The sequence below is a fragment of the Podarcis pityusensis genome, assembly GCF_964106645.2.
Source record: "Podarcis pityusensis genome assembly, chromosome: 11".
NCBI classification, from domain to species: domain Eukaryota; kingdom Metazoa; phylum Chordata; class Lepidosauria; order Squamata; family Lacertidae; genus Podarcis; species Podarcis pityusensis.
This window is the reverse complement of record NC_138036.1, coordinates 61,577,068-61,721,246: the sequence shown is the minus strand read 5'-3', so window position 1 is coordinate 61,721,246 and position 144,179 is coordinate 61,577,068. Positions and strand designations below refer to the sequence as shown.

The 144,179-nt window shown below is 43.4% G+C and overlaps 3 protein-coding genes across 4 annotated transcripts; 2 read left to right on the top strand and 1 right to left on the bottom strand.

Annotated features, from left to right (window-relative positions):
* Positions 1 to 328: 328 nt before the first annotated feature.
* ZFAND5 (zinc finger AN1-type containing 5) lies at positions 329 to 10,845 on the bottom strand. 2 transcript variants are annotated; one of them, XM_080973824.1, is made up of 6 exons: positions 10,645 to 10,845; positions 5,339 to 5,495; positions 4,996 to 5,107; positions 4,518 to 4,621; positions 2,175 to 2,300; positions 329 to 1,974 (listed from the first exon to the last, which is right to left on the bottom strand). In XM_080973824.1, the coding sequence occupies exons 2-6, from the start codon at positions 5,487 to 5,489 to the stop codon at positions 1,826 to 1,828; spliced, it is 642 nt and encodes a 213-aa protein (XP_080829950.1). In that variant the 5' UTR covers positions 5,490 to 5,495; positions 10,645 to 10,845; the 3' UTR covers positions 329 to 1,825. The 2 variants fall into 2 exon arrangements, with proteins under 2 accessions (XP_080829950.1, XP_080829951.1); XM_080973825.1 differs by having other exon boundaries at positions 4,518 to 4,618; positions 10,645 to 10,840.
* Positions 10,846 to 22,434: 11,589 nt separating this feature from the next.
* LOC308458171 (uncharacterized protein) lies at positions 22,435 to 25,845 on the top strand. The gene is made up of 2 exons (XM_080972978.1): positions 22,435 to 23,328; positions 23,621 to 25,845. The coding sequence occupies exon 2, from the start codon at positions 24,053 to 24,055 to the stop codon at positions 25,247 to 25,249; it is 1,197 nt and encodes a 398-aa protein (XP_080829104.1). The 5' UTR covers positions 22,435 to 23,328; positions 23,621 to 24,052; the 3' UTR covers positions 25,250 to 25,845.
* Positions 25,846 to 92,370: 66,525 nt separating this feature from the next.
* Positions 92,371 to 142,342, top strand: TMC1 (transmembrane channel like 1; the record flags this gene model as incomplete). The annotated part of the gene is made up of 21 exons (XM_080972129.1): positions 92,371 to 93,101; positions 96,747 to 96,797; positions 97,603 to 97,671; positions 98,522 to 98,828; positions 101,487 to 101,624; positions 105,741 to 105,831; positions 107,067 to 107,148; positions 107,534 to 107,640; positions 108,250 to 108,348; positions 115,649 to 115,791; positions 119,795 to 119,939; positions 120,882 to 121,076; positions 125,762 to 125,941; positions 127,945 to 128,097; positions 130,000 to 130,128; positions 133,438 to 133,505; positions 135,493 to 135,732; positions 139,131 to 139,256; positions 140,429 to 140,507; positions 140,621 to 140,735; positions 142,182 to 142,342. The coding sequence occupies exons 1-21, from the start codon at positions 93,062 to 93,064 to the stop codon at positions 142,340 to 142,342; spliced, it is 2,718 nt and encodes a 905-aa protein (XP_080828255.1). The 5' UTR covers positions 92,371 to 93,061.
* Between the last annotated feature and the right edge of the window lie 1,837 nt (positions 142,343 to 144,179).

Below are 144,179 nucleotides of genomic sequence, written 5' to 3'. Positions count from 1 at the left end.
GAATCTGAGTGGAGAAATTTGTAGATCAAAGCAACTAAGACTCTTAAAGGCTTCTTTTTTCAACTATGATGTTGCTCTTAAAGGTCCAGGAGTCATATTTGTCTTCCATTTTATATGCTTTGCTCATCTGAACACATCTTCATTGGCTGAAGTGTACATAAAAATAAAATCCAGCAAGGGGAAAAACATGCAGAAGAGCTGATCTCCAGAATTATTAACTAATAAGAATTGAAGGATTAGTTGCAACCAACTTTTCACAAGTAGGAGATTTCAGATTATTCAATCAATATTTTAATAACCCAATGAAGCATCACAAAAAGGAGCTATATCCCTCTGTACATGATTTTATTATTTACATAATACAATATAGCATAGATGCCGGGTAGCATGATTATGTGCAATACATAAATATGAACTATCTGTACACATTTGTATATCTAATAACTCAACTGAGGACAAAGTTTAAAGCAAAACCTGATGCTTTTAATGAAGAAAAACTAAGACTGAACACTGCAATAGAAGTCAGAAGTAGTGCCCTGTGTATACACAACTATTTACAGATGAGGACAGGCATTACCACTACACTACTCTAAACTGTACTTGTTTATATAAAAAAACACAAGTTTCATACATCACAAAAACCTTCCATTATAACACAGAAGTGATATTACCAGACAAGCATCAGTGAAGTATACTGCCTTTTCTAGAGTTGTTATTGTACAATGCTGTAGATAATGCAGCCCATGCAATACACCCAAGAACACTATAGTCCTACACCCAAGTACTATTAAAATAATAAAGCAGCCCTCAGAGTGGTTCCAGGTACCACTTAAAGTCTACAGCAGCCATATTGGGTATGATTTTTCCATGCAAAATGGTGCAATCTCACTACATTTGAAAACTATAAAAATTAAAAGCTAACGTTCTTTTGAACCCAGAACACATTCAACTTAAGATGTATATGACAAATTAAATGCTTGAATACATTTGCAAACTAGGTTCATCAGATGCATGTTACTTGACAGAGCTGCTGTGGTTATGTTTATTTTTTAAATGTAGCATTTTGTTTGTAAACTGTAAAACAGTCTTGTGGTTTTGTGCTACACAAACGTATCAGCTACATAAAGAGTAAGAAGCAGACAAATCTTCTGTTGTAGGCTAGTTCAAAAAGTTCTGAAAATGAAGTTTCCTTTGGGAACCAGTTTTAATAGTTGAGCAATTTTCATCAGTTCCAAGGATTGCACTGTTCAGACTCAAATTTCTTGGTTTCATTCAGTAGGTAACCTTAAACTGCAGCTTATGGCACCTGAACGCCCATTCTCTTTAGAAAGTGGCTCCTCTGCAGCTCAGTTTCAAAACAATGAATTGTGGAAATTAAAGAGGACAAAGTTTAACTATGGTAAAAGTAGACTCATTTTTTCCTGGTGTATAATTTAATCAAGCAGGCACGTAGCACTATCCAAGGATGATATACCTCAATTACATTCCCAAAAGGCAAATCTGCTGCAAACATGCAGATTTTATGCATCTGTTTGGCACATGTGAACTAGACAACTCTTGTCTTTTGTGCATGTCTGTCTTCCAGTGCAGGTCTTACTCTTTCAATTCATTTTGGGGAGGGCATGTACACATTTTAAAGGGCTGTATCTATCCAATTCTGCCTGTAACACCCACAACATCCTAAAATATCAATCAATAAGATAGACTAAAGTAAAACTCTGGAGAACATCAAAGGAAAATGGCCATGCATCTGCTCTTTAATGTTTTCCTAGGATATTTTAAAATAAAAACAAAGAAAGTCAGTCTTTTCACCGAGAAGGTTAGTTTATATTCTCTGGATTTTTTCGGCCACAACAACTGGATTCTCTTTTCTGATTTTTGCTGCAGCTTCTGCTTTGTAATCATATGGGCAGTTGTGCTTGTCAGAGTAACGGTGAAGTCCACAAAACAGATTTCCACATCGGCAATCAAACCCTGTAAAAGCACAAAAACAGCATAAAGTCCTGTTCGGTGAAGACCTAGGTTTCGTCATGTGGAATAAAAAACTGAACTCCCGTACATACATACATCTGTGCCATTTCAAAGTGTCACAAAGTTTCAAAGTATGCAAGTCCTCAGCAGTAACTATATTTAAGACTGGATAAGTGTGGATAATGCAGTGTCTAATAGCATACCTGTAAGGCCAACCTTCTTTCTGCACATAAAACATCTGTTCTTCTTTGGTTTAGGCATTTCAGGTGTTTTCTCTTCATTCTGAGATGTACTAGGCTGACTAACTGTAGGACTGGGTTGAGTAACAACTGAAAAGAATAAAACCGGCCAAAGTTGATTAGACGTGGTATACTGTAATTCTAAACTGCTTTCATCTCCACATTTTAAATTCTCTTCTTTACACACCCCAATGTTGGTAGTTTATTTATAGAAAGAGATGCTGAATTAATTTTTGGAAGCACCTACTCCTTCATCCTCCCTGTCTCCTTTTTGTAGTAAAGAAATCATTAGAATGGTTCTCTTATTATGTTAACCTGAAAACACGAAGTTCTCCCCCCCCCCTCTGCCTATAGCAACCTATGACCCATGAAAAGCTTCCCTGGGGGGTTCCCCACCTTTTGTGGGGCAGTGGCTTCTAAGTTGCCACAGTCCTCATCTTTTCCATAAGTCCTCTGTACCCTTCCATATTATTCAGGACGCCTCCCCTTCAGAGACTTTTTCAGGGGTGGTGTGGGGGGGGGGGGATAGTAAAGCTTCATTCCATTAAGTTAAATTTCTCAAGTTAGTTTAGGATTCAAGCAATTCAGTCTTGATAGAAGCACCAAGTAGAGCCCATAACCTTCTGGGCTGGTTCCCAAGGAATGGATTGTAGAAGACCTGTGTGCTGGAGATTACTAAGAGTAAAGATGCAGGTTTCGGAATGGATATTTTATGGTCTCACTCAAACTTTCAGCAAACTACTACTCTTGCCACCACAAAAAACATACATTGGCTGAAAGGATGTACCTTGGAGGTTCCTCTTTCCTATTTTCTCCCCTATAATCACCCTCACCTTCAAACAGAATCTGCATCAGCCCATAGCTGCTCCAGAGAACTAGGAAGGTATTTCTGGGTGCTCAACACCTTAGTGTGGTATGTTTCCATCTTTCTGTGCACACAGTATTCAGTGTTGCTGCACTATCATCATAAATGAAGAGCTAACACTATCATACTACTACTACTTTTTCTTTTTTACCTAATCTATGCAGTTAAAAAACACCCTTTCATTTAATGCATTATCTGTTTACTTACACTACAGATTTATTAAGCTTACTGAAAGACACGTCTGTGGAAGATGGGTGGAACAACACACATCATACATAGGCCATAGCATATTCTATCATTTTATATACTCCCACCTAGTTTCAGAACATTAATATGTATGCTACTTGATTCAAAGAAATATAGAAATCATTGTGCTATTTAAATATCTTTCAGCTTGCCGTCTACCTTCACATTTATCAGGAATATACATAAAAAGGTCCCCCTGATGTATAAAGCTGTTCATCATTAAGGCTGTACCTGCTGGGCTGGCCTTTTCACTTACTTCTAAATGAATCCCATGTCCAAATTCACCTTATTTAGAATTACATTTTATGATACTATACACCAGCAAGAAATATTGGCAAAAGAATCGAACCATCCTAATATCAAAGCGTTCAAACAAAACCATATAGCAAAAATACATTACTAAAAACAACTTTTAAAAGCCTATTATAAGAAGAGTTCATCCAAACAATTAATGTAAATATTTACCCATTGATTATGACTTCAGCACCAGAACATTCAATAGTGGGAATATTGAATGCAAATTAATACAAAAACACTCATGCAAAATGCTCTATGGATTTCAACCTTGTGAACTTATTCAAATCTAGGAAATATTTCATAAACACTTTACAAATACCAGAAGTTACTTCAAAATGTCAAGTCTTTAAAAAAGGCCTGAATAACAATGCATGGAGGTATATTATATTCAGAAATGATCATTTCAGTGAAGTTGGTATACAAAACAGATATAAAATAGGGATATAAAAAACAAAGATACTTAAAAAAAAACCAACCTTGTTTGCAAGATTGTTGGATTTCTCCAGTGATCTAAAGTAACTACTGAAAGTTGTAAAGACTGGTGAACTGCAGCACGTTAAAGAATTCATTCAAAATGCTTAAGGAAAAAAGTGCCAACCATTTTGTATGGTTTTCTTTAGATAAAAAAAGAATAGCACATTCTCACTACTCAATTCATTTTCGCTGAAGGGACTAGCGACATTAATCTACTTATAATAACTGTTGGATGAACTCTTACAAGCAGTGAACAAATTGATCTAAGGATGATAAATCTTTTACTTTGCAATTTTGCCTTTTAATGCTAAAGAACCAAATACTAAAGAGAATATGGCATAGTTTTTCTCATTGGTTACCAAACGTCTACACCTGCCAGGTCCCACTGAACTAGCTGCACTTAAGCGACTTTTAAAAAGGCATACCTGGCTCTGTTGTTTCTGTTTTCGGAGTTACTTTCTCCTCTCTTGAAATGCTCATTTCTGTCATTTGCTGTGTTACAGGCAAGGCGGCAACAGGCACATTTCTGCTTGCATTCAGTGAAATGAGAGCAATCTGTTAGTGCTATTAGGAAGACTAACATCTTATAAAGCTAAAACTTAAAAACCCTGGGCTCTTCTTTGACAACTATGACTGAACTCACTGGTGATAAAGTTTGATGTATAGACTGTAATATCTAAGTGTCCTTGTAATCTAACCTTATAGCAAACTAAGGCATTTACATCAATTCCCTCATTGTAAAGCTCAGAGCCTTTTTGATTGCAGAAATAATAAACTCTGCAGTTATTTCCCCTACAAACTAGCTGTAGCAGAAACTGTTATAACAGTAATAGGCTTAGAGTGTCCCTTACATACTCTCCCAGAATTATTTCATTTCACTATCAGGCTCTACACTGCTCTTACCTTGATTTGTCAGATGTGCTGCCAGCAGCACCTTCACAGTTGTTTAAACTAGTATCTGCTCTCTGTACAGATGCAGAGTCTGAGGTAGGACTGTTGGAACCACTTGATGTTCCTGTATGAAGGGGGGAAATATAAGCATAGATTAGAAATGTAAACTTCGTAATATGCAGATACTACAGCTGTTAAATACTTGGAAGTCTTTTTAATGAGTTAATTTGGCTTATACACAAAAATGCCTCAAAGTTACTAGAATAGTACAAATGTTCACTTAAATGTTTATATCTGAAATGTGACAGTATTCACAGCTAGCATTTCAGTTATATTATGTTCCTCCAGCACATACCCATTGGACTGATTCGGCCACTATTTTGCTGTCTTTGAAGATGTTCTTTATAGCAGACAGAACACATTCCGTTAGTTCTAGGATTCCCATAAAATCCACATCCTGTGCTACACAGCATAGGCCCTGGGGTCTGGTTGGTCTCCTGAGCCATCTTGTGCTGTAAATAAACACACACACAAACTGCTTTAGAAGTTGCTATAAGATCATAATTCACATGAACTAGCCATTACATAAGATAACATCACATAGCCGTATTTCCACAGTGGTCATTCTCTGTGTATAAGCACAGGCAACCATAACAGGAAAAGGGACAGGACTAAAGGAAACCACTCCAAACAGAGTAAGTGAGGTATGAGGCAAAAGCCTGTTTCCACTTGACCTTTGTGAAAAGATACCACCTTCCCCCCAAATGCAGACAGGATTGTGAGCTACACCTGTGTGATTCCTTCATCTTGTAAGTCAAATTGGCAGGAATAAGCAGGAATGCCACCTCAACTGTTGAAGCTGAAGAGAGGTAAGCAGCTTGCCTATTGATTATCTTCAGCCTAGGGCCTAAAAAGGAGAGGGAAGATTGGATTCATATTCTCCAGTCCCAAATTAACCTCACCTGAATTGCTTTACTACAGAAAAAAACGTTGCCTCATAGCTTAGACGCCTGAGGGTCGATGTTAAGTGCATACAGGCATCAATGCAACCTGTCCACAATGCACTGCTTTCAAGTAAGCATATGGCAGAGGTGAATCTAAATGTATGTTCCACTGACAGTCATTCAGTGCTGAAAAGACCACATCCACAAGGGTCATCTCAAAGGTCATCCAGTCCAACCCACTGCAATTATGCTCCTTTGATTTAGACTTAAGGGTCCTGATCCAGCCATCTTTACTGGAGTGTGGAAACATTCTATCTGTCTTTAACTGTGGCTCCTACAACTGCAGAGCATTGGACTAGATCAGGCATGGCCAGACTTGGCCCTCCAGCTGTTTTGGGACTACAATTCCCATCATCCCTGACCATTGGTCCGGTTAGCTAGGGATGATGGGAGTTGTATGCAGAGCTTTGAAAATTTGAAAAATAAAGTGCGAGATTGGCTCCATTATTACCAAATAATGGAGGCATATAATTTGGACAAAAAAGTTGGTTTCCAGGTGGAACAATCAAAATTGGAAACAGAATTGCTAGATTCCAAAATTAAGAATTTGTCAAAAATGTATAACTTGCTGTTGAAATGGAACACTCAGGATGAAACGGTGAAATCAGCTATGATTAAATGGGCACAAGATGTTGGACATAATATAATGATGGCTGACTGGGAACAGTTATGGACCACAGGTATGAAATTTACGGCATGTAATGCCCTAAGAGAAAACTTAATGAAAATGATTTATAGGTGGTACATGACACCAGTCAAGCTTGCAAAAATTTACCATTTGCCTGAAAATAAATGTTGGAAATGTAATGAGACTGAAGGCACATTCTTTCACCTTTGGTGGATGTGCCCAAGGATTAAGACATTCTGGGAGATGATTTATAATGAAATGAAAAAGGTATTTAAATATACCTTCTTGAAGAAACTAGAGGCCTTTCTCCTGGGCGTGGTCAGCCAATTGGTGCCAAAGAAGGATAGAACTTTTTTTATGTACGCAACAACAGCAGCAAGAATACTCATCGCGAAGTATTGGAAGACACAAGATTTGCCCACCCGGGAAGAATGGCAGATGAAGTTGATGGACTACATGGAACTGGCGGAAATGACGGGCAGAATCCGAGACCAGGGAGAGGAGTTGGTGGAAGAAGATTGGAAAAAGTTTAAAGACTATCTACAGAAATATTGTAAAATTAATGAATGTTAGAAAAATGTTGAAATGAAGTTATATGGCTTTAGTAGAAATATTATAAGGAATTAAGTACAGATAGGTTAATAGAGTATTAAAGGAAAAAATAAGGTTAGAATGAGTTAAGATAATTATAGGATAGAAAACAGAGGAAGATGGAAAGGAATTGCTGAAATAATTAACAGAAGTGGAATACAAAAAGGGAGGTGTGAGGAGGTTGTGGAAATAAGTGAATGAAAGATGGGATAATGAAATTGTTTGATTTATTTTATTTTATTGTCTTTGTCTTGTTTTGTTAATTTGATGTGTTGTATTGTATTGTTTTTCTTTTTTTCTTCTTTTTTTTAGTGTTTTTGGAAAAATAATAAATATTATTTAAAAATAATAATGATGGGAGTTGTAGTCCCAAAACAGCTGGAGGGACAAATCTGGCCATGCCTGGACTAGATGACTCTTCAGGTCCCTTCCCACTCTAGGATTCCTCCGTTTTGCTCTACCTGCCCCATCTGTGGAGTGGGATGCAACAAGAACAACACTAGAAGCAAAATATACGAACTATCAAAATAGTTTGTGGTTCTGTTTTCCTTTATTCCTGTGGAGAAGGCAGACCAACATATGCTAATCATAAAACCCTGGACTGTGATTTGTCACTCAAAGGGACACAAATGTGTCCTGAACCTTTCATAGTGATTTTAAATCTTCAAGTCTATTCAATAAAGCAGAAAAGTCTTATGCTTCTCCATTCATGCCTGTTCTGGTTATTGCCTATCAATAGATCTCACAGCATGGGGAGTACTTTTAGGCTCAAGAGACACATCGCTTTGTATAGTAAAAACAAATTATGGAGATAAGGATGGAGCACTATTCTTGGTAGACTAGCTCAACAGGACCTGAGAACTTGGGCCCGCAACCAACGCAACCCCTTGCTAACTGAGAACACCATGTGTTTAAATTATTTTATACAAAATCATCTACTATTTTAATAAGACAAAAGCTATTAAGCTGAAGAGTTTCACTTGAAGCAGGCTTTTTGGAAGATGTCCTGCTTAATATATTCATTAAAACAAGCCACTCATTTTACAGCAACTCAGCAAAATACCGTGACAATCAAAACAAACTTGAACAAAATTTCCTGCTTGAAAAGGCCGCCTCATCTGTGCATGACACAGGTCATGTTTTAGCAACATAAACACTTCAACTTCATTACCATATAAGCTATGCAAGACTGATATAAAAATATAGGATCCATAACCTCTGTTCCCATGGCACTACATTAATTGGATTGTAACGTGTAATAATGGTCTACTAGAAAGAAAAGCATTCGAAGACGTCAACAATGGAAAGGCAGCATATAAAACTGTGAAATGAATAAAAATGCAAATATGCCCTGTGAAGATTTTTCATGTATACATTTTAAACAGTATGAAACTTCCAAAGCTTGAATTTACATATCCTGAATAATCATGTTTTTTCTGCACAAGCATCTTTAAGAAAATCAACTGAGAATGGCTTCAGAGTTTATCCTTGTTCTAAAAGGCCTGAAGACAAGAGTCCTGTACCATACATACGAGTGGGTCACTTTTCCACAATTGTTATAATATAGCATTTTAGAAGATATGCTCAAGGGGGACAGAAAAAGAGGGCCTGTTTCACAAAACAGTAGATAATTTTTGCTGAATAAATATCACAAGGCAGACTTCAGGCACACCTTCACCATAAAGTCCACCCTAACTCACTAAAATCAGCTTGTAATTTATAAAGAAACATTTGTTTGGGAGAATATGTGGTCACAAATTTGACCTGTTTTTCCAAAACAAATGTAAAATCGACACTGTAAGCTATGTAAAACTTATCTGTAAAAACAAAGCTGTGCCATTTTCATTTTTCTAGTTTCATGTAAATTTTGCACCATCCAATTAAAAAGCCCTAGAATGACATCATCAGTATCAAAGCAGTTTGCACCTGCAAATGACTAGCATGGAAAGCCAAACAAATCTTTACAGAAAAACAATGTTTGTTATCGGGTATGCATTTCATAATTTTAAGCTAGCTACCGTTGTTTAGACCTTTAGCTTTTTTACTGGAATACTGGGTTCGAATACTATCACATGCACGTCGTCTGCTTGCTTTAATATTTCTCAGAAGCCCAAGTCACATGGTGAGTGCATTAGCTTCCGCTTGTCACAAGGCTGCAATGTGACAGGCTGAGCTGGAGGCTCAGGCATAAGCTCGTCAACAGGGGCCTCTGAAATCAGCTTCTATTTATATCTCCAAAGGCTGCCCAGCTCCTGTACAGCCCACAGAACTGAAGCAGCAAAAATGTACCAACAGGAAACTATAAAAGCAGCTTAACAAAGGACACTCAATGAAGAGAAACATGTCAGGCTGATAACTATATCGAGAATTTATCAGGGATTTTAGCCCTGAGCAAGAGTAGCAAGAACAGTTAAATGGCCCAGATGACTGCAATTGTGTCACTCCAGAGCACACCCTACAAACTGCATGCACCAGATGGTTCCTCCTAAAATATGCTTCTTTGGGTTACCGCTCTCCAGCTCAGGAAAGCTGCGCTTGCTCAACTGCATGGCTTGCCTCGAGAGAACTGCTCCGTCCATGTTAGTTCCAATGCCGCTCCAAAGCCGCGGCTGCAGACACGCCGTGCGGCATTCGGGCGCCTAACGTGGGGAACGTGCCCCGTCTACCACCAAGGCCCCGAGGCTTCACGACACTAACAGTTCTAGTTTAAGCAAAGCTTACAAACCACGACTAGGTTTATCAAGGTTTCCTTCTTTTAAATGCAATTTAATTAGGAAGGGGGCAGAAAAGGAGAACTCCTCTGTGGAAACTGAGTGGTAAAGGCACACAATGAAGCAGCGGGGGAAACTAGGCCTGAGGCCTGAAAAAGCGGGCGCGGGGGGGGGGACCAAACAAAGGGAAGGGAGCCGCTGCTGCTGCTGCTGCCGGAGGAGGAGGAGGAGGAGGAGGAGAGAGGAAGCGCCGAGGGAGGCGGGGGGGGGCCGTGGCGGCGAGAGGCCTGCCGGAGAATCCCTGAGTCACGGCCAGGCCCAGCCCAGGAGGAAAGCCGCCCGCGGCCTCCAGGCCAGGCGGCCCACGGGGCCCAGGAAGCCGCCTCTGTCCGGGGGGGGGGCGGGAGAGGAGCCGCCTGGTCTTTGTCTGCCTCCTTCCCCCCTCCCTCCGAGGGTCTTCTGCCAGCCCCCCCTCTCTCTCTCGCCTGGCTTTTGGGGCGGTGGTCGCGAAGGAGGCCCCTTTCCGGGGAAAGCTCTCTCTCTCCCCCCCCCCCGAAGAGCCGAAGCCCGGCTGCCCCTTCGCGGCCCTTTGTCCGCCGCCGCCTCCGTGGCGCGGGGGGGACGCGGAGACACCCAGCCCCCTAGCCGGGGGGGGGCAGAAAGGGGTCCGCTGGGTCCGCAGCCCCCCCCCCCCCGAGAGGGAAGGAAGGAAGGAAGGGCGACTCACCCGCCTCGAGGCTCCCGGCCAGACTCCGAGCCAGAGGACAAAGACGCGGAAACCAGGAGCAGGAGGAGGCCGCCGCTGCCGCCGCCGCTATCCCGGGCTCGGGCGGGAAGACAGCCCCGCCGCCGCCGCCGCCGCTTCCTCCCTTTGTTCCTGAAGCAGCAGCAGCAGCAGCGGGAGGAGGAGGAGGAGGCGGAGGAGGAGCCGCTGCCGGGCGGGCGGGCGGGCGGGCGGGGGGGGGAGCAGCTGCTTCCCGGCCGCGCTGGGAGGGCGAAGGGCGGCGCTGCTGCTGCTGCTGCTGCCGCCGGTGCTGCCTCTGCCTCTGCCCCGCCGCCGCCGCCGCCACCAGCCTCGGGCCGGAGGAGCCTAGAGAGCGCCTCGCGCGCACAAACCGCCACCGAGCGAGCGAGTCAGCCAGCCAGGCAGGGAGGGAGGGAGGGAGGAGGGCGCGCGCGCGCGCGCCGGCAGCCCAGTCGCTTCGAGGGAGGCGGGCGGGCGGGCGGGGGCGCGCGAGCTCGATGACGAAGGCCACACGTCACCAGGCCCCGCCCCGCCCGCCCCGCGCCGCCCCTCCCCCTCCCCAGGCCGGGGTCGCTGCGCTTCGAGGCGCCGCCGCCGCCGCCCTGAGAGGGATTCCCCCTTCCGCGCCTGCTGGCGCAGCCCCGTCTCCTCGGAAGTAGGCCCCGAGTGGTGCCCGGACTGCAGCGCAAAGGGAGGAATGGAAGGCAGCCGAAAACAGCTGCGAACTCCCGCGAAATCTCCCTCCCCCTTCGCGAGGAGAACCAGAAAACCCCCGTGCAGCCCGCGGCGCAGCGGGACCGGGAGGCAGCTCCGAGAAGACCCTGCTGAGCGTGGAATGGCCTGCGTGCTCCTTGGGACATTCCCCAGGCATTCCCGCACATTCACACACTTGCTTACTTGTGGGCAAACTGCGTGGTGCCCGGGGAATCTGCACAACTGTCAGCTCATGCAAACTCCCCTTTCCGGTCCACCGTGCCCTCCCCCCTCATTTCTCTCCACACATTTACATGCCAGCCTAATCCTGGGAGAAAAAACAAGACTGCCAGGATACCCATAATAAGGAGATCAGCTTCCATCAAATATTTCAAGAGATATATACAGTACATATTAAAGGGCGTGCATGGCGCTTAGAGACTTTTTCTTGAGCACGGCTAGTCTTGCTAATTTAGTGGGATCAGAAATTTCATTTTGGATTTAATACATTCTTGTAAATTATCCAAGGACCTCTTATTGTTCCAGTTCTTGTGATTGGTCAGAAATGCAGTTTTAGTGGTGTCTTATTTACTGAGGTGGTCTGGCTGTGCCCACGGGAATCATAATTGTGCCATAGCAGTGCCTAGCCTAGGACCCCCTCAACAGGCCGGATGTCTTTTGAAAGTGTTGTTTGAAAAAGGCTTCATCCCACTGACGCTCTAATGTTGCTGTTGACAGCTGAGCATTTCTTGATCTTGCCTAATATTTGCTTTGATAACCAATTCCAAATTACTGTATTTCTTTCAACATAAATAAAAGTCCCTATATTACTACCTCAACACATTGTAATTATAAATATTTTCTCTTCACTGTACACTCCTGTTAAGTGGCCTGCTGATAATCGTTAGACAAATAAAATGTGAATGTTTAAATAGACAGTAGTATAAAATGAATGAAAAACAAAATGGATCTGTACACAACAGGGAGCCCAGTTGGGGCTTTGAGCCATTTGCTCCCCCTTTTGTGCTTGCTGAACAGCTGTGACCTTTACCCTACATAAAGTTCACACAGCACATCAAGTTGCACATATTCTTGTTTTGCTGGGATCCTTTTTTCAGTAGCGGTGAGTTTGATCAGTGTTAATATCTGCACGCTAGAGGGTTTTTTTGGTGAGTGTCCTTTTAGTGCCTCAGACTACAAGTACAGGCGTGTGGGCCTTGAACTTTCTGCTGTGAATGAGTAAGCTTGTGCTGCTAAGATGTAAACAGGGATAAGGCAGTTGCCACTTTCACTCAGCTGCACAGAAGGGGCTCTCTTATACTACAGGAGGGATAAGAGAGAAGCTGCTTCCCCGAGGTCAGCTGTGGTGACTAGGCAAAAACAGAACCGTGCTTATCAGTGAAATGTTTGGACTGAATAGGTGCAGCAGAACCTTTTAGAGTTCTGGAGGCTTGGATCCTAAGGAAGGTCTGCCTAAAGGGAAGGTTTTTCTGCTTACACAGGGGCAAGGTGTTTCTGGTTTCCTTGTCTGCTGCTTCTGCAAACTGGTTTTCAGAGGGCTGGGGGATTCTCCAGAACAGCGTTTTGGAAGGTGCAAAGGAGGACAGCAGACCTTGGGACAAAACTCCCATCTGTCTGCACAAGCAGATAAGCCCAAGCCCAGTCCAGGACATTTTTCTGCCAGAGGTGGAACAGTCAATGTCCCTGTAATGCTCTCTTTTAATGAGGATTAGGCCAAAGCTTTTGTTTAAGAACTATGTACGAACAAGTCTAATATCCTTTAGGTGCTACTTCACTCTGCTTCTCGCTCTGTCCGCTCGGTTGGGCCTAACCTCAGCTAAATATGGGAGGTGCCCTTAAAAGTAGAGTCACATTTATCCTTACAGCCCTCTGCCAAATCAAGCTGTGCAGTACTCAGGACAGGTGTTCCCAAGCTGATCCATGGACCACCCGTGGCTTGCAAGCTTCATGCAGGTGGTCTAGCAAGAGTAGTGGGTGCAGCAGCTGCTCCATCATTCTTAGAGCCTGGGGGTCTGCCTGGAAGGTGAGGATCAGTACAACCAGAACCCCTTTTCTGTTTTCTAAAATTATTATTACCCATCCTTCACTAGCAGGTCCCAGGTTGTGTTGCAGCAATTCAAAATTAAAAACACTTGGAACAGATTACAATTGCAGGAATATGGTTGACCCTGAAAACATACATCTTAGGTGTCAAAGGCCAGAATAAAGAGATCTGTAGATTTTCTAATACAGGCTTCCTCAACCTCAGCCCTCCTGATGTTTTGAGACTACAATTCCCATCATCCCTGACCGCTGGTCCTGCTAGCTAGGGATCATGGGAGTTGTAGGCCAAAAAACATCTGGAGGGCCAAGTTTGAGAAAGCCTGTTCTAATAGGTCTGTCACTGTATCTGCACTCAGCTGTGGTTTTTTATTGTGCCAGATCAGTCTTCCTCAACCTTGGCCCTCCAGATGTTTTTGGCCTACAACTCCCATGATTCCTAGCTAGCAGGACCAGTGGTCAGGCGTGATGGGAATTGTAGTGTCAAAACATCTGGAGGGCCGAGGTTGAGGAAGCCTGTCCCAGATAAATTCATTAATAAGCTATTGCCATTCTTTTATTTCTTTTATCCAATAAAGTTAACGAGAGGCTAGAATTAAGATGTAAAACCCAACAGACACATCAATTGCATTAAATATTCATACTGATTTTTAATGGTATTTGTATGGCTTCTATTATTTCTTCTATTGCTTTTTATTTATTGCAGTTTGACTTCTACAGTATTCAAATTGTAACACAATAAAATACAATAGAAGAAATAATGGAAGCCATACAAATAAAATTAAAACCATGCAGCATCTAGCACAACCCATTACAATTGGCATAACAGGCAGAAAAACCATTACATGGTCTGCCAAGACTCCCAGCAATTTTCAAGTGGTCCATGCCAGGGGGAGGGGGAGCTTTGGAAACCATTGCTCTAGGAAAATAGGAAGCTACTGCTTTGAAACACCTCTAAAAATATTGTGTACCTCAGAAGGTAGTTTCAATTTTGGGCTGAAGAGACCACAAGTGGGACACCATTACAGGACCCCATGTTCCGAGCAAGCTGAGTTACAAGAGCACCCAATGAATTCATAGCATCACTGTAAATATATCTGTCATTCTGCCTCATTTGTAGATTTAAAGATACAAAAGCACATCAGATTTCTTTTAGCTGTGTTAAACCAGGCTTCCTCAATCTCAGCCCTCCAGATGTTTTTGAGACTACAATTCCCCTCATCCCTGACCACTGGTCCTGCTAGCTAGGGATCATGGGAGTTGTAGACCAAAAACATCGGGAGGGCCAAGGGTGAGGAAGACTGTGTTAAACTAAGATATGATTACCTCAGCCTCTGCCTCCCCTTCCACAATTACTAATGGCCTGGGCCTCTTGCCAGGAGAGCTTTAAAAGAGGTTAATCTCTTTTACTCATCTCACCTGGATGGCAGAAAGAGATGCATTCTAGAAGCTATTTCCAAACATTTAGACAAACTCTTACTGGCTGGCACCATGCGAGATTTTGTAACACTCATTCACTGTCATAAAAAGAAGATAAGCAGTCGCAAGAGCACCTGGTAAACTCAATATCTTCTTTCACACAAACACCTGCCATCATCTGCCAGGGATGCTTTACTTGAGACTCCTGCATTGGATGGGGTTGGACTAGATTGGCATTTCTCAACCGGGGGCCCCCAGGGGCCTCAGGTGAAAATTGTGTAAATGGGGGGCCATGGCACAAGACCAGGGGACCACAGAGGGAAGTGAGAAATGATCAAGCAAAACTGTTTTCATGGCATTTCTTACTTTGTCTTTGGTAGATTCAGGTCTCAGTTGTGTGAATTATTTACTCAGCCTAACCTTAACATGATCTTTGGTTATTCCTCACAGCAATAGATATAAAAAGCTTGTTTCTGGTCATCAAGCACAAGGGTCACATTGATAGAGAAATACTTAAAGAATTTTTTTAATGTAATTGTGTTTTGTGTAAATTATAAAAATTAAAATTAAAACATGTTCTGTTTACAAACAAAACATTGAAATTGCTACCTTTCTACAGGTAGGACAGGGGGTCACAGGAAGGAAACAAGGTGGAAAGGGAGCCAGGGTTGGAAAAAGGTTGAGAAACGCTGCATTAGATGACCCTCAGGGTCCCTTCCAACTCTACAATTCTATGATTCAGGGATTTGTAAATTTAAAGAAACAAAAGAACACCAGGTTCTTTCTGGAAGTGTTAAACATGTCTGGAATACAGGATTTGTTTTTATGTTAATTTTCAAGCCCAACACAAGCACAAGTTGGTGATGCTTTTCACTGTACTAGCAATGAGTCCTTGCACAGCCAAGAAACCTCCTGTCACAAGAACGTTTCCTTCTACCTTGCACACTTCACCTCCAGCAGCCGCTTCACCCCGCGACATGCCACCCGCTCTTCCGCTCCCTCTCCCACGCCCTGCCCGCCAATGGTGCTGTGGCTGGGACAACGGAGGTGGAAGAAGAGCAGGGCAGAAATACCTGAGAGGGCCAGGGAGAGGGAGAGCAAGAGGGAAGGGAGGCAAAATACAGGGAACCCTCGATTTGTGTGGGGGTTGCATTCTAGGTCATTGTGCACTTGCATGAAATCACGTGAAATGGAAACGGCCTGTTTTGCTCCTGCCCCACCCTTTTAGTGATGTCCTTTTTGATGTTTGCGGGTCACTTCTGGGTTTGGCACTGTGTGTTTGGCACTGTGTGCACAATTGTGCACATATCTGTCATGCCTAAAATGGTGGTTGCATGTACGGGACAAACTGCATCTCATATTAAATGGGTATGGGACACAGCATTTTATTTTCAAACACGGGACGATTCTGTATTAGAAGGGACGGGTGGCAGCCCTAAAGCTGGCACCATTTTCACCCTTCATGTATCACCTTCCCCCCTTCAGCCAAATCTCATCCCTACCCCATTCATACAATCTTTTTTTTTTTTTTAAGTGATATTTACTGAGAATTTTAAGATTACAAAGAAACAAAGGAAAAAGAAGGAAAAAACAAGTAACAATTAAACAATACAAATCAATAAAAAGCAAAGTCAAAAAGCAAAAGCAAAACACATAATACATCAAAATCAAAAAGCAAAGATAAACAAAAAATTTAAAAACAGATCCAATATTTCCAAATCCTTAACTGTCATTACCTTATTTCATCGACCTCCTCGCACCTCCCTTTTTTGTATTCTAGTTGTTAATTATCTCAGCAAATCCTTTCCATCTTTCATAATATTCTGTCATTAATTTACCTTAGTCTATTTTAACCTTATCTTACCATAAAGAACCCTAAAACTTAAAACTTAAATCTTATTTATACCAATTTCTCATAACCATAACATATTCTCACATAATTCTTTTTAACATTTCTGCTAAAGCCAAATAATTTCATTCCAACATTTTTCTAATACTCATTAATTTTACAAAACTTTCCTAAATAATTTTTTTAAAACTTTCTTCCAATCTTCATCCAATGTCTCTTCCTCCTGGTCTTGGGTTTTGTCAGTCCTTTCTATCCCATCCATCTAGTTCATCAACCTGGTGACCTTATGTCCGAGGCTCTTAAATCTCTTCCATGTCCCTTCCGCAGGTCTTCTTCATATTTATACCTGTACATTACTTTGTCTTCTGCTCCTTTCACTCGTGGAGACTCCAGCTTGACAATATTTTTGTCCCTTCTCGACAGATCAGCCCCTTTTCCATAGTCAACACTGAACTCCATGTGGTATTTAAAAGCATGTTTCAAGGTCCCTCCAAAGTTAAGGGCCCCCACAACTCCGAACTCCTCCCGGCCCAAAGCCAGACTTGAAAGGTCAAAACATCCCTGCATGGGGGGGGGTCTATCCAGCCCCCCATCTTCAAGCCAAACAAGACTCTATCTCTCCAAATCTGGCTTTTTCCAGGTTCATTCATCAAATCCAACAACTCATGTTCCTGCTGGGCCACAGTTCCCTCCATCTCTGCCTCCCAAGGTCCAGCAACAACCTCCTCCCTCATCTGATCTGTCAGAGCACACTCCTGGATTAATTCCTGAGTGGGTTCTATATAGGTACCCACTGCCTGTCCAAAATTTCCGATCGCAACAGTCATCAAATCCATCTTCTCATGTAACTGTTCCAATAAAGCACTTGTCTTGCAAAAGGCAAGCACCAGAGCCTCCGAGTACATTCTTGTTCAAGGTCAGAGTCTGGTCCCACGATCTTAATCTATTGCAGCTGCAAAGCTCCCCAGTTCAGATTTAATAACAGTTTCGCAAGCTCCCTCTAGGGGAAAAAACTTCTATTTGTATCCATCTCTTTTTTTAAAAAAAGCAGATCTAACAACAAAGTTTCCTTTTTCCGATATTTTGTCAATATTTTGTTCCTTTTAGATGCGAAAGGGAACAATGGAATCAATATGTTTCTCTTCTTTTAACTATCTGTCAAAAACGTTTGTCTATAGTCAATGAACTTCCCGAGGACGTCTGTCCTGACACCCCGCTCCCAGCTTCAAGACGGTGGAAAATTGCTTTTCTTTACTCTCTCTTCTGCAGGTTTAAACAGTCCAGAAAAAGTTCCCCCCTCTTCTCCTGCTTCCAAGGGGGGTTCAGTAATTTTGAATGATGAAAATTGATCCTTTACAGACGACTTTCTAAACTCTAGCTTGCCGTGTCTTTGCTTTAATCTATCTACAAAAGCGGAAGGCGGACTTCCTGTGTAGACCTTCCCGCTTCAGTGTCAAATTAAAAGAAATTTCTTAATCCAATTTTCCGTTCTACTCACAGGCAGTTATTTAAAATCCAATTGTCCACAGGAAAAAGTCAGCGCTCTCCGGCAACAGCAATGCGGCTTCACTCCGTGAAAGAAGCAGTCGATTCAAAGCACCGTGCCACTCACCCCACGTTGCTCCGGATCCCCGAAACCGGGGTTCCCCGCGAGTAGGGGGGGGCGCAAAGGTGCCAGCCGAATCCCACGTCCACAGGCTTCTCCCGCCTGTGGTTTTTGATGGGTCTCCGCCTCGCCGTGGCGGTTCAGACCCTTTTTTCCACGGAGCGGATTCCTCCCGATCGGAGGAAATCCGCCATTGCCAGAGGCGCCAACCCGGAAGTCCCCCCATTCATACAATCTTCACCCCCCATATTCTGGTTTTTCTCTGTGTAGCCAAGGAATGGTGGTAAAAATAAGGCCCATCTGCAGTATACATTTTTTAAGCAGCATCATGTCACTTTAACAGCCATTTCTTCCCCCCAAATAATCCTGAGAAGTATAGTTTATTAAGGGTGCTGAGAGTTCTTCCGAGATCCCTATTCCCAACTCAGAGGTACATTTCCAGAGTTGTTTTAACAATTAAACTCTCTTTGTTATGTACTGAAGTTCTCACCCTGGGCCAGCAGGGGGATACTGTAGATAGTTATGCAAATGAAGGATCGAAATGTGACGTTCAGTGATTGGATAGTTTGTATGCAAATGAAGAATCGAAAAGTGACGTTCAGTGATTGGATAGTTTTAGAAAATGGCAACAGTTACATTGTTCTGGAGCTCTATATAAGCAGGCTGACTGAGCTTCTCAGTTCTGCTCCAGCTTACAATAAAGAGTTGCTTTGGAAGAATCGCTGTGTCGTCTGATATGTTCGCCCACAACCTAACACTTTTCTTGGGGAAGACCAGGAATTGTAACTTCGTAAGCAATATAGGTCTCTCCTAACAACTGTAAGTGCCCTTAACAGGATTCTCTGGGGGGAGTCATGATTCTGCTTTAAAGGTATGGGCTCTAATTCTTGCATTGGTTTTAAACTTCTGCACTCTGGGCTCCTGCACGCTCCCCTTTCCCCCTGTGCTTTCTTGGCACATGTCCAAGTGCTACCCCTTCCCCCGCTGCTTTTCTGGATAAGCCCTTAGCCTAGGATTTTGATAATATTTTGGTAAATGTGCTAATTTCTCTTTTGACAATAAGCCAATTCCCACTTGATATGACAATTCTCTCCGTGCGTTAGCTCTCAGGGTGCCCAAGGCTGGAGGGCGTTCATGTCTTCGTGTCAAAAGAATCCTAGATTTAGTGTGGGGTTGGATGTGTGAACTGCTTATGTACCAACAGCACACTTTGTCACCCGGCACCAGATAATTACAGTAGTCATTCTAGACCAGTATTGTAGATAATGGCTGGAAGCAGCACTTCGTGGTTCTGATTGGGTGGGTGGCATCCTTCCCAGCCCTAACTGGGAATTGAGCATGCCAAGGATGTGTCAGATCTCTGCTGTAGGTATAAAGTTATATATAAAGTTATTTTCCCAAACTAAAAAGGCCAGCCATAAGGCAGAAAATCTTACAAGCATCTTTCCCCTTCCTAGGAAAAATGTTAACAATAACAAATTAAACAACTTGGTCTCCTTTTGTGACATACAAAACCAGCTGCCTTAGGTGGACACTTCACTCTGCCTCATGGCAGGCCTAGCTCTGCCCAAGTCTGGCCGTTAAAGCAGTCCCGTTCCAGGCATATTGCAGGCCTTCCTATGCAGGCTTACTCAGATGTCAACGCCATGGAGCTAGATAGAACTTAACACCTGAGTCAACGTGTAGGATGCGTCCGTGCCTTTTCCCTTCTCTTTCCCTGTGCCTTCTACTACACTCAAATTCCACTCCCCATAGCTGTTCACTTCAGCTCCACAAGTGCTACGGCTACCAAGAGTTCACCTCCAATTCCAACCTCCTCCTTCATTACTCCGTAGCAGCTCCTGAGGATAAACCTGCAATGTGGACATTTTAAAGTGGGGTTGATCAGAACAAATTTTCAGAGGTCATTTCCTTGTACCCAGGAACAGGTGAAACAAGCCACGGTTGGCAGGACTGGCAGCAACTACAGCAGATACACTCTATGCAGATATTGTCTTCTCTTGTTAACTTTGCTGCACTAAATGTGCATTCTGTAGCTGACCTCCTTTGCAATGGTTTATTTTGAAATCTTTAATATAACATTTTATTTTCCTGTTAATGTTGCTTTGAATGTATATTTGACTTTATTCAGTCATATTTTAGTCTACATGGTTTAATTTGCTGTTTTAGTGTGTTGTAAACTGCTTTGGGGGGACGCGGGTGGCGCTGTGGGTAAAACCTCAGCGCCTAGGACTTGCCGATCGTATGGTCGGCGGTTCGAATCCCCGCGGTGGGGTGAGCTCCCATCGTTCGGTACCAGCTCCTGCCCACCTAGCAGTTCGAAAGCACTCTTAAGTGCAAGTAGATAAATAGGTACCGCTTTATAGCGGGAAGGTAAACGGCGTTTCCGTGTGCTGCGCTGGTGCTGGCTCGCCAGAGCAGCTTCGTCACGCTGGCCACGTGACCCGGACGTGTCTCTGGACAGCGCTGGCCCCCGGCCTCTTAAGTGAGATGGGCGCACAACCCTAGAGTCGGACATAACTGGCCCGTAAGGGCAGGGGTACCTTTACCTTTACCTTAAACTGCTTTGAGATTTTTTTCTTAAAAATATAAAGCAGTAAAGAAATGGAATGAATAATAACAATAGTAAAAAAATACCAGACCACTCCCGTTTTTGTTAACTCAGAAGCAAAGACTGTTTCCACAAAGATAAGTGAATTAAACAACCCAAGGTATGTGATGAAAACAATTTTAGATCCTATGCAGCACAATCTACCTCTTTCTACCTGCCCTCCTGGCCAGATTTTGCCTTCATGAGCTCACCAGCAGGGGTTGCGCTCAGAGAAAACCAAGGATACAGTTTGCATTCACAGGCAAAGTCTTGAAATATTTCTGAAATGTACCATGAGGGAATTCCATAATCAGAAGACAGTCACCCCAAGCACCTCTCTTCATACTCGCATCTCTCTCCTCTCCTGCCTCTGTTCTGTTTATCTGTCATTATTTTTAGTTGCATACATTAACATTTGTTCATATTTGCTGTTTTGCAGGTCCACTATACTAAATACCTTGGGTTTTTGCTCATTTGTGTTTAAATGCTGCAGCCTTTTTAATGTCATGATGGATGGAAAATGTTGGTCTGCGGATGGATTCTCTGTGCAGAGACAGCAAAACAGGAATAATGAGATGGCTTTGCTGACATTCCACAGCATAAGGAGCATGGGGCATCTGATGTCTTGAGCATACATTTTAGCATTTTTAAAAGCCTACTTTTGGATGTGTGCTTTGTTTTTATTTTTTAAATGAAATAAGGACAGAAGTAAAATGGTACAAGGTTTGACCATTGAATTTCAGATTGCTGCAGAATCCCTGCTCCTACCACCATTTAATTCCTCTAGCTAAGAGCTGGAATTCTCAATAACTTTTGTATGTATGCATTTTTGTTGTTGTTGTTCTGACATTATTTTCTTTTTTCTGATTTTCCTCTTAATTTTTATTACACTCTAGTTTTGGGCAGATAATTAAGGATGTGTAAAAGTACTGAGGTATTCCTAGTGAGCAAGTTCCTCTTGCTTATGAGCCATCAGCATCTGTGTGTACTGTTTATTTATTATTACATTAATATCCTATCTCTCATCCAAGGAGAATGAGAATAAATTGGCATTGATTCAAAGTGTTTGAATTTATTTTATCAAAAATATAAGTGGGTTGACTACCGTATTTTTCGCCCCATAGGGCGCACCGGCCCATAGGGCGCACCTAGTTTCTTTGGGGGGAAATAAAGAAAAAAAAATTATTTGCCCCCCAGGTGTGGAGCTGCTATCTGCAAGCCGTGGGAGGGCTGTGCGACTTCGCGCAGCTCTCCCATGGCTAGCAGAGAGCTGCGCGAAGCCTGGGGCGTGCTGAGCTCAGCGCGCCCCAGGCTTTGGGGTGCAGGCAGCTCTCCGCAAGCCGTGGGAGAGCTGCGTGAAGTCGCGCAGCTCTCCCACGGCTTGCGGAAAGCTTCCTGAAGCCTGGAGAGCGAGAGGGGTCGGTGCGCACCGACCCCCCTCGCTCTCCAGGCTTCAGCGAAAGCCTGCATTCGCCCCATAGGACGCACACACATTTCCCCTTCATTTTTGGAGGGGAAAAAGTGCGTCCTATAGGGCGAAAAATGCGGTATATCCTGGATACTGTTTATTTATGATCACTGGAATTTTTGAACTAGTCACAAAGTATTTACCAAGGACTGACCTGTTATCTGGAACTACATCCTGAACTTATTAAAAATGTATGTTTCTAAGCAGCTAAAGGCTTCTAAATAGACCAGGCATGCAGTGTTGGAAAAACCCTCTCCAGCACCTGGGGCGGTATAGCCCATTTGGACTGCAAATGCGGCATCCCGCGTGTGCGCAGTCCGTATGGGATGCCGCTCGTGCGTGGCGGCCGTATGCGCTGCCACTTGTGCAGTGCCCATACGGACTGTGTGCGCCCTCGGCCACTCTACAGCTGGGGGAAGCAGGGGCCATCTTGTCACCCCTCCCAGAGTGGCACCTCCACCCCCCTTACTATGCCCCTGCAGGCATGTCCAAAGTCCGTTATGAGGGCCTAATCCGGTTTAATCCTAAAAATCCTAAAAAACCTTAACTCTTCACTTCATCAAATCTGGCCCTCTTTGGACACCACTGAAGTAGACAATGGAACCTGGGAATCTAAGTGCCACAAACCAGCTAAAATGGTTATTGGGCTCTCTGTTTCACTAAAGTGAACTGTAAGCTTCAGAGCTGGAAAAAACCAGTTCAACTCTACAAATGCAGAAGGGTAATTATCACAAACAAAATAATAATAATATAAATTCCTTCCAGTAGCACCTTAGAGATCAACTAAGTTTGTTATTGGTATGAGCTTTTGTGTGCATGCACACTTCTTCAGATACAAGGCTGTCTTACCTTGGGATCCAGCTGGATACTGTGGCACAGACTTCCTCACTGCCTGAGGGTAAATTGATGGCCCTATGTGACATTATTTTGGAGTTTTTGCCACTGGAGAAGGTTACCTTGAGACAGATTCAGTCCCTATTGTGTCATATGAATTTCGCCTGCAGGGTGGTTGCTCCTGGTCGCCCCCTTTGTGCCCGCCTGGCAAGACTCTCTGCAGACCTGCAGTCACCCATCATTGGTGCAATCTCATAATTGCGATTGCCTAGGGAGGTCAAGGCAGACCTCAAGATGTGGCTGGAATTCCTGAGGGAGTTCAATGGGGTATCTCTGTGGCAGGATACCTTGAACCTGCCCTGTGATTTCCAGGTCCATTTGGACACTGCTGGATCCTTGGATTTTGGGCTTTATTTCCCTGGCCATTGGGGTGCACAGCCGTGGCCTGAGCACTGGCAGGGCACAGCCATTACCCGTGACTTAACGTTTCTTGAGCTTTCCCCAATTGTAGTAGCTGTGCACATGCGGACCGTGGAGTTCAAGGACCGGCGGGTCCGTTTCTGGTCCGATAACCAGGCCGTGGTGAGCGTTTTGGCTCCAGCCGAGTCTCTGCCCTTTTGCACACGTTTGTGCTGCGGTGCCTCAGGTTCAACATTGTGTTTTCTGCCCGTTTTATTCCTGGCACTACTAATGATATTGCTGATGCCCTAACCCATTTTCAGATGGAGCGCTTCAGATCCCTGGCTCCGGATGTACAGCAGTTTCCGGAATATTTCCCTGTTCAGCTTTGGAACCTTGGCAGCAGCTAGTCCTTAGGGAGTAGTGGCATCTTTGTCTTCTTCCACATTGCGGACTTAGAAGAGGGCCTGGATGGACTTGTTAGTTCAATCACGGCACTTGACAATCGACAATACTTTGTTGCCATCCATGCATCAGGTGTTGCAGTATTTGGCTCACCTGTGGAGCATGGGTCATGCGGTTAAGTCCATTAGAATTCAATCTTCTGCCATTTCATTTTTCTGTAAATCCCTTTATTCTAAAGATCCTTGTGCAAAGTTTCTAGTGTGCAAGGCTCTGGAGGGTTGGGGCAGATTGCAGCCACCTAAGTCGCCAGGTAGGAGGCCGGTCACTTTTGACCTTTTATCCAAAATGTGCAGCAAGTTTAGACTTGTCTGCGGGTCCACTTATGAAGCGAGACTCTTTTCAGCGGCTTACTCTGTTGCATTTTTTGGTGCACTGCATGTGGGCGAAGTGGTGCTGGAGTCAGCACGAGGAGGGTTCTCTAGGGGCTTTCTTTTGCAGGATGTTCAGCTTTCTGAGGGGGAGCTGGTTCTCACCATCCAGAATTCCAAAACGGACCAGTTGGGCTTAGGTGCCTTAATGAGGCTGCCTGCCACTGGTAAGCATGGCCCTTGTCCAATTAAAGATGCCAGGAAGTATTTGTCACTTTGCCCACCTGGGGATGGTCCCTTCCTGATTCACAAGGATGGGAACCCGTTAAGGAGGCATCAATTTGCTGCAGTGATGCGTAAGGTGATCGCAGCTTGTGGCCTGCTGGCCAGTGAATTTGCACCTCATTCCTTTCGCATTGGTGCTGCCACTACTGTTGCACACTGGGGCCTGTCCGTTGACAGGATCAAGGATTTGGGAAGTCTGATGCATACAGGGGTTATTTACGGAAGCGGAGCTGAGGTGCAGTTATTAATGTTGTCTTGTTCATTCCTAGGTCCGTCTGCCCTGCACGTCTGGATAGTCAAACACAGCATTGTCCACTGGGCCGGCAGGAGGGCAGCAGAGTCTGGATTCAGATGCAGGCTTGGACTTCCCAACCACGTGAGTGTCTCCTGGGTATCCAGACAAGGAATGCGTTGGGAGGAGCTTCTCCCGATGGTGCGGGCGAAGGTGTCTGCGGAAGGCACACCTGCGGCGATGGTGGTGCAGCTGGGCAAGAATGATTTGCCGGAAGCTCCCGGCTTGAGATTGCGGACCCACATGCAGGAGGACTTGGAAGAGTTGAAGGCAGCTCTTCCTGGACTCAATTTTTTTTGGTTGCAGCTGTTGCAGTGACGTGTTTGGTGAGGTAGCCAGTGCCCAGCTGCCACTGAGTGGGCCAGGAAGCGTGTCCAGAGCACTGTGGCCAAGAAGGTTCTGGCCTTGGGCGGGACGGTGATCTGTCACCCGGGCATTACCTTACATGATGCATCCCTTTACAGGCTTGATGGGGTGCATCTGTCTGTGACTGGGAATGATTTGCGACTGACAGCAGTGACAGTGGGGTTAAGGGATTGCTTACAGGTGTGAGTGGTTGGCGATGAGAGCAGGTGCTCGTGTGGCAGATAGGCACTGGTTCAGGTGATAGGGATGGGAGAACAGTCTCGCCATCCCTATGTGAAGGGTATTCCATTAAAGGAATCCAGGGACTCAAGTTGGCTTGGTCAACCCCCGAAAGGGGGTTGTGCCCGTGCCTGAGTCCAGGGGAGCATCTGGGGAGTGGACATAGTCCATTCCTGGGCTTTCCACCTACCACAGGTGTTCACCCTTGGCTGACCTATGATAGATTTCTGGGTCAGCGCTACCTGCAAGGGTGCAGGGAGCTAGTTGAACCAGAGCCTATGCAACCACTCACTTTCTGTAATCAATAAAATTGTGGCCTAAATTCTGCCAAAAACCAAAACTAAAATTTGAGTCAAATGTGTGTTTATTTATGGGGGAGGTCTCTGGGTCTGAACACACAAATAACTGCAATGCAAATAAATGTTATTTATTTGTTAAGAAATTAGAGTCCAGCAGAGAATATAGACAAAAAAGAGAAGTTAGCAAAATAGCTAGGCAAACTGAGTTCAGCAATAATACAATTTGGCCTGATACGGTACTAGTTTTGGCTACAGTATTAAAACTGTTGTTATTATTATTACTATTCTATTTTTTATTTCATTTCTCTACCGCTTTATATTTTAAAGAAAAAAGTCTCAAAGAATTTAGATCCTACATTAAAACATCGAATAAAACAATCCAGCATAAATTTGATTACAGAAGAAAATGAAATGAAGTATACATTAAAAGCCACATAATCAACAGGAAACTAAAATGTTATCTTAAAGATTTCAAAATAAAAATTTACAAAGGAGATCATGCACAGAATGCACATTTAACACAGCAAAGTTAGCAAAAAAGATATTTTAACATTTCAACAGAAACATTCTAAAGGAAATCATATATAAAATGCACATTTAAAACAGCACAATTAGCAAGAGAATAAAATATCAAGCTTTGAACGTATCTGCTGTTGTTGCTGCCAATCCTGTCAATGGTGGTTCATGGTGGATGACAGCTGTGGAAGTTCAGGCACTAAGAGACAGCCAAGATGGTTAATAACATGGATTTATACTCGACAATGTAGGAAAGAAGAAGAAGAAGAAGAAGAAGAAGAAGAAGAAGAAGAAGAGGAGTTTGGATTTGATACCCCGCTTAATCACTCCCCTTCAGGAGTCTCAAAGCAGCTAACATTCTCCTTTCCCTTCCTCCCCCACAACAAACACTCTGTGAGGTGAGTGGGGCTGAGAGACTTCAGAGAAGTGTGACTGGCCCAAGGTCACCCAGCAGCTGCAGGTGGAGGAGCAGGGAATCAAACCCGGTTCACCAAATTACGAGTCCACCACTCTTAACCACTACACCACACTGAAGTCGCAGGAACTTCATTTCTATGTGAGTCATGGCCATTTCAGTAAAAGTGATAGCCATGCATTTATTGTACATACCTTCACTGTAAAAACTGCCCAGTTTAGTATGAATTATTTGTGAGAAATAAAAAAATAATTACCGGTAGGTGATATCAGCTATAGGAGTTGGACCCTAGAGTGAAATCTGCTTAGCCTAGTGCAGGCTTCCTCAAGCTCGGCCCTCCAGATGTTTGGGACTACAATTCCCCTCATCCCTGACCACTGGTCCTGCTAGCTAGGGATCATGGGAGTTGTAGGCCAAGAACATCGGAAGGGCCGAGGGTGAGGAAGCCGGACCTAGTGTGTCTCGTAAATGCTGCAAAAAGTCACCCCAGAGTAGTTTTGGAACCGACAACCACATGGAATTACGCAGAGCTGTCTCCGGACTGTGGTGAGATATTTAGAAGGACAATTTGATTTTGTCCTGTGGTAGGGCTGAAAAGGTTTTTAATTGAATTAGCTGAATGAAGTTAACACAAATACATAGCTCAATTAATGACAGAGGTTGTCTTCCTTGAAGCTGTATTAAATCTGTTGGGAAGAAAGTAAACTGTCTTTGGGAAAAGGGTATATTTTTAACATTTGCTACTAGTTCAGTAGTCAACTGCAGTCAAGTGCCAGGCCTTAAATAGCAGCTACATCTTTCTTGGGATTTTGAGAATTATAAAAATAGCACAAAAATATTTGACACTTACTGAAAGGCAAAAAATAGGATTTTTTATTATTGTTGTTGAATGCAGTAGCTCGAAACCAAGCTTTCATTTCTAACTGCATCAGTTATAACCGCAAAGTTTCAGTTACCAGAAGTAGGATTAATATATTACTTTCATTAATCAAGAAAAAATCAGACACGGCAATCATGTTCACAACTCCCACATTCTTCCTCCTGTGAGATTGCTGTTAAAGAGCTGCAGATTAGGAAATATTCTATGTTGCCATCAAGCTATTTGGCACATAACTACTAACATTCAATGCCCCTTTCCTTTTTTTTTTTTTAATGATATTTATTAGAGTTTCCAAACTAAAAATTAAAAGTAGAAAAGAAAAATACACAGTTCAGAAATACACAATACATAATCCAAAAAGGGAAAAAAAGAAACAAAAAGCAAAAGACAAAAAAGAAAACATTTAAAAGCAATACCACCTTTTCATCTCCATTTTTTAAATTTACTTATTTTCTGGACCTCCTCATACCTCCCTCTTTTGTATTTCAGTTCAATTTGTATGTCCAGCAATTTCTTTCCCTCTTTTTTAATCCCAATCCTTAATCTTAATATAACATAACATTAAATTTTTACCTCTTAAAAGCCAAATTTCCATTTCCTTTATCTTTTTAATCCTAATCCTTAATCTTAATCTATATATAACTTTAAAGCCTGTATAGCTAGAAGCCACTTATTTTCAATGCAACATCATTCTAACATTCTTTAATTTTGCAATGTTTCTGCAAGTAATCTTTGAATTTCTTCTAATCTTCCTCCACCGACTCTTCTCCCTGGTCACGGATTCTACCAGTCATTTCCGCCAATTCCATATAGTCCATCAGTTTCATCTGCCATTCCTCCAGTGTGGGTAGTTCTTGTGTCTTCCAATACTTTGCGATAAGTATTCTTGTTGCTGTTGTCGCGTACATAAAGAAAGTTCTATCCTTTTTTAACACCGTTTGGCCGACTATGCCCAGGAGAAAAGCCTCTGGTTTCTTCAGGAAGGTATATTTAAATACCTTTTAAAATTCATTATATATAATTTCCCAGAAAGCCTTAATCCTTGGGCACGTCCACCAAAGGTGAAAAAATGTGCCTTCAGTTTCTTTACATTTCCAACATTTATTATCGGGCAAATGATAGATTTTTGCAAGCTTGACTGGGGTTATGTACCACCTGTATATCATTTTCATAATATTCTCTCTTAGGGCATTACATGCCGTAAATTTCATACCTGTGGTCCATAACTGTTCCCAGTCAGCAAACATAATGTTATGTCCAACGTCTTGTGCCCATTTAATCATAGCAGATTTTACCGTTTCATCCTGGGTGTTCCATTTTAGCAGCAAGTTATACATTCTTGACAAATTTTTAGTTTTGGGTTCTAACAGTTCAGTTTCTAATTTTGATTTTTCCACCTGGAAGCCAATTTTTTTGTCCAATTTAAATGCCTCCATTATCTGAAAATAATGAAGCCAGTCTCGCACTTTGTTTTTTAGTTTTTCAAAACTCTGCAATTTCAGTCTATCTCCATCTTGTTCCAAAATTTCCCAATATTTCGGCCATTTGACCTCCATATTGAGCTTTTTTAAGGCTTTCGCTTCCATTGGTGACAGCCACCTTGGAGTTTTGTTTTCTAATAAATCCTTATATCTTATCCAAACATTAAACAGCGCTTTCCTGACAATATGGTTTTTAAATGCTTTATGTGCTTTGACCTTGTCATTCATTGCCCCTTTCCATCAAACTGCTGGTGGTATTTTCTACTCATAAAGAAAATATAAAGGGGTTTGGGGAGGAGAAGGGCACTTATTTGTGTTTACAGACCTCTCCACTCGCACATGTTAATATTTGTGTTCTTGACACTGCAGTCAAAGGATCCAGAAGGCCCTGATTTTGCCACTTTGAGTCCCATGTGCTATCATCAATACATATTGATCCAACTTGGCAGAAAGGTCTTATTTTATATTTTTTTAAAAATAAAATTAAGCTTCTAATCCTTGTTATTGTACAAGAGTGAAGCAACTGTAGCTGTTTTTCCCCATAGCCTACTCCTTGTCCCAAGTTCAAAGAATAGTGGGCTACATACTTTGTTCACATTCTCTAATACAGTAGGCGTAACCAAGAAGACTGTAAATATGTTAATATATTGTGCTAACTACGGCTTTGCAATCCAGCCAGTTGGAATGGGGGCGGGGCTTCACGTGAGTTGCATGGAGACAATCCTACATCACCCTGGTTCTGGCTGGGCCTCCCAGAGTGATCTGGGACTGCTGGGGATAGGACATCATCAGACAGGAATAAACAGCTTTGCCTGTGCACACCTGTTCCCAGCAGGGAAGCAAGATTGAACAGGTGTAATCCTGCTGGCTTCAGGGGTCTCCTTTGCCAGAACACACTGGGGAAGCAGACCCCAGCGGGATTGGATCCTTTGCTCCCCTTCTGCCCCCTGGCTGGATGTTTAATTAGGGAAGTGAATGAGCAGTGGTGATCTCATTCTGCAACCTGGACCCATCAAAGAGCCATGCCTTCAAATCCTCATTGCCACAATCTCCATTTTCTCCTCATTTGTTAGATCTCCAGCGGGAAACAGGAAGGGGTAGATCTGGCCAAGCGGTCTTGGTTGCTGACTTCTCTTGGGACTGCTGCGTTCTGCTGCCCAGGAGGACTCTCCTGTGTGGGTGTCTGAGGGCCCTGCTCCTTCCTGCCACTCACCATCTGGCCCAGGGCGGGGCCTGAAGGACTCACAGGGACTGCTGCGCTCTGCTGCCCAGGAGGACTCTCCTGTGTGAGTGTCTGAGGGCCCTGCTCCTTCCTGCCACTCACCATCTGGCCCGGGGCGGGGCCTGAGGCCTCACAAGGACTGCTGCGTTCTGCTGCCCAGGAGGACTCTCCTGTGTGAGTGTCTGAGGGCCCTGCTCCTTCCTGCCACTCACCATCTGGCCCGGGGCGGGGCCTGAGGCCTCATAAGGACTGCTGCGTTCTGCTGCCCAGGAGGACTCTCCTGTGTGGGTGTCTGAGGGCCCTGCTCCTTCCTGCCACTCACCATCTGGCCCGGGGCGGGGCCTGACAGGCCTCATAAGGACTGCTGCGTTCTACTGCCCAGGAGGACTCTCCTGTGTGAGTGTCTGAGGGCCCTGCTCCTTCCTGCCACTCACCATCTGGCCCAGGGCGGGGCCTGAGGCCTCACAAGGACTGCTGCGTTCTGCTGCCCAGGAGGACTCTCCTGTGTGAGTGTCTGAGGGCCCTGCTCCTTCCTGCCACTCACCATCTGGCCCGGGGCGGGGCCTGAGGCCTCATAAGGACTGCTGCGTTCTGCTGCCCAGGAGGACTCTCCTGTGTGGGTGTCTGAGGGCCCTGCTCCTTCCTGCCACTCACCATCTGGCCCGGGGCGGGGCCTGACAGGCCTCATAAGGACTGCTGCGTTCTGCTGCCCAGGAGGACTCTCCTGTGTGGGTGTCTGAGGGCCCTGCTCCTTCCTGCCACTCACCATCTGGCCCGGGGCGGGGCCTGACAGGCCTCACAGGGACTGCTGCGCTCTGCTGCCCAGGAGGACTCTCCTGTGTGGGTGTCTGAGGGCCCTGCTCCTTCCTGCCACTCACCATCTGGCCCGGGGCGGGGCCTGACAGGCCTCATAAGGACTGCTGCGTTCTGCTGCCCAGGAGGACTCTCCTGTGTGGGTGTCTGAGGGCCCTGCTCCTTCCTGCCACTCACCATCTGGCCCAGGGCGGGGCCTGAGGCCTCATAAGGACTGCTGCGTTCTGCTGCCCAGGAGGACTCTCCTGTGTGGGTGTCTGAGGGCCCTGCTCCTTCCTGCCACTCACCATCTGGCCCGGGGCGGGGCCTGACAGGCCTCATAAGGACTGCTGCGTTCTACTGCCCAGGAGGACTCTCCTGTGTGAGTGTCTGAGGGCCCTGCTCCTTCCTGCCACTCACCATCTGGCCCAGGGCGGGGCCTGAGGCCTCATAAGGACTGCTGCGTTCTGCTGCCCAGGAGGACTCTCCTGTGTGGGTGTCTGAGGGCCCTGCTCCTTCCTGCCACTCACCATCTGGCCCGGGGCGGGGCCTGACAGGCCTCATAAGGACTGCTGCGTTCTACTGCCCAGGAGGACTCTCCTGTGTGAGTGTCTGAGGGCCCTGCTCCTTCCTGCCACTCACCATCTGGCCCAGGGCGGGGCCTGAGGCCTCATAAGGACTGCTGCGCTCTGCTGCCCAGGAGGACTCTCCTGTGTGGGTGTCTGAGGGCCCTGCTCCTTCCTGCCACTCACCATCTGGCCCGGGGCGGGGCCTGACAGGCCTCATAAGGACTGCTGCGTTCTACTGCCCAGGAGGACTCTCCTGTGTGAGTGTCTGAGGGCCCTGCTCCTTCCTGCCACTCACCATCTGGCCCAGGGCGGGGCCTGAGGCCTCATAAGGACTGCTGCGCTCTGCTGCCCAGGAGGACTCTCCTGTGTGGGTGTCTGAGGGCCCTGCTCCTTCCTGCCACTCACCATCTGGCCCGGGGCGGGGCCTGAAGGACTCACAGGGACTGCTGCGCTCTGCTGCCCAGGAGGACTCTCCTGTGTGGGTGTCTGAGGGCCCTGCTCCTTCCTGCCACTCACCATCTGGCCCGGGGCGGGGCCTGACAGGCCTCATAAGGACTGCTGCGTTCTGCTGCCCAGGAGGACTCTCCTGTGTGGGTGTCTGAGGGCCCTGCTCCTTCCTGCCACTCACCATCTGGCCCGGGGCGGGGCCTGACAGGCCTCACAGGGACTGCTGCGCTCTGCTGCCCAGGAGGACTCTCCTGTGTGGGTGTCTGAGGGCCCTGCTCCTTCCTGCCACTCACCATCTGGCCCGGGGCAGGGCCTGAAGGACTCACAGGGACTGCTGCGTTCTGCTGCCCAGGAGGACTCTCCTGTGTGAGTGTCTGAGGGCCCTGCTCCTTCCTGCCACTCACCATCTGGCCCAGGGCGGGGCCTGAGGCCTCATAAGGACTGCTGCGTTCTGCTGCCCAGGAGGACTCTCCTGTGTGAGTGTCTGAGGGCCCTGCTCCTTCCTGCCACTCACCATCTGGCCCGGGGCGGGGCCTGACAGGCCTCATAAGGACTGCTGCGTTCTGCTGCCCAGGAGGACTCTCCTGTGTGGGTGTCTGAGGGCCCTGCTCCTTCCTGCCACTCACCATCTGGCCCGGGGCGGGGCCTGAAGGACTCACAGGGACTGCTGCGCTCTGCTGCCCAGGAGGACTCTCCTGTGTGGGTGTCTGAGGGCCCTGCTCCTTCCTGCCACTCACCATCTGGCCCGGGGCGGGGCCTGACAGGCCTCACAGGGACTGCTGCGTTCTGCTGCCCAGGAGGACTCTCCTGTGTGGGTGTCTGAGGGCCCTGCTCCTTCCTGCCACTCACCATCTGGCCCGGGGCAGGGCCTGAAGGACTCACAGGGACTGCTGCGTTCTGCTGCCCAGGAGGACTCTCCTGTGTGAGTGTCTGAGGGCCCTGCTCCTTCCTGCCACTCACCATCTGGCCCGGGGCGGGGCCTGACAGGCCTCATAAGGACTGCTGCGTTCTGCTGCCCAGGAGGACTCTCCTGTGTGGGTGTCTGAGGGCCCTGCTCCTTCCTGCCACTCACCATCTGGCCCGGGGCGGGGCCTGACAGGCCTCATAAGGACTGCTGCGTTCTGCTGCCCAGGAGGACTCTCCTGTGTGGGTGTCTGAGGGCCCTGCTCCTTCCTGCCACTCACCATCTGGCCCGGGGCGGGGCCTGACAGGCCTCACAGGGACTGCTGCGCTCTGCTGCCCAGGAGGACTCTCCTGTGTGGGTGTCTGAGGGCCCTGCTCCTTCCTGCCACTCACCATCTGGCCCGGGGCGGGGCCTGACAGGCCTCACAGGGACTGCTGCGTTCTGCTGCCCAGGAGGACTCTCCTGTGTGGGTGTCTGAGGGCCCTGCTCCTTCCTGCCACTCACCATCTGGCCCGGGGCAGGGCCTGAAGGACTCACAGGGACTGCTGCGTTCTGCTGCCCAGGAGGACTCTCCTGTGTGAGTGTCTGAGGGCCCTGCTCCTTCCTGCCACTCACCATCTGGCCCGGGGCGGGGCCTGACAGGCCTCATAAGGACTGCTGCGTTCTGCTGCCCAGGAGGACTCTCCTGTGTGGGTGTCTGAGGGCCCTGCTCCTTCCTGCCACTCACCATCTGGCCCGGGGCGGGGCCTGAAGGACTCACAGGGACTGCTGCGCTCTGCTGCCCAGGAGGACTCTCCTGTGTGGGTGTCTGAGGGCCCTGCTCCTTCCTGCCACTCACCACCTGGCCCAGGGCGGGGCTGACAGGCCTCACAGGGACGGTTGTTGTCACTGCTGCTGCGACCCAGGGGGATCCGGAGGGGCGCAGAGTTTGTTTTAAAATGTTCCTTTTCCTTTCATTTTTTTGTATATGCGGGGACGGGGATGGGGGTGGGATGGATGTTTAGTTGGGAATTTGTTTGATTTTAATGGATTTGTAATTTTTATAGTTTTTCATTTGTATTGTTTTTTGTTTTCTGGGGTTTTTTATTGTTTTAAGGTCTTATTTTGTTCTTAAGGGGAAGTGTCAGGGCTGCCGGGGAGTGGGTCCCAGCCAACAAAATGGCTGGGGTATGTTCCACGGAGGGGGATGCGCTGGGACAACCGATCTCAGTGATCACGGGTAGGAGGAGGAGTTACGCTAAGACCAGACCATGTCATTACAGAGGAGGCAGGTTTAGTCGTTGTCTGAGGACTACCCCTGCCTCCGGGTCTGGTCCTGTCCGGACGGATACTAGAATCAGCAAGGGATACCCACATAGCCTGAAGGTGCTGCTGTGCAATGCCAGGTCAATGATTCATAAGACCACTGCCATCCATGACGTGATCATGGATGGAGGATTTGACCTGGCTTGTGTAACAGAGACTTGGTTGGATGAAGCAGGTGGGCCTGTTCTTGCCGCTGCTTGTCCACCAGGTTTCTCTTACGCACAGCAACCCAGGCCCTGTGGGCGGGGAGGGGGGGTTGCAGTGATTTTTAGGAAGTCATTAGTTTGCACCAGGCATCCTATTGGGAAGACCCAGTTCTCTGAGTGCATGTTCTGGAAGTTGGGCAATAGGGGCAGTACAGGATTCCTTTTGGTGTACCGACCTCCCCGCTGCACCAAGGATTCCCTGCCTGAGCTGCTTCAGGTCGTGGCGGATGTTCTCCTGGAGACACCTAGTTTGGTTGTCCTAGGGGATTTTAACATCCATGCCGACACGACCTTACAAGGGGCCGCTCGGGACTTCGTGGAAAGCATGGCCTCCATGGGGCTGTCCCTGAATAAGTTTGGCCCAACCCATAGCCACGGACATGCCTTGGACCTGGTGTTTACCTCCATGGATGTTGGTGTTCTGACACTAAGTAAAAGCGAAACAAAAGAAGTGCCATGGTCAGACCACTTCCTGGTGCAACTTGACTTCTCCGCGACCCTTCCCCTCTGCAGGGAGGTGGGACCGATTCGGATGGTCCGCCCCTGCCACTTAATGGATCCAAATGGTTTCCAGAGAGCGGTAGGGGATGCTTTTTCCCATGTTGATGGCCTTTCAGCTGATTCCCTGGTGGCCCGCTGGAATGTGGAGTTAACCAGGGCTATTGACTGTTTGGCTCCGAAGCGCCCTCTCCGATTGCATGGAGCCCGGACGGCCCCGTGGTTTTCCACGAATCTGAGGGCAATGAAACAATCGTTGAGACGGCTAGAGCGCCGGTGGCGGATGACCCATTCTGAAGCTGACCGGACACAGGTTAGAGCTCAGTGTCGAGCCTACCAAGTGGCGGTAGTGACGGCGAAGAAGGCTTTCTTCGCCGCCTCTATTGCATCTGCAGAAAACAGCAGCAGGAGACTTTTTCAGGTGGTCCGCAATTTAGCGGAACCACCTGCTACATCGGGGCCCAATACGGGCCACATGATCTCCTGCAATGATTTTGCAAAGTTTTTTGCAGATAAAGTCGCTCAGATTCGGGAAGAGGTAGACGCCACCGTGGGAGCAGGGCCGGGGCGGGGGAGTGCTAGAGTCCTGTCTAGTCAAATTGTGTGGGATCAATTCCAATCTGTTACCTCCGAGGATGTGGACAGGCTGCTTGGACGAGTGAAACCAACCACCTGTCTCCTTGATCCTTGCCCATCCTGGCTTATAAAAGCTAGCCGGGAAGGGCTGGGCGATGGGCTTCGTGGGGTGGTGAATGCTTCCCTCCGTGAGGGAGCCTTCCCAGACCCGCTGAAAGAGGCGGTTATTAAACCGCTTCTTAAAAAACCATCTTTAGATGCGGCCACGATGGCCAACTATCGCCCAGTCTCAAATCTTCCATTCTTGGGCAAGGTGATTGAGCGAGTGGTTGCTGAACAACTCCAGGCACGCCTGGAAGAAGCGGACCATTTGGATCCCTTCCAATCGGGATTCAGGCCTCATCACGGGACTGAAACTGCCTTGGTCGCACTGGTTGATGATCTCCGGCAGGCTAGGGACAAAGGTGAGAGCTGTTTCCTAGTTCTGCTGGATCTCTCAGCGGCGTTTGATACCATCGACCATAACATCCTTCTGGACCGTCTTGAGGGGCTGGGAGCTGGGGGCACTGTCATACAGTGGTTCCGCTCCTTCCTCCTGGGCCGTGTTCAGAAAGTGGTGGTGGGGGATGAGTGTTCAGACCCTTGGGCTCTCACTTGTGGGGTGCCTCAGGGTTCTGTCCTCTCCCCCATGCTTTTTAATATCTATATGAAGCCGCTGAGAGAGATCATCAGGGGGTTTGGACTGGGTGTTCATCAGTATGCAGATGACACCCAGCTCTACCTCTCCTTTAAATCAGAACCAGTGAAGGCGGTGAAGGTCCTGTGTGAGTGTCTGGAGGCGGTTGGAGGATGGATGGCGGCAAACAGATTGAGGTTGAATCCTGACAAGACAGAAGTACTGTTTCTGGGGGACAGGAGGCGGGCAGGTGTGGGGGATTCCCTGGTCCTGAATGGGGTAACCGTGCCCCTGAAGGACCAGGTGCGCAGCCTGGGAGTCATTTTGGACTCACAGCTGTCCATGGAGGCACAGGTTAAATCCGTGTCCAGGGCAGCTGTGTACCAGCTCCATCTGGTACGTAGGTTGAGACCCTATCTGCCCGCGGACTGCCTCGCCAGAGTGGTGCATGCTCTGGTTATCTCCCGCTTGGACTACTGCAATGCGCTCTACGTGGGGCTACCTTTGAAGGTGACCCGGAAACTACAACTAATCCAGAATGCAGCAGCCAGACTGGTGACTGGGAACAGCCGCCGAGACCATATAACACCGGTCTTGAAAGACCTACATTGGCTCCCAGTACGTTTCCGAGCACAATTCAAAGTGTTGGTGCTGACCTTTAAAGCCCTAAACGGCCTCGGTCCAGTATACCTGAAGGAGCGTCTCCACCTCCATCGTTCTACCCGGACACTGAGGTCCAGCACCGAGGGCCTTCTGGCGGTTCCCTCACTGCGAGAAGCCAAGTTACAGGGAACCAGGCAGAGGGCCTTCTCGGTAGTGGCGCCCTCCCTGTGGAACGCCCTCCCACCAGATGTCAAAGAGAACAACAACTACCAGACTTTTAGAAGGCATCTGAAGGCAGCCCTGTTTAGGGAAGCTTTTAATGTTTGATGTATCATAGTATTTTAATATTCTTTTGGAAGCCGCCCAGAGTGGCTGGGGAAACCCAGCCAGATGGGCGGGGTATAAATAATAAATTATTATTATTATTATTATTCTTACAGTAGACACGGGTGGCGCTGTGGTTTAAACCACAGAGCCTCTTAGGCTTGCTGATCAGAAGGTTGGTGGTTTGAATCTGCGCGATTGGGTAAGCTTCCATTGCTCTGTCCCAGCTCCTGCCAACCTAGGAGTTTGAAAGCATACCAGTGTGAGTAGGTAGATAAATAGGTTCTGCTGTGGCAGGAAGGTAAATGGCATTTCCGTGCACGCTGGCTTCCATCATGGTGTCCTGTTGTGCCAGGAGCGGTTCCGTCATGCTGGCCACATAACCCAGAAAGCTGTCTGTGGACAAAGGCCGGCTCCCTCAGCCTGAAGTGAAGTGAGTGCCACACCCCATAGTTGCCTTTGACTGCACTTAACCATCCAGGGGTCCTTTACCTTTTGCCTTACAGTAGAATAGGCTCAGCTTTTGTACTATTACGTATATGAAAATGTCACAAAATAAAATTATGGAAATGTTGTTTGGTTTCATCTATGGGTGGCAAATTGTTAGTGGAGTTTATTTCTGAAAATGTAAAACAGAGGGGAAATGTACAAAGTTGGAGTCATACTGACTTGTGAATTGTACAGTAGGTGTGCAGCAAACTATTTCCTCAGATTAATTAAGTTTTGGAATGTATTTTTGGAACTTTTCCTGGAAGCTGTTCAAAAAAGATCACAAGCACCTGGGTGTTTTCTGGATTGTCTATGTATTTGCATCTGAACAATGATAATCTACTAGATGATACAATTGCATTATATGCCCCATTTTTTAACCTGTTTATGAAGTAACTCATAAGACAACGAGAACTTGTTTTCATAGTTCTACACAGGCATCCTTTGTTTGAGATGAGTTTTACACATCAATTATTTCTATGGCATTTTCTTTTGAATTGTTTTGAAAATTCATCTAGAGTTGCATTTTAATACAGCTATTGCTAAAAACATAGTAGCATTCAGAAAGAATGCCCTGACCCACCCCAGAGTCAGGCAGCTTGGATCAGCCCCCTCTGACAACACAGATGCCTTGATTCTTCCCAAAGGCAGCACAATTCAGGTCCGAGGTCCCCGCTGCAAGCCAGAGACCATCTGGCTCTTTACTACGCATGACTTTTGTGAAGATATAGATGGAGGTATAAAATAGCTCCAAAAGGGGACTTAGTCTTAATATTATAGGCATCCCATCTTGGTTCCTTTAACTACTACTACTACATCTATGTACTGTACCATAAACGGACATATTCAGCACAGGAAAGATGCATCCTGGTTGCTAGGGGAAAAGGAAGGTCAAGCGATGGAGTTTCAAAGGACCAAAAAATCAGACAGAAGCAGGAAAGAAAAGTGCAGTAAAGAGGAGTTTCTCTTTAGGACCTCAGGGATTCATGTACTGCAGCCTGGAATCTAAACAGCTCAGCTGTACCTTCACTCGTTGATTTCACTCATCTCCCATAAATTACCTTGAAGGCTACTTACACATTTTGTTTCATAACAAAAAGTAAGGGCTCCTTCCTTCCTTCCTAACAAACAGAAAGAAAGAAAGAAAGAAAGAAAGAAAGAAAGAAAGAAAAGAAAGCAAGCAAGTTCAGAGTCTACGTGGTCGGTGGTCTCTGGGCACTTTGCCGCAGCACCCTCTGTATCTGCTTCTTGGCAGCCTGACATAACAAGTAAGAAGAAAATGAGTTTGTAAGAAATTATAACATTTAGGAACCTTTGTATATGACCAGCTCTGTCTAGTATATTCTCATAAATTTTTATTTGGGGAAGAAAACATTTCTAAGATTCACAACATAATTAAATGCCAATGTTTATGTAGTGATTTAAGAAAACAGGTTCATGAATTGTGATAATTTGGCCAAGTGATGCATTACTTTGAAAATAGACCAGTTTTGATTAGGTAAATAGTGTTTTTGTTCCTCTATATCAGTTGCTGTCCACCACCTGTTAAGCTGGACTTCCCTATATCTGATGCATATCCCACAGGACCAGCATGTGCTCAAAGTTGGGACCTATTTTTATTTATTTTTGCTCTTGTAAATATACTGTATTCCAAACATGGTGATTCATATATGATGCAAGTCATATCAGCCAATGTTGGTAGCTAATGTGTGAAGTATTATGTGAGGTGGTAATGTTATGTCTGCGGTATTTGCTCTGTCTCAGCTGTTCCACACATCAAAGTAATGAGCTGATCTTGCAGGTGGAATTTTGAACACAAGAGGCCACATCCTAGCAGTGTGTCTGGCCCATCCTCTGTGGTTCAGTTCATCTTGGACACTGACATTTGTGTCATATACCTAGGCACTCTGTACTGTGGTCCATCTTGATGTTCCTATCCTCACACCTCACAACATACAGGGAAGGAGAAACTCAAGAAGCCAGGATCGTCATTAGCAGAGCCAGCAGTCAGTAGGGATAAGGGGCAAAGCTCAATTCAGTTTGTACTTAAAAGGAAAGTTAACAAAGATGCATTTTCTAAAACAATATGCAAGGTGAAACACAGCTGTCCTTCAAATTTTATATATGCCTGAATTTTGCTATGCAGTGCTCCACATCAGGTATGCAAAACTGCAACTGCATTGAGTATGAATACATTTATTAGTGAAAATACAAAAATGCTGTGTATTAGGAGCAATTGTTTCCTAAAGATGTGTATAGTAGCCAAATTTGCAGGAAAAACATTGACAAATATTCATGAAACATGGAGAACTGAACTTAAGAATGGAAAAGTAAGAATGGGAGGGAAACTGAACCTGAGAGATTCAGCTTGCCCTAGCAGTCCACCCCAAGCAAAGACTTCAGGGTAGCAGACATGACTGAATAAATACAGTATTAAGTAGCCTGGGGAGAAGGCTTCATTGGTGTATGGATAATATGAGAATGAGAATGGCAAGAAACATGCCTTGCAAAACAGCTATCAGGAAAACGAAAGGGAGTGGGGGAAGAGAGAGAGAGAGTAAAAATGAGCAGGTTTATTTATGTATATATTGCCTTCTTCTTGGTGGGACAACACATTGTTCTGCTTCCACACATAAGAAAGGAGAACTCACACTGAACAAGAAGTTCAGCAAGGCAAAAGCTGGGCCAATTGGTTGATGGCTAGAACTGCTGTTATGTTTGACTAATCTAACAATGATCTCTGATGCTTCACAGTGCCATTTGTGCTTCTGATGTACTCTGGTATTAGACTTTCCAAGCAGGCTTTGTAAACCCCCACAGGGTATGGTTGTGTGTCTGCTGTGATTAGTTTCATTAGTAGAAATGGGGGATTTGCCAATTTCCCCTCTAAATTCTGTGTATCCTTTTGGGGGTGTTGAAAGAAGAAAAATCCAATATTGGTCAGCCATTAATGTTGCTAGTAGAGATTCATGGTTTTCTCTAAAAGATGTCAAGTGGGTAAATGAAAACAACTGGCTATGAAATAAGAGGGAGAAAGAGCGCATCAGGCAATCCATGAACTATAAATCTGTTTTAACTCTCCTTACACCAGTATACAAAATTTTATGCAGAATTATTCTGATAACATCTGTAATGTAAAACTATTTTAAGGCTCAGGAAATCTAAATGCATACAGAGTGATGAGATGCAGTTCCATAGATTAGCTTTGCATTTCTTGCTAACTCTCTTTCACTATAGGGAATGAAATGGCCCCGAATGCTGGATTTAAGGCTTTAATCAAAGACAGGTCCTTGAATTGACTTTAATAATCTTCATGAGCACAGTTTCAGTTTTGTATGATACATTCTGTTTATAGCTTTAACCCCAGAGCGTTCATTTTTTGTGGTTTGTCAAGCTCTCTCTATCTCATTGAAACAAGCATCCATCTGAAAAGTGTAATATTTTACAAGTGCTAGTCTTCCCTCAAGCTTACTTTTTCAGTCAACACATGTATAATCAGAGAGGACTCAGAGTAGGTCAAACAGATCTCTGACTTAGCCTGACACTTTACAGGCTATGGAGGAGATCTAAGCCAGTTTCACTAATTAAAATAAACAACAACAACCCCCATAAATGTCCTCTGACATTTTAAACACATGTGTTTTAAACACATGTGTTTAAAATAACACCACTGGGGGAAGCAGGGATGTGGCTGTGGGATGTGCTTTACTAGAGCTCTGTGGCCTCAGCAAACAACTGAATTGGGTGAAGACGTGATTGGAATATGAAAGGACAACTGACCCAACTATGGTTGAACTGAATATCCCTTGTCTCACTTCCTGAGGCAATGTTGTTCTGACTGGTAGCCATGCAACAAGCCTGCTGCGATGAGACGGAGGGAGCCATTGGCCCTGCAGTTCCCATCACCCCAAAGCCATTCGGCATGCTTGCTGAGGCTGGTGGGAGTTGTGGTTTAGCAACATCTGAAGTGCCCTAGCTTAGATGAACCACAGGGAGAGTGAGGGAAAAAATGTGCAGAGAATATTCAGAGGCAGCTTCAAATACCCCCCCCCCTTTGCCCCCCTTGCTGTGAACCTGCTACCTTCCATCTTCTTAGTCTACTCACTGCAATACCAGGGGTGATTAAAAGGAAGTCTGTAATATGCTTTCAAAACAAGACACCCCATCAGGCTCACATAGTTGGCTCTCAGGTCATTCTAGATGGCTGTCTAGAACAACATGTTTGCTTCTGCAGTAGAATATGGAAGGCATTTTCCAAGATCATGTGCTTCTGTTCCTTGGACTTGTAGATGCCAGGGGCAAAGAGCTCTACTGCAGTTGGACAATAGTGCTTTGTGTGTTCTTATTTTACATTGGTTACCCAATGGGCGATGAAAGTTCAGGGTTTCATCCACATGAATATATATGAATATATATTCATTGTCCAGAAAGTGGGAGAAGCAACAAGAGGAACAGCCATTTTAGATCTGGTCCTAACCAATGTTGATGACCTGGTTAGTGGGGTAGAAGTGGAAGAATCATTAGGCGCGAGTGATCATGCTCTTCTTAAGTTTACTATACAACGGAAAGGAGCAGCCAAGCATACTAGGACTCAATTTCTTGACTTTAAGAAAGCCGACTTCATAAAACTTAGGGAAGTGCTGGGTGAGATCCCATGGACAGTAATACTAAAAGGAAAGGGAGTTCATGATGGCTGGGAGTTTGTTAAGAGGGAGATAGTAAAAGCACAACTTCAGGCAATACCAATGAGACGGAAACATGGAAGGTGCCTAAAGAAGCCAGGGTGGCTATCTAAAGAACTTTTAACTGAGTTAAGATTAAAAAAGGATGTGTACAAAAAATGGAAAAGGGGGGAAACCACCAAAGAGGAATTCAAACAAATAGCCAGCACGTGTAGACACAAAGTCAGAAAAGCTAAAGCACAGAATGAACTCAGGCTTGCTAGAGAGGTTAAAAGCAACAAAAAAGGCTTTTATGGGTATGTTCGTAGCAAAAGGAAGAACAAAGAAACAGTGGGGTCACTCAGAGGAGAAGATGGTGAAATGCAAACAGGGGACACAGAAAGGGCTGAACTCCTCAATGCCTTCTTTGCCTCAGTCTTCTCCGATAAAGAAAACAATGCCCAACCTGAAGAATTTGGAGCAAATGATTCAGCAAAGGAAACACAGCCCAGAATAACTAAGGAGACAGTACAAGAATATTTGGCTAGTTTAGATGTATTCAAGTCTCCAGGGCCAGATGAACTGCATCCAAGAGTATTAAAAGAACTGGCAGATGTGATCTCAGAACCACTGGCAGTCATCTTTGAGAATTCCTGGAGAACAGGCGAAGTCCCGGCAGACTGGAGGAGGGCAAATGTTGTCCCTATTTTCAAAAAGGGGAAAAGAGAGGACCCAAATAATTACCGCCCAGTCAGTCTGACATCAATACCAGGGAAGATTCTGGAGCAGATCATTAAGCAAACAGTCTGTGAGCACCTAGAAAGGAATGCTGTGATCACCAATAGTCAGCATGGATTTCTGAAAAATAAGTCATGTCAGACTAACCTGATCTCGTTTTTTGACAGAATTACAAGCCTGGTAGATGAAGGGAACGCAGTGGATGTGGCCTACCTTGATTTCAGCAAGGCATTTGACAAGGTGCCCCATGATATTCTTGTAAAGAAGCTGGTAAAATGCGGTCTTGACTATGCTACCACTCAGTGGATTTGGAACTGGCTGACTGACCGAACCCAAAGGGTGCTCATCAATGGTTCCTCTTCATCCTGGAGAAGAGTGACTAGTGGGGTGCCACAGGGTTCTGTCTTGGGCCTGGTCTTATTCAACATCTTTATCAACGACTTGGATGATGGACTCAAGGGCATCCTGATCAAATTTGCAGATGACACCAAACTGGGAGGGGTGGCTAACACCCCAGAGGACAGGATCACACTTCAAAACGACCTTGACAGATTAGAGAACTGGGCCAAAACAAACAAGATGAATTTTAACAGGGAGAAATGTAAAGTATTGCACTTGGGCAAAAATAAGGAGAGGCACAAATACAAGATGGGTGACACCTGGCTTGAGAGCAGTACATGTGAAAAGGATCTAGGAGTCTTGGTTGACCACAAACTTGACATGAGCCAACAGTGTGACGCAGCAGCTAAAAAAGCCAATGCAATTCTGGGCTGCATCAATAGGAATATAGCATCTAGATCAAGGGAAGTAATAGTGCCACTGTATTCTGCTCTGGTCAGACCTCACCTGGAGTACTGTGTCCAGTTCTGGGCACCACAGTTCAAGAAGGACACTGACAAACTGGAATGTGTCCAGAGGAGGGCAACCAAAATGGTCAAAGGCCTGGAAACGATGCCTTATGAGGAACGGCTAAGGGAGCTGGGCATGTTTAGCCTGGAGAAGAGGAGGTTAAGGGGTAATATGATAGCCATGTTCAAATATATAAAAGGATGTCACATAGAGGAGGGAGAAAGGTTGTTTTCTGCTGCTCCAGAGAAGCGGACACGGAGCAATGGATCCAAACTACAAGAAAGAAGATTCCACCTAAACATTAGGAAGAACTTCCTGACAGTAAGAGCTGTTTGACAGTGGAATTTGCTGCCAAGGAGTGTGGTGAAGTCTCCTTCTTTGGAGGTCTTTAAGCAGAGGCTTGACAACCATATGTCAGGAGTGCTCTGATGGTGTTTCCTGCTTGGCAGGGGGTTGGACTCGATGGCCCTTGTGGTCTCTTCCAACTCTATGATTCTATGAATATATGTTATAGCTGTAAGCAGTCTATGACACATTATAGTGAGAAGGTTTGCTTGGAGGCAAAGGACTCTGGCAATGACTGGACCACTTCAGTATTGACCCTTTCACTTCAGGTTCACTGTATTACTTGAAGCTTTATTAAAAGTGTGACAAATGTTTCTCTCTAACACATGCAATCAATTAGGTGTAATTATGCTAATTTTATTTAACCTTGAAGCAGAGGTTTCTTTTCCCCTGTTTGAATGATAATGAAACTGCTGAGGGCTTCTGCAGTTTAGAATTCCCTGAGAGGATTTGTTTCTCTGTCTGTTAGTTTAAACACTTGTAATTGTGATGCTGTGAGCTTGGTATTTTCTATAAATATGTACAGTAGGGCTGGGCAGTGCCCACAAAGTCTGACTTTTATATGTAGCTTTGAATTGTTTTTCAGCCACCCTGCATCTATACAATTCAACCCATTTTGGGGGATCAAATTAGACCTGTTAAAATTGAATCTCTACACCCCCTTCATATAATGTGAATCTAAAAATGGGTATGATTTTTTTCCTTTTCACAAAGGTGGATTAAAATTGCAGGCTTGGCAGAAGCTCCAGAATATATGAAGTCTGCCAAATTGTAGGCAGATATATCCAGGGTTTTTTGTCAGAGCACCTTTAAGTTTGATTTTTTTAAAACAACAGAGAACTATGATTTTTTTTCATTGTCTACCAGAAATGAATGCAATTTGCAGGCATGGTCATCCCTTCTGAGGGGATGAAGCCTACCAAATTTCAGAATGATAACTGCAGTGGTTCCTGCACAAGGGCAAAACATTTTGGGGTGGTTCCAATAGGAATCATACGAGGGCAGGTGATAATGGTGGAAATAAGAGCATACATACCCAGGAAAGACTGAGGTGAGAAATTGTTATGCTCCAGCAAAGACTGTGTAGTAGTAGTAGTAGTAGTAGTAGTAATAATAATAATAATAATAATAATAATTTATTACTTATACCCCACCCATCTGGCTGGGTCTTCCCAGTCACTCTGGGCGGCTTCTTTGATGGGAGACTGGCTTCTGCGCTGCCACCCCCCAATTTTGGGGCACGCAATGGTGATTGCTCCATAGACTTCCTTTAGAAAAAGGCAAAGATCCGCATGAAAACCAAACAGTTTTTAATCCCTTTCCCCAAATCACCGTGCTCTGACTTTCTGGGGGAAATGATTCATGTGATTGAAAGCTACACCGGTTCATCAGTGTGAAAGATGCTCCCACCTCTCCAGGCCCCACCTCTCAAGCTCCGGGCATCAACTCAGCCAGCTTTCTCAGGAGGTCTGTTCCACACAATGTGGAACCTGGACCTTTAGTGTGAGGACATCTCCTTTTTGGAGCTTCCTTCTGTTACATATCAGGCAGACGCCATCTTTATCGTGGGTGTGTTACTTACAGCAGCTATCTAAGATCTTTCTTTTTCAACAAGCCTTTTTAAGTAAAGGTTTTTATCCTAATGCAGAGGTGTCCAAATTAGGATTGAAGTTGTTGAGCTTTTTTAGGATTTTACCCCAGGAAATAAACTGCCACAGGGGCTGGATTAAACTGACTGGCTGGCCACAAAACGGACTTTGGACATGCCTGCCCTAATATATGTATAAAATTTCAATACATAACAATATTTATTACCTATGTGACACTTCTATTTATCAACATTAAAAATCGACTGTTTCTAGCCATGGATAGAGACAAATTTTACATGCAGTTCAAGCCAAATTTGGAAGATGTTTTAGCATTAGGGGTTCATTTAATGTAGCTCGTACAACTATTACACTGAAGTGGAATTTGAAGCAGTATAATAATTTTCCTCATCTCTAGAGTATCTGAAAGCGCAGAGATTTAATGCCTACCCCTTTTTCTTCTCTTGATATTGCAACACATACTGTTTATTAGATGCAATTTGGTTGGGCTAATGCTGCCTGGCTAGCTCAGTTGGTTGGACTAATTTTAAATTTGACCTTATGTTAAAGCTAATTATTAAGTTACTTTCTGAAGAATTTTACTTACCAAAATGCCCTGGAGATTTTTTTTAACCCCTAAGTGCTGTTTACAGCTTAACAGTATGAGAAAGTACCATAATATAATGAATATTAAATAGTTTTTAAAATAAGCTCACTTTGAATGCTAATAGGGTTACATTTTCCTCCAGCAACCAATGCAAAACAACCACAACCTTAATCCTGATTTTAAAACAAAATGAAAGCACTCCCTGCATTGTTAATATTTTATAAAGCAGATGTGGTAGCCAATGTGACATGAGAATTAATTTAATTAATTGTTTGTCCAAAACATTGATTTTTAAAAAATCTGTAATATATGTATGTGAGCATTTTTAAACGTGTGCATTGCATATTGTGCACCATGCCTATAAATGATAAAATAATTGTAATTTATTGCTTGCTGTGGATCCTTTTCTTTGCTGAATAATTTTGCAAGTGAAGTTAGTTTTACAAGGCGAGGAAGTCAATTGCAGCATCAACTGGTCACAGTACGAAGATAGGAACTGAAGGTGAAGGCATTGTTTAGGATGCTCTGAATGGCCTCAGCTGCCACGATCAGAAGCAAGGGTTGTCTTATAGCAACATCTATTAAGACTGCAAAGAATGCTGCCAAGAAGATGATGATTCCTCTTCTCACAGTCCTTTAAAAATGGTCTAGACAAGCATTGGGGAATAATATGCAACAAACAATTTTTATCTGGCAGAGAGGTGAAGTGGATGAGCTAACAGCCCTTCTTTGCCTTTAATTTCTATGATTCATATTTCATCAGTCAGAACTTGCTATCAAGACAAGGGATCTTGTGCCGGCCAAATTGCTGTCATTTTAAAGCTTGGCTTGCTGTCAGCAATTACTTCATATGTGCTGAAGACTGCTCAATAGAGCAGTTAACCTGTGGCATGCAAGCCCATCTGAGACTGTAAAGCTGAAATCACAGCTCCCTTTCAGGAAGGGTGTGGGGGGGGGGGACACCTACAATTGATTTCTCAAAGCAAAAGCAAAAAGAATGTGCTTAATCTAATCCTAATTTTGTGTGCACAACACTAGTAGTTGCATAGATGTAGGCAGCTTCTGCATTGGCTTCTGTGTTTGACCTGAAGGTGACACCTGGGCTTGTATTCCACAAAGCTGCCCCATTCGTGCAAGAACTTCTGTTTGGACAAGGGAACTTAGTTGGGTACAAACTATGGTTTCTAATTTCAGTTCAGCCATGAAGCTCAGGAGTTGGCCTTGGCCCCTGCAGATTTGGCTCCTTGCCCTATATACTTCAGGGCACAGGCCCACAAGACATTTTGCATCATATAAAAAGATTCAGACCTCTGGGCAAATTACTATGGTTGGTGACTGGAGTCCTACTGTAACTGCACTTTGCAGTATGCCCGACGGTGCTGTAAGCCAAGTTTTTTTTTTTTAATCAAGTTTCCTAAGCCCAGAACAAAAGATCTGGGGCTCCTACCTATACCTCCCCCAGATCTTTGGCAGGCCTGTAAAGTGGCCCATGTATATGCATTCCATTCCTAACTGGTTATACAGTGGTACTTCGGGTTACAACTTCGGGTTACAAACACCTCAGGTTACAGACTCCGCTAGCCTGGAAGTAGTACCTCGGGTTAAGAACTTTACCTCAGGATGAGAACAGAAATTGCGCAGCTGCGGCAGCAGGAGGCACCATTAATAACAGTTTCAGGTTAAGAACGGACCTCCAGAACGAATTAAGTTCGTAACCAGAGGTACCACTGTAAGTGTCTTTTTAAAAAAATACTCAAGAAAATAGGGAGTTCCTATCTCGGATATGCCCTGCATCAATGCCTTCTCTGTAGTTTTCATGATTGTGCCCAATAGTATCAATACTTAAGGGCATTCATGCTTCTTCCTGTTCAGCTTTATTTCAAAAAGAAGAGAGAAATGGGTAGACTGTAAAGTGTTTTGGCACCTCCTTATTGACCACTCACTGCTACATTCAAACATGGATAATTTTCCCACATAGTACGCCTGACAGTTCTTCCTTTCTTGCAAATAAAATAGAAAAGACCACAAGGGCCATCGAGTCCAACCCCCTGCCAAGCAGGAAACACCATCAGAGCACTCCTGACATATGGTTGGCAAGCCTCTGCTTAAAGACCTCCAAAGAAGGAGACTCCCACTTTGGTCAGTGGGGCTGGGGTCGGGTGGCGATGTTTTTATTTTACTTAATATATGTGGGGTTTTGTGTCAGCGTTGCTTGAGCAGGTTCTCTGCTGTTCACTTGTCTTTCTTTGGTGGTAAGAGAGGTTGGGGTTGGCCTAGGGTGTGGTTGTTCATTTGTGGTTGACTGTAGTGGTCTTTGTTTTCATGTGTGAGTGGGATGGGTGGGTGGGTGTTTTTGAATCAGGTTTGCCATATTGATTTGTTGGTGGATTATTGTCATCGTCTTGTTGGGCTGTGTATGTGATAAAGGGGAGCCATACCGGGGTGAAGGCTTCTTCTTCTGTTTGTCCCTGTGTCAGTTTCAGTTTATTGGTTAATTTTTCTAATAAGGCTGTTTCCCATACTATTTGATACCTTTGGTCCATGCTTACTCCTGCAGGTCTCTCCAGTGTTTAGCTATGATGTTTCTGGCTATTGAGGTGGGTTATGAGCTCTTTATGATGTAAGTGGCATTATTATCTTGGAGGATGTTTAGTAGGGCCAGTTCTGGGGTGACTTCTAATACTTGCTTAGTTATTTTGCATATTTCTTGTATGATTGCTGTCCAGAAGAGTTGGATTTTGGGGCATTCCCACCACATGTGGAGGTATATGCCTGTGGAGGTGCATCCTCTCCAGCATTTTGGTGAGGTTCCTGGGCATATTAGCGCTAGTTTCCTTGGTATTAGGTATCATCTGTAAGTGAGTTCTTTCCCTTTCGTTGATATGGATTTAAAGAGAGGTTTAGACCACATTCTGGTCCACTGAGTGGGGTCAATCTCATAGCCTATGTCGTCCTCCCATTGTTTTTTCATTACGTCTAGGGGGTTTGTGGGATTTTGGAGTAGTATTTTGTATATTGCAGATACCATCTCTTTGCCGTATTCCTTTGTTGTTAGGAGGAGGTTTTTGAAGGTTGTCAGGGGCCTAGTTGTTGCTGATTTTACTACTAGATTGTTTAAGATGGCATATAATTGGTGGTGTGTTAGCCAGGGCATTTGGTTGTCTTTTAGTTTGTCTTGTATTTCTTGTGTTGATAAGGGTTTTGATCTAGTTCTAGTTGTGTACATCTAGTTGATGGCAACATGGTTTGGCCTCACCTGGGGATGTGTCTCTGCATCAAGAGACTCATACAGCCAGTTCAATGAGATCCAGAGGAGTATACACATATCCAAAGGTCCTATACATTGATTTCCCTTCCTGGATCAGGACAAAAGTACAGCACATATGGTTGGAACCATTGTAGAAAGGACTGAGAAGCTCCCATTGAAGGAAGAATGGGAACGTTATCTTTATCCTTTTCTTCTTCCCTGCACAATCCCCAGTGCCATCTCCCATGCTGTTCTGGAGAGCTCTTCTTCAACCTTCTGAATCAGCTTTTCAGGGAGCAGTAGAAGGAAGGACCAATGGAAGAAAACCCCTTCCCCCTTCCTCCAGCAATAGCGTTCTGCAAATGAACTCTGCTCATGGGAAGCTTGGATCAAACTCACAGTATTCAGACTGTTTAATTTCAGCTGCCCACTGACCCTGGAGTTATCTCTGCAATTTGTCATCAAGGCTAATTTGCTAATATGTACTGCACTGAGAGAGAAGCTTCATGCAAATGATGAGAGCATTTAGGACTTTCAGATACAGAACATTTTGTTCAGAGAGTTATTCTCTCTTACCATAGGCTGGGGGGGGGGGATTAAATGTGTTTATTCACTGTGAGATGAAGAGAGGGCCTGTACATTGGGTTGGAGGTATGAAAAGCTAGATCTGCTTATACTCCACAAAAACTTTAGCCATAATAAATTTGCTAGTCTTTAATGTGCCACAATACCCCTTAGTCCTTCCTTCATTCCTTCACTATTTTTTTAAAATAGCCACCTGTAATAAATGTAGGGGTTACTCGTGCGCAAGTTGGTGCCACTCCTGGCTAGTTTGCCTTGTTAAACCTTTTCTGTCTGGACAGCCCTACACTTCGTGGCTGTTCAGTCGCTAGCAGAATCCGTCAGTGGGCGTTTCTTAAACCTTTTCCAGCATAAAAGTTGTTTGACTCCAAGTCTCCTCCTACTCTCCCTGCATGGAAGTCTTCTGCGCATGGAGGGCGTGGGTAGCGGAGGACCCGTGCTCTCCTCGCTGATCTCCGGCGAGGAGTCCTGGAGCCCCCTCGCCGATTCCCCCATCTGCCCCCCTTTATCCCTGGTGTTACGCTGATTTCCTTCCCCAGCTGGTGAGCCGCCTCTCCCCCTGCTGGGCCCTTCTCCAGCATCGCTTGAGAGCCTCGCCTCCGCCTCTGGCTCTGATGTCAGTTCCCTGACATCACCCTATAACACCAATTCTCCAGGCGGCTCTACAAACCAGCAGATTAACACGCCTACCATGTTCGAAGTTGTATGCTGCTTCTTTAGTTGATCCAAAATAAATAGCCATGATGCTTTCGTCATCAAAATGCATCCCAAAAGACGCTACCAAATTGCACCAAGAATGAAAGGCCGTGCTTTTGATGAGCTCTGCTGCAGCACTGGCAGCAAGTACAGGGGTACCTTGGTTCTCAAACTTAATCCGTTCCGGAAGTCCATTCCAAAACCAAAGTGTTCCAAAACCAAGGCGTTCTTTCCCATAGAAAGTAATGCAAAATGGATTAATCCCTTCCAGACTTTTAAAAACAACCCCTAAAACAGCAGTTTAACATGAATTTTACTATCTAATAAGACCATTGATCCATAAAATAAAAGCAATAAACAATGTACTTCAGTCACTCAATCAATCAATCAATCAATCAATAGCTGAACTGGGTTCCACACAGTTACAAAAGCAAAACCAAAAAGAGCCACAAAAATGCAAAATAAATAGCAAAAACAGACAGACCTCAGTGTGACACTCAAAACGGAAGTGTGGCACTCAAATCAGACGCGTAACACTCAAAACAGAGCACATTTGACTTCCGAAAAAAGTTCGCAAACTGGAACACTTACTTTCGGGTTTGCAGTGTTTGGGTTCCAAGTTGCTTGAGTACCAAGGCATTTGAGAACCAAGGTACCACTGTATACTCCAGGAAAGCTTGGCTGGTCAGATGGCATAGATTCCCCTAACAATATGGTCTTGGGTTCTCTTTGCCCTCCAAACTTGGCCTGTTTTTCTTTTTCCCAGCATTGCTACTCAAGCCTGACAGATTGGCAGGACTTGATTGAAAACAGCAAGGCGTCTCTGAGCTGCTCCATATATGGCTTGTATGAGCTGGTGCCGTATAATTGTGAAGAGTGTGAGGGATTCCTTGGTTCAAGTGCTGCCTCTGGCATGGTCTCAGTTGGTGGATTTATCCTATTTTATTTCTTAAAAATGCCTCCCTTGCTTTTCTGCCACCTAGGGGACCTCAAAGCAGCTAACAGCATTGAAAAGTAATCCAGACAACATCAGGCAGGATGATTAAATATGATTAAATATTATAATAAATAGAATCTGCAGATTGTTATTATTTCCCAAAGGCCTTTAGCAGACACTGGAAGATATCTCAGGCTGCCCAGGGAGGGCAATGCAGAATATCAACATCTGAATGTGCTCTGATGGTTTAACAGCCAACACCTCTTTCCATGGAACTCTGGGAATTGTAGTTCTGTGAGGGGGAAAGGGGTCTCCAAACAATTCTCAACACTCTTAACAAACTAGTTCCCAGAATTCTTTGAGGGTAGCCCTGACTGGTTAAAGAGGTACAATACTGCTTTCAGTGGATAGTGCAGAAGAGGCCTTGGAGTTAGCTAAACAGAGGTATAGTCACAGGGTTGCCACTTGTCCTGTATAATACAGGATTGTCTCGTGCTTCATTGTAAAATGCTATGTCCTGTAATGATCCACTTTTGTCCTGTATTTCATCTTTCTTTCTTTCTCTCTCTCGTTAGGTGTCCTCTCCAAATGCATGTGTTTGAAAGCGTGTGTGAACGGTCATATATTTAAGCTCTGGGTAGACAAGCACAGACAGATTTACACATTCATGTGTTGGTGTGTGCATGTGTCAAATTGCACAGGGGCTATCCTGTTGGGCTGCAATAGATGGTAATAAATTGCTTCAGCACCAGATGAGAAAAGAAGTCCACCATGTTAAGTTGTGGGTGAACATATCAGATGACACAGCAATTCTTCAAACAGCTCTTGTTTATTCACAGGCCAGAACAGAACTGAACTGAAGGCTTCAGCCAACCTGCTTATATAGAGCTCCACTAGAACGCAACAGTAACCATTTTCTGTAACTATCCAATCATTGAACGTCACTTTCGATCCCTTATTTGCATATGTGGACCTGAACTATCTACAGTATACCCCTGCTGGCCCAGGGTGAGAACTTCAGTACATAACACACCAACTGCTCCGCCTCACCTTATATTTTGCCAGAACAAAGATGGCAACGCTAGGTACAGACTAACTGGTGGGAAACTACAATACCCATTGTCTGGGAAACAGATACATGGATTAGCCCTTTTTCTATAAATTGTAGGCATGCTTCTTTGCTTCCATATTTTATTCTCCCCCCAAAAAACCCCCACCTTAAGCTTGGCAAAGTGGGTAACATGTAATGGTATTGTTACAAAAGTTGGGTGCCTCCCCCTGTCTCTGCTGAGTGGTGGCAAGAGTCCATGGGGTTCCAAGCACTCACCCAGGGTCTGTTTTCTTTTGGAGAATTGAGACACAGTGGAGTCTGTTGTAGTTTTTAAGAAATATGGTTTATTCACCTATTTACACCTTCATTGTGCATGGAGGGAGTCCAGATCTTACAGCATAGTCATCTCAAGCAAGACTTGTTCCCCATAGCAGTGCAGCCCTGGAGCCCAAGGAATCTCTCCCAGTCAGCCTTCAGCCTGCCTGCCCAAGATGGATCCCAGACTTTGTTCTCCCCCTACTTCTTACCAGCACACCTTGCTCTAAAGGCTCTCTTTTCCTGTCTGCCCAGGCCCAGGCTCTCAGGTGGGGCATCAACACCTTTTGTCATGTTAGTGCCTCTATCCCAGGTGAGGCCCCAGCCTGGAAAGAAATCTTAGCCTGTACTTTTACACTGGCCTCATATCTTCCCTTCAATACTCCAAATAATCAAAAATTATTAATTCATAGGGTTTGGGGGGGCCTTCCTAATCTGTAACAGAATAATAATAATAATATTATTATTATTATTAATTACGGTAACCATTTCTGGAGTTTCCCTTCAGAAGACACCATTCACACATGAAAAGTAAAGGAAGAAAGGAGATGTCAAATTCTGTGGGCTGCAGGGATTTCAAAAAAGGGACACCAGCTATGTCCTCCGCAGTTGTGCCGTTCTGTGATAAAAGGCCGCTTGAAAAATAGGAAGGCTTTTTTAGAAATCTGCAATGGGGGATTCCATTAAAAAGGCTGAAGACTAATCTGTCATCATCTGCCTGAACTGTTCTCCTTTTCGAGTGATACGGCTTCCACGCTGGATTGCCAGCAATCTGCTGACTCACCCAGAAACCTTCCACAGTTTGGAAATCACTTCTTTGCATGACTGAATTGCTTGCAGTGTGTGTCACACTTTCTACCTTAGCAAGCCTTTGTTGTGGTTTTTGCATTCTTAGGGTTGGGCCTGTTGACTCTGACAATCTCCCCTCCCCCAAGCGGTAGTAAGTTTCAGGAAGGGAGTCACAGTATGTCAATGGTCTATTTTGGGTGCTTGGGCGCCATTTCATTTTTTCTTAAACCGATCTGGCATCAGGATGGGCAGGGGGAAACATCAACTTTGTGGATGACATCAAATTATTTAGGATAAGGCAAGGATCTTGACAAACTGGGTGAAAGGGATGCACAATGACAAACGATATTTTAGGGAAATATAAAATGATGCAATCTGGGGCAGGGGAAAATATTAGGTTCACATATACAGAGATGGCATCTGAACTGATGGTGACTAACCAGGAAAGAGATTTTGGGCTCCTAGAGGCTAGCTCAGTAAAACCATCATCTCAGCATGTGGCTCAGCAATGAATAAAGCAAATTCTTTGCTAGGGATTATTTGGAAATGGATTGAAAATAAATCTGTGATACCTCAGGATTTGGAACTCTGTGTTCAGCTCTGATCATCCCATTTCCAAAAAGAAAGAAATTACAGAGCTGAAAAAGTGGGCAGAAAGTGTCGACCAAAAATGATGGGATGATTCAAGGCTAAAACATTAAGATATTTTTAGCTTAGAAAAAGAGATAACTATGGGGAGGGGACATGACAGGTTTGCAGAATTATGGATGGTATGGAGTAAGCAGACAGGGAAAAACATTTTCCCTCTCATAATATTAGAACTTAAGGCCACTTAATGATTTTGATTGACAGGAGATTCAGGGCAGGCAAAAGAAAGGTGTCAGCCTCCACCTTAGGAGGGGCATCAGGACCTGCACTTGCATTCAGTGCCCAAACCACGAAGAGGACAGTCGTAACAGCCAAGTCCACCCTGAAGACTCCCGTTGTGACTATGTTATTATGTAGGAATGTTGAACTATGTCTGTAGTGTACAGAGCCAATTGTCTCTTTTGTGTAATTGATATATGTTTAATGTATATTGCATAACTATGTGTGATAGATGGGCTTGGCTCATTGCCACAACCCCAATGTTTTATATGGGCCTGGAGGGTCCTCTTCCATTTCATGCCTTTACATGGCTCAGGCTATAGGGTAGGTCAACTGGGGACCACATTTCTTTGTCTCACCTAGAGCACTCCATTTTGTGCCAACCTTCCCTATTTCTTACTGTTTGATTCATTTTTACCAAGGAGAAGCTTCAGGATCCATGAAAGCTTTCTTGTATATGTGTATATATATATATATATATATAACCTGCCATTCATATACCTCGCATACCTTACACATATCTTTCTATATAATTTGGCTTGATATACATAATAATAGCCATAACCTAGCAATTTCATTATTATTGTTGTTGAAAGGAGAGGGGAAAAAATAAAGAAAAAGAAAATGAAGACAAAAAGCAGAACAAAAATAAGAAGAGACAGAGAAAAATCCCCTATTACATTAGTGTTACACAATGAAAACAAAAAACCAATTATCCAACTTAACCAGTTTTGAAAACATAAGAAAAATAAAAACAGAAAAAATAATCCAAATGGAAAAAGAAAAAGAAAAATCATGACTTCTGAAGTGGACTAAGCTCACAGTTTCCTCCTCCTCCTTTCCTATCAGCTTGACTCTGACTTGTTAATATTTTTATTCAAAAAGTGGTGGTGACTTTTGCTGCTTCACTAGTCAAGAAACATTCTCTTGTTGTTGATTTTCACTGCTGACTGTTTACACGCCAATCTATTGGCGGAACGCGCAGACTGGAAAAACAGTGTCTTCAACAGTGTATCCTCTTATTAGTTAAGGGAGTCATCCAAAGCTTCAGCTGCAGGGTGTTCACCAATTTTAGTGAGGAATGCCTCTGCAAAATCTGGCTGGTCGAATTTGTGAGTTTGACCTGAAAGTTGAATACAAAACTTTGCCGAGAACTGAATGCAGTATTTCACATTATTTGCCCTAGCAAGGGCCTTTGCTTTAACAAATTTAGAGTGTGCTTGAATCACATCCTTGGAAGAGTCCGGAAAGAATTATTCTTCAGTTCCCACTTCACCAAGGCTTCCATTGATTTTTGGCAGAATTTGCGTAAGAGCTCATCTCCATCTTGAACAGGCACAAACTTATATTTGAGGGAGCCCCCGTCCTTCGCCTTTTCACTGGGATTTTAAAAACGTGTTCTATGTCAAATCGACACTGAGGAGGCAGAGAGCACCTCTTCGAATACCTGTTGCAAGTAATCTGCCAGCTCTATTTGGCTTGGCGGGTTTTCAAGGCTGATAATTTTCAGGTTCTTTTGTCTTTGCTGAGATTCTAAATCATTAAGGCGATGATTAAGAGTGCTGTGAGAGACCTGTGAAAATGTCTCAGATGAGCCCAATCTGCCTTCACAGTTCGCCAATTGCACCCGAAAACGCATTAAAGTCTTGTTAGAGTTTTTAGCTGGTATTGTATATGGTTTAGGGTTTGAAGCTGGGCCAGGATAGTTTGTAAAATAGCTGTATTTGGGTCTGCCTGTTTATGCTTGATAGCCTCTGAGTCAGCTTTTTTTGCATCAGCCAAAAATATGATGATGCATTTAGAGTAGGAATCAGCTCAACATTATTCAACCAGGCTTACATTACTGTTATTCCAAAGCCCGGTAGGGACCTAACGCAATGTGCCAACTATCCCCCAATTTATTTGATGAACGTTGATACAAAAATCTTAACAGTGATATTGGCAAATAGACAGCAAGGAGTAATACCAACAAAAAATAATATTTAGAATATACTGGATCCCATCATGTTCGTTTAAAAAAGGGCTATCTAAGGTATCTATCTAACTGTTGGAGATGCAATAGGGATAATGCTTCTCTAAAACATATTTTTTCATTGTCCTATATTGAAAGATTTTTGACAGAACTGAAACTATCAACAGAACTGTATGGGACAACCTTACATTTACAGAGCAAAATATCCTTTTGTTTTTTAAATAATTTTTAAATTTGGTTTTCAAAAATAAGGAAAGGGAAAAAAAAGGAAAAACTAAAAAGAATTAAGAATAAAGTTACATCAAAGTGTCATACACATTCACATATTGATATTGCTCTGAATCTCCTGACTTCCCCCATCCCATCCATGGGTCCTTTTCTATTTGCATCTGCACAATACTTCTCTAAAGTTTTCATCATCCTAAATTATCTGTAGTTTCTATTATGTTACAATATCCTTTTGAATTATATACCCAGCACATGGAACCTTACAAAAGGACTCTCCGTGCCACAACAAAAAGATTGATACTGATGGATTGGAAAAATAAAAATGTGGCTCCCTTCTACAACTGGATTGAAGACTTATACAAACTCACGACAAAAGAACAATTAGCATATAAACACAGACTTGTCATGGACAAATACAACGGTATTTGGAATCCATTCTTACAAACACTGTAATAGGTTAAGGTGCCCCATGATATTCTTATAAAGAAGCTGGTAAAATGCGGTCTTGACTATGCTACCACTCAGTGGATTTGTAACTGGCTGACTGACCGAACCCAAAGGGTGCTCATCAATGGTTCCTCTTCATCCTGGAGAAGAGTGACTAGTGGGGTGCCACAGGGTTCTGTCTTGGGCCCGGTCTTATTCAACATCTTGATCAACGACTTGGATGATGGACTCAAGGGCATCCTGATCAAATTTGCAGATGACACCAAACTGGGAGGGGTGGCTAACACCCCAGAGGACAGGATCACACTTCAAAACGACCTTGACAGATTAGAGAACTGGGCCAAAACAAACAAGATGAATTTTAACAGGGAGAAATGTAAAGTATTGCACTTGGGCAAAAAAAAGGAGAGGCACAAATACAAGATGGGTGACACCTGGCTCGAGAGCAGTACATGTGAAAAGGATCTAGGAGTCTTGGTTGACCATAAACTTGACATGAGCCAACAGTGTGACGCGACAGCTAAAAAAGCCAATGCAATTCTGGGCTGCATCAATAGGAGTATAGCATCTAGATCAAGGGAAGTAATAGAGCCACTGTATTCTGCTCTGGTCAGACCTCACCTGGAGAACTGTGTCCAGTTCTGGGCACCACAGTTCAAGAAGGACACTGACAAACTGGAACGTGTCCAGAGGAGGGCAACCAAAATGGTCAAAGGCCTGGAAACGATGCCTTATGAGGAACGGCTAAGGGAGCTGGGCATGTTTAGCCTGGAGAAGAGGAGGTTAAGGGGTGATATGATAGCCATGTTCAAATATATAAAAGGATGTCACATAGAGGAGGGAGAAAGGTTGTTTTCTGCTGCTCCAGAGAAGCGGACACGGAGCAATGGATCCAAACTACAAGAAAGAAGATTCCACCTAAACATTAGGAAGAACTTCCTGACAGTAAGAGCTGTTTGACAGTGGAATTTGCTGCCAAGGAGTGTGGTGGAGTCTCCTTCTTTGGAGGTCTTTAAGCAGAGGCTTGACAACCATATGTCAGGAGTGCTCTGATGGTGTTTCCTGCTTGGCAGGGGGTTGGACTCGATGGCCCTTGTGGTCTCTTCCAACTCTATGATTCTATGATCTGGTGAAGTACAATAACAACTTTGTAAAGTATGCAGTTTTTTGGCCCCTCCCCTTTATTTTTCCTTCTACACGGGTGCTGTTTTTCTTTTTCTTTTTCTCTATTTTATGATGTCTCATCATGCTTAGTGCACACGTAAGTAGGTGCTTTCAATGAAGATGTCTGGGGTGGGGAGAGAAACCTGAGCTATCCGTTTTCTGGCGTGCAACAGTCTTGCAGTGAACTTGGGCTGGCAGATTGGGCTGGAAAGCACCATCTTTAGAGAAAGGCCTGCAGGAGGCAAAGCGGGGGGGGGGGGGGTGCCCTTTGGAGCTGAAAGACACAATCGGTTAGAAAAGGGAGGGGGTAGAAACAGCCAAGGCTTAGTTCCGGAATTAAAGGAGGAATCCTTACCTTTCTTCTTGGCAATCTGTAAACAATATGAAACTTCTGAGTTAAGAATTTTATTCATTTCTATTATTATTACTTTTCATATAATTATTCCTGTTATATAATATAATGATATATATTTTTTTATAATACCCCACCCACCTGGCTGGGCGGCCCCAGCCACCCTGGGCAGCTTCCAACACATATAAAACATAATAAAAAAATCAAACAATAGTAGTAATCCAATCCATTATAAAAAGTCACAGTAACTTTATAATAAACAACTTACTGTATTTTTCGCTCTATAAGATGCACCAGACCACAAGACGCACCTAGTTTTTGGAGGAGGAAAACAAGAAAAAAAATATTCTGAATCTCAGAAGCCAGAACAGCAAGAGGGATCGCTGAGCAGTGAAAGCAGCAATCCCTCTTGCTGTTCTGGCTTCTGGTATAGCTATGCAGCCTGCATTCGCTCCATAAGACGCACACACATTTCCCCTTACTTTTTAGGAGGGAAAAAGTGAGTCTTATAGAGCAAAAAATACGGTATATCAAACAAAGCAACATTCAACAATCCATCAGGATCTAATACTAAACAGTAAAATTAAATACCAGCATATAATAATTACATAGTTTACACTTATCAACCATAATAAATAATTACCAGTCTATTAATAAAATAAAAGCAATTCACGATGCATAAAATACCACAAAACATAAAAGGATCAAACTGAGAAACAAGGACACACAACTTATAAAACTATTTACTCAGTCAGCTTAATTTCCTTCACTTAGTTTGGCTGAGGGAGAAAGAAGGGAAGAAAGAAGGTTTTCCCCCCTAGACATATTGTGTATTTGAACACAATAGACAAGTTATTAAACATCAAGTCCAAATATCCTGTATTAAATGGTTTATTCCTGTAAGGATTTCATGAAAACAATAAAAATCCATGCAAAGAGATGCAGCTTTTATAATACAAGTAAACAAACAAAAACATAATTAGAGGCATCAAAAGTATTAATTACTGAGTTGGCCATTCCCAGTGACAATCTTTAAAGTGGAAAACTCTTCTGATAAGCGTTTTGAGTACAGTATAAGTGTTAGACTGGCTAGCAGCTTCATTATTTGCTGAGGTCTGTGAAAGAGAGAGAATGCAGGTCTCTGGTTTAACATTCCATTCAAAATCTCAATCAACGCTGGATAAATATATACAGAAGGGTATTCAAAAAAGAGAAATAAGTTAACCTTAAATATTTGGATGCTGTAGCAAGTTTGCAGCAGGATTATTATGAAGTTCCTAGTTGTACTTCAGTTAATTACCCACATCCATACATCAGCGGTTACTTACCGTATTTTTTGCACCATAACACTCACTTTTTTCCTCCTAAAAAGTAAGGGGAAATGTCTGTGCGTGTTATGGAGGGAATGCCTACGGGTGGCATGCCTACGGATTTTCCTCCTCTAAAAACTACGTGCATGTTATGGTCGGGTGCGTGTTATAGAGCGAAAAATACGGTATATTTCTCTCTGGAATTCATGCCCCCAGAAAGAGGGGAAAGACCTTTTCCCTCTGGCAACCTAAATTTCCCATCACATTCACACACAAAAGGGGTACCTGCCCACCCTCAAATGGTTCCCAATTTCACTTTAAATATAGCTCCCTGTGTCAAGTGGGGCTTTACCAAAGCAATTAAGCAGACAAACCCCCTTTTGTATCAGAAAACTAGTTCCTTTCCATGGACAGTTTATGATGCAGCAAAATCTATTATACCATTTTAAGTTTTGCGTTCCCTGATTAAATTGCCATTTGAAGAAAGCTATGATTGGCTTTTCTTGCCAGAGACTCAAAGAGATGGAAAGGGTAGGTTTAAGAGATCTATTTCCCCAAGGGCAGAAACCCTTGTTCAGCCAATTTTAAAACAATTTCCCCCCAGTTTTAACGCACTAGGACATGAGCGTTCCTGCTTCTTGCTTCCTTAAGGAAGCAGGCTTATAAATCTTGACATAGATCAGAATTTCAACATCCAGATAAGAAACCAGCAACCCCACTTTCCACCAAAAGCCAGCAATACAAGTTTGGTCAAATTAAATTCCTAATGGATCTCAGCGCTAATGGATCATGTTTTTCCTGCATTAAACAGACATATCTTTTATTCTCTTTTAGCAGCCTAACTTATGGGAGGAAACACTTTCTCATTGTTACTGTTGTTAAGCAGGGAGTGAGAAACCTCGCAGAATTGCCACAAGTCCCCCAGAGATGTGCCAGTGGATCCTGATCCACCCAGTGAGCTACTGGGGGAGAGTGCAGTTGTAGCTTTCCCAAAGTTCTCCAGCCCTTCCTCTCCTGCGGTGGTATTGTTCCCCAGCATGGCTTGAACCCTTGGTGCCAGAGAAGCCTCCTACTTTACCAGTCAAGGCCATCCATCAGGGTGTCATTGTACTGCCTGCTCTTCCTTCCTTTGCAGTGGCGTCACAATGATCAGGCTGGGGATGTGGGCACCAGGCTGGGGAAAGCTGCTGTACTCCCCTGAAATCTGAAATGGCAACACTGGAGACAAAGACTGAAACAGCTTTGTGTATTGAAGGCAGCTTCTCTTAGGGAAATGCCATTTGTTGCTGGCTACTTTATGACTACACATTTTAATTGTTGTTTTTCTTACTGCAGGGAACTATAAAGTTAAGATCTGAATCATGCTTTGGGGAGAAATAATCAAGTTGTTAGAATTAATAGTAAAATCACTCACCAATCAAATCATAAATGCCTTATTCTCATTTAAAAACATTTAATAGAATCTCCAGACATATAATGTGCCACTAAGCCAAATATCCTAATAGCTGTGGGCATTTCAGTCTGGACTAGATGAAACTGTCCATCTGAGTTATTATAATTTATGATGTTGCAGAATCTTACATTAATGCTGCTTAAGCATTCTCTAATACAGTTTGCTTTAAAATAAACAAGTTTAGATACGAGTTGTGTTGTTTTGGGTTGTTTAGGATAGACCCACTAAATTAAGACATGACTAACTTAGGCCCATTAATTTCAATGTCTGAGTAAGACTAGCATTGTGTGTTTTCTTGTAATATGCAAAATGCACCTTATAAGATTAGAAGAGTGCATGTAACTGGTAATTCTACAGTAGTATGAGTCAAGAATGTTTGTCAAACAGGTCTCCAATTTATTAAAAGAGAGTCTAGAAAACATTTTGACTCCCCACTTCTTCTACATGAACTTCATTTATGAATTTCATGAGCTTTCATAAGGTCTATATTCCTTACCCCGTGGGCTGGGTTCAAGCCTATTTCATGGTCACAGCTACCAAGCAAGGAAGCCTGGCAATTATATAAATCCATTAAGTGGGCTAGAGCTCTCTGTTCAAACAGTCTCAACACCTTCTCAAATGATATAGTGTCCATGATTCTTAGCAAAAATCTATCAGAAAGCAGCTTTTAAAATTAATTTTAGTTTGTAGCAAATACGTGGTCATCATTCCACAAAATTGCTGATGTGACATAAAAAGGAGGGCGTTTGCCACATGCCTACTGTCTCTCCCAGAAGCTGTGGGGAGAACCTTGGGCCACTTAATGCCCGCCACACTTCCCAGAATGCAATCGAAGCAAGAAGATTTTTACCCCTCACCCTCTTTTGCAGAAATCTCCCCCTCCCTTATTATTTTTTGGGAGGGTTTCATTTTACTCCCATTTTTCTCCCAATGAATGGTCCAACAAAATTCACTGTTTTGGGCACTGTGTTTAAATAAAAGGCAGGAGTGAGCGATAGCTGGATGCCCCGTAATCCACATGAGAAGCTCTTACACCCTCTTTCCTGTGGCACAATGAAGTAGCAGTGCATGAGAAGGATGGATGGCTACATAAGGGGAGTCTTATCTTCTTTTTGACAGAAAAGATGCATAAGTAGGGATATGAGAAACGATACAGTTCTGAAGTGATGTTTTTCTCTCTCCTAGTTGCTTTTGAATTCTCGGAACCACTCTTGGTTTGATGAAGCAAGGCTCTTCTTGTGGGCACAAGGTGTGGAGGCATGGGAAAGCAAGACCCCCTGAGCAGATACAGCCAGAGGGCAGGGTTTGTGAGAAATCTTCACACAGCTGAGGATTTCTTGTTTGTAAATGTTTGTAAAGTTCAACACTGTTCCGCACAGAGAGGTTTATATATTCATTTATCTTTATTTGTTTCCTTACAACTTTTTTTAATGGCACTCTTCATTAAAAAAATCCACAGAGGTGTACAACACATAAATACCAATACAACAAAAGCAATCTATTAAAATCCAATAAATACAGAAATAATTGTAGTAGTGTGAGAGCCATGGATCAAATGAACCCAAATAATGTGTGGGGGGTCAGAATCCTGAAAATTCAATTTCTTGGTGTGCCCTTACAATCAAAAGCATCCACTGTGATGAGAACCCAGGTCACCCAAGGTGCAACTTGCCTTGCTGCCTGTAATCAGGCCCCTTAACCATTGACGTTCTTCTAACCGGCACTGCAAGGGAACCCATAAACAGACCCAGCCGCAGCCGCAGCCTGTGTACGGAGGAAATGTAATGGAGATGATGCCTGCAATGAGTCATCTACTCGACATATAAGCCTTATTATAGCAACAGGATTTGTCTGGTAACTGTCACCATCCTATCAACCTCCCACCATACTGCCAAATGCTCTAAGCAATGGGTGCCCTGACAGCTTGTTGCTAATATTATCCTGGGTTTCTTCTACTTTATTTGCTGCCTTGCTTCGTTACACATTTGTGTTATGCCTTCATCCTGATCCCAACAGAAACCACCATCATACATTACCCAAGAACATTCGATATATTGGGCTCTGAATTTTATGTACAAGCATGCTCCTAGGTAGCCTGTGTGTGAAGATATTTTCCTTAAAAAAACTGTCCACTTTAGCCTTTCTCCTGGGCATAGTCGGCCAAATGGTGATAAAAAAGGATAGAACTTTCTTTATGTATGCAACAACAGCAGCAAGAATACTCATCGCAAAGTATTGGAAGACACAAGAACTTCCCACGCTGGAGGAATGGCAGATGAAACTGATGGACTATATGGAACTGGCGGAAATGACTGGTAGAATCCGTGACCAGGGAGAAGAGTCGGTGGAGGAAGACTGGAAGAAATTCAAAGACTATCTGCAGAAACATTGCAAAATTAAAGAATGTTAGAGTGATGTTGGATTAAAAATAAGTGGCTTCCAGCTGTTTAGGATTTAAAATTATGGCTAGATTAAGATTAAGGATTAGGATTAAAAAAGTTTAAGGAAATGGAAATTTGGTTTTTAAAAGGTAAAATTTTAATGTTATGTTATATTAAGAGTTAAGATTGGGATTAAAAAAGAGGGAAAGAAATTGCTGGACAAACAATTTGAACTGGAATACAAAAGAGGGAGGTACGAGGAGGTCCAGAAAATAAGTAAATTTAAAAATGGAGACGAAAAGGTGATATTGTTTTTAATTGTTCTACTTTCTTTTTTGTCTTTTGTTTTCTTGTTCCTTTATTTTTTTTTCTTTTAGATTATGTATTGTGTATTTATGAATTGTGTATTTCTTTTTTATGTTTTATGTTTAATCTCTTATTGAAACTTTAATAAATATCATTTTAAAAAAATAAAAAAATAAAAAACTGTCCACTTTACTCTTTGCGCCCAGTGGGACATATTTACTCCAGATCAACATTGGGACTAGTTCTTCAGGGCTTGGCACTATGTATATCCAACTATAGGGTTTGCAACGGCTGTTGCTATAGCTGTGGCTCAATTCAGACATAAGTTCTGTAGGTAGAGTGTCTGCTTTGCATGCAGAAGGTCCAGGTTCAGTTCCCACCAGCTCTGGGGATGGCTGGGAATGTCCCGTCTGAACCCCTAGAAAGATGTTGCCATTCTGTGTGGATAATAATGAATTGGATGGACCAATAATTTTACTCAGTTCCAAGCATCCCCACCACCTCGGGCTTGAGATGTTGATGTAGGAAATGACTGAGTTTGCCGGAGCCAGTGTGGTGTAGTGGTTAAGAGTGGTGGACTCATAATTTGGTGAACCAGGTTTGATTCCCCGCTCCTCCACATGCAGCTGCTGGGTGACCTTGGGCCAGTCACACTTCTCTGAAGTCTCTCAGCCCCACTCACCTCACAGAGTGTTTGTTGTGGGGGAGGAAGGGAAAGGAGAATGTTAGCTGCTTTGAGACTCCTGAAGGGGAGTGATAAAGCGGGATATCAAATCCAAACTCTTCTCTTCTTCTCTTCTTCTTCCTGTGTGACTGGAACTTCAAGCTGCTACCTAGGCAATGTAGAACTGGGTAACAGGGGGGGGGGGGGTTTTAAGTAGATGTTCTTCTGCCTCAGTAATGTATAAATTGGTTAAAGGTTGTGTACTGCAGTATTTTAAATAGTATTTGTACTTTGAAACATGCAGCTCATAATGGTGTTGCAGTTATCACCTCATGATCAAGCCTGGTGTGACTAAGACCTAAGCTATGGTAGGAAATAGGTGGACCTCTAGAAGTTCTTAGATTTTGGTTCCCATCAGCTCCAGCTGGCAAAGCCTGATCAGCGGTGGTGGGCTTTGTAGTCCAGCAGTGTCATTTTGAGTGTTTTGGAGGATGACCAGGCTGCCCCTGTGAGCTGAAAGCCTGAGTGCTCAGGGTACCCACTGCCTTCCTTGTGAGCTCTGTGCAAGAGAGGAGCAGAGTTTGAAATTTATGGAAGAGAGAAGAAGATGTGGCAAGCAGCATGTGCTTGACTTCCAAGTGTGAGGTTCAGACAAGGATAGCCAAACATTTGAATTATGGAATGAAAGGAACATGGGAAAAAATTCATGCAGAAATGACACGCAGGAACTTGAGAAGCATTTTAATCATTTTGACTTGCATATGCTCAATCAAATAAGGCTAAAACATGCACCACAGGCATACATGGTTTTTCAATAGATTTGGAATGATATTTTTTTTTACCCCTAAGGACTAGGAGAGTGGAAAGAAGAAGAATGTAGAGATTGGATACTAATGGGCAGGATGGTGTACCGACCAGGAAATAGAAGAAGAAGAAGAGGAAGAGTTTGGATTTGATATCCCGCTTTATCACTACCCTAAGGAGTCTCGAAGCGGCTAACAATCTCCTTTTCTTTCCTCCCCCACAACAAACACTCTGTGAGGTGAGTGGGGCTGAGAGACGTCAGAGAAGTGTGACTGGCCCAAGGTCACCCACCAGCTGCATGTGGAGGAGCGGGGAATCGAACCCGGTTCACCAGATTACGAGTCCACCACTCTTAACCACTACACCACACTGGCTCCCATGGAAACATGGGGTAGGCACAAGTGGTAGGCACAAGTGGTTGTGCCGCCTCCCACAAGCAATGGAAATGTCTTAAACTGCTCTCTGACTTCTCAATCCTCATCACACGCTGCCCACATCTTTTCAAGCTAAGTAGGAGAAATGTGCTTTTAACTTTGAGAATGCAAGATTCCAAATTCTCTATTCATATAGCTGTTCTTTGGGCAGGCTTGTCAAATCACAAAAACAATAACAGTTCTACAAATGGAATAGGGAGGTGGATGCGTCATTCAATGAAAGGCACAGATAAATGGTCTTGCAATTAGCTTGGTTCACATTTCTCATGGCAAAGTGATTCATGGGAACTTTGGAGACTTGCTGTTATTTGTCATCAGTGGGGGGGGGGGGCGGGGGGGAATGCATCTGCCTCCATATCATTTCCCCCTCTTGTCTAGGGCATGTCAGCTTTTGTAAGCGCTGACTCAAGAAGCATCACCTACGGAATCAACTTCAGCACAAGTTCCCCCTTCTCCAAATAATGATGAGCATTGACTCTGCTTCGCTTGCAACATTTCATGATGAGGTAAGAGCCTGAGGTGTTATGGATTCGAGCCAAGGCATTAGCAATTTAAATTATAAAGTGCCTTGATTTGGAGATGGTTTTCAAATGAACAACATCCCGTCTGCTTCTCCAGGCAATGTTGTTATTTAAGAATAAAGAGGTCATAAATAGAAGCAATGGATCAAAGGGCCAAGTGTACATCTTGACCATGCCATGATGCTGTAGGATTGAGGGGTTGGAAAAGAGCTTCTGAGGATTGGGGGCATTCTGCCAGCCCTCCTTCTGCAGCATCATTGGTAAATATGAGTTTTTAAATATTACATGCTCTATTTTGGGGGTGTGTGTGTGAGAGAGAGAGTGAAATCACAATATACCAAAAACCTAAATAAATGCAGTTCCTAGCTAGAATAGCCATTCAAGCCATCTTGAAATTCTGCTAGCAGTTCCTATATTACATGACTAATAAATATATTTTCTGGCTGATATCTCAACATTCCATCTGCAGCACTAGCAGATTCTTTCATTTATCACTGCATGAATGCTCCACATCATGGACTCAAGAGGGTTTTAACATCACATGCATTTGCAGAGATCTCTCACAAATTTGGTTACATGTCAGTATATGCCCTGCATAACCCACCACAAAGAAAGTGGGTATGGCACAATAATTGATAATGGTTATATAGTGCTTTTGTGCAATAATTTTAATGGACTTTTTGTTGTATGAAAAGTGACAGAAAACTACAGTTGCAGGATTACAACCATTTGATGGCCATATCATATAACCTCCAGGCAATTTTTGTGCAAACATATCAGGACGATTGTGCAATGTATGCTTTGTCTGGAAGTGATGTCGTTTGTGTTGAGTTGAGTTTCCTACACTCCTTTGAGTTAGTTTGTAACTTGCATATATCACAAATCTCTTATGTTTTCCGATTGGAAAAAAGCAAGCCCAGAAGGGCAAGCTAAGATCAGAAATATATCTGCCTGTCTTATGAATGTTCATAGATAGTACATCTTGCTGTGTGTGTGTCTGAATACTAAGCAAGAACAATAGCAACAACAAATGCCAAGTCCCATATTAAGACTTCCGGGGTGGCGCCATCGGCAATGGCGGACTCCCTCTGAACTGGAGGGACCAGCTCCGCATGAAACGGGTCTTTTCCGCTACGGCAAAGCGGGGACCCTTCTGGAAATCACAGGCAGATGAAGCCTGTGACCGTGGGACTCGGTGGGCACCCTTAGCGCCCCCCCAACCCGCAAAGGAACCCACTAACGGGCTCCGAAGCGAAGAGGGGGAAGTGGCGCTGTGCTGTGAGTCAATTGCTTTTTCTGCGGAGCGAAGCCGCATAGCCGTTGCCGGAGAGTGCTGCCTTTTTCCTGGGACAATTTGGCATCTAAAATAACCACCCGTGAGTACTGGAACATTGAACATTTGGATTTTAAATAAGAACTGGCGAAATAGAAAGGAATTTGGACTTTAAAATTTACCTTAATTTGGTACTGAAACGGGAAGGTCTAAACAGGAAGTCAGCCTTCCGTTTCCTTGTAGCCAGAATAAAGCAAAGACAACGTAAACTAGAGCTTTAAAAATCACTTTCAAAGGATTGGCTTTCATCATTTAAAATCGCTGAACCCCCCTTCAGCAGCAGGAGAAGAAGGGGGATCTTTTTTGGGCTGTTTAAACCTGCAGAAGTGAGTTTAAAGCAAAGTAATTTTCCACCGTCCTGATCCTGGAGCGGGGTGTCAGAATTGACGTTTGAAGCTCATTGACCAGAAACAAATGTCTTTGACAGATAGTTAAAAGAAGAGAAACATAGTGATTCCATTGTTTCCTTTCGCATTTTAAAAAGAACAAATATGGACAAAATACCTTAAAAAAGAAACTTTGTTGCTATTGTTTTTAAAAGAAAGAACAACCAGAAGATTTCCCCCTAGAGGGGGACTGTGAAATTGTAACTAATTCCTGGGAGCTTGCAGCTGCCACAGATTACAACCGTGGGAAAGGATTTGTGACCTTGCAGGACAATGTCTTCAGAAGCACTGTTGGGTGCTCTCTGCAAAATAAATGCCCTATTGGATCAGTTAAGCCAGAAAATGGATTTGATGACTAATGCGGCCAGAACCTTTGAACAGGTAGTGGGAAATTATATGGAGCCCACCCAGGAGCTAAAACAGGAGTGTGCCATGACAGAACAGTTGAGAGAAGAGGATGCTGCTGAATCTTGGGCGCCAGAGATGGAGGGAGCTGCGGCCCAGCAGGAACATAAATTTTTGGATTTGATAAATGAACTTGGAAAAAACCAGACTTGGAAAGACAAAGTTTGGTTTGGTTTGGAAATGGGGGGTTGGACAGACCCCCCTATACAGGGAGATTTGGACTTTTCGAGTCTGGCAATGGGCCGCCAGATGTTTGGAGCTGTGGGGGCTCTTAATTTTGGAGGGAATCTGAAACATGTTTTTAAATACCACATGACCCATTAAACAACTCAAAGTGACAATTACCGGGACAGCACAAGGACCCGACATTATCAATACTTAGCTGGAACATTGCTGGTTGGAGAACCAAAAAATCAGACCCCGAATTCAGGAAGTACATAAATTCATTTAACATCATCCTATTCCAAGAAACATGGGATGAGGAAGAGATTACCATAGACGGCTTTGATCTTCTAACACTTCCGGCCTCCCCTTCCTTGAAAGGTGGTCGCCCCAAAGGGGGTCTTTTGATTGGGATCTCACTCCAACTTCGCGCCAAATTCACTCTGGTACGGGCTTCCCCGCCTTTTGCTCTTTCTGGACTGATCGCAGAAGGGAAGTCCTCATTACTAATTACTAATGTTTATCTCCCCCCCGAAGGCTCAGCACCTGATCTTGATTGGAGATGGGAATCATTTGAAAATCACCTATTGTCATGTCACACCAAATGCCCTAACTCGTACTCCTTAATTGGGGGAGACTTTAATGCTCGAATTGCCACAAATTGGGACCTACTAACCAAGTCCAAAAGGTGGACTCCCCCATGTTTGGACAACTTTGACTTGGAACATGCTAGAATTAGAACTTCAAAGGACAACAGAGTAAACAAAGCTGGAGTGACCCTTTACCAAATGGCCATTCGCCTGAATCTAGTATTCTTGAACGGCACCTTCCCCCCCGATATACCGGGGGAGTTCACTCACCTGGGACCAGCATCTAACAGTGTTATCGATTACTTCTTGATCTCCGCAAATTTGGCCGTCAATGTACTTTCCTTCCAAGTTGAAAACCAACATTTCAGTGATCACCTCCCAATAGTGACCACTTTGTCATTGTTCCGGTACCAGAAGGACTATAAACACTCAGTCCCTCTGGAAACCTCATCAGCGACCAAAATAAGAGGGATCAAATGGTCGGAGGCTGTGGCCCAAAAATACCAGGATTTTTTCCATAGGGAAATCACTGCCTATCTACCTCAAATAACTACTGATTTACAAGATTCCAATTCGGTTTTGAAACTTTTTAACCTTCTTACAACAAACCTTACCACTTTTTTTACATCACCTCCTCAAAAGGCGAAAGTAGCGCATTGCAGTGCTGGGGCCCCTTGGTTTAACACCTCTTGCAAACAAGCAAGATCCCTTCTTCGTTCCATCTATAATGAATACAAAAACTCTAATGCCCAGGCTCTACCATCCTCCTATTTACAAGCCAAAAGAGCATACAAACAGACTTTAAAGCTGGCCAAACGTGAGTGGTATCTAAAGCGTTGGCGAGCCTTGATTGCGGCCTCTAGATCCCACAGACCACAGGAATTTTGGGCTTTGATAAACAAAAGAGGAAGGAAGTACCCACTGACGATTATCCCTGCGCCCACATGGGAACAATTCTTGAGTAAATATTTCTCCTTGGCAGAGGAATCCAACTCATCCACTGAGTTCCAAGCCGACCATCTACCTTTGTGGCCCTCTACCGACCCAGACCTGATAATGGACTTGATATTAGATCTGAAAACGGGCAAAGCCCCCGGGCCGGATCTAGTCCCTGCTGAGGCTATTGTTGCACAACCGAGGTGGTGGGCTGAAATCCTGGCCAAAGTCTTTGATGCAATTAATTCTACGGGGCTTATCCCTAGGTCATGGAAGGAGGCCGTGATCGTGCCAGTCCATAAAAAGGGTCCCCCTGCTGACCCGGAGAACTATCGGAACATCAGCCTTTTGTCTATCATCGGGAAAATCTATGCAAAATTTTTGCTGTCTAAGCTGTCCCATTGGGCAAACGACTCAAATCTGATTGGCCACGAGCAAGCGGGCTTTAGGAACAATTATTCGACCACTGACCATATGGTAATCATGTATCATCTTGCCAGAAAATATTCTGCCCCGAGTCGGGGGCGCCTATGTGTCGCTTTCATAGACCTAAAGGCCGCCTTCGACAGTATCCCAAGAAACTGTCTATGGAAGAAATTAGAGAGATGGGGCATAGATAGAAGGCTGTTATGGCTTATAACCCAATTACACCATGGGTCGTCGGCTAGAGTGAGACTCACACCGGCGGGAAACCTATCCAACGAGGTCCCAATAAATAGAGGTGTGCGCCAAGGCTGCATTTTGGCCCCACTCCTCTTCAACTTGTTTATTAGCGATATGAAGCTCTTTCTGAATGAGTCTCAAGCCAACATTCATGCCCCCCGCCTAGCTGATTTTCGCTGCCCTCTGCTCCTATATGCCGACGATGCAGCGATCCTTTCCTACTCTAGAGTCGGTTTATGCAGAGCTCTAAAGATTTTTGCGGCTTATTGCAAACTCAACCATCTGACAATTAATCATGGGAAATCTAAAGTCCTGGTCTTTACCAGGTCTCGGAAAACTTACAGCTGGAAGTTAGATGGAGTCCAATTAGAACAGGTTTTCAAATTTAAATACCTGGGAGTCTTTTTTCACTACAACCTAAGCTGGAAGCCACAGATACAGTATTTACTAAACAAAGGGAAAACAATACTTTATACTCTACTCCAATTTTTTGCGGCCGACGGAGCCTCCCACATCCCTTCTGCATTGAAGGTGTACCATGCAAAAGTGGTTTCCACCCTCTGTTATGCTGCCCCGCTCTGGGCCCCAGGGTCCAATTTAACATCGTTGGGGACATTGCAGAATCAGTTTCTCCGTCGCCTCCTGAAACTCCCCATGTGTGTGAGCAACGCAGCCATACGTCTGGAGTTAAGGATTGCATCATTGGAGACTGTCATCTGGAAGCGAGTCTTTGGTTATTGGCTGTCCAGCTGGCATAGGCTTCCCGACCATTACCTTTTTCAGTGCCTCTGGCGGGACGACTTTGTCAATCCGTGGGTAGGAAAAATCCATGCCAAACTTCTGAGCATCGGAATTTCCCCAGCGGACTCCTTAAAGATGAACTTACGCTCAGCCAAAAGACTTATTGAGCAAAGATTAGCAGACATTGAAAATCAACACAACCTCGCCGGGGGTGGGGGTGTCTGCTCCCCCAGGTATCACGGAATAACCCCTCCACTTGGCCTTCCATCATACATGTCATCTCTTTCATCTGTACCACACCGACTTGCATTTATTCGTGCAAGGTTCAATGTCCTTCCATCGAACCTGCTGAGCCACAGATTTTCCAAGGGTTTGGTGTCTCCGCTATGCGTGTGTGACGGGAAAACTGTTGATTCTCTCCCACATATAATGTTCAACTGTCCCCTACATAGCATAGCCAGGACTAAATTCCTGGGTCCTGCTTTACTGCGCTTGGTTGGCAGGCCTGCTGAGTCACATGCCGCACTACTTTTGCAGGATACAGATCCTTCTGTAACTCTGCAGGTGGCGAGATTCCTGAATGCGGTTATCTCACACACAAAAACCACCAAAAACAACAACATCAAAAACTAATCAGACAGTTTTGAAGAGAGTGCATGTCGGATCTCGTCTTCAGTTTTCCTTTTTCTGGGATCCGTCCCTTGGAGCTCTCCGGGCCCCAAGCTGTTATCTGGCTCTGCTCAATGTCCCACCCCTGCATCATGGTGTTCACCTTCTGGTGCCGAATATATCGGTCTTTATGCCTCTGTGCTTTTATGTTTGTACATACTTTATGGGCTAATAGCCGTAAATAAATAAATAAATACCACATGGAGTCTAGTCTGGACTATGGAAAAGGGGCTGATTTGTTGAAAAGGGTCAAAAACATTACCAAGCTGGAGTTCCCACGAATGAAAGGAAAATATGAAGAAGAGCTGCGGAAGGGACATGGAAGAGACTTGAGGGCTTCGGATATAAGATTACTAGGTTAATGTGCTAGATTAATAAGATAAAAAGGACTGACAAAACCCGGGACCAGGAGGAAGGGACGCTGGATGAAGATTGGATTGCTTATTTCTTTTTTTTTATCATTAGGATTGTTCTATAAAATTGATGAATGCTAGAAAAATGTTGAAATGAAATTACTTGGTTCTTGTAAAAATGTTTAAAGAATTTGGTAAGAATGTTATGGCTAGGAGAAGTTGGTAAAAATAAGATTTAAGTTTTAAACCTTAAGGTTTTCTATAAGATAAGATGAAAATAGATTAAGGTAATGTAATGACAGAATACTATGAAATATGGAAAGGATTTGCTGCGATTATTATTAATCAGGATACAAGAAAAGGGATATTTTGTTCAAGCTGGCACCCCTGGTGATGATGAAGTGCTTGGCCTGTCTTGTTCCTCAAAGTCAGAGGAGGAGGGTAACTGATCTGGAAACCAAGTCTTAGGAGAAACATTTGAAAGAACTGGGTATGCTTAGTCTGGAGAAGAGTATAGGGAAATACTTGATGCCTTTAGATAGCTGGAGGGCTTCCACACAGAGATGGAGCAGACTTGTTTGAGGTTTCTTCAGAGGACTAGACTTGAACCAATGGGTGGAAATTGCAAGGAAGTCAAATTCAGTGACACAAGATATTCAGCCGTGCAACAATCCATTGGAAGGTTGTTGTGGGCTCTCCTTCACTGGAGGCATTTCAGCAGAGCTTGAGCAGAGATGCTGTAGTTGCAAGAGTCCTGTACTGTGTTGAGCAGGGGATGGATTACATGACCTCCAATATCCCTTTCAACTCTAAAAAGCAATGATTTGAAGACCTGAAAAAGCCTGGAAAAAGCCCACCTGCTACTTTCAAGATCGTGGTAATTCCTGGCCTTGGAGGATACTACCCTCTGTGTTGAAAGTCATTTTAGCTCCTTTTCTCTTCAGTGAAATATGACTTGCTAGGATGCTTTCAGATGCTTATTGAGCATTAGTCCTGATTTGTTTGTAGGAAGGTTAAGTGATGTTGCATCAAAGCAAGCATTATCCCACACTTTCCACTGCATTTCGCCATCACCTTCCTTAACAAAAGTTTGCACAATGGCTCTTGAAATCAGTGAGGTTTTATTTCCGCATTTGGCTACAGTTGGATGCCATTTTAAATCAAGGTGGTGAACTTTTCAAAACTGCACTGATTTTTTGTTTCTGTTTCTTAGAATTACCAAGGAACTCTGGGCACTTTGCACTAGTGAACTATAATTCTGCAACCTGAATTTTCAGATGGGCTTCAGTCATGTACTTTTTAGAAGTTGACTTGAATCTGACCTAGAGTGGAAGCCATTGAACAGGTTTGTGTAATCTACTGATTTTTTTTTTTTTGGCTGCATTTGTTTTGCAAGAAAACAAAATTTGTTTTTAACTACAATATAGTAAGTATTATAGAAGCTTCAGCATTGTCAGCAATTTCCACAGCAGAAAAAAGGAAGTTCTTCCTTCAAATATACTAGGATGATTGACTGCAGAATTATAAAAGGTGTGTCTCAGTTTCAGACGATACCTGGGCTCAGATGAATCAGAAAGAAGATCAACAACACTTGGTTTAATAAAGTTGCTCCAGGAAGTTGTGTGTGTTTTTCTCCAGTGCCTGAATTCATCCTGGAAAGGAATGAACTAATCAGATATCACTCATCTTTGTGAACATGTCACAGATCTAAAACCCAATCCAAAACCAGCTTTCAATAGCATCTTTATGTTTGATGCCGTCACTGGGCATTCCCTTAATTTTGAGTTCAAATGATAAAAATATATGACAGTCTTCACCTCTATCTCACATTCCATAGTCGCAAGGTTTCTGAAAAGTTATTTCTTCTTTTCCTGCTTGTACTTGTGTACAATCTAGGGTGCTTTCAAACATTTCTTAGAGCCATTTCTTGATTTATCATATGGGGAGTTCCTGGTGCTGGGACCAGTCCAGCCAGGCAAGGCAAGTGGCAGGGGAGGGAGGAGACGCTGCCTGGACTAGGACAATGGAACCCATATGAAAGCAGTCCAAGATCTTTTGCTGGGCTTCGTGCGTTGCCTGAACCCGGGCCTGTGGTTTGTCTCCTTCAGACAAACCATAAACTGTTGTTAAATTTGAGGGGGGTGGATGCCGGAGAAAGTTGTAGGCTACCTTAGTTGCCTTGTAGTCCTAGCACATTGCTAAGTGTTAGGCAGCATGGCAGATGTTCTCAATAGAAGGCTTTCTGAATGGCTAGGAAATACGTGAAAGAGGGAGAGCTCTTCTCCACCCCAACTACTGTAATAGATGACATGATCATGGTGTTTGTAAGTGAGAGAAGCCATCTTCAAGTGTTCCTTTCTCCACCCAATTGACACTGTGTGCAGGATGAAGACAAGTGTGCTCTAATCACACACTCTGCCACTATCCCGTTGTCCTTCACAAGTTGGAGGGTGACTGTCTGAAGTAGGGAGCCTGCTCCACTTTGGGTCCTCCAGACGTGGCTCAGGCTTCTTGCTATCAACAGTTGCCCTCCAACCTGCAAAGGGCGATGGAGACAGAATCATCTTCCCTCTTCTACTTGTATACAATGTTAATTGCATGAGTAATGGGATGGCTGAAGAAGGCTGCTGAGAAGAGGCAGAGACGACCAGCTTCAGGCACCTCAGGAGTGTTGGCTGTCTCCTGAGAGTTCTGATGTGAGGACATTAGACTTTGGCTTTCGGTTGCAGCGTGAAATATCAGCTCCACCTCTGCCCAACCTGTATATTTGTAAATAAACACAACTATTACAAAATGCTAATAAGCTCCCAATGATGTCCTTCCAAATGAAACCCAACCTGGCTAAGCGCTGCACCCCCAGGACTTCCCACTGCTTGGAGAAGTGGGGTGGGGGCTAATGCTTGGCCTGGTTTTGTGCCTTTTCCTGCATTAGTCGGCATCACCATCATCATCATCACCACCACCATTTTATTTGTACCCTGCCCATCTGACTGGGCTGTCCCAACCACTCTGGGCTGCTAAACTCTTTTTTTTTTAAAAAAATTTTTTTATTGTTTTTCTCCTTAAACAGTATTTTCAACAATACAGCAACATACACATTTACTTTCAGCTCTGCCAAGCCTGTGGCTTCCCTCCCTCCCTCCCTTCAGCAGGTTTTCCACTTTCAAGTCCTATCTCGCACTTTAGCTCTTTAACCTATTGTCCACACTGAAGGATTTATTTCAGTCCTGCTAGTGTCTTCAAATTTTTGCAATAATTATTCAATATACAATATATTTACTCCAGTCCCCTTGAAAATTTTGATTGTCCTGGACTCGAATCCTGCAGGTCAGTCTGGCCAGTTCTGCAAAGTCCATCATCTTGGCCTGCCACTCCGCAATCGTAGGTAATTCCTGTAACTTCCCCTTTGGGGCCATTAAAGTTCTCGCTGCCACTGTGGTGTACATAAATAGTCTTTGGTCTATCTTCGCAATTTCATCTCCCATCAAACCTCACAAGAATGCTTCAGGTTTTTTGGGAAATATATATCTAAACATCTTTTAAAATTCATTAAGAGCCAGTGTGGTGTAGTGGTTAAGAGCGGTAGTCTCGTAATCTGGGTAACCGGGTTCGCGTCTCCGCTCCTCCACATGCAGCTGCTGGGTGACCTTGGGCCAGTCATACTTCTTTGAAGTCTCTCAGCCCCACTTACCTCACAGAGTGTTTGTTGTGGGGGAGGAAGGGAAAGGAGATTGTTAGCCGCTTTGAGACTCCTTAAAGGGAGTGAAAGGCGGGATATCAAATCCAAACTCTTCTTCTTCTTCTTCTTCTTCTATTATAGATCAGTTCCCAAAATGTTTTTACTTGGTCACACGTCCACCACGTATGGTAAGAGTCTCTGTCTGCTTCTTTACATTTCCAGCATGTTTTATCTCTCATCCTATACATTTTAGCTAACTTTACAGGTGTCAAATACCATCTATACATCTTCATTACATTTTCTTTCTGGGCTGCTAAACTCATCCTGAACTCACACAACGTCTGGCTATCCAGGTCCACTAAGGTTGGCCGGCTTGCCTTTTAAAGGTCAGTTACACAGAGCACGATAGCTCCAGAAATCCCAGGAAGAGAAGGGATGTTTTGTTCCCTCTGGCCAGGTTTGCCCAGAGATGGGACTGTTAATCATCAAAGTTGCTTCCTTCACTCCTATCTGTCTGACGCTGAACTGCTGCTCTCTAATTACTACTTTCATTAGGCAATCCCCTTTGATTCATGGCAGTTTTAGAGAAAGAAAGCTACTCCAGAGTACACTGTCATGCTGTGAATCATGTGCTCATCTGCTCCAAGCTATATTTATCACAGACAAGAAATGATTGGGGAAAACTTTGTGAGCCAGTGTGTGTAAACATTACGGCTCTGACTTATGCACATAGGGGTTGTTTCTCAGATGGGTTTCATGTTGCATGAATACAGCTCCTCCAGTATTCCTCCCCCCACCCCAGGCTTGTATGAACCAGACACTCATCTGTCCCATAAATGGTGCCAAAGACCCGGGTGTCACAGACCCACAAGGGGAGCGCCTATTTATCACACTCTTCCCTTTTCCCCAACCTTCTCTGCAGACACCATGCAAACATTTAGCCTGGCCATATTGAAAGCATGCAAGACCATTTTTCATGCCACAATGCCGACCTACAGAAAGCAGGAGCCCCAGATAGGCTAGTAAAATGAACCCATCTCTTTAGTATAGTAGCTTTTCTGATGCATGTATGTAGGGCAAAACCAATACATTTTGCTGTCTGAGGCACAGCAACAAATGGCACTCCCCCCCCCCCTCCAAAACAAAGTTCATAATACCCACAACCAGTCAAGTAATTTAGGTGTCTGAGGCTGGAAATCCTGCAAATGCCTTTCACCTTCCTCAGCAGTAATATGCTAAATAACTTAACAATTTTCTTTTAGGACACCCCGATCAGCGGCTTGGGGCACTCACTTCCCTTTGCCTAGCAGTAATGCTTATTCTTTTGGAGCAACTCGTAAGCAGCTGCTTAACTTTCTGCCATCATTCATTTCGAATAGAACCCTTTATAATGAACAATTATTATTGATTAATATTAATAAATGAATATCTCAAGAGGCAACAATGGGCGGCTGCTGCTGCAAATCCCTGCTGTCTGGGCTTTGTAGATGTGTTTCTTTAGAAAAACAGCAATTATTGGTGAGCACATTCTTCTAGCACAATTTGCAACAGATGGGGTTAATCATTTCTTTTTTGCTTGTAAAATGCCAAAATCCCGCTCACCACTCATAAAAGACCAAACGCCCCCTCACCACTTATAAAAGAAAAGCACATTGTTGTTTCAGCCGATGCCCTTTCTATGCTTCAATATCTGACATCACTGGATTTGTAACAATAAATATCTACTTTTAATGAAGGAACCAATGGTCAGTAATTTTTCTCTAAGACTGAAGGACAGGCATCCTCTGCCATTTTTAAACTGCACCACTGATGCTGCAGAAGTCGCCTGTAGAAACTACCACAGTTGCCTCAAGTCAGGTGACTCTCACATTAGTAAATCATCTGACTAAAGAACATACCTGCCAGCCACTGAAAATCCAAACAGATTAAAATTAGGCTTCTTCTCATGGCAAAATATTCCCACCCTCCAAACGGATGTTGAAAGCAAAGCCAATAAAATGAGGTCAGGTGTTAAAATATGTTGACTGATTCAGATTCACATTCCTAAAGCTATGTTAAAAACAAGAATGTTAAGACATTTCATGTTGCCATACACTAAGTCTAAAGGTGGACTGACTGACAGCTGTTTCCTGCAACACAGGTTTTGTTGAGTATATAGCATTTAAACTGCAGAATAGCTGAGCTGTTTTCAAGAGGTCTGAGATCATCTAGCACAACGGTCTTGCAAAGCTTACCTTACCTTGTCTATCCTAATTGTGAATATCAATATTTACAAAGGGCTAAGTGTACAGATGGCTCTGTTGTTTTCATACTTCTCCCTATTACAGACAGCTGTTACAGGTAACACAAGCAGCTGAGGCCCCAAGTATAGCTAGGCGTCAGGACACTGCATTGCCCACAGGCCAGTGAACAAGCACCCCAAACCAACAATCAAAAAAACCAATTCCACCTGTAACATTTTAGATGAAATTGGTCTGCCCAGGATCTGAACCAGGGACTGCAACTTCCTCCCATGCATTCTTTTTGGGGGCAGTTTTTAATGTAATTTCTGATGGAGGGTTATTTTTGATGCAGTTTTCATAGTTTTTATCTGGACTTTGGCCATGAGTATTGGTCCACTTAGTATTATTTTTCTGAATTTGTCAGTTTGCAAGGCGATAATGGCCCTGGACACAGAAATATCAGAATGAAATTTTGTACACACATTCAGAACACAATTTTACATTCAAGTTTAAATACCAGCTTGACCTCCACCCACTCAGTCACTCGCCATGCTCACTTTCAAAGTGGTTGTTGGGATGTGTGTATGGCAGCAGGGGTGGGGGTGGGGAATACAAAATAAGGTGCAATGCAAGATTTTCCTCAGAATGGAAGGTGTGGTCATGTTCAGGACAAACCTGCTGCTTTGCCAAGTATAGATGCCATGTTCACACTCACGCCACCACTTTTCCTAGGAAAGAGGGCAGCTGTGATATCTCCACTGGAGCATTTGGAAATAGGTTGGTGTGCTGTGTGTGCCTAACAACATACTGAGCGTCAAAAATTGAACACAGCTCAAGCCCTGTGCCCTTATCAAGGGGACCACCATATAATAATAATAATAATAATAATAATAATAATAATAATAATAATAATTTATTTATACTCCGCCCATCTGGCTGGGCTTCCCCAGCCACTCTGGGCAGCTCCAGCCACTCTGGATTAGTCCCAACCTCACTCCACACCCAAATAGCTCCACTCCACACCTTAAATGTGATGAAAAAGCAAACGGGTGTTCTATATAGCCACTCTCTCAGCATCCTTTATAAGTGCAGAAACCTTCACCGATCACCGTGCTCCTGTTTATCTTCTGATCTTACATGCCTATTTTTATTTATTTTTTGACATGGTTTGATAGGCCTTGATAGGACAGTGTCTTTCCTCCCACTTGGCTCAACTTAATGTTATGATTGACTGTTGTGTCTTCAGACACCTTTCAGTATCATCCATTCCTCTGACGCCTCAGTGGGGAGAAACGTGAGACATTAGACCTTCTTACTTATTGAAATCCATCCAGAGAGCAACAGAACAGCATCTTGCATTAAGAACGCTGATCAGAATCTCCACCTTAACTACCTCACAGCCTGGATGGAGACAGCCCAATGTTTTGTTTTTAATAACTATAAAACAGATGTTGGAGAGACCTTTCAACAATACTGCAATGCTAGACTTTACACCACAGCTTCACATTCACGTTTTGCTTTGCAGATAAGGTGTTGCAGGCACATCTGAGAAGGACTGTCTGAAACTGGATCTTCTGCAGAGAACTAAACTCCAGCAATTTAAACTGGGGCTGGTTTAATGTGACTAAGATGAAGGGAAAGTTCTGGGTTTTCCTTGAGATAATAATGAAGAGATTTTATTAGTTGGGGGCTGTTTTGAGGTGGTTAAAGTTCACGAGGGTTTACCTGAGTCCACATAGCCAGAGATTATGTGCACTGCAATTCTGGGAACCTGCACTTCTCAAGTTTCACAGCTTAGTGGTAATAAATCTCCACGGTGCTTATTTAACCATTTCAGAATATAACCAAATGAGCAGGAGAAAGAAAACACCCTCAAGGAGATGTGACCTTGAATGCATGTTCTCCTCACAAGGAATCAGATGGGCGCCTGAGTTTGAAACGAAACCCTCAGCTGTACCCGGAAGGCATCCGTGCTACAAACTGGCGTTTCATTCCATTGCCACAGCAGCAGTTAGCACCACAGCTCTGTTTCAGAGCATTGCCAGCTAACCTTCCTGGTTTACCTCATCAGTGCCTGAAGCATTAGCAGCGAAGCACGGGAGAGAAGAGGAGGATGAATCAGCAAAGCGTAGGAGACAAATACTATGGAAATATTCAGTGATGCTGAGAGAAATTCCATAGAAATTAGAAGCCCCGATTATTATTATAGGATTTTTTTTTTTTAAAAATCAAAACATGAAACCCTTTACTGGCTTAATTTTTGCATGTCAGGGTGCTTTTAAACATATAGAAGCAGACCAGTAAAACATGGAAGTGGAAGAAGAGGAATGAGCTTCTTCCCACAAACCCCATTGTGTTGGCAATAGTACCTTATCCTAATTTGCTGTTGGGGGGTAGCCCAGGGAAACAGCCATCTTTCTGTTTCCAACATGGTGTAGTCATGGGGTGCATCTTCTTTCCTTAAAAAAAGTGGGGGTTTTTTTTGGAGCAAACAGATTGCATGAGAAAGTGAATGGTCACAGTTCCCAATTCACAGAAGATTAAGGGTAGTGAGCATTAGCTTTGCTTTCAGAGCCAGGGTTGGGGTTGGTGTCCAAGCAAAACCCCAACACCACAGAAAGGCCACTGCCGGCCAGGGAAGGGGAGGAATCAGATTCATTTAATTCACATATTTCCAAACAACACACAAAAGAACTATAGCCATCCTTCAAAATTCATACTCTCTGAAGTTTGCAGTGCAATTCTCCAGCCAGATAACATGGACAAAATTACATAGGCTATGGTAAAGCATGCATAACATACATATGACAGTGAAAATATACAAAAAAAATGTATTAGGTGGAATTGCTTTGCAAAAATGTGTAAGAGGACACTACATACCAAAGTGCATTTGTTAGGAGAATTTGCATGGAAATGCCTATCAGTTTTCATAAGGACTTTTCTTTTTGGGGGAGCAAACTGAGGTGTAAATATGGAGAACTGAATTTAAGATGGAGAAATGGAGAGAAGCCAAAACCGAGGCTCTCTGCTGCCAACCTTAGTTCCGGCCTCCGCTGCTACTCCTGGCTGCCATCACTGCTAAACCACCCACCATCTTGGTTAGACGGGCCTGTGGCAGCATGGGGGAGGGTGTGGAATTGGCAAAAATCACCTCCTCTCCCCCCACCCCTCCTTAGCAGAGATCTCTGCTGAATCAGGAACCCTTCCATGAACAGAAGAGCAAGGCCGCAGGCAAGACGTTTGAAAAATATTCAGCCCTAAAATCAGGGGCAAAACTAGGCTTTCTGTTACCCAGGTCAAAGACCCAGATTGGCACCCCACCACCTGGATGTGTGTTTGCACGTGTGCGCGCATACACACACACACACACACACACACACCCCATCACATTTATTTGTAAAGGGCATAAAAAGTAGGCAATCTATCATTGAATACAAAGGAATCCTAAGAAGTATTATGACTGTATGACCAAAGGGAAAATGAGCATCCCTTCCAGTAAAAGCAAGTTGTTTCTTAAAAGTAGAACTTCCATGTGCAGCAATTGTCTATCTGAGGTCAGGTTTTGAATTGGATTTATTTGGTCACAGGATCATTAAAATAACTGCATTTCCATAAGATCATCCAAGACCCTCTGGTTTTCTTTTAAAATGTTTTCCCTCCCCATTTAAGGCTTTTGCCACTCACCCCTCTTCTTCGTTCTGTGGAAACCCTTTCAAGGAGTTTTGACGTGGAAATTTACTCCTGAGTAAACTTCAACAAGATTCCTTTCAATTTTATTTTTGTTTGGTTACTCATTTCCTGATAATTTTCTAGTCATTTTAGTTTCCATGTACGGTGAAGAAATGCTTTTTGCAAGTCTAAAGTGCCCTTCCATTACAATCCTGATGCAGCCGGGATGACCAGAGCTTGCCAGAGATCTGCCTCTGGCAGGAAAAATGCTCACACACACCTTTCTTTCCTGTGCGTAGATCATGTATAGTCTGTAAAATGAATCAACCTTAGCTATTTAAACACATTCAAAGTTATGAATGGATCAGAGAATCATGGAAGGGACCCCAAGGAGCATCTAATCCAACTGATTCTCTTCCTCAGCTTCCCTCCAGAATTTCCTTCTCACACAGTAGCAATAACCCACAGGCAGGGCTGTCTTTAGCAGATGCGTCGCTGGGGTGCAAAGATCTGCCCAGTGCTCCCAAATTTAATTTAGCCCCCAAATTAGCTTTTATTATGCTTATGTCAGACACAACGCTTATGCCTTATCTCTTGTTGAAGGGAGGAAAAAGCAACAAACTTTTTTATTTGCTCATTTATTTACAATACACTTATACTTAAGTATACAACACCACCACACTTAAACTTATAAGTATTGTTTAGGCACCTTCTTAGGAGAAACATCAGTCGTGTCAAAGGTGCCTCTGACCCCGCTGCCGCATAGCAGCGCAGCTCACTACAATAGGTAACATAATATTCTGATGTAAAAGGTAATTTTGTGTGCATGGCGCCATTGAGAATGGCAAGCGCCATCGCTGAGTCTGACAAGTGCCACTGTTGTGAATGACAAGCACCGCTGCTGGCGCAGCGCCTCTTTGGTAAATGAGTGCCCCCCAGAATTCAGCACCCCTTGCACCCCGGGTAAAGACGGCCCTGCCCACAGGGGATCCCATCTTCTGCTTCACTGGGAGAGCCACGCAGCCTCTCCAGATTTTCCAACTCTCCCTGCATTGCGTTGTAAATGAGCCTTCTTCAGCTTAGTGAGGAAATCCTGGGCTCAATTTATGTCTACTGCTTTTTGTATTTTTACTGTTGCTACGATAACTGCTTTTGTTTCTCATGTTTTTGATCTGTTTTATATTTGTTTTATGGTTCTCTTTTGTAGGTTCTTTTAGAAATAATAATAATAATAATAATAATAATAATAATAATAATAATACTAATAATATTTAAAACAAAAACCAGTTGCCATTCACTTTTTCATCTTTCTCCCCGGCTGAAGCCCAGACATGCTGGGAGCCTCAATGGCGCTCCTTTGGGGGCTTCATCTGGGGCAGTAAGCCTGTCTAGACACCCCCATCCCACCTACGGCTCTGCTTAAAATGAGTAATGAATTTAAAAAGAATTGAGGGTATTTCTTAGCCACTGCCATGCTTGGTATTTCCCCAAGTCAGTGTTTTCACAGCAAACATCAGGTTGCAGTAAATTGCATTACACTATAAAACATTTTGTTTGTTTTAATCCTGAACTGTGAGCAATGAATGCTATTTATCACCACCTGCTGGAAGCAGTGAAACATGCATCCCATTACACTCTTCCTCCATCCAATGCCATGAGCAGAGATCACAGGAGGTGAAGCACATTCCTCTTACGAAATAAGAGCCTTGCAGTCGGCCAGCACACACGCCTCATTTGGCTGTACAGAGATTCTTGGAAATTTCTGGTACACATCCATAGGAACATTAAGAACTTGGGGATATCCCAACCACCTGTAACTGAAAAAATTACATTCATTTAGCAGTTCTGAGGCCCATAAAGACCACCTGTTGTTTCTTTTTCTTTTTCCAGAAGAGTGTTTAATTAATGATATTAATCATTGTATTATTCATTTTATTAATGATATTAATCTTTTTTCCCCTGTCAGCTTAGCAGCTATCAAAGGTCCTTTCCCCATGTTACTCCTTTTGCAACCAGCAAAACAAGTGGCCTAAAGGAAAAATAAACACATCTTATATTTGCTTAGGGTCACTTTCCTTCTTCCACTTGTAAACAGCAAATTAGGGGGTTACTCTAAAGTCTTCACTGAGTCCTGTCCCTGGCAGAGGAAGAGGAGTGCGGGGGGAGTGCGCCGGCGGCGGCAGCGCAATCCTGCTGGGGTGCCATCGAGGCTGCCCCCCCGCCCACGCTGGGCACCGCGCCCCTGCAGGAGGCGCACCATGCCCCTGGGATGCACGCCAGCCCTGCCCCGCCTGCTCTCCGCCCCCCCCCCCCGGTGCTGGAGCATGAAGCTCCACCTCTGGTCCCTGGACACCCCAGTCTCCAGAGATTGTGTAGAGAAGCTTTTCTGCAACATCACTCTGGCTACACCAGGATTATTCATCTGGCATTATCCCTACTTTCTTTTAGTCTGTCATGTTCACCTGAGGTCTGTTATAAGAATTTTAAGGTCTCAAATATATAATAAATATTCATAAATGCACACATATCTAAATATATAAACAATGTGTCTGAAATAGTACAGGAGAGCAATCCTGAAGCTGTTTTGACTCTCCCAATGACCTCAAATATTCCTCTGCAGTAAGGGAGGCAAATGGGGAAAGCCTCCCCATTGTCTTTTTGCTTACAAATGCTGTCTTAAGGGTGTATCTGTGTTTGAATAGAGTGAGGCTGTGACCTGGATTCAGGAACTGAAGTATTATCCATCACCAAAGAATGGCCAGGCTGTCCAGATAATGCAATCAGTGACCAGTATTCTGGCGGACATGATTTCTGCAGTAGACCGCCTCCCATGATGCATGTATGATGATTTTGGGGTGGTCTTTGGCTAAGGGGGTTGGCCAATGTCAAAAGTCTTTAAAAGTTCCTGCACACTTTTCTTCAGGCTCTCTCCCTTCTTGGAAAGAGGGGAGGGAACTCTGTTGCAACAGAAAAATAAATACCTTTGGATATGCACACCTCAGGTTGTGTATCCTTCAGGATGAGAGCGCAGCAAACCCGGAAGTATTTTTCTGGGTTTTGCCACATGCACATGCACAGAAACATTCTACCACACTGCACACATGCGCAGAAACAGTCCCTCCAGTTGCAGAAATCTCAGGATCTGACTGGAGCTCCGGAACAGATCCTGGCCGCAACTGGTGGTACCACTGTATTTGCCTTGCTTTCCACTGGATCCTGCCTCCATCCATTCTTAGAAGCATAGAATCAGAGTTGAAAGAGACCACAAGGGCCATCGAGTCCAACCCCCTGCCAAGCAGGAAACACCATCAGAGCACTCCTGACATATGGTTGTCAAGCCTCTGCTTAAAGACCTCCAAAGAAGGAGACTCCACCACACTCCTTGGCAGCAAATTCCACTGTCGAACAGCTCTTAATGTCAGGAAGTTCTTCCTAATGTTTAGGTGGAATCTTCTTTCTTGTAGTTTGGATCCATTGCTCTGTGTCCGCTTCTCTGGAGCAGCAGAAAACAACCTTTCTCCCTCCTCTATGTGACATCCTTTTATATATTTGAACATGGCTATCATATCACCCCTTAACCTCCTCTTCTCCAGGCTAAACATGCCCAGCTCCCTTAGCCGTTCCTCATAAGGCATCGTTTCCAGGCCTTTGACCATTTTGGTTGCCCTCCTCTGGACACGTTCCAGTTTGTCAGTGTCCTTCTTGAACTGTGGTGCCCAGAACTGGACACAGTACTCCAGGTGAGGTCTGACCAGAGCAGAATACAGTGGCACTATTACTTCCCTTGATCTAGATGCTATACTCCTATTGATGCAGCCCAGAATTGCATTGGCTTTTTTAGCTGCCGCGTCACACTGTTGGCTCATGTCAAGTTTGTGGTCAACCAAGACTCCTAGATCCTTTTCACATGTACTGCTCTCAAGCCAGGTGTCACCCATCTTGTATTTGTGCCTCTCATTTTTTTTGCCCAAGTGCAATACTTTACATTTCTCCCTGTTAAAATTCATCTTGTTTGTTTTGGCCCAGTTCTCTAATCTGTCAAGGTCGTTTTGAAGTGTGATCCTGTCCTCTGGGGTGTTAGCCACCCCTCCCAGTTTGGTGTCATCTGCAAATTTGATCAGGATGCCCTTGAGTCCATCATCCAAGTCGTTGATCAAGATGTTGAATAAGACCGGGCCCAAGACAGAACCCTGTGGCACCCCACTAGTCACTCTTCTCCAGGATGAAGAGGAACCATTGATGAGCACCCTTTGGGTTCGGTCAGTCAGCCAGTTCCAAATCCACTGAGTGGTAGCATAGTCAAGACCGCATTTTACCAGCTTCTTTACAAGAATATCATGGGGCACCTTGTCAAATGCCTTGCTGAAATCAAGGTAGGCTACATCCACTGCGTTCCCTTCATCTACCAGGCTTGTAATTCTGTCAAAAAACGAGATCAGGTTAGTCTGACATGACTTATTTCTCAGAAATCCATGCTGACTATTGGTGATCACAGCATTCCTTTCTAGGTGCTCACAGACTGTTTGCTTAATGATCTGCTTCAGAATCTTCCCTGGTATTGATGTCAGACTGACTGGGCGGTAATTATTTGGGTCCTCTCTTTTCCCCTTTTTGAAAATAGGGACAACATTTGCCCTCCTCCAGTCTGCCGGGACTTCGCCTGTTCTCCAGGAATTCTCAAAGATGACTGCCAGTGGTTCTGAGATCACATCTGCCAGTTCTTTTAATACTCTTGGATGCAGTTCATCTGGCCCTGGAGACTTGAATACATCTAAACTAGCCAAGTATTCTTGTACTATCTCCTTAGTTATTCTGGGCTGTGTTTCCTCTGCTGAATCATTTGCTCCAAATTCTTCAGGTCGGGCATTGTTTTCTTTATCAGAGAAGACTGAGGCAAAGAAGGCATTGAGGAGTTCAGCCCTTTCTGTGTCCCCTGTTTGCATTTCACCATCTTCTCCTCTGAGTGACCCCACTGTTTCTTTGTTCTTCCTTTTGCTACGAACATACCCATAAAAGCCTTTTTTGTTGCTTTTAACCTCTCTAGCAAGCCTGAGTTCATTCTGTGCTTTAGCTTTTCTGACTTTGTGTCTACACGTGCTGGCTATTTGTTTGAATTCCTCTTTGGTGGTTTCCCCGCTTTTCCATTTTTTGTACACATCCTTTTTTAATCTTAACTCAGTTAAAAGTTCTTTAGATAGCCACCCTGGCTTCTTTAGGCACCTTCCATGTTTCCGTCTCATTGGTATTGCCTGAAGTTTTGCTTTTACTATCTCCCTCTTAACAAACTCCCAGCCATCATGAACTCCCTTTCCTTTTAGTATTACTGTCCATGGGATCTCACCCAGCACTTCCCTAAGTTTTATGAAGTCGGCTTTCTTAAAGTCAACTGGTCATGGATTTAGGGGACTCAGAGTCCCATGGGGTGTTGGACAGGAAAAGCCAAACCTCAATTTCTACATCAGTCCTTAATCACAATATTGATTTGCTTCTTGCTGCTGTCTATCTATACTGCTTTATGTGTTTATTTGTGCTGCTTTTAGCTGTTACTGACTGCTTTTGCTGCTCTCATCATTTTTATCTGCTTTATTACTAGCATTTTATTGTCCTGTACTGTATTTGAAAGCCACTGTGGGGACTGAAAGAATAGTAGAATAGAAATCCTACGAAGGAACAAATGGACCAAGTAAGCATTCATGGTGTGCTGTATGCTGTAGAACAACATACCTTTACTCAGAAACGTGGTTGACTAGCAGCTTGCCACGCCCTCTCATCTGAAAAGCTTCTTCCCTAATTCCAGGGGCTGATGAATGAGCTGATGTGTATCATGTAGTGAGGGAAATGCAGGGAGATACAGGCTTAGAGCTGGTTCCATGCTCATCCTTTGGCAGCTGTAGCATCAAGCAATGGATCTGCATGTGTGAAAAAGCCACCAGAGATCAAATGTCTCAGAGACAACTTTCATACTACCTCAAGCCCAAATGAGTCAGCTGATACATTTGGCTGTGTCTCACAAAGTGCTGAGTGATCAAGTGACAAGAGATCAAGTGATGCATTCAGAGCAGGACAAGTTCTTGTGCTGGTCTGATCCCCAAATGAGATTTGTGTGTATGCCTGTAGGAGAGCTCCTCTGCCCACCCCCGGATGCACGAGGGAGCGAGGGAGCGGCCTGCTAGCCTCATTTCTGAAGATGACATGTCTGCTTGCCCTGCTGCCCTGGTGATTGTGCCTACAGAATGAAGAACGACCTTCTGTGACCCAGGTGCACACTGAGTCCTTTCTCAGCTACAGCTCAGTGGCTGAGCACCTGCTTTGCAGGCAGAAGGTCCTGGGTTCAATCCCTGGTGCCTCCAAGTTGGCTTGAGAAAAGGCTCTTGTCTGGAACCCTAGAGAGCTGCTGCCAGCCAGTGCACACATTACTGAGCTGATAGGCCAGTGCTGTGACTTGGTCTAAGGCAGCTTCTTTCATTCCTACGCTCCACTGGGGGGTGTATGTGGCTGGTGAGCACATTGGCATTGGGAATGGTGTGGCCAGGGGGCCTTGCCCCCTACCATGCGCTCAGTGTACATATGTGGGCAAAGGAATCTCTGAATGCTCTCAGCCTATTTGTGACATTTCACTAAGCTGGCAGCCAGGCATGGGGATCTCCTGTTGATGGGCCCAATCTGGCCTTCATTCCCCCAGGCCCCATCCATGACTGCACCAGAACTCCTCTCCTCTCATTCTTCTGCAGCTCCTCTTCAAGATTATGCTCCCATTGCTTCCTCCCTAATTTGGCCTCACAGTTGGGAACAAAACTCCCTCCGCCTTCTGATTGGATTTAGCTTCTTTGAGATTAATAAATTGGTTATTGAGCAGAAATTAGCAGGTGATAAATGTCAATCTTCATGTCGTGAGAACCTGCTTCTGCAGTTCAAGGTGCTCTTAAGGGCACAAGAGCAGATGAGGCTGGGATTTTTTCCCCTGGTTAGCTGGCAGCTCCAAGATTGAGGGTTTCATTTCTTGTTGCCATGGCATAACAAATATATTCTGCTTGGGTTGCCAGTTTAAGTGAAAAGCCATTCTGCTTTTACAATTGTATGCTGCTGGTATGAATTTAAAAAGAAGTTGGGATTCATATTTGTACCTTTGCTGTTTTTTTTTTTTTTTTTGAGCACTTCTGAAAGAAACAAATAAAGACCATATCTGTCATCTAATGTAGAACCTTGATTCTCAGTTGAGTCTCAAGACTTGTTCATGTTATACCAAACACAGGTACAATATGTACAATATGCACAGCTCAACTACTAGGTACTTCAGTACACAGACTCCACACCTGAATAACTCTACAAGTTTACAACTCAACCGTTAGTGTACACAGGTACAGAAACTTGACATTATTAAATAGAATCATAGAATTGTAGAGTTGGAAGGGATTCCCAAGGGTCATCTAGTCCAACTCTCTGCAATGCAGGAATCTCCACTAAATCATCCCTGGCAAATGCCTATCCAACCTCTGCTTAAAAACCTCCAAGGAAGGAGAGTTCACAACACCTACTGTTGAACAGCTCCTACTGCTAGTAAGCCAGTTGTCCCCCATCTTATATTTGTGCATTTGGTTCTTCCTGCCTAAGTGCAGAATCTTACATTTGTCCCTGTTGAAATTCATTTTGTTAGCTTGCACCCAGTTCTCCAATCTGTTAAGGTCATGTTGAATCCTAATACTGTCTTCTGCTGCATTAGCTACTCCTCCCAGTTTGGTGTCATCTGCAAATTTGATTTAATCCTAGTTGTTTATAAAGACCTTAAACAAAAGGGGGGCCAGGACAGAATCCTGCAGCATCCCACTTGTCACTTTTCCCCAGGACACTGAGGAACCATTTATGAGTACTCTTTGGGTTTGGCTGGTCAACCAGCAGTTACCTCATATGTGTGTGTGAGCACATCTTAAGAAAGCTCGTTCAACACTGCTGTTACCAAATCTGAACCAATAAGAGTTTTTGACCAAAGGGGATGAAATCTTCTCAAAATAATTTGAAAGTGACATATACTCGGAGTCGAGTGTGAATTTCATGCTCTTTATTCAGCTCATAGTAGCAATGAATGAAACTTTCCCCAAAACGTCTAACTATATATACATTATTTACACAACGGGCGCCGCTTGATTGGCTAATTCCAGGCTGCTCCTGTAGGCCAATCAGGTTGTGAATTTACTTCCTCCAGAAGCCTGATTGGCTGCTCCTGCAGGCCAATCAGGTCGCTGATTCACTTCCACCTGGAGCTGAATTGGGTGGCTCCTGTGGACCAATCAGACTACAGCATTCTAGATCCTATTGTTCTAGGATTCAGCTCAGTACATAACAGAAAGGATGTAACATGAGATGAAATTATTGTGTTTTAGGACTGGATTGATCAAAAAAGGAAAAGTGTTTTCCTCCCCTCAACCTCAAAAAGAAAGATTTTGTTGTTGTTTACATTCATCATAGCAGAAAGGAAGAGGGTTTAGGAATCATTGTTATTTAAAAATGATTTTATTATTAGGAAAAGATGTGGGGTTGTTGGTGCATGAAGTCCAATATTTGATAGGAAATAAAGCATAACTGTTTGTTCTGCTGTTCCCACTTCTCCAACGACTGTGAAATTCCATGAGCTCAGATGATTTGGAATGAGAGAAGACATTTTCCTATTTTAAAATGTAAGGCTGCCATCATACAGCCCTCATTGGAGGCTTTGTCATGCTGCAACACAATGCTGGATTTGGGTCAGGAGGCAGGGGAAACCAGGGGGCATGTTGCCCAATGGCAGTAGACCTGGCATGGAAGCTGGGACCTAGAAGTGGAAATAAGTAAAAGTGGGGCAAAGAGGAAAATGGAGGTTTGAAAAAAGCAGCCTCTGGTAAGACATGGTATTTGACAAATGGAAGGTGAGGGGTGCCCCACTTCATTTTTCACCAAAATTCCCTCCCCTCTTGAAGTCCCTCTTTCCTTTAAGATTCTGTATCACAGGGGTTCCCAACGTGTGCTCCATGGGGCACCAGTAGCCCACAGGCCCCACTGCAGTCCTAAGAGAGGGTAGGACTTTGGGTGAAAAGGGGACACGGCACCTTGATGAATATTATATCTTCTAAGTAAGTCACTGAGGTTTATGGTGTTCTGTTTTGTGATTGAGTTTATTTACAAATATACTGGTTGCACATAAGAGGAGGCAGACAGCTTAAAAACACCAGTGGACAGCCAAAATTCATTGCCCCACACCCACTCCTGGATGGGTGGTGGAAAGGTCCCTTTCCAGATCTTGCAGATCCCCAAAGTCAGCTGTCAGACTCTTTCTGTATGTCTTGCTCAAAAACTGATACTCTTTGTTTACTTTCATAGACACCCACACAGACTTAGACTGCATCATGTGTATGGACCCTGCCCCCTTTTCTGATTGGTTTTCAGAAGACACCAGAGTGGTACTATATCAAGTTACAATGGTCTAACACTGTAGGAATGAATGGGGCAGTCCCTGCACATTCATCTTGGTGTGAGTCTCCCATGCAGCCTCCCGTGAAAGCAAGGGAAACCAGAAGGGAAGGAGGACAGGGATCCTGTAGCTTTAACATTTATATAGAAGAGGGAAATTTGGCCCGCACAGATTGCTATGCAAGGCTGAGAAAATCTGTACCTGCTGAAGTTTCCTGACTTGCTGGAGATTGAACCCAGAACCTTCTCTCTCTAAGCAGATGCTCTACCGCTGATCTATGCCCTTCCCTGTCCTGGGTTTGTGACATTGCACTGGAACAGCCATTCTCAAAATGGCTCTAAACCCTTGGGTGAATTGTACTCCTAGCTTTCACTTTAATGTGTCTCTGTGTTCTGTCGGGTCAATGGCTAGACCTCTCTTGTAGAAATAAACACTTTAGCAATATAATATGGTTCAGCTTTGTGTGCCAACTTCCAGTGAGATTTGTGGTTCTGTAAGAAGTTTTCTTCCCACTCTGCTAGAAAGGTCGGGGGGACAGGGCAAGACATACCCTCCAAACCAATTGACTCTTCTACACTACCCCTAAATGGCAAACCAAACATTCATGAAAAATGAATGACTCAGGAAATTAGTACCTTCTTATGTTTCAGAGAATGAAACGCCACCGGCACCCTTTCGTCGACAGACATAAGTATGTTGATGTGCTGGATACTTTATCTCAAACTACTTATCCTGGTAATTGCCTCGGCAGGCAGCAGCTCCAAGAGCCCTGTGAAATACAGCCAGGATGCCTAGAAGTGAAAAGCCAACTGCCTCACCAAGGAATGGTAATGGCAATTTTAATTATACATCTTATTCCAGCATCCTTTAGGTGCATAATTCTAGTATTTATAGCTGAAACTCCCTCCCAACATCAGTCTGGGGTGTGCGTGCGTCTGTGTGTGTGGGGGGGGGACGGGGACGTCTGCATTGTCTCTGAAATTTGCTCTCATTTCATTTGCTCTTAGCTTCTTCCTTTCGTTTCGGCAGCCTAGCTATTAACTTGATACTAACTTGTAAATCAAAACTCTGTGTTGGCAATCTCTGTTTTTGAACCACAACTAAGAAAGAGAAAGAATAATAGTAAAAAAACAAATTTTTGGCTCAGTTGAGGCAGATGCCTACTTTCCCACTTATAGGACCTGAATACAATATCTACATTTCTGCATGTGACTTGAATTGTCAGTCATGAGGAGAAAACTTAACAGTTTCCCCAAGATATTGCTGCTGGGACCACAAGCCATTGTTTTGAGCCATGTTTTCAAATATTTTCATCCTGCTTCCAGATATGTGTATCCCTGCAGCTTAAGAAAGAAGGGAAGTCAGAAAGAAGGAAGGAAGGAAGGAAGGAGAGGGATAGAGAAAGGCATTGCAGAAACAGAGTAACTGGATCCTGGAATGTTTTATTATATTTCATTTCCCTCAGTTAAACCTTACTATAGTTAAAGGTAAAGGGACCCCTGACCATTAGGTCCAGTCATGACCGACTCTGGGGTCTTGCTTTATTGGCCGAGGGAGCTGGCGTACAGCTTCCGGGTCATGTGGCCAGCAGGACTGAGCCGCTTCTGGTGAACCAGAGCAACACACGGAAATGCCATTTACCTTCCCGCCGGAGCGGTATCTATTTATCTACTTGCACTTTGATGTGCTTTCGAACTGCTGGGTTGGCAGGAGCAGGGACTGAGCAATGGGAGCTCACCCCGTCGCGGGGATTTGAACCACCGACCTTCTGATTGGCAAGCTTTAGGCTCTGTGGTTTAACCCACAGTGCCACCCAGTTAAAGTTTCCCATTGATTCACTGTCACTCCCCGAATAGTGCATAGAGTTCAGGAATAGGACTAAGGAGAATTGGAAGCCAAGTCAGACCATTGGTTCCTTTAGCTCAGTATCATCCACAGTGACTGGCACCAGGGTATCAGGCAGTGGTCTCTCCCAAGAGATACCAAGTATTGAACCTGGGGCCTTCCGCAGGCAAGGGCGATGCTCTACCAATGCACAGCCCTTCCCCAAGGCATTATTCACCAGGCGAATAAGCAACCTGCTTCTTCACATCAACACATTACTCTGCCCATTGGATTCTCTTTTGCTTGCTAGTTATTCTGTGCCACTGTGCTTAATTAAATTCAATCAATTACATTGACGATGTGTTTAAGCCCCGGTTATGAGCAGTGCCTTTTTATGGTACAGATATCAGCATGTTGATTTCTGCAGAATATATACTCCCTGCTTTAATGGCCATTCCAGTGCATATTGTAAGCAGCCAGCTGCTCCCTTACTGCGTGGTTTCATCAGGATCCTCTGTCCATGGGAGTTTTTTCTTTGGCTGAAAGCAGATCACTGAAGGCACACCTTACAAATAAAGTAAGGTGCCCTACTATAGCATGCATGCAAAGCATCTTTCCAAAAGTCTTCATCACTGCAAGGACTCCATGGCAATTGTAATGATCTTTGTATAATGTGGATCCATTTACTGCCTCCAGGTGAAAGCATATATTCAGACCAAGCAAAAGAACACTCATTTTTGCGTTCCACTCTTGATATTGAATAACATTTTTGCATAATTTGGGAGTGGGGGAAGATTATGCAGATGTTGGTGGAAATTGAAATGACAGAACATGTTACTGGCTTTTTGGAAGGAATTTCTGCTTCTTGCATATATGCCTTTAAAAAAAAATCATCCTGCCAACTTCTGAATAACTCTTGCACAGTCAGAAAACAATAATAATTCTGTTCTTTTCTCAGCATTACATATTTTGCCATTCTTTAATCTCCCACTTTATCAAAGCAGTACTCATTTTGTTCAATGGAGTTTTCACTCAGTAAATTAACATGTACACCATTGTTTTGAAAAAAGATTTGGGTAGGTTCCTTCAAATGATAAGTGAAAATAGGAAACAATGTGACTGATGGAATGTGGAAAAGTCACAAAAAGCTCACCAGTGGTGAGCCTGCCGCTATGGAATTAGAACATTCTGAAGTTGATGTGACCTGGGAGATCTGTGATTGGGTCTCTTTGCCTTTTTTTTTTTTTTTTTAGAAAAATACTTTAATGTAGCTGTGAGATGGGTTGTGAAACTGGACAAGGGCTACAGCACTGGGGAAAGGGAGAACTGGAGTTAGGATAAGAAGGCCTGTGAAGGGGAAAAAAACCTAGACATCCATTTTGTGCAACTCATTGGTGCATTAATCTTTCAAAGATGAGTATTTTTTTGTGATGTGTATCCTGACCTGCATTGATCTTAATATAAAATCTAACTTCCTGCTCAGATTAATAGTATATGAAACAGATCTCTCCCCACAAAAAATTCACAACAAAAAATAAATAAGTTCACCAGCAGCACAATCCTAGACATGCCTATTTAGAAATAAGCACCTCCTCCCTTTCTCATGATTCTCCTTCATTTCTTTCCACTTGGAACTTGTTCCCTTCTTTCTGTCATGCTAAATCTCTTGCCTCTTTTTATGATAAAACTAAATGACCTAAACTGACCATTTGTTCCACATGTAACGCCTTTCATAAGCATACATATAACCAGCACTTTTTTTTCTAAAAAAATGTTTGGGGTACTGTCATTTTGACTCAAGAAAACCACCATTTTATAGATCAAATCGGGAAAAATAAATACAGTAAATGGACAAAAGTACAAAATTCACAAAATGTTTAGGGGTATGTGTACCCCTGCATCCCACCCCCCAGAAAAAAGCATATAGCCAGCAGTCAGAAGTCATGTTTTGTGATTTTCTAGATGGTTAACAATTTGTTATCAGTTTATTTGGATAAATAAGGTTGTGCTGCATTTGAAAACTGCAACTACTGTATTAATTTGTTAATGTACAACATTACTACTTCATGGGAACATAGGAAGCTGCCTTATACTATTGGTGCATCTTGCACCAATGGCAGTAGATCTCAAGAATTCCATACAGGTGTGTAACCCATCCTTATCTGGAGATGCCCAGACTGAACCTGTGGTCTTCAGATGCTACAGCTCTTCCCCCATTACTTGTACCTCTTCAGCAATTGTAACTGATGTTTGTACGACTTGTATAGGCCAGAACCAACAGGGGCCGGGCTCTCTGTTGTTAAGGCAGAGTGCTCTATGAGCAAACAAGAATTTCCTGCTGTGCTCAGAATGCAGTGTGCCATTTCAGACTTTTTCCAGGAGAAAGATAAATTCTCCAACCATTTATCAGGAGTGGGCCATTAGCAGTAGCACAGCTCAAATTATTTTAAATGGGACAAAGCTGTCTGCAGGTAGATGCACTTCTGGTCCTGCCTAATGTCTTTATGATTTGAATGCTAGAATTGGTCTTTAAATGACTATGCAGAGATGGGAACAATCAGCAGATGCATTAAGGATCTGGGAATTAAAGAGCCGCTAAATGGACTTCAGGACACAGAAAACAAAGAGTTTTTACTTTTCCTCCACAGTGAGAATAGAGGTTGACAATGATGAAGGCAGTGCTGCTGAAAGCGAAGAAGGTAAGAATGCCCAGGATAGAGTGTGAGTGAATGAGAGAGAGAGAGAGAGAGAGAGAGAGAGAGAGAAAAGAGGTTCTATAGATCTCTGCCTTCAGCAAGCTGGGCAGGGACCCCCAGGCCAGTTCCGCATACACAATGGTTCACACTGCAAAAGAACCAAGATGTCATCACCTACAAAGGGCGGTAGAAATTCAAGAATAATGTCCTCTTGTTGATATGGTACTTAACAAACATGACAGCAACCATGTCACGATTATTTCAATTAACAGTATTAAAATGGCAACCATGTGTTAAATGGAAGTTTTCCCATTTTCAGGGCATACACTCTGTTCCTTAACATTCTGCTTATATTTGTGGCATATGAGTTTTATCTGTGATCTTAGGATCATTCCATATATTTCCCTATTTTTCCTCAGTGCGGAAAATGCAACTAGGAAGGCAGTTTTTAACAGAAAAGCCAACATATATGCATTGATCTTCCACAGCAAATTTTGGCCTGGCTGCTTTATGCTTTTGAAAACCTCCCATAAGGTGGTGGACCTGACTGATACATATAGTTCCACCTATATGGCTAAAAATAAGAGTACACAGCCTAAACAGTGTAATGTTGGAATGCAATCTGTTGACATCACATTGTGATGATGTCCTCAATCCAGACAAAGCCATCTGTGCGTCGTAAAAAGTCCACATCTAATCTCTACTATAAGAGGCTGATGTGGAGAATAGAGCAATAGCATTTAGCACCTTAGAGTTCGTGAGCAGTTTGAAACAGGGCTAAGATTTCATCTATGGCCATTTCTGATAGTTCCACTCACCTGGAGCAGGGAATGGGAAGGACTGGACTCAACCCAAGGGCTCCCTTTACACCTCATAGGTGATATGCACTCCTAGCTTTCAGTCAAGTGTGTGGTTTGTTTGTTTTTGCGGTGCTTAGCATTCCTTGGAGTGGGGCCAAAATTATCCCAATGCTCTGCCCTGGATTTCCAACACAGCTCCAATGCATTGGACCAGCAGTAGTTTGCATTCTTTGTCAGAGCTGAACACTGTCCTGGAATTGTGTACACCATCTAGGAAAAACTTTGTTCTATGTCATTCCAATGCTATTTATAAATGGCTGCAACTGCACTGGTTTCTTAATGTCCCATTAAGGTACTATACTCTGAAATGGGGTAGGCAAGTGAGGCACTGCAGGCTTTAACTGACCACCAAGGTTGTCACAAAATTTTCTCACTTTTCCATTTTTGTTTTGCTACTTTTGTATCTGATCCTTCTGAAGAGCCCAGAGAGGTGCATTGCCTCATAACAGTCCCGGGAAATGCCTGGCCAGGCTGGACTTTTCACAATTATGTGGAATTAGTAGCAGTTCAGACACGTCACACCTGTTGACATTCATCCTTCTGCATCACTATTAAAGGTGCAGGAGGAGCCCTGGTCACGCCTGCATCTGTCCACCCTACCTGTGGGGTATGTGAGGCTGCATGGCTAATGCAAGGCTACCGAATATGGTCCATAATGACTGAGAACTGAGGCTGTGGTTTCTCACTGCACCGTGACTGGCCCAGGGATCATTCACTGCTTTTACTTGGCTTGAAACAATGACATCAGAAAACAATATTGTGTGTGTGTGTGTGTGTGTGTGTGTGTGTAGGTTTATGTGTAGAGGGGGGGAAGGTGGCTGATATCCAGAGGGAATGTATTTTTGTTCTCTGTTCTTGACAATAAAGAGCAAGAATCTGTTCAGAGAAAGGGAGTGTCAAGTAAGAAAACCAGAGAGAAATATGAAGAGGATGAAGAGGGCGAGGATGAGGATGAAGAGACTGCCGCAGATCGTAGGCGAAAATACAAAAGGCGGAGGATGAAAGATGGTGGATTAGACATCAGTGAATCAGATGGAGAAGGCTGTAAAAGCAGGAAGAACAGAGCCAACCAGATGACCAAGGACGGTGATGAAGAAGATGGGGATAAAAAACGCAAGGACAAGAAAAAAGGGAAAAAGAAAAAAAAGAAAGACAAAAAGAAAAAAGGATCAGGGTAATGCCTTATTATGATGATCTCTTGAATGTAAAGTCAATGATGGTTGTGTTAGGCATACTCATAGAACGGTAGAGAGGGGAGGGCTATCAAGGGTCATCTAGTCCAACCCTCTGCAAGGCAGGAATCACAGGGAAAGTATCCCTGACAGACAGTCACCCAACCTGTATGTTTAAAAGCCTCCATTGAAGGAGAGACCATCACCTTCTGAGATGCTCCCTAAGCTCATGGAGCCAGATCTAGACATACTCAGTTCTCATAAAAATTGAGTATTTCCAAAAGAGCTCTGCAGTTTAATTTTGGCCAGAGGACGTGACACTTTTGAGTGTGTGTTGTGCTCAACAGAGTGCAGTCCACTACACTGAAGGACTGTCAGGGGGCGGCGTTCTCTGTTTGAAAGCATCTTCTATTTGGGCACACACATGTCACCTGGATGCCTTCCACACTGTGCTGAGATACAGTACAGCTTAAATTTGCACCTATGCATATAAATCACCACATGCACATTTTCTGAAAATTGATGTCCTATTTGGCAACGCATAACTGGCCACTCCTGTTCAAAGCTGTGTGTGCAATGTATGTAAGATTCTGAGACCTCAATACCCAAAGGAGAAAGAGCCAAATTAGGCATGTTGCTATGTGCCTATAATTAGTTTTCTAACTAAATAGCCATTGCAAGGGATTGGAGCTAGAAAAGGAATGCAGCCTAGTGTGTGTATTCTCCAGGAGTTCATATGGTCTCTCCCAGTCCAACCTGGAGATGCTGGGGAGCGAACCTGGGACCTTCTGCATGCAAAGCTTCACCGCTGTGCTGCAGCCCTCCCCCTACTCAGAGCTGCTTTGGAAAGTTTTGAGCTTCGCATCTCTTCCTAGTTCCCTGTGTCCTTCACAGTCCTTCCCCAAACCCATGTATTAGTATTAAAATTAATCAAGGCATGAAGACAGTGCAGAAGCAAATGGGTCTGTTTACTTCAAATATCTGGCAGCAACTACGTATTTTCAGTTTTTGATTACTGCTGTTGGTGCTCCCACCCAAAATATCTCACATACATTCAGGAATCAATGAAGCAATATTGATAATCAGGAAGTCATCATCACATTTAGTTTGTTCCTGAAATACAGTAGAAATAATGAGGCAAAAAAACTCATATGTAGTGGGAATGTGCCAGCTATGAGATGTTGTTGTTGTTGTTGTTGTTGTTGTTGTTGTTTTTGTTATTATTATTCCACCCATCTGACTGGGCATCTCCCAACAGAATATTAAAAACACGATGAAACATCATCATGTCAGGGCTGGAATGGAAGGGGTGTTAACCTTTTATTCCACTATGGAAAATATTTTACACCAATCATTCTTTTTTAAGCTTTCTATGATGATTGCTCATAGGAACCTGCTGCAGTAGGGTATGTTGAATTTTTCAACTTTCAAATTTCAAAATATGAGGGATGCTAAAAAGTTGTGTCATGATTTGGGAATTCAAAATATATTTTGGTTAAATAAATATAATTTAGTTTTGTTTTGTAAGTAAAATATGTGTAAAATCGCATAGAAACAATGAAAAATGACTGTCAAGTACTTGCAGTTATATAATATATTAATATTATTAATATTTAATATTATATTGCATTACCTGATCTTTTCAGAAGGTAAAATTAAAATCCTGAAAGCATGTTATGTGTTTCTTCATCAAACGTTGACCTTACCAAGCTAAATGTTGCCCAATCAAAAAAATAATAGCAGATTTGAGTTCCTCACACCCAAAAACATATTTTAAAGACCCCTCACTGTCAAAAATTAAGTTTCACCCCCCTAAAATGACATGCCTTACTACTGAAGGTCTAAGCTTTAGTGATATGTTCAAAACGGCACCTCAGAGTTATTATCCCTATTTATGGCCAGAGGAATTGATAGGAAAATTTATGCTGAGCTTGTCCAGTCGGAAGATAAATTTCCCAGCACTTTCTCAGAGAGGAACCTCACCTCTGGCAGTGTCTTCCTTTCCCCTTTCCTAAGGCCTTTGTCCACGTGTCGGGAGGAAGAGGAGGAGGAACTATGCTGGCAACTTGGCCACTATTTTGTATCCTCCACATGGGCTGCACTGGCATCGTTCTGAGATATTGTGCATGGGAAAGGGAGGCGGAAGCACAATGTTTGGAGCATTCGGAGGGTGGGAATGGTGGTTGCTAATATGTTTTCTGTTTCTTGAAAACAAAAATAACAATACTGCAAAAAAAGAAGAAGAGCATTTTATCAGGACAGCGGAGGGCGTGTGTGCCGTGTCCCATTGGAGCAGAGGTGCTGGCACTCACCCCTCTTCTGATTGGAAATGCTTCCGTGGGGGAGGGGGAGGGGGAGGGGGAAGGGCCGTCGAGGAGGGTCAGTTACAGGGGGAGTGAGAAATGCCCCTTTTTTCATCTGAGGAATGTTGGAGGCTATGTTTAAAGTCCAAGTTCAGTTTCATTATCCAGCTTCATATTGCTTGATGTTTGCTCATGCTGTGCAAATTGGAGGGGGGTCTGCATGCCAGGGTATGGGGGCCTGGGAACACATTATGCAGCAAGTTTAATAATACATACCTTCCAGGGGTGGGTGGAGCAGCTGCCCCCAAGCATACCAGTGAAGCTGTCCCTCTTTTCACCCCTCTCTTTCTTTTAAAGCTCTGATTCAAGTTCTGAAGAGGAGCTTACAGAGGAGGAAATAGCCAAGCTGAAGGAAGCGGTAGAAGAGAAAAAGAAGCTAATTGCCACGTTAAGAAACAAGCCCTGGAATATGAAAAAGAAACTGGAAGTCTTGAAGTATGATATTGTATATGGTCACTTGTAGGGCATGTTTGCACTTGTTTTAGTCGTGACTGCTTGATTACTCAGTATTTGATCACTCACAGGTGAATGTGTGAACTGGTGTCACAGAGAAGCATTGGGCTGGATCCAGACTAAGTCAGCCATGACTTACTTAAGCCCCTCTGATTGCAGTGTGACCTAGATATGACTTACACTGGAACAAGCCCATTGGGTTGGAGGTAATATAAAATTCTATCAGTGATATTTGTAAGCATGCATGCAATCAGGCCACCCTTTTTTGCAGCATGTTCGATGGAGAAGACTATGGACTATGAAAGCTCAATAAACAGGTGAATCTTTAAGGTGTCACAAGTTTGTTGGCTTTTTCCCATTAAAAATGAAGTCAGTTCACACATGCAGCTGTCAGATGTGATCTAGGGATGTAACTCCATGCATGAGCCACTATAATTCATTGGATAAATATCTTTAGTTCCCAGAACTTTGACAAGAAAGACACAATAGGTCTTGAAATAGGAACAAAGGTGGGATTTCTGATCATCTGTAATGTAGTCCGGGGTAATTAATGTAGAAGCAAGGCCACAGCTTTATTTCAGTTGGGGGTGAGCAACCTTTTTCCATGGACGACCACATTTCCTCAAGGTTAATCTGTCAGGGGTTCCATTCAACTGGTGGGTGGTTCCAGAAATTCTGGCTCTGGAATGAAGACCATCCTCTTCAGTGTTCACCAGAGCTACAGCAGGCTAGAAGTCCCAATTTAATGAAGTCTATTCAGAATTATGCCCCACTTGGTTTGATGGGATCACCCTCAAATAACTATACAGACATTTATTTATCAGTGAAACAGTTCAATGCAGTCACTGTTCTGGAAAACAATGAAAAGTAACTCATTCCTGACATTAATGTGCTATATAAAGTGAATCTAGAGAGGCAAGAAAGGGGAAGGAACATGAAGGAACATGAGGTGGAAAACCAACAGAATTCTTGAGGATGGCATTAAATGAGACCACATGTGGGGTCACATGTGGACCTGTGGTTTAATTAAGAAATCATTTCTATCCAGCCCGGATTATACTCCAGTCACAAGTGATGGAATTCCCCTTCCTTTGCAGCACCACAGTCTGCTCTAAAGGGTTCCCTGAGCTTCTGGAGCAGATTTTCTGTGTGAACAGGGAACTGCAATGGGAAGAGGTGGAAATGTTAATCCTGGTTGGGCAATCAGAGGTTGTTGCACCACAACTGGATAGATCACCTTGAAATTCTGGCCTTGTTTTTTAAAATAAAATTAATCTTTTAAAGAGTTGCCCTGGAGCAACACTGCATTTCTCTTTAATGAAATTTGAGCTGGTGCCTGGAACTATCTTGACCTGTTATTGAAAAGTTGAGCAATCCACTTGAATCCTCCTCTTCAGAAGCAACCTCTTAAGTTTGGTAATTCATTCCCCACTTTTGAAACCTTGAAACAGCTCAAGTACAGTATACCTCGCACTTTGAGAGCTGCAACCCCACACCCCCCATGAATTATTAAGCTAGGCCATTTAAGGACAATAATACCTGTGCTCATGAAATATTCATGCCCCTTGTGTTGGTAATTAGATTAATGTTTCTTTGAATTTAATAAAGCTTTCAATGGGTTAGCTAAGAGAGTACATTTTGGTCTATCTTGTATTATCGATAATTTACATATAGCACACAATCCACTTACCTTGTGTTTTTTACACTTTTGCATCTTTGAGTAAAGATGTACAAGATTTGTTTCTGATGTTCAAACATGCTTTATAAGAACACACAGGGAGTGCATGGTGATGTTTGAAAGTGAGGTCCTTTGCTTCCTCCAGCAGGTGACTGGGCAGTTACCAGATATCTTTCATAAACTAAAATGCTTTCACTGGTCTTTTGGTGATGTATTTTCAAAACATAAGCCAAACAGATTTCACTCTCTTATCATATCTGGCAAATTAAGGATCTCATGTTTAAAGTCATAATCAATTTATATGTGTTTTCTGTACACATTTATGCTCAAAGCAGTTGACAGGAGAAAAAACAGTAAAAATGCAGTAGTACAATAACCATAATACATAATAAAAATTAAAATATCTGTACAACATAACACTAACAATTCAACAATGAACAATTTTAAATAATTTAGAAAATTTAGTGAGCATAAAGCTTACAAACAGGTCAGTTAACAAGATCCCAAAGCTGATGGTATTTTTGTACTTTGCTCCAACTTTTATACCCAGAGTGAAAAGGCCAGAAAACCCTTCAGAATGCTTCTCTTACATTCAGGGGGTTATCAGTTAGTTTCAGTGTCTTGACCTGCTGACTGTGAGGCCCTTCATCGGGGTGGCAGCTCTTTTCTGCCCAGTGGGCCAGATTCTTATCTCCCTACCTATGGCAATGTTGTGCTTTGAAGCCCCAGCTGTTGGGACTTCAAAGTGCATCATGGGAGTGTGTGCAGCTAAACCGAGCAGGATTTAACCCTGGCTCATCAGGTGATGTCACCACCATTGGAGTGATCTCAGCTGATTGGCAGGTGGATATGGCTTTTAAAAAAGCTTTGCAGGCCAAATTCAACCCCTTGGCAAGCCCATGTTGGCCCACAAGCTAGAGATTCCTACCCCTGCTGTAGAGGGCTGATATTTGATGCAGCAATCTTTAAGTACTTGTGAACAGTGAGCTTGAAAGTGCGGTGTAGCGTGTTGGACTTAGCTGAGGAAACCTGGGTTCATATCCTTGATCAGCCATGAAGTTCACTGCTTGGATGACTTTGAGGCAGTGAAGCCCAGCCTGCTGAACATATGGAGCATGTGCTAGTCCTCCCATCAAATTACACTACAGCACATCTGCAAATAAAGTTGTTGCTCTTTCTGTGAAAGAAGTGCCAGGGCTGCGCTCCTTATGTTTCTGACTGACTATATCTAAGGTAGGAAAGTTGAGTTGAACAAAGGATGAAGCCCTCTGCAGCAGTGGGTGGCTTCAGCAGCACAGAAGGCTTTGTTTTAATTAGCTCATTGAACATAATAGTATTTTGTGTTTTTTGAATCATTACCCTCTGACTATCTTCTGAGATAGCCTACTCAAGCAGCAGAGTTGCTTTTCACATTTTTTGTTTTTAAGAAAGATCCACTGGGAATACTTCCTAAAACCACAGCCTTATTGAGATGTGTGCTGAAGTGCCTGTAAAATAAGCTATTTGAATTTATCATGCAAATAGTCCATGAGTGGTACAGATGTCAGTTGCTGGGGAATACAGGTACTTGACAGGGACCAGTAAAATGACTGTTGTATTTTTGTATTGTTTTATTTATTTATTGTGCGTGTGGGTAGAATACAAGTGCTGGCATCCTTTTTTCTTTTGTTTCCTACTACTACTCTTCCTGGGATGGCGTCTTCACATTAGGGTTATTCAAAAAATCCTCTTTTGCTACAGAAACAGCGCTAAATCTGCTGGCCATGGCCCACAGCACACCATCACAATCCCACTATAAATGACCATATAAACAAATATAGAATTGTTTTGCTTGTGGATGAAGCTTACAGTTCTCTAGGGGACCGTGTGGTCCTCCAGATGTTGCTGAACAATTCCTCCCCTCATCGCTGCCCATTGGCCATGCTGGCTGCAGCTGGTGGGAGTTGGAATGCAACAACATCTGGAGGCCCATAAGTCCCCCATTGTTGCTACAGAGAATCATAATGAATTTAGAATAATCCAAGATAGCGCACAAGAAAGGCAGGGAATGAAATGAAACATTTTATTGTGAAATGGCATGTCTGTGTTTAGTTTCTTGTTCCATGACATCCAATTGTAATTTTCTTGATTCCTTGATATTCTATGTGTCCTTATCTGGCTCTACATCATTGGCTGTTGCGGGCAGTGGGTGGGGAAATATGGCGTGTCATAATGCCAGGACATGGGCAAACTGTGCTTGAGGGGACGAGGAAATAAGGAACGTGGTTCCCATGTTTAGTGGAAGAGAAAGTGTTTGGCATAACATGTCATTGGGATGCTCAGTAATGTCAAGTGTGTCTCAATGTTTCAGCAGAAGAGAAAGTGAGAGGAAAGATGCTTTCAGATAAATCCACAAGCACTTCTTTATTTTTATTTTTCAGAGATGCTCAGCAGTTTGTGGAAAAATTTGAAGGAGCCCTTGGCAAAGGCAAAGGGAAGAAATTTTATGCATATAAAGTGATGATGATGAAAGTAAGGACCATCTCTCATTATGGCTTTGAATTGGCTCACTCAGCCTTTTTCAAATATCTCTTCCAGAATTAATGGTTTCACTCTCCTTTTGGATTGCATTTACTTTTAGCTATAAAAAGCAAGAAGAATTTTCTGGGTATCTTAGTTCTGTAAATGCCACAAAACTGCTAATGTTCTCTATTAATCCTTCAAACACATTTGTGCCTTCAAATCATAGTAATCAAGAAGATTCTGAGCAGTCAGGTATGGATCACAGTCAAGTGTGCATAGGTGAACATTCACAAAAAATAAATGAAGGTATCAAAATCAGATGATGCTTAGGGAAAGGATACTGCAAGTAATCCAAAGAAATACAGATAGGCTGAAATCATATCAAAACCAATGCTTCAGTGTGACTTGGTGCTGCAGACCCAAGTAAACCTACAAGAAAGGCACAGATTAGAAATATTATATGTAAGTTAGTTAATAAATGATTAAAAAATCTCAGTGAACCTCTGGCATTAAGATTTGGCACTTGGATGGAGCTGAAGTGCAGCTGAAATGATGGAGAGAAATAAATGTGGAAGTGGGATATGGAAGGATGCTGAAGAACCTTCTGTTTCATATCTCCTCCATTTTCAGATTTCCCTTGGTGCTATTGCTTATTGTACTTGTTGATTGCTTTTTACATGACTGTGTCTCAAAGTGACTTACAATGTAAGAATAGAAATAGCAAGAAACATTTAAACCAACTAAAGCAGGAAGACAAAATGCTCATTGACAAATATTTATAAATATACAAAACCCACCCCTCTCCTCAAAAGGATGAGCACAAAAAGAAGCCAAAGGAATACTTGAGTACCCTCCAAGTTAAGGTAAACGCCCTGCTCTCGTGTCACCACCCTCTGTACCGGCCTTGGAAGGGGTAAGTGGAGAAGGGTTTCATACGGCAAATGCAGGGTCCATGCTTGTTCACACCGAGAGAAGCAGTCCTTGGGTAGGAAGATGGGGACACTAACATATCAGCTTGCTGCAGAAAGATGTGGAAGACAGAAAAGTGCAGGACAGGAAACACATTTGCATTTCCTGTACCTTCAACAGAAACACTGCTGCCAAGGCCACGCTAACCACCTAGAGTGCACACAGATTTTGGAAGCACAGAGGTTTAAGATCGTCAGACAGATTTTTAGTTGAAAGTGTTCATTCTTTTCTCATTGTCCTAATGTCCTATTTTACTTTTGTAATATTTATTTCAGAAATGGATGAAATTTCAACGTGATTTTGAGAATTTTCGGACAGCCTGCATACCCTGGGAAATGAAAATAAAAGAAATTGAAAGTAAGTGAGAGAGAAGAAGAATTAAGTAATTTTCATCTTCCTGGGAGACAGGCCTGGAGTTCCCCTCCACTGTTGCATACCATTGCTCCTTTCATTCCATAGCTTTTAAACAGCAACAAATACATTGCATATCAAGGATTGCTGGAATTTGTAACATATATTTGCATACGAACCACGCATATACGAATGTAAGCAATAATTTACTATGGTTTTACCAGATCACATCAATAGTAATACATGGTTAGGTTTTAGGAGGGGAAAGTGGCAGCCACTGATTTGTGGTGTGTTAAGCAAGCATAAATATACTGATTTATATCTTATTTGAAAGGACAAAAAAGGTGAAGAATGATTCATTTGCCCTTTTATCTTGCTTCATGTCTTGTAGGTCATTTTGGCTCTTCTGTTGCCTCCTACTTCATATTTTTGCGATGGATGTATGGAATAAATATAATCCTATTTGGACTGACTTTTGGTCTTGTCATGGTGCCTGAGGTGGGGATAACTACATTAATATGCCCAGCCTGTTTTGCTGTTTCTCTTTAGGCTTAAATGTCACACAGGAAAATGGGTTACAGTTAAGACCAGAGCAAACAATGGGGGACTGGGCATTTTGGATAAAATTCCACTGTCAGGAAGATCAGAGCTAGACTGACATTTACAATCAGTAGGATTCAAATGATGTTAGAGATCTTTTGTTGTCCTTCAAACGTTTTTTATCTTGTTAATTCATGCAGCATACGCACTGTCCATATTTACCAGAGATGGTTCCTGTTTTCTGTCTATATTTACTAGAGATGGTTCCCTGGTGAATCACTTTCTCTGTTTGGTCCCTGCCTTATGGAGAGGAGATGCCTTATGAAAGAGGCATCCCTCATTCACCTGCACTAACCACTAGTCCTTTAGCTTTTCCTCCTTCTCCACTTGCCTGCTGTAATTTCACAAAAACAATTTAAACATTAAAATTAATATTAAAATTAGCAGAGGGAAAACAAGAAATAGCCTTGAAAGTGAGCTTCCCCAATGTTTTTTTCATGCTGATTTCTTTCTTTGTTTTGGTTGTGTTTACAATTACAACTCTGACTGACCTACGTGCGAAAACAGGCATTGATGGGGAAACCATATGGAACTTTACCTAGAAAAACTGTGCCCAGAGCAGAGGAAGCGACGGCAATGAACTTTGCCACTCTGTGGGATTTCAGTGTAAGTTGCACTTTGCAAAAGCCTTTCCTTAGGCTTTGTGTTTTGATGGTGTGAAATGTTGTTTTCTGTCAGCAGTTCACTGGGCAAAACTACCAATTTGGGATACGTAATTTAAGTAGGTAAAATTGAAAAGATATATATTCAAATTGTTTTTGGGAAATGGGATCAAATGTGGCACCCCAGATCCAGTGGGACTTTCTGATGTCATGAAATAAGCTCTTGCATTGACTTGTCACTGGGATTTCTGACATGTACAGTATGTTAAAAGTGAGCAAGATGAAGAGTAGCTCAACATGCAGCTGAAAAACAGTCATTTTGCTTTATATTTTTTAAGTTTACATGCCATATATAATAGATCCCCAAAGGCCACCATGTTGAGCCATCACTGATCAATTTCATGAGGTATAAAAGTACTATAGGTGGATTTGCTTCACTGGCGTTGCCCTGTGAGATTCATTTGGCCTTTTGTGCTTAGATGAAATAACAAACCTGCAAACAGGCAACGGCAAGATAGTTAAAGAAAGATAGATGAAGGTACTGAAGAAATGAGCTCCTAGTCATGTGTTTCACTGCCTTTTCTACCCTTTGGGATCAAGGATATTGTTTGCAGCAGAGCTACTGTTGGATTTACAGTGAGAGACTTGATAGCGCATGTTAAATTACCGTGGGAACCTCCTGCAGTAGTTTAAGTGCTGTGGGGGAGCCATTTCCTATGGGAGACAGGCAATTGCAATTCCAGTACAGTGGTGCCTCGCAAGACGAAATTAATTCGTTCCGCGAGTCTCTTCGTCTTGCGGTTTTTTGGTCTTGCGAGGCACGGCTATTAGCGGCTTAGCAGCTATTAGCGGCTTAGCGGCTATTAACGGTTTAGCGGCTTAGCGGCTTAGCAGCTATTAACGGCTTAGCGGCTTTAAGAAAAAGGAAACAAACTCGCAAGAACTCGCAAGACGTTTCGTCTTGCGAAGCAAGCCCATAGGGAAATTCATCTTGCGGAACGACTCAAAAAACGCAAAACCCTTTCATCTAGCGAGTTTTTCATCTTGCGAGGCATTCGTCTTGCGGGGCACCACTGTAAATACTACAGTAAATACTTGCTGCAATCTGCCTTAACTGAAGGGTGGGAAAAACTACCCAGTTGGTTCCTTGGTGTTTGCCCTTGTTGGCAGATGAAGAGAATGCAGGCCCCTTTGGTTTTGTTCAAAGAAGCACCATGTAAAACCACACAATGTGAAGGATCTGGTCTTAGTCATGCTTAGGCAATACCCAGTGAGAGCAACCTGTAGACATTTTCTTCCCTGAACGAATTCAGGAGGAAAGAAACACAAGCAGGAAAAAAAAGGGAGGGACAAGAACAGAACAGAACGTGGAGGGAAATTCTCTCATCTGTTCTTCATGATTACAAATATTGAACTTAGCTGTAATGCCCAGGAAACAGCCAAAGTCTTGACAGCCAATTTTCTCCCATATACTGTTTTCCTTCAGTGGAAGGGAGTATATACCTGAAAAATGTTGTGTCAAAATGAAAAATCCATATTGCAGGAGAGATCTGGGAGCAGGAGCTGGCAGGAATGTAATAATCTGTTTACAGATCTGCCATGTAAAATTCACATTCTGATGTAATCTCGGTCACATCTGTTCCTCTGTGGAGTAAAATGTTTCATCAAAATTGGCACCTAATTGCACATTAAGCAGATATTAATGGAAGACACACACCAGCAAGAACACCATATGGGCAGAGAACCATGGTTTAAGATAAATCTGTAATGGGAAGATCTATGCATACATTATTTTATTTATCTCTCCCCCCCCCCGGCAATAGTGGCTCCTGCATACTGTATTTCATGCTGCTTCTTAAAATCAATGGGAGTTTAAAACACCCTTTGTGATGAGGGCAGGATGGGGGGTAGGGGAGGGATAGAGTGCAGTTTGAAAAAAAGAATTCAAGAACATCACACTGCACATGCTAGTGCAACTCACTGTGCACACACAAGCTCAGGTGTGCATATGAGGAGAATTATAGCCATTGCTTCTGAAATATTTGCATTTATTTAACACAATTTACACACCACTTTCTCATCATAAGGAAGTGGACCTCTAAGTGGACCTTTTAAAATATTTACCAGATAAACCTGTAGTCCCCATGGAACTGGGCAACCACTCTCCGAGAAACTAGTACCAGCAGCTTCTGGTTGGCTTCATGGGACAAAGCAGAGTGATGGGGCTTTGCCCTGGGAACTGCTTCCCCTTCAATCCATTGGGTCTCAGGGGAGTCAGAGCTTTGTTGGGAGCTTTCCAGAAGACCTGTATCCAAGTTTGTTTAAATATTGTTTAAAACATATACCAGCTTTCACCATGTAGCTGTCGAAGTGGCTTTCAACAATAAAATATATGGCATGCAACAGTTAAAACATAAAATTCACTTCCAGAATTTAAACCTCAAGAATTTCAAATTGAAAGGATGTAAAACATCTAAGACATTCAGAGTGCAAAGTGCTTCTGAAATAAACTGTTTTGACAGGCGTCTGAAACAGTAGGAACAGTGCCTGTCTCACTTGTGTACTAAATTCCATGGAGATGAAGATGGAGGGATGGAGAGAGGCAGTTGCCTGCTCCCTGCTTGTGTCTTTGAGTCTTGTGTCGATCTATCCTGCACCTCCTAGTAGCCCCCCTCGTGGGTTCTTCCCCCACATGGGGGCATTGTGATCTATTATGAAGTTCTGTTTAAGAATGGCACCATTTCATTACTGATGAAAGTAAAAGGACAAAGTTGAACTATCTTACATAGACCATTCCCAAGAGCACGATTACAATAGGAAAATCCTCTTAAACATATGGACCTGCAATTGAGATTAACCCCCCACCCCACCACCAACTGAATGTGAAAACAATTACGGAAATTACATTTGAGATAAATTACATTTACCGTATTTTTACTAAAGACTTCAAAAAACAAAAAACCTACCAAAATAAGTTTCAAAATAACAAAAACCAGACTTAAATACTATAATTTAATTGAACTGTGATTTGATGTATTACTACTTCCTTTGGGTTTTAATATGACTTTATACTCTTCTGTTTTAATGCTAACTTTCTATTGTTGATATTTGATTTTCATATGTTGATATATGATGCTGTGAACATTGCTTTGACATTATTCCAAAATGAAAGGTGCTCCTCCTTTGAAATCTTGGCAAATTAAAGGCAGAGAATTTTTAAAAGGAAAAGCAATAATTCAGAACAAAGATAATCTCTTCCTTACACTGCCTACAAAATAAATACCATAATAAAAGTGAACATTCTGAGTGTCCGCCTTTAAATCCCTGTCCTCTTGCCTTATGAGTTCTTATCCAAGTGTATTAGATGTCAGAAGAGCCACTTCTCTGACAGGAAGTGAAAACACAGACCCAGAGGGAGAACCGTGAAACAGGAGGGAGAAGAAGCAGAGACCAGCGGAACTTGATGGGAGGCCCAGAGTGAAGGAATGCAGTGTGGAAGCTGCAATAATGACACAACGGAAGAAGGAGAATTAAGGGGGGGGGGCGTTGAATCACCCAAAACTCATAGATTAACTAGGCTAGCTGAAAAACGTGGGAAGGGGAGAAAGAAAGTGGGGGCTTCCTTGTTGGGGACGGAAGAGGAGGGGCCCAGTTTCGGCAACTGGATCATCGAGTGAGGACTGAAGGAATTGAGCTCTGCCAGAGCGTTTGTAATTGACCAATAAATCTGGAATAATTAACTGCTGGAGTCGGGGGGGGGGGATGGGGACACCAACCTGACATGAGATAGCCTGCTGAGATGCACCAGGGAAAACAAAGGAAAGACAGGTGGAGGGGTAAAAGATCCACTGTTTTAGTCTCAGTAGCCCAGGGCCATATTAAATATGTCTTCGTCTATAATGTGCAGTTGTGCTTGTTGGCTTGCTTAGAAAATGTGCATCATGGGTCATTCCAAGTCATTTCAATGAGGTCATGTCACCCTCCGTCTCGGATGTTGATGAAATTTGGTGTACATCCATCCCTTATGGTTGAAATAAACCCTCTTAATTCCCCCCCTCTATTTTTTCCTGAAATACTCATCATTTTATTGAGTTCCGTGTAAAATTTCAAAGAGATCTGATTACTGGTTATGGAGAGAAAAAATAAAATGTACACAAGGGTATCTTATGCTGAGGGTCTCAAGAGGGACAGACAACGCAGATTTAACAAAACTTCGAAGTGCTATAAAAGTAAAACCGTTTGAGATAGAGGAAAAAAATTTAAGGGATTTATTTCAACTATAAGGGAACTATAAGGGATTAATTTCAACTATAAGGGAAGGGTGTACACCAAATTTCATCAAAATCTGAGATGGTGGGTGACATTTGATGTGGAATGACCCTCACATCAAGTGCCAGAGCTAATAACAGAGAGTAGTCACAGGTGGGTGGGATGTGTTAGACTGCTTTTTTATGTATATCAGTGTTTCTAGCTTTTATTTTGTTTTAGATTTATATTAGTTTTATTTTTTCTGCTACATTGTACGTCTCCTTGAATCTCCATTTTGTAAAACAATATCTATTTGTCTAATATCAATGACAGAGAGAGAAATTCAATTTTATCAGCATTTTAATGTGAAACTATCTAATTTGCCATTCTCAAATCAATATGTGAACTGGAACACAGCTAACTTCACACATCTCCAAATATATGAATACAAGAAAGCATATATTAGGCAAAAGTGTGTCTAAAAATTGACATATTAGTGAAAATAACACAGAGAATGCATAATCTTAGAGGAAATTGTTTGCAGAATCCTTTATAATTGTCAAAATTACATACAAAGGTGTGTTTATTAGAATAAATTTGCACTAAAATGTGGACAAATGTTTATAAAGTTTTTTTTTAATTGCAAACCAGTAGAGATATGTGGGGAACTGAATTTAAAATGGGAAAAATGAGAAACTGGGAGAATTGAAATTGATGGGAGATTCATCCATCCCTCGTCACAACAGGCATAAATGTAACCCTTTCTTCCCTTATTACAGTCCTGCTGAAAATCTCTTCTCTGAAGCTGCATTGGGAGTCAATAGAGATTTCCCTCCTTGGTGTCAGTGGAAATCCCTTCAGAGGAGGGATTTTCCTTAGGATCACAGCTGTGAAGGAAAAGGTGATGTCCAGAATTATCAGTACTGCTAGTTGCATTTTTTAAAACCTGTAAGTTGAATGTAAGGGGTCACATTTGGTTCCCTGCTCAGTCAGAAGAGAATAGAGGGGAAAGATCGAGACAGATAAGCAGAACTTTGTGTGCCTTTTGAGTCCAGGGTAATAATGATTTAGGACAGTGGTGCAAGAGAGACAACAAAGGATACTGGGCAACCATGTCTTTCACACACCACCAATGTTCTGCAAATAATTGAACCACGCAAGAGCCCCATAATTGCCCCCCAGTGGAGACAATGTCAGCTCTAAGGAAACTGAGGAAATGGATTGATAGTCATACCACAAATCTAGTCATATTTACTTGTCATGTGTTAATATTTCATTTTCACCACAGCCAAGATTGCAAATGAGGCTTAGCAGGCAGAGTCTGTGACTTGTCTCGGGCAGCCCAGCCATCACAATACATCAAATGCATGGCTTGCGATTAAATGAAACAGAAGGATGTTTAGCCTATTGACATTTTAATCTACTAATGGTTTACTTTTAAGAAATAACCAGCAGCAAAACAGCAGAAGGGAAGGGAAATATATGCATGACGGCTAAGCCTCTCCGCATTACCACAGTCAATTAAAACCCTTTCCAATTGATCCGCAGGCCGTTGGCAGATTACAAGGGCACACGCTGAACTCTTGGTGTCTGATTTGCATTCATTATGGCCATTTGCAAGCTTTACGGCTATCTGGCCCACCTCAAGAAGCGGTTTCCAGCAGAGACAGATGCTTGTTGTAACTAAAAGACTCAAAGAAACCCTTGTCCAGTTGTGTCACTACTTCTTCTCAGCCATCACCAAATATTTGCACCCCATTACTTAATTTTGGAAAGCAATAACACTGGGGAGACACCTTTAATTAAAAAATATGTTTTTTAAAAAAAAAATTTTTTGGAAAGCAATAGTAATTTCATTTAGCAAATCAGAATATTTCCTAGGTATTATTTAGGTATTGCTTTTCCAACACAACACAAAGCCCTGGTTTTGATTTATAAAGCCCTGCCTGGCCTTTCACAGGCTCCATCCCCACTTGAGTTCCATCACAATATTTCAGATGAAAGAGGGTTGATCTGTTATATCCCTTACATGAATAAAATCCAGTGACTGATTGATATAATGAACTCCCGGGCATATGTTGGTTTCTAATACAGAGGTTAATCTCCACTTAGGAAATACTGCATCTGCTGCCTGTCACATATGAAATGTTGTGTGTATTTCTTACACAAGCACCTGGATGGATGATGAGAAAAACATTTGTGCTGTGTTCAATATGCTTTACAACCTACTCCATCTTAAGGACATAAGGAGAGCCTATTGGATCAGGCCAGTGGCGTATCTAGTCCAGCCTCCTGTTCTCACAGAGGCCAACAAGATGCTTGTGGGAAACCCACAAGCAGAAGCTGCGCAGCTGAGCACTCAGCCCTCCTGCATTTCCCAGCAAGTGGCATTCAGAAGCATGATGGCCTCTGACCATAGAGGCAGAGCTGAGCCAGCATGGCCAGGAGTCACTTTTTCTCCATGTTGGTTGGCCATCGCTGTGTCCTGTGGGAGCAAGTTCCATCGTTTAGCTCTGCTCTGCACGAAGAAGAACTTTTTAATCTTCCAACATTTGGTGTCCACGAGTTCTAGTGTTATGAGAGGGAGAAAAGCCTGTCTTGGTCCACTTTCTCCATGCTGGCCGTAATCTTTGAGACTTCATCCATGTCACCTCTTACCTTTTCCCTAAACTGCTCATAGGGCAGATGCTTCGTCCCCTTGATTATTCTGCTTGCCCTTTTCTGAACTCTGTTATATCCTTTTTGAGGTGAGACCATTTCTTGTGTGTTTTGAATCCCCCCCCAAAATATTTCTATTTTGATGGCAACCTCAGGAGTTGGCTAGAAGTTGTGTTTGGGGATTTGGGCAGAAGGTGGCTGCCATCTACTCACTAGCTCTACACGCCACCCTTTCCCCTTGTATCTTTCCTCTCTCCTGTGTCAGCTTCTTGGACCCCAACTCAATGCATGAGTCAAATTAGTTCAGTTTAAAAGTATCCCTGTGGCTTAAGTTGCATTTGTTGTTGCTTGAAGTTAGAGGAAGATATCTAAATTGTTTTTTGTCATTGACATTTCAGGGTCTTGCACAGTACTCTGTCCTCTTCTATGGCTATTACAATAACCAGAGAACAATCGGGTGGTTGAAGTTCCGGCTGCCTCTCTCCTACTTTTTGGTGGGAGTTGGGTCCATCGGTTACAGTTTCATGGTTGTCATCCGCACGTAAGTTTCTTCTGATGTTGATGAAATAAAGGATGGGATATATATTCACAGGCTGATCTGTATTTCTACTTAGTATTTATTGCAGTCATACCCTGCTTGTCTTCCAAGATGCTCGAGGCAGCAGGCATGATTGTCCTTACCTTGTTTCACAAAACCTTGTGAGGTACCGTAGGTTAGCTTGGGAAATTGTGACTAGTTCACGGTTGCCCAGTAATCTGCATAGCTGAGTGGAGATTTGAGCAGAGACTCTGCAACCTAGTCCCATATACTAACCACTGCACCGCTCAGACTCTGTCCTTCTTCTCTCATCCTTGATGCTCTTGGCATTTAGCACTTACTGAAAAGCTAAATGCATAAAATCAATTCCAGACGAGGTTCCCTTTCCATCCTGCCCCCTCTTAGTACAGATCCCACCAAATCTCTAAAAATTAAAATTAAAATTAATCCATTTCCCATTGTCAGCTTAAGTCCAGTTGCTGTATGACAATCTAAAATGGAAGGTTGGGGTGTGGGGAGGGAAAGGATGTTTCTCTTGAATTTGATTGCATTGAATCCCTGGTTCAGCACCTTCAACAGCAGGATTAATGAATGTAGCGTTTGGGGTGCGGGGAGAAGGTGAGCAGGAAATCCTGAACTACTTTACTGTTATTTAACATTTTACAGCAAATGTTTATTTTATTAATCACTTTGGAACACATTACAGTCTGGCAGAGGTGTCCTAAACTAAAATAGCATCACATTTTCTGTACAGTTAAGATGTGTGAAACAAATGTGTAACAAAGGGAGTTTCTTTTTTTGTAAAGTGTTCCATCTAGCATAGTGCTAAGTAACACTCAGAAATTACAATCATTCTTCCTTATCTGGCCTTGCGGGCTGGAGATGGTGGGGAGAAGAGAACAGGAACATATGGTTAGGAATCCAAATATGGAATAAATTGTAAATGGTTGTTCACAAGATTGCAGTGGTTTTTGTGGCCATTGCTACTAACTGTGAAACTTGAAAGCCTCCTCTTTGCTGGTGCTTTCTCTTTGAGAATCCCACACAGAGCTTGGCTCCACCATTGCCTTCCAGTTTCAGGGCCAGCCCAACCTTTGGTGATGCTGAGAGACAGGGAGGGAACTTGCTGTGCGCCATGCAGACTGTCCTGCATTCCCTAAATTAGCCTGCTGCTCTCAGGCCCTTTGATAAGATACCATTCCTTTACCAGTGTTAAACTAAGACTCGAGTGCCTGTCTGGTTAGCTTTTGTATATGGCATAGGGGCAGGGTGCCATCTTGCCCTTTGCCTCAGGAAGCAAAATACCTTGGGCTGGCTGGCCCTCTCTTTTCTTTGCACCAGCCTCCTGCTGCATTCAGTGCCCCAGTCTAGGACACCTTCCCTGAATGTTTATCAGCTGTAATGAAGATGCTGCAGGTGCAGGTTTCCACGTTCACTTCAGGCATGATAAGAAGAAGGGATATAGCAAAGGAGCCCATCTTTTGCATGCTAAGGGTCCCAGGTTCAGACCCTGGCACCCCCTGGCAGGGCGAGGGAAAGGTCAGTCAGTTAGCTGACTGGTAATTCATTAAAGGATGTCACACCCTCCCCACTGTTTAATGCTCAAATCAAGGTGGGCGCAACTCTTCCTTACACACTGACTCAGGGAGTGGGATCGCACTGGCTGGCCGCACACCCTGTCAGTCCTGTATTATGTTTCTGTGAAAATGGGCTCTACATGCGTAGGGCTCCTCAATGAGAAGAGCACTCGTGATTGGCCCAGGATTCCCCTTCATGTGAGCGAGCCCCAAATGCATGCACCCCCATTGACACGCATAGGGTCCATCCTCAATGAGGCTGAGCAGTGCAGCAGAACCAGTTGTGCTGCCCTAAATCTGCCTCTGGCAGATTCCTCTTTGTTCCATGGTCTGCATGGCCAGGATACAGCCCACTGTGCAAATGTGAGAATCAGACCAGTTACCCCACTCTCCTTTGTCTCTAACCCAACTCCCACTAGTCTGCAGCTTGGGGAAGCTTCCCCACAAGAGAGTGCTGCCTTTGGACTGAAAAATGTTGCCCACCCCCATTCTAAACTCTTGAAAAAAGCCATTTATTTTAGTCTCTTCACTCCCAGAGTATGCTTGATTAAGGTACAAAAGATTTCACTTCAGAAGTTACCATTTTGTTTTAACCCAGTTAAGAGGGAGCCATTAAAAATATTTCTTTGATACTGTATTTGTGAAAAACCGTCCTACTGAATCCTCTCAGGGAATTATAGCTGAGTAGCTGCCAGCCACCCACTGGGCTTCTCCCGACCACCAAAAAATCCTTGCAGCACAATCCCTGGAGGCAAAACAAAAGGAACACCCTGGGGTGAACATGCACTGTATGTGTTAAATTTCCATCTGGCTATGAGATAATCTTGATCTATATTTAGGTAACCTTAAGAGCAAATCCTCTTATATTCTTTGGCTTGTTGATGATTTCACAGAAAACAATATGATAAGTGCAAAATCCAACTGTAACTGTGAGCTTTTTGTTTGCTTGGCTCTTTTTCTGGTAGTACCTAGAAAGGCATAACAACTGGGGAGAGAAAAGGGAGAATGAAATTGGTATGACATTTACAGAAATTATCAAAGTACAAATCAGCCATCAATATTCCCATCAGTCCATTTTTTAGCTCTTTGACCGAGATACCTGCTGGTCTTAAGGGCCCCTCAGTCATCCTTTTTATTGTGCATTCTTGATTATTTGTGTTCATGATGCTCTGTGGGCAGTCATATGCTTTCAATTCCATCCGTGGGTGGCCATACAGCTTCATTCTGAGTCAGCATATCCTGTAACTTCCTGCTAAAATTAACTTTTCATAAATGCTCTCGGGTTTGTTTGGTTTTCTGTCCCACTTTTGTTGTGCTATTGCCCCTCTGGACAGCAGCAGTGTGCTATAGCAACTGGCAAGTAATAAGGCAAAATAAACCCACAATGAATGTGCTATTAATTGTGTGAAGAATGTGTTGTAGAATACACCCACAAAAATACACCAATCTGGAGGACCCTAACTGTGGCAATGCATAAAGTCACATTTTGGAGCACCATTTTCTCCTCCACAATTTCAGTGAATTTCAATGATGTCTGAACAGGAACGCCGCTTGGTGTTGCAAACAAACACAGAGAAGGGCCACAGGCCATGCTGTTCGGTCCAGTGAATCCCAGAGGGACCATAGCTCAGTGGAAGAGACTCTGCTTTGCATGCAAAAAGTCCCACAGCCCTTGCGACTCCAGTTAAGTGGATCAGGTAGCAGGTGATGAGAAAGACCTTTGCCAGAGGTGCTCACTCTGATGTAAAACAGATTCCTAAGTTCCTTAATAGAGAAGTAGGTCCCACTTTATTCAGTGTGGATCACTCTCCAGAAAATGAGCATTGGATTGCAACTAATAATTATTTAACCTGCAGATTATGCAATTAAAGCTTCTTTTTTTAATGGTGTGACGTATGTTCGTTAAATTGTAAGTTATACTTCCTCAGTTTCTTAAAGGAGCACCTGTATATTGAGATTCTGGCAATATGCAAATTTAATTAAACTTGATTGACTGAATAAACAATTAGTCAGAAGCAGATGACCAATAATCAACTAAAATGTTTAAATCAGTTGACAGCCCTTATAAAATAAAGCGAGATTTACCCCACCCCACCCTCCTGAGATTTTCTGAGGACTGTTTCACACATTGGTTTGCATCCAGAGCTGAGATCCGCAGAGTCCCAGGGGCACCAGAGGAAGGAGGCGCTGCTCTCAGGGAGTCCTCCTTTCCCTGCAGCCCTCTGAAAGGCCACTCGGGGGGGGGGGACTCAGCATCTCCTGAACGGGGGGGGGGGGGGGGAGGTCGCACTGGCAATGGGAGTGGGGGGTTTCTTCCATTGGAGTGACTTTGCTGAATCTCAGATCCGTCTGTGATGGGGGAGGAGCAACTCTAGGCCCAACCCATTACATTTTTAGCATGTTAAAAAATACTCCCCCCCCCCTTTCAGAATGGCAAAGAATGCCCATGACGATGGTGGTGGAGATGATAACAGTTTTAACTTCAGCTGGAAAATGTTCACGAGCTGGGATTACTTGATTGGCAATCCTGAAACAGCAGATAACAAATTTGCATCAATAACAACTAGCTTTAAGGTAATGTATAAAGTCTGGTCTCAGGTATGAATGTCACTGAGGTTCATATAGTCGTTGCAGACAGAAAGTACCACTTTCAATCCCTGGCATCTCCAGATAGGGCTGGAAATGTCTCCTGCTGTCAGTCAGTGTAGACAATACTGGGGTAGATTGCTGCATCTCTGACCCAGGGAGGGAGGTTGGTTTCCTGAAAAAAGGAGGGGGAAAAGACTGAAAGGCCTTGGAAGAGATCTATGAGGCCTGGTGAATGAGAAGATCCTTGTCAACAGCCTGTAAACAAAGGTGGTTCTTGGATTCTTACTACACAAACTGATTCTGAGGGAAGAGTCCCGGAAAAAGGAGGCCTGGCATATTCCTGCAGCTGTGGAAGCTGACCACTGAACTGGCAAACGCAGACGCCTGAGCTGGTTGGCTTTCAGCCCAGTTTTGTTGTGCCACAAGATAGTTGGTTGCAAGTTTCTTTGCTTACATATCCCATTAAACACCTTGCTGCTGTTAGTCACGCGTCAGGGTCAAACAACGTGTTATGCATAATGTGTAAAATGAGGCACATCTCTTGTTTTTTAAAAATTAATTCTAGCCCTGTGAGACACCAATTGCTATGTGGATTGCAGCAATCTTGGAGGGGAGATTTATCCCTATCTGTCCCACTCCAGCCATGACTCCCTGTTCCTTGTTTCAGCCAGCCAGCCTCTGAAGGATAAAGGACACGGAGTAAAGCCGTGTCCCTTATGAATGGAGTGAGTGGTCAGGCTTATACTGGCAGAGACGGATCTTCAAATAGTCTGCATTCATGGACAACCTGTTGACCTCCAGATGGTTTGAACAGTTCTGCTGGCTGGGGCTGATGCCGGCGGTGGCTAATTTAGGCGAATGCTATTATACTTCTTGGTATCATGAATACTGATGAATGTTTTTCTTGTTTGTTTGTACCAAATACAGGAAGCAATTGTGGAGGAGCAAGAGAGCCGGAAGGAAGAGAATGTCCACTTGACCCGATTCCTGAGGGTTCTTGCTAATTTCTTTGCCTTTTGCACACTAGCTGGGAGTGGCTACCTCATCTACTTTGTTGTGAGGCGATCCCAACAATTTGCTTTGGAAGGCCTTGAGAACTATGGCTGGTGGGAGAGGAATGAAGTTCGTACCAGCATGTTTTGTTTTCTAAAACAGATGTATGTGGGAAGGCTGGGTTGTCTCTACCAAGGAGGGTGATGTAGGGCAGGGGTGAGGGATCCTGTCCCCCTTGCTGAGAGCCACACTCCCTCAGGAGTCATCTGGACTCAGGGCTGCATGCTAGTGGTGGGCCGGAAGAGTGGTTAGGGAGCCTTTTCTCTCTCTATCTCTCAGCACCACCATTTTGCTGCTTGAGGTGGAGTACAAGGTGAAAGCTGCTCCCACTTCCACATACAAAAAGTGACCATACTTGCAGTTGAATCTTGTGTCAACACTGGACAGCATATTCTCCTCCACTGTAAACCAGCAAACCCAACTCTGTCCTCCAATATCTTGCCATCACTTTGTGTCTCACAGCATCTGCTGCTTCAGACGCCTCACTCTGCCTAATGATCGGACTGGCTGTCACCGCCTTTTCTTCCCTTTTCTGCTATCTCTTTTCTCTCTTTCTCTCCCCCATCTCCTACCCCCTTCTCTCTCTCTTTGTACAGAAATTGCATTGTGCTTTCTCTCTCCCTCCTTCCCATAATGGATGGCAAAAGCAGTTTATGTGATTGTGAAATATTCAGATTTATGAATAAGGCAACCAAGTGCAGGTGGCACCTAAGAGAAAGACATGAACATAAAGTATACATAAGAATTATACATAAAAATAAAAACTTGAGCTATGCAATAAATAAAAAACACATAAAAAACAGAATCTTAAATCTTGAGGGAGTTTATGATATGGCATCACATAGGGTTTGCTCTTTCCAAAAACATCCTATTCACTTAATGGGCAAATGCAAGCCCATTTGGATCCTGGCCAGTATTGGATCTACTCACTCTTTAACTGGCAGGACAACATCTGCTAGGATTAAAACTGTTGAGGCTCTTTTGTTCTTCTTACCTTGCAAATAAGAAAGAAGATGAAACAATTTCCGACTATATCACTTTTGGTCTGATAGCTTCCATTCAGTCGGATTTCCTTACAATGTAAGACTTACGTTCTCTTCCTCTTCGCTTCTCCGTTTCCCATTGTTACATGTTTTACTTTATATATTAGTCTGACATCATTCTTATAGTGTAACAGGAAACACAGTCAGCTTGTCTGAATAGAGGACAAGGGAACTGCAGATTCAGCCTTAAGGAACTACATTACGTAGTTGATGTAGCTTGAAATGCCCACACAGCTGAACAAGAAGCCTGCCAAAGTCTACAAGGATACTAACAGTCCATAGCTTTCTTAAAGTGGATATGTGATAGCAAATAAAAAAGATTAAGATACATATTGTTTCTTGTATCAAAATGGTCATGAAAGCCTAGGTTGCACATCATAAAATAGCTGACAAGTTTTAAAAAATATTTCCTGTTATTGTAAATCACATTCTTTTGCAATAAATCAGAAAATGAAATAAGACTTGCGGAATGAATTCTATGTTAAGACATAAAGAGCTATACCTGACTAACTCATACTCAGAATTGACTCATTGTAATCAATGGGCTTGAGCTAGTTGACTAACTGAAGTCCATTGATTTCAGTAGGCATACTCTGAGTATGACATAATCAGGTACGGTCTAGTACCGTATATTGTATATAAAAAAAATAAAGCTGCCATTTCATTTGAAGCTGAAGAGACCCATAATGAACTCTTCTCTATCAGACTACACAGAATGGTTTTACAATGATGAGATGATAGTGATTTTATTGGTGTAACCAAACAGTTCACGCAGTGAAGTTGAGAGGGAAAATCAGGTTTAAAATATCATTAGCAATGATGTTGAAGGCAAAGTTCTCAGCACATCTAAGGGAGAGAAATCTCCATAGCATTGACCATAATTACTTAGCAGTATTATTTGTTTGCTGGTTTCCAGCAGGAGGTGTTTCAGTTCAAACAACAGAAAGACACGATGGATGCCAGTCAAATATTTAATTCTGCTTGCAGACACACTGAAACTGTGGCAAATCATTTTGCTTCATAGGGTGGTGCTAGGGTCTGCTTTTGAAAGCAACAGACTCTTTCTTTGTGAGAAAATGTATTCCCAGTTACAAGTCTGAGGAAATCTGTATATCATTGATTGGTTGCATTAGGAATATAAAAGGGCCATAAGATGCCCTAACAGCTGAGCCAAAATATCTACTTAGTTTTGGGATTTCTGTTACCATTACTGAAAAACAGTATGTTTTTCCATGTGGTTTAAAGTGCTGCCCTCCACATTTTGTCCCGGGCAGTAAAAGGCAGCTGTGGAAAAGTCCTGATGGACTTTTGAAGTGCTGCGCTGCCCCAGATGTTGCCTGCATGCACAACTTAGGGAAGTTCATGACTCTTGGGGGCCTGACCACAGAGGGAACCCACGGGGCATAAGGTAGGCAGCTTTAATTCAGGCCTGTACTCATCTGGAACCAAGACAGCTCCAGTTTTCTGTCTCATGTTCACTGACAAGTGGACACCAAGGGAGTGTGCGGCCCCTGGTATAGAAAGGGCCGGTCCCTCAGAAGTATCTTTGTGGGGGGCTCTCTTTAGAGGTCTCAGTTAGAGGAACCAAAAGGCTCCAGTTTGGGATGACCACTCCTGCAGATTCCTGGTGGGTTTCTTCTCCTCTTAGCTGCTTCTCAGAGGGTCATTATGACATTAGATGCAGTTCCTGCATTTTAGCAAGCTCTCCTCCAGCCAATATGAATGGTATGAGGCACCCACAGCTCAGCCTGCATCACAGGAATGATGTTCTAGAAAATATTTTAGTGTCATAAGAATTGGAAGTGACGTCAAAGGTCATCTAGCCCAACTCCCCGCACCTGCCAGTTCAGGGAAATTGACGGCCACAGCTCCCTGAGAGGTGGTTCTCCAGCCTCTGATTAAGGACAGTCCATTGCCTCCTCCTACTAAACAGCTTACACCATCAGGATGCTCTTCCTAAGGTTTAGTTGAAATCCCCATCTTCTAATTTTAGCAGTGTTTTTTATTATTATTTGTATTGTTTGTATTAGGTGTTTTATTGTAAGCTGCCATGGTTTATTTAAAAATTAAACATTGTAAATGCAAAAAAGCCCAATAAAAAATAAAATTGCAGCAAATTCAGATAATGCGGCAGGATTTTTCAATTTGTTATGAAATGTATAGATGACATCCTGAGTTATTCAGCAACTGATCATTTTGAACTCAATAGTAAATTGCAATAAATAACAAAATAGCCCATTCATCTGATTGTTCAGCTAATTATATAAAAACGAAAATATGTTTCCATGAAAGAAAACTTTTATTCTTGCTTTCTGCGGCGAAGATGTTAGATTACCATCATGGCACAAACAATGGGTAGCCAAGCCATGATTTATATGCACTAAACTGTTAATTCTTAATGAAAGTATAATTTTAATAGCAAGCAGTCAAGATTAAACATTCTTTATGGTGCTGTCATGCCATGGAATACTTAACACTAGAGTTTAGATTTGGCTGTAATCTCAGCCTTGTTTACTGAAAATCATAATACCACACAGAAGCTGGGGAAACACAGCTGCTTTATAGACAATAATTTTGCAGGCTTCACAATCTGGTGCTAAAGGTTACTCTTTGATGGCAGTTAATCATTCTCTCAGCTGTATTTTCTTGTTACTAGTTTGTTGCTACTAGGAACTAGAGGTCTGATGAATGGAATGAATAATAATAATAATAATAAATTTTATTTATATCCCGCCCTCCCCAGCGGAAGCCGGGCTCAGGGCGGCTAACAACAATAAAACAGTACAAAAGTTTGCATTTATTAATTTATTAATCACAGCTACACAATTAGATTCTTTTATTTACTTACACTATTTTTATACCGCTCTGGGGCACTTACAACAAGAAGACATAAAAATATAATAACTATCAATAAATCAATAAAAAAGCAAATTATATGTGTGGGGGGGGGGCAGCAGGCACACTGTACAACACAGTATTACTAAGAGCAGATCTAAAATTCCATATATCAGTGTGTGCACATCCAAAAAGCCTTGGAAAATAAGAAAAGGTCTTTAGCTGGTGCTGAAAAGAATCTAAGTATGTGGACACACATACTGTCCCATTTCTTGTTCTGTGCAGACCAAGGATGCCATGATCTGTCAATTGCAATTCGCTCAGTTTCTCATTCTCCTGTCTTAAATTCAGTTCTATAATCTACTGCAGCATTTGCAGTTTTTTTAATCATCATGAATTTTTTTTTATCATTTTACTGTGAATTTCACTGAATATGTGGTTTTGACTAATGTACAGATTTTTGCAAGCAGTTTCTCTTAGTGCATTTTTGTATGTTATTTTCACTAATATATTCATTTTTATGCACATTTTGCTGTGATGTTATGCATCTTTATAAACATTGTTTGTATGGAGAATTACATCGCAAAAAACCGGGAAATGATGTAAGAAGCTTTTAAATTACTTTAAAACAAAAACAAGGTTTGGTGATCCACTTTCTTTGTATACTAGGTGTACTAAAGCGATGCCTCTCAGGTTATAGACTGGAACTCCCATCATGTCTGCCCATGGACTCTGCTGGCTGCAGCTGATGGGAGTTGGAGAACTGATGCAAAACATCAGTGCTGAAGGGCCCCATGTTGGCTGCCTATGTACTAAAACTGCTAGTAGTAGAGCACAGGTAAACCTTTTAAACTTGTTTCTCCCCTCCCTCCCCAGGTAAACATGGTCATGTCCCTCTTGGGAATGTTCTGTCCCACTGTATTTGATGTCATCAGTGCTCTGGAAAACTATCACCCTCGAATTGCTCTCCGGTGGCAGCTGGGGCGCATCTTTGCTCTCTTCCTGGGCAACCTGTACACATTTATTATTGCTCTCATGGATGAAATCAATCTTAAGGCAAGTTGGCTAATTTTTACATGTCCTGATTATTTGCAGCTTTCTAGAAGAAGGTTCCAGTTTGAAGTCTTGAGCTCCAGAAGGTTACAAAGATATACTTCTAGATTCCAGTCCAACTAAATTAGTCACAAATAAGTCCAATGGAAATCAAGAGAACAAGTGAGCTTCCCTTGGAATTAACCATGACTAACATTAGCTGGCTTGGGGACATGGAGTTTGATTCAGAGTATCCCTTCTGTCAGTAAAGGTAAAGGACCCCTGGACAGTTAACTCCAGTCAAAGGCAACTATGGGGTGCCGTGCTCATCTCTCTTTTTGGGCTGAGGAAGCTGGCATTTGTCAACAGGCAGCTTTCCAGGTCATGTGGCCAGCATGACTAAACCGCTTCTGGTGTAGTTGAAGGGGCCAAAACCCATGGGAGGAAAGGACTGGTGGGTTTTGCTGGTTCACCTGCCCACACTGTCCTGGAGGGTCTCCCACCCTTTTCAGGGAACTGGGAGCAGGAAGGGCAAGGCTCAGTTGGTGAAAATCACCTCCCCGCCTTCCTCTAAAGTATTTAGCTATTTCTGTGTGGCTAAAATGGAAAGGCTATGGGGGGGGGTAGTAGTAGTAACAACAACCACCACCATAGTGCATTTATATAGTGTAGATCAGGGCAGTCCAACATTTCATACCAAGTGGGCCGCAAGAGTGTGTGTGTGTATATTTTATATGTATATATATATATATATATATATATATATATATTACACTAGAGGTTTTCAACCTTTCTGAGTTCATGGCTCCCTTGACCAACTACATTCTTTCTGCGGCTCCTTTGTGGGGCTCAGGAGCCCAGTTAGGTCCCCCCTTGCCTGCAGAGCTGGCAGCCCCTCAGCCCTTTTTGAACAGCTTTCCTCAGCCTCCCCTCCTCTTCCTTCTCCTTAGGAGCCCCAAAGAGCGGTGCCTCCCAGAGGCAACATTCGCCTGCGGAGCTTATGGCCAGGGCTGCTGCAATAAACAGCTGTGCAAGCCTTTGGGAGGCAGAGATGCAAGAGGGCTTCAGAGGAGGGAGGGAAGGAAAGAGGGACAGAGGCCAGTGTTGTCTGCGGCACCCCTGACCATCCTTCAAGGCACCCTAGGGTGCCACGTCACACTGGTTGAAAACCACTGTATTACACAATTAATAATGTATGTGCTTCTGTTAACAACACACGAGACCAAAAAAATATTTTGTAAGCGTTTAAGATGTTTCTTCTTGTATGTTGCGTAGGGTTGCCAAAAATGGTCTTACGGGCCAGACCACCTTGGTGTTGATGCTTCACGCACATTATCTCATTGGTTCTTACAACACCTGTTGTACTGTTATTTCTGTCATAAGTCAGTCTAAGCAAAAGTGGCTTGCTTAAGGCCACCTACTGGGTTCATTGGAGAAATGATCTCTAACGATTGACACTAATTAGCTACTGAGCCAAAAGCCCTAAACAACTTGGGACCAGGATATCTAGTTGTTTGTCTCCTCCAGTCAAGACCAAGCCAATCTTGAATGCCTTCCAAGGAGATCTAGTTGGTCATTCCAGGACCAGTGAATTGCCCTGGCTGTTCCTGGCAACAGCATGGAAGTGGGTATTCCCAGGAATGCCCTCCCTTGGGTGGTTTGTGAGGCGGAGTCAGCAATGACTTTGAAATGCATCTTAAAGACCTCTGTGTTTACCCAGCCATTCCTGGAATCTGACTCTTAGTTTTTAATTATGTTTTATACACTGTTTCAATATATAGTTGTGTTCCATTTTATTTCACTTTTATGAAATATCATTGTCTGTTGTTATATTTTTATTGTCTTTATGTAAACCACATAGAGATTTTTATTATATTAAGTGGCATAAATTTTTAATAAATAATGATCTAAACATTGGACTCTCTGGTTTCTAGCCAGGTCTGTAGCCACCGCATTCCCCCCTACCCCTCGCTGCAGCCTCTGTGTAATTTGATTTGTGCTATTGAAAAACATCTCCTTTTTCCTAGCTGGAAGAAGAGAAGATTGTGAGGCAGAACATGACAATTTGGCTAACCAACTTGTACAACGGGACCCTCCCTGAAAACGTCACTGGCCCTCCCCCCCACGTGAGCCTTGCGGATGTCCCGAGAGGCCCCTGCTGGGAAACAATGGTTGGTCAGGTAAAGCCATTTTGGAAAAAACAACAACACCCAAAGCTTCTTAAACGATGCTTGCTTGCTGATACTCACAAGAGTATTCATTCTTAATGCATTCTGGCCTCACAGACTTAACTTTCAGCCCGGAATCTTTACAAATGTCAAGAGAAGGAGGAAGGATATTTTGTTGCTTTGATTCCAAGTCCTGGCCCCAAGAAATAGGCGTGGATGAACCCATATTTCTGGGATCATCAGCCTCCTCCTAGTCTGGGGTGGGGTGGAAATCGCAGCTCACTCTAATAGAGGGGATCTATGGTTCGAAATTTGGGGTCTGCAACGAGACCTCTCTGGTGTTTTGGCAGTGTTACTAAATCACTGAGTCATGAAAGTCTTCCTGACTTGAATTACAATCCTCCTCCTCCTCCAGCCAAATCCCTGATCTCTACCTTAGCTGTGATTGAAGTAGTGTCAGGGGGCAGCAACACAAACCACAAACTTAAGGGAAACCCAGTATATGGAGACATGCCCTCCTGTGGATGGATTATTTGGTTTGGCCAGAGGAGGCCTAGTCTATAATTCCATCTCAACCTTTACTGCATGGTCTTAAACAAGTCATGATATCACAGCTGGGCTATCTCCCAGGATGCATCAAAATCTTTTTACCATGAAATATACAATATGAATATATGAGAAACAAAACCCTGACCTCTTTCCTAGTTGTTTAGAGCAGATTGAGAATGAATGACTGGGAACATCCACTTAAGTCTTCACAATGGTGAAAGAGATTCCATTTAATAGTGTGCCTGAGCTAGGTAGCATATTTGGATATATTCACACAGTAAAATTAGCCAAGGATGTGCATTTTTCCTTCTGTATCAGAATTTGGTATTTTATATTTTTCAATTTTTAAAATTATTATTGTATAGTGGTACCTCAGGTTAAGTACATAATTCGTTCCGGAGGTCCGTACTTAACCTGAAACTGTTCTTAACCTGAAGCACCACTTTAGCTAATGGGGCCTCCTGCTGCTACTGTGCCGCCGGAGCCCGATTTCTGTTCTCATCCTGAAGCAAAGTTCTTAACCTGAAGCACTATTTCTGGGTTAGCGGAGTCTGTAACCTGAAGCGTATGTAACCTGAGATACCACTGTATTGTTATTCTTACTGTACCCCACCCTGGGATTATTTTTTTGCAAAGTGTGGGTAGTAATTTTTTAAAAAATAAACAATCGCAAGCAAACAGGTGATATTCCCATATTGTGTATGCATCATACATTGTTCCAAGGAATACTGGGAACTGTGGTTCGTCAAGGGTGCTGGGAATTGTAGCTCTGTGAGAGTGTAAGCTACAGTTCCCAGGATTCAATGGGGGGGGAGAGAAATATGATGTAAATGTGCATTAAAATGTATGGTGTGTAATCAGTCTCTATCTACACATGGATTGCACTTTCTTCCCTAAGCAACCAAGAGCTTTGTGGCACCGTTAAAGTGCACAAGCCTGTTGTTTTTGCTGCATCAGACTAACATAGCTGGCCCCCTGGAAATTCTTTTCTGCACATGACTATTCATTTAATAAATTTTTTCCCCTCTGGAAAAAGTGGGCAAAGGACCCGGGGAATGCTCTGAACACTGTATTTCTGAAATTTTACAGAGGGGCAAAAGGTGTCTGGGAGGCAATGGGCAAGATGATTCAAGACGAGTCTGCTGACAAAACACTTTAGGACAGCATCCTGCTCCCCATTTAGCATGCGTGCACAATGTAAGAGTCCTCTAAGTTTCTTGTAAAGTATTCCAATGGCCCATTTCAAACAGCAGGAGTGAATGGCAGGAGGATAAGCAGCGTCGCTTCCTTGGCGTTTGCCAAATGCTCTCAATAAAGAAACAATCCGACCCTTAGCTTCTAAAAAAGAAAACCTTGTTTCTGCAGGAATTTGTGCGGCTGACAGTCTCTGACACTGTGACGACCTACATCACAATTTTAATTGGTGATTTCCTAAAAGCTGTCTTTGTCAGGTTTTTCAATTACTGCTGGTGCTGGGACTTGGAATATGGCTTTGTGAGTATTTGACTTCTTGCTCCTCCTCCTTTAAAAAATGAATTCTTTCTGAAATAATAACAATAATATAATGTAAATGTTTCAGTACTTGACACTGTACTATGCTGTATTATACTATACTAGCAGTCCTACACGATACTGTTGAATTTATGGAGAATATATGGGATATGCCTGGTTGAACAAACTACCATAAACTATCATTAGAAACGTAATGCTGATAATGCCTTGTCAATCTTATCTTTGCCTGAAGAGCTCCATCTACAGAGTCCACTCCCAAGAAAGATTTTGCATTTATTTTTCATAAGGAAAAGGAACTCAGGGGATGCCATGCTGAATGAGACTGAGGTTCACCAAGTCCAGGATTCTGTGGTGGCAACAGCAAACATCTTGGATATGTCTGAAATCTAAACAGAATGACACAGACAAAATATTCCATAGTAGGGCAGTACCTCTATTAGTCCAACCAAAATGTCACAAGATAGGCAACAAGCTATGGCCAGGTCTTCAAAATGCAAGTATCCACCTAGTTCTCTTTAGGCATCCAGTCTCAGCAGAAAATGGCCCAAAGTGAGGATGGGGCAGAGGCAGGCAAGCCCAGCCCCCTCATCCTCATGTGCGCAGGCTCCGCTTCAGATCTCGCTGATAATATTCCATAAGAAAGAAGGCAGCACCTTCTTTGTATATCATGTGTGTATTGCCTGCTATTTGTACTGGGCCAGCAGCAAGGCATTTGTTCTTTAATGGTGCCAAATGAGCCAAGTATGATTGATTGATTGTCTTATTTGAGATTTAATGACTGTGACTTGTCCAATTTTCTAACCTCGCCATTAAGGGAGCGCTTTGTATCAGGAGATTCTGATGGGCTTTGTGCTGGTTTGCCAACACAGAGCATCTGAGGCCAGCCAGATGTTTTAGGTTTATAATGTAGACAATCACTTTTTTGGCTGGGCTCTTGTGTTTTCAACAGCTGTGTGGCAAGCAGGGATTCAGCCTATGGAGTTTCCCCCCAGCACCTCATCAGTCAGGAAAATGTCCATTGGTTAATTTAAATATTTATATATATATATATTCTGCTTAAAGTGCACCTGTTAAAGACATAGAAGTCGCCGCCAGCAAAAAGCTTATAACTATATTAAGGAGTGCTCACACTTCTTTAATTTTAACTTTTTAAAGGGAGGAATTCAGTGCAGTGCTAAGCAGCTCACTCCATCAGAGCCAGCATTTCTGCTTTCCTCTCCCTGGTGCGCTTCCAGGGGCTCTTCTGACACCCCCCAAACCAACTGGGGGTGCATTAGGGGAAGGAGGGAGGGGAGAAAGCCCCATAGCACTAGGGGAAGTTTTCTGCTGGCAGGACTACAGTGGCACCTTGGTTTACGAACTTAATCTGTTCCGGAAGTCTATTCTTAAACCAAAGCGTACTTAAACCAATGCGTGCTTTCCCACAGAAAGTAATGCAAAATGGATTAATCCGTTCCAGACGGTGAAAAGCAACCCCTAAAACAGCAATTTCACATGAATTTTACTATCTAACAAGGCCATTTCTGGGTTAGGGTTAGAGTTAATTTTAGGACTGGGTTAGGGTAAGGATTAGAATTAGGGTTAGTTCAGGGTCAGTGTTGTTTTATGTTTTCTTGTGATTTTGATTCATTGCTGGGGAGCGCCTGGCTGCCTTCAGGTGGTGCAGGGGCTCTAAGATGCAGCTTCCGGGCTGCCTCCACCCTCCCCGACCCCAGCAACTATGCAGCCTGGCTGCGTGCAAGCAGGGCCGGGCCGGAGATATCTCAGCTGTGAAGGGAGGCTTCACGCTGCCTACTGGAGCAGCCCCATCTCACTCCTACTTGCGTGCAAGCAGGAGGGGGCAGGAATTTCTCAGGCAGCACGAAGCCTCCCTTCCCATTGGAGCAGCCCCATCCCACTCTTACTTGCGTGCAAGCAGGAGGGGGCAGGGATCCCTCAGCTGGAAGGGAGGCTGAGTGACAGAAGGCTGTGCCAACAAAACAGAAGTGTACCCCTGAACGCCCGTTCGTATGCCAAAAAACCCCACAAAACCCCCAATGCAACCCAGAACACTCATTTCCGGGTTTGAAGTGGTCATAATCCAAAATGTTCATTAACTAGGCTGTTCGTAACCTGAGGCACCACTGTACTTAGTTGAGTCCAGACCATAACTTTGTGCTGCGCCCCACTTTCTGCCCCCATAACAATGCCCCACATTGTGAATACAGATAAAATCTCTTTTTTTAAAAAAAAATAATATTTATTGATTTTCCAACCATTTGAACACAATAAAGCAGAAAAAACAAAAAAGGAAAAGAAAAAGCAAAGAAAAAAAGAGAGAAAAAACGTAAGATTAACAAAACAAGACACAAACCATTTAAAACACAAAAACAATTTCAATATCTTAACTTTCATTCCCTTATTTCCACGACCTCCTCACGCCTCCCTTTCTGTATTCCACTTCTATTAAATGTTTCAGCAATTCCTTTCCATCTTCCTCTGTTTTCTATCCTATAATTATCTTAACATATTCTAATCTTATTTTTCCCTTTAATACTCTATTTCTATTTAAACTTAATTCCTTATAACATTTCTACTAAAGCCATATAACTTCATTCCAACATTTTTCTAACATTCATTATTTGTGAATACAGATAAAATCTCAACCTAAATTAGAGGCATGTATGTAATTTGTTATTTGTGGATCTTTTGGACTACAGCTTCCATCAGCCCCAGGCAGCAGAGCCAATGGTGAGAGGTCATGGGAGTTGTAGTCTAGTAGGGCACCTGGAAGGCACCTGGTTGGGGAAGGCTAGAGAAACTGTTTCCATATGCTACATATTTTGGTTCAGTGAAACAAAGCATACATAACAAAGTTCAGTTTTTATTTTTGTACAGTTTAGTGTGGGGTTCAGAGGCAGAAGGGGGAGAACAGTTCTGTGTCTGATCTTGAACTTTCTGACAACATCTAAGACCTGAAACGGAAAGAAACACTGGTTATTACTTGTTTTGTACTTTAAAAAAAACCTAAAACTCATTTTATTGTTTAAAAATCAACATGTTAGATTCTATTACATCTATTATAGTGCCATGTAGGCCTAGAACTCTATATTAAAAACTCTACAGTCAGGTGTCATTTAAATATTATTTTGCATATGTGTTTCAGATTATATTATTGCCCCGGTTCTGGAGATTTGTTCATTTGCTTGAGGAAAAACTGTTCCTAATGCAAAATGATCAATATGCAATCTTTGCACATTGTTTTAAAGCTTTGTTGCAACTCTAAGAGAATTCATTATGCTTTCCCTTCAGCCTTCATATTCAGAATTTGATATTAGTGGAAATGTGTTGGGCCTGATCTTCAATCAAGGCATGATCTGGTAAGTGTGTCTTGGTGGAATACTGCACGAGAGATCTTGTAGAAGTGGCTGTACTTATGGTTAAGGTTTGCCAATGTGACTGAATTCTTCTGCTTTGCTTGTCAAATCTCTGATATAAATGTGGAAAATCACACTTGTCACCTCTGGTCTTGATTCTCCACTTCATTGTACCAGCTTTACTGTGGTGTGACTTCACTGAAATCATGCCTGGACACTGTGAAATAAGCTGTTATAAATTGAGAGTAACAAATGGTGACTCAATCATGAGTCCTTCTCTGAAGACATAGTCATGTTGGATGCCACCTTTCAGGTGTGACAAATTCAGCTATTGTTGTTGTCAGACTTTTGGAATATACAGGGCATATACAGGGCAATCATTATTAGTTTCTTATTCGGTGTTGCTTCCTTGCTCCTACATTTGGCTCCTCCAATGTGACAAAAACACAGGAGGCTATAAATATCATGGCAAATCATGAATGTGGGAGTTGGTGTTTACCTTTCAAGAAAGATCCATGCCTTCACACTCCACCATTGGCAAGCACTGCTGTGAATCCCCCTGAGCTCAATGCTATACGATAGACATGTTTCTGCATTTATGCTGTAATAAATTCAGTTTGACCCTTCAGTTACAGCAGTCAGTTATTAATTTAGGAATAAACTATTCAATTATGAATAAAATAAACAATTATAAAGAAGCAGGAACATAGCTTGAGAGTGGTTGGTTGGCATCCCTGTCTTGGGACACAATGGAAGAATGTGCCTTTGGAGGTAAAGTCAAACTATTGGAAGGTTACAGCACCTGTTGTGGCTGTAGAGACATGGGAGAGATATGCTTGAGAGAGTTCCTCCTAGATCCATCCATGTCACTGGAGGTGTAGAAGTTTGTAGTGGCCAGGAGGGCTCTCTTCCAGTTTCCACTGGTACACCACCTACAACCAATCTTGGAAAGGACGCGATAGTGCAGGTCTTGGCAGCCTCTAGACTGGACTACTGCAGTGTGCTCTGTGTGGGCTGCCCTTAAGGTTGATTTTGAAATTGCAGCTAATGCAGAATTCTGTGCCCCAGCGTTTGCCCAGAATAGCTCCACATCAGCATATTACACATGTGGTAGTTTTGACCTTCCAGCTATGATATTACATTAAGGAGGAGAATAGTGAAATACCAGAAATTATTTTTTCAAATATATTACTCACCCCATTTCATTCAAATATTAATTTGGGGACAGGTGGGGGGTGTGTGCTCTAACATCAGATTTCATATGCATTCCCAGAAACAGATTACATCAGCTTTCAATGCAAACTGAAATTTGCATAAAATGTTAGGAAAAAATCTGATGGTTACCTCAAAATTAAGGTCATACATTTTCATAATGTTTCTTCTCTTTTGTTTGGTATAATTCCATTTTAGCTCTACTAGATCCCAATTCAGTTTAATCCATTCTATACCAGGCAGAAGAGAAAACAAGAGCAGAGAAAAACTACATGAGCTCCCTATAGTTTAATCTCATGCTTTTGCAAATACCAGTAAGCACTACCTGTAGGGATCGCTAAACAATCACACTGTGACAAAATGAAATACACTTTGATTCAGGAAACAATGCGAACAATCTGGCAACTGTAATAAATGATAATAATAGATCAATCCAACCAGGTTGGGGGAATAGAGTAGCAGAGGAGGATGAACTGTGTGGAGGGTGGTGTGTGTGCATGCATGCATTTTCCCAGGGGGGCTTATCATGTTTATTATTGTGTACCTGTGATAAGATAAGAACCATATTAACTTAATCTTTATAAACATGGCTGTTTTGAAAGCACCTATCTCCAAATACAAACCAATACGGACTAGCAGAGTGTTGGGAGGGGCAAATCCTTAGAAGATCCAAGGGTTTGTGGCTGGGAAAGCAAAGGGATATAAAAGCTAAAGAGTTACTGCCATAGAACCCCCTTTGTAGATTTTTATGAGAAAATGGCTTATTGAATGTTCATAGGATGGGCTCTTTTTATGCACCATGTCTGCCGGCGATCAACGTCATCCGCCTCCATACATCCATGTACCTGCAGTGCTGGGCTGTGATGTGCTGCAATGTTCCCCATGAGAGAGTCTTCAAAGCCTCACGATCAAACAACTTCTACATGGCCATGCTGCTGTTTATTCTCTTCCTCTCCACGCTGCCAGTTGTCTACACAGTTGTTTCCGTCCCTCCATCTTTTGACTGTGGTCCATTCAGGTTTACTGCATTTTATATCCATTTCTTCAAAGTCAGATGTAGGATTAATGAACAAATAACTATAACATTGGATGCACTTTCATGAAAGATAGGTGTGACAAAGACTGTATACATACTATACCTTTAAAACCCATTTGAAGCCCATTTTCCCCTTCAAAGAATTCTGGGCACTGTAGTTTGTTCATTATTGCTGGAAATTTGAACTCTACGACAAGTATACTACAGTGCCCAGAATTCTTAGAGGGGGGAAATGGGCTTCAAATGTGCTCTAAAGGTATATTGTGTATGCCAACAGATAACAGGGTCACTTATATTTAAAAATTAATAATTCCAGTCCAATGCAGGGCCTTTATGTTAGCCTGAGTAAACATTTTCCCCTCAGCTTTTGTCAAGGACAGATATTTAAACATCCTCAGAAACATTGCAGATGTTCTTTGAATGTGCCAGACTCTGCAGAACATATTCTTTTCTACTATGAACTTAATAAGATATACTTCTGAGTAACTATGTAAAAGATGCTGCTGCACAGGGTACTGGACAAGGCAGTGTCTCAGTTGCACTTCAGATTTGCATTCTGCATGTAGCATTTATTATGTTGAATGGGGAAAAAAGTCAGGAACAAATATATATAAGTGGGATACAATAACTGTGGGGGAAAATAATGTAGGAGGGGAAAGCACAGGTCAAATTGAACTAGATGTTAATGTGGGATTGTTCCTGATTTTTAAATTTCTACGTCTCTGAAGGGCCTATTACTCACGCCTTGTTTCAATTTCCAGAAGTCATAGAAAATATTTTGCTTTCCAAAACAAATCATATCCCCATAGATCTATGGCATTTTTAAAAAGAGAATATGGCCTGTTGCTTTATTTGAATGAACAGTGTTTGTGAATTTAGCTGGGTCACATTGTCCTACACTGACTTCCCATCCCCTTTGCATTTCCAGAACAAGCTATTTGTCTTTACCTTTTAAATCTCTTTGGAGTTTTGTTATTATTTGCCCAGATCCTCTAAGTGTCCCTATTTCCAGGGACAGTTCTGGATTTACAGAATCTGTCCCGGTTTCTGATTTGATCCCGGACTGTCCCGTTTTTCCTTAGGATGTCCCTATTTTCGTCAGACAAATATTGGAGGTTATGGAGTTATGTGACCCCTGAGTCATCTGAAGGAAGTTTTGTGTAGGAAAGTTTATGCCCAGAGTGGCTGGGGCAACCCAGTCAGCTGGGTGGGCTATAAATAGTAAAATGATGGTGGTGGTGGTGGAATAGGATGTCCCTACTTTCATTGGAGAAATGTTGCAGTGCAGGATATGCCACTTCTCTGCTACTCTCTGTGTCTTTCTGCTTCCTTCCACAACTGTGCATATTCTCCTGCACTGCCTGGCACAGGTCTGTTTGGCCCGAGAGACTGTTTTTCTCAGATCATACCCACCTGCCCCACATCTGATGTGATATGTGACATTAAGTGTGGGGCAGATAAGGACATGGCTACAAAGAAACAATTGACAACTTCAAGTGAGTTCCTGATTGTTTCTTTGGAAGCTGGGCTGGCAGATAGCAAACTCTACTGGGATTGGCTAGATGAGGGATATTTATGTTGGAAAGATAAGGATTAAAGTAGGGACAAATATGGATTGTGGCAAAGATTGTGTGCGCACTGCTTCTCAAACCAGCAGTGGGAGTGCACTGGATGCAGAGTAAACTGGAGCATGTCCACAACCTTCAGGTCCTGGCCTGCTGGCTAGATCTAGTATCCCAGTGCTGGCCTAGACTACTTCCCAAAATACTTAGAATGCTACCTCTCTTTCCTTTCCCTTCCAGTTAGAGGCAGTGCTTCCCTCTTTGCCGCTTGAGGTGAAACAGGAAGTACAACCCTGCCCTGCCACCGCCATCCCACCAAAACATCCCTCACCTGGGTTGCACAGCAGTGCCATGTGGCTGTGGGTCTTGGCAATATCTCACAAGTTTGTGCTTTTCTTACTCAGCAAAGGGCCACTGGTGTAAACAACAATACCGGTAATTATTACTGAGCTGTGTGGAAACCCAGGTCCTTTGCTCTCAGACTCAAGATAAGGCCCGGATTCATTAACATGCTCCTTTGTTTCAAAATCTGGAAAAGACCTGAAGAAAGTCAATAGCTACAAAACAGGGGATGCTGAGGATTGCTAGTTTTCATTTGTAATTATGGAAAGCCATGTGTGACATCTAGAGGTGGATCTGTATATGTGCAGCCCCAGAAATTGTGCAAGGATATAACGACCCTACTTTCTCAATAACTGCTTCCACTCTTGCACTATTTTGTAAAAAGCGCACATGAAACAACACATGGCACTTTCATGGACAGCCCCATAACGAATGTGTAATACCCTCCAGGGCTCTTTTAATGCAGGAGGGTCAGCAGTATGAAATTCTTCTCCAGATGTTCTCAGGATTCACCTGAGTTGCTTGCAAATGTGGGTGCCCCTGCTTGAATGTCAGTGACTTCTCTTCTCCCTCCTGTGACCTGCTGCTTAGTCACTTGCCCTGGGCTGTAGGAAGGAAGATGCGCCTGGTGCTCCCTCAGCCCTGTGGAGAAACCACTGCTATGTGTAGCACTTGATTAGAGAGAATGCCTTGACTTTTGGTGTAAGCTCATGCACGCCTAATTCCAACATACAGAAAATTAACGTATCAGTGAAAAGACTAGGCTACAATCTTCCTCTGTGAAATCTAATTTTCCTCATGGGGGGTTGAAATATACTTGGAGTCCTGTAGTGATTTCATGCTCTTTATTGCTGCTTGTAAAACAGTGATTGAATTGCCCCCCCACAAACCTCAGGCTTTTATATACATTATTTACACAATGAGTCCCGTCTGACTGGCTGATTCTGCTTCCCTCCTGGAGCCTGATTGGTCTTTTCCTGCCAGCCAATCAGTTGTTGCATTCTAGGATCCTACTTGCCTATTGTTCTAGGATCCAAGCTTAGTACATAACAGGGGTATTTGGGGATGGAGGAGCCCACCACCCTTTCTGAAAAGACGAATAGGCATTCAGTCGTGTGAACTGCCACATTTGCACTATGTATACATTTAAAGCACTGTTATACCATTTTTATAGTCATTGCTCCCCCCCCCCCCAAAAAAAAACAATCCTAGGAAATGTAATTTGTTAAGGGTGCTGAGAGTTGTTAGGAGACCCCTCCAAAAGCTAAAATTCCTTGAGTGGTTTAATATATCTGGTAGTAATAAAGACTGATTGGGTTATATTCTGGCATTACTATGGTTGTGAATTATTCGTGGTTTTTTGTAATTGCTTCAGCTACACAAATAAATAATATTTGTATTTGTTATTAGTATTACTTTAACAAAAACACTATTTACATTCCCACCCTTTATCTCTGTGTGTCTTTGCACTAACAGCGGGAAAACCAGAATGTTTGAGGTCATTGGAGAAACTCTGGAGCATGATTTCCCTTCCTGGTTTCGGAAGGTTTTCAGACTTCTCTCAAACCCTGGTGTGATCCTGCCCTTCATACTACTGATGGTGTATGTACAGCACACATTTATATGCTTAAAAATAAATACATCCCCATTTTTTTTAGACATACGTAGAATGCATTCACTACCCATTGGAGGCAGGAGGGCTAAAGGGATGGAGGGCGGGGAAGGTGGACTTCTCTTTTAATGGCCCCTGAATTTAAAGCTGGCTCTATTCTTAGGCAGATTGAGATAATTGCCTTGAGGAGCAGAAGCTGGCAGGGGGCACAGCAACACCCCCCTTCTTCCTGATCCCACCAGCTGTTCCCTTCCTCAGTTTTGTGTGCCTCAGGCCTGTCATACGCTCCCTAAACTTGCTTGTTACGCTCAGGTGTGGTGGAAGATGCTATTCCACTGCCAGTGTTAGAAGTACAATTCATCTTTCAGGCCAGTTGGCTCCTGCCAATGGAAGGAGCGGGTGAGGGGATGCCATATTGTCTTTGGCCTCAGGCAAGACCTTCTCTTAGGCCATCCCTGCCAGAATTCTGAGATTATTGTTGACGGCAGCTTCACCTCAGAGTTCCTTTAAAGCAGCTAAACGGGGGTGGGGGGCAAGGATGAAATAGCAACTAAAGGATGTGGTTGTGTAAAAGTAGTACTTGACACAGCATTGCAAGGACTCCAGAAACATCAAACCATAGTTCTTGTCTAGGGTGCAATTCACTTGCATCAGCTTCTGGTAAGGAAGATGGTTGTTATAGCACTCTGCTTAAAATAGAGATGCATGAATCTGTCAATTTTGGATTATCTCAAGTGAAAGAAATTTATTCTTATATATTGCATTTTGTACATTATTTTCATTAATATATGCAATTTTATTAACACTTTCCTCTAATATCCACATTGTCATTAGAGAACTATTTCAAGATATTCAGAGAAGTGTGAATTTCAAAAGCTAGCCTCTTTACCCTGGACTTTGGCACATGAGATATTTATTTTAAGATCCACCCTATTCCCTTGACAGTAATTAGTTTTAGCTCATTTTATTATTATATTTGTTGTAAACCACCCTGGGGCCTTATGGTGAAGTGCAGATAAGAAATAAAATAAATAACAGAAAAATAACTGTTTTGTTTCAAAATGCAAACTGAATGAAATTTCTCCCTATTTCTACTTTAAAAATGGTTTTTAATGGTTGTAATAATTATGTGACATAGCATATGTGGTTTCCCCCCATTTAGCCTGAGTATCTACTACCTCAACGCTATATCAAAAGGGTACCAAGATATGAATCTCGAGCTCAAGAAGAAATTGCAAAATGTAAGGATGCTGCAAAAGATTGTTGATAGGGTTTTTTGTTTGTTTGTTTCTCATTAGATGGTGATTATTCGTGAGACTAATTCTGGGATGTTCACTTTTGTTCTTCACATTAGCAAGCTGAGGAAAACAAAAGGAGGAACAAACTAAAGGCCCAGCAAGCCCGGGGGGAGGCTGAAGAAAACCCTTTTGAGACAGCGCCCAAACCAAGCAATCCGAAAGAGGGTCAAGGTGAGGAACGGTTTGAAAGCCATTACAGGAAGCTGCCTCCTCAGCTGTCAGTGATGCACAGAGCATCATTTCCTGCCAGGGATTCTGGGACTTGTAGTTTACAAACTGCAGGAGATTTACAGAGAAAATGATATTGACTTCGATATTAAGAGAAGTGAATGGAAGGGAATTCACAAAAGAAAACTTTCTTTTTTCCTTCTCTGCACTGCAGCCATCTGTGCCCCTTGAAAAGCCTTTGCAGATGGCTGTTCTGTAGGATGTGGGATGGGTAGGAGGATTGTTGAAAACCAGGTGAAGATCAGCTTAGTTTTGGACAACCCTCCAGAAACTCAGCTTTGTCCCATTGTTCACATACCCTCTAACATTTTGAGGCAAAAAACCAGGGTGCCGTCTTCTGGGGCTACCTTCCTGCATGAGTCACATGACTCATGCGAGATTGCAGCCCTCAAAAGTGCTTTTTGGGGGTGGGGTGAGATCATGACACCTAAAATGTCTGCTGTGCTCTTGTGTGAAAAAACAGGATTTCCCAGTTTTATCGGGACAGTTGGGGGGTGTTCAGGATATTTTCCCAAGTCTCCAGATAGGTCTTTTGGGGAGCTTTGGCTGGGGGGATGGACAGATAGAGGGGTGTAGAATGGGGCTGTGGGGCTAAGCAGAAGCAAAGGAAAACCAATGTGATTAGACTTCCACAGAATGGCTTTCCACCATTCTGGAATCTATGTGCATAGAAGTCCATTCTTAAGAGGCTTCCCTTTACAGATGTACTTGCCTAATGTGGGCAGGGGGCCACAAGACCTTGGTGGGTGGGATTAGCAGTCTCTCAACCAAAAAACGTATGTGACATCCTTTCATGTTATGCTTGAATGAAGGATCCTAATGCAGTCTTTTCCAGTCCTGCATCCTACAGATATTTTGGACTCCTATTATTCCTGAATCTTGGCAATCTAGCTGGGACCGATGGAAGTTGCAGTTCCCTATCAGGATGAGGAGAACTGCATGAAGTCCAATGTCTTATGCCTTACATACTGTACCAAGACCTCCTAGCTGGTTTCAAACTAGTTTTGCAATTGCCGTCCCTCAGCTCAGCCAGAACATTAAAGATTGTTTTGTTTGAAGCAGAGGCCTGATAAGAAACTACTGATACTCTTGTCGCTCCTTTGCAGCCTAACCTTTTTGGCAAATGTTTGTGAAGGGTGCTATAACGTAGGTAGGCTGAAACAATAAGTAGCTTCATTTCTTTGTTTCTGTTACACAGTTTTTAGTCTGCTATCCGTATTGGAACCCCTCCCAAGACCACAGGCCTAGAGTGTGCTCAGTTCCAACCTTTGACCACTAGGTGCCAACCACAGAAGCATGTCTTACATGTGCCATGTTTCAGTCCAGAATTTGCATTCTGGCTTTGGGTTCAAAAAATAAGTCCTGTTTTGCCCCCAACAATGTTTTCAGATAAAGAAAAAGGAGCAAATGAGACCAAGAAAAAGCCAGGTGAACAGAAGGAAGACAAACCAGGTATTGCAAATGGAAGCCAACCTCCCTGTGGCAGAGGACGAGGTGGCCCTGCGCCTCCCCCACAGATAGCAGTGACCCGGCCAGCGGCTCCAAGGTAAGGTTACCAGATGTCCCCGTTTCCCGGGGACAGTCCCTGGATTTTCAACTCAGTCCTCATACAAAATCCATTGAAGTTGAAAAGTGTCCCCGGATTCATTGAAAAAAATCTGGTAACCTTATTCCAAGGGTCAGTGGCATGAATGGATACACTCCCAGAAACCCACACTTTGCAGGCATGTCGCCAAGAATCAGTGGCGTAGTGTGGGGGGTGCAGGGGGGGCCGGCCGCACCGGGCGCAACATCTGGGGGGGGCGCTCGCACTCGCAGCTCTCTGCCCCTACCTGGCTTACTCTCTCTCACTGCAGTGCTGGCTGTGCGAATCCGATCTGAGCCGCTGGGTCGCCGCCCACTGTGGAGGGGGTGGGTGCCAGGCGTGCGGTGCGGTGCGGAGAGAGAGCGAGGGACTATCTGGGGGAGGGACAGTGCAGCGGCCGCCCAGCGCAGCGCTGAGCGCGGGAGAGAACCACACCAGACCAGACCAGGCAGCAGCAAGAAGAAGCTGGCAGCGACGGCAGGTTAGGGGTTAGGGGGCGCAAATTACTTGCCTTGCCCCGGGTTAGGGGGCGCAAATTACTTGCCTTGCCCCGGGTGCTGACAACCCACGCTATGCCGCTGCCAAGAATGCCAGGACCACCTCCATCGTTCCAATTTTAGTATATGTGCTGCCAAAGCGAACACGCCAGGACCACCTCCAGATTATAAAACACACTTGGAGGTACAATCCTGGAAGGAAAACAAACATTTAAAACAATGTACACCAATAAATTTAAAATTTATAAATGCAATAAGCGTATAGACACTTAAAACTTTAAGATAGGCTACCGCAGAGAGATGACCCAGAGTCACCCATGGAACCGAGTTTGGGGATTATCTTAACGACCTAGTTTGGGTCAGGGGATGGTCTGCGCCTACAGATCTGTACGCAGAATCTGGCGACCTTCCGGGTCATCTTATGATCTATGCCTGACAGGAAAAGGTCAAATTTTTGCTTTTCTGTGAGGTCAGTGAGCCTCACCAGTAGGGGATCAATGGTCTCCCTACGTGCCTCTTCATAAAAGGGACATCTAAAGAACAAGTGTTCTGGGCTTCCCCCGATGAACAGGCACAAAGTCTCTGAGCATATGAGGACCACCTCCAAATTACTGATAAGCAAAGTGTTCCAACTCATTAAACAACATTAGACTCCACGTACTTGTAGTAAAGGGAAGTACAGTGGTGCCTCGCAAGACGAAATTAATCCGTTCCGTGAGTCTCTTCGTCTTGCGGTTTTTTCGTCTTGCGAAGCACGGCTATTAGCGGCTTAGCGGCTATTAGCGGCTTAGCGGCTATTAGCGGCTTAGCGGCTATTAACGGCTTAGCAGCTTAGCGGCTATTAACGGCTTAGCGGCTTTAAGAAAAAGGAAACAAACTCGCAAGAACTCGCAAGACGTTTCATCTTGCGAAGCAAGCCCATAGGGAAATTCGTCTTGCGGAACGACTCAAAAAACGCAAAACCCTTTCGTCTAGCGAGTTTTTCGTCTTGCAAGGCATTCGTCTTGCGGGGCACCACTGTATCCAATAAGATTTTTCACCCTCACAGAAAGATGCAGGGGTTATCAGAGGTGATATGGCTGGGACCTAGCTTCATGAGCCACGGTGGCCAGGATTCAAGTCCAGGAGAGAATGGGGGCCCGTGTCACTGACTGGCTGGCAGTAGCAGGTCAAGCCAGGTGCAAATACACATTAGCACAGAGCTAGAAGTCTGAAAGTCAAGTGGCTAGGTAACTTATGCCAATAGAATGTAAAGAAAATGAAGTCAGTGTGCTGTTGCTTTGAAAATATTTCTGTAGAAGAGCT

Bases quoted from the DNA above. Each gene is read 5' to 3' on its own strand.
- ZFAND5 (XM_080973824.1), bottom strand. From the start codon at position 5,489: ATGGCTCAGGAGACCAACCAGACCCCAGGGCCTATGCTGTGTAGCACA. The intron at 2,301-4,517 runs GTATGCCTTTTT...TATTCTTTTCAG, and splicing joins AACAGAAACAACAGAGCCAG to TTGTTACTCAACCCAGTCCT. The intron at 1,975-2,174 runs GTATGCTATTAG...GTGCTTTTACAG, and splicing joins AAAGAAGGTTGGCCTTACAG to GGTTTGATTGCCGATGTGGA.
- LOC308458171 (XM_080972978.1), top strand. From the start codon at position 24,053: ATGGACTTGTTAGTTCAATCACGGCACTTGACAATCGACAATACTTTG.